We start from the raw sequence: 116,644 nt of genomic DNA, 5'->3' as shown, positions 1-116,644 counted from the left end.
TAAGAATAATCAGTTGCAAAGTAAAGTAGATGAACATTTAATAAAATGTATTTTTGAAAGTGGTGTGAGTATGAAAAAAAATGTAAAATAGTTTGGTAAACATTAATGTAAGTCATATAATTACATATAATAAAAAAATGGACATAGTAGTAGGGGTGGTGGCTACGAGAGCAATGGCGGGGACAATGGTGGTGAAGATAGTTGCAACAATCATGGGGGGTGGGGGGTATGGTGGTGGTGCCAACAATGGGGTGTGATGGTTGGGGTGCATATGAAACAATGGTTCTATGGGCGATATTAACGCCAATGGTGGTGATTGTGGTTGTTGTCGCAATGGTGGAGGTTGTTTGGTGGTGGTAACAGTGGTGTTAATGTGGTGGTGTTAGGTTAGTGTTTGTAGTAGTAGGTGGTGGCAATCACTTTACTCTCTAAGGGATGAAGAAGGATAAATAATATCACTTTTAGAGAACTAATGAGAGTATTACAGTAATTGAAAATATTCGTTAAAAATTCAACACTATTTTTATGAAAATCATCTTTTAAAAACAACTTACATGTTACTTTTAAAACCTATTGTCTAGAGGCTATTACTTTTAAAATAAGCTTTTATTTTTACCGAACACTTTTTTACTGCTTAACTTTACAATGAGCAGCTTTTAGTGGAAAAAAAGTCAATAACAAACAGGGCCTTACCACTGGTTGGGTTGCTTAATTTTTTTTAAAAGTAGCTTCTTAAAAAAGTTGAGTCCTTAATTATATTTGTTAAATGAAAAAAAAAATTTATTTTTTTCTTTCAAAATCATAGTTCTGAAACAACTGAAAGCAGAAGCAACTCTACGCTTTTCAAAAAAGTGCTCTTTTTGTTGGAGGCCGGTGAACAATACCAATTAATGAAAGGAAAATTTTATTTAAACCTATGTAATCTCTTTCTACACCCAATTTAAATTCTAAATGTAAATTGTCTTTTTTATCGTATTGCATAATTATCATCAAGTACAAAATGAATTAATAATAAAACCAAAATTTATCAATAAACCCACACACTATAATTAAATCTTACCATCACTCATTGTTTATCATGCGTTCATTCTGGTTAAAATCCCAATAACTTTTACAAAGAAAAGAAAAAAAAGTTTTCTTTATTTTTATTTTTATCAATAGATAATGATTTTTGAAGTTTTGAATTCTCCAACTAAAGTATGAGTCGATTTATGAAATTTTTTTGTTCGTCTGATTTCAATTTTTTTTAGAATGTAGAAGATGAGTATTTGTGTTTCAAACATTTTTTTTTTCGTCAATCCATGCTAGTTTGTCCTCCTATACAAAACCCTCTCACTTCAACTTTATTTTACATTTGTTGCCGTGCTGATCAACATTTTTCTCCTTCTAATTAATTGCTTGGGGTAGTGCATGTTAGTGAGTGCAGGCTAGATGAATTTCTTTCATCAAATAAAATTAAGTAATTGCAACAAAAAACACAAATAAACCAAAAACAACAGCCATGAAAAATGTTATAATGCTGTACGCAGCTCCGGTAGAAATTTTGAAACTTTACCAAAAAATCAAATAAGGTGAAGTGAAGCAAAAAAATGCATACAAAAATTTGAAAAACAAAAAGCTTTGTTTCTAAAGAGCTCAAGGTGGGAGGGGACACAAAGGACTCAGATGATTTTTGACTTTTAAGTATTTTTGGGATTTTATTATATAACGGGTGTAAAGATAAATATACATTTTCATTGGGTTTGAGAGGGTACTTTAAGTAATAAATTTGGATTTAAAGAGATACTAATTCTTTAATTAAAAATAATATGGGTTTAGAGTGTAGGTTTAGTGTAGAAAGAGGTTAGATGGGTTCAAATAAAATTTTCCTTGATGAAACTTTCATATTGACAATCCTACCTCCATCGCTGCTTTTTTTTTGTTTGTTGCTAAAATCACTTTTAGCACTATAGTTTACCAAACGCTTGCTTCTTTTTTTTTCATAACTATTTATTCTCATAGCATAACAGAAGTAATTTTGGAAAAAAAAAAAGAAAAAGGATGTGATATTTACACACTCCATTTTACTTTTTACACACCATTTTAATTGTCAGTCATCGGATCGAATGAATAGAAGAAAATAAACAGATAGAAATTAACAAGGGTTGTATAAAAAGTAAAATAAAATGTATGGATAACACATCTAAAAATAAAAACATGACTGATCCCAGACTAGCCCTTAATCACTCTAATTAAAATTAAATTGCCAGTGGCATTTAGGTAATTGTACTGGAAAACAAAAGGAAACCAAAGCCAAGGCCAAGGACTGGCAGCGGAGTTGACCACCTGAACCTGATCGCTCCCCAAAAATTTGTGGCGCGCGTAGTTGGAGTGGAACCCACCGTCTCTCCCGGCAGAACGCCCCTTCTAATCTCTCTCTCTCTCCGTGCAATCTCCCTTGGAAGGAACTGGTGTGGTGGCCAAGTCGACACCGACTAATAAATCGCCGGTATTTTTCATTTCCATTTTCACCTTAATTTCTGTCTTTTCGTGCTTGTCAGTCATTTTTGAACAATCAGATGACGATTTCAGGCAGCTAGGGAAAGATGTTTCATGTTATACATATATACATATTTTATATATATATATACATAGATACATATTTTATATATATATATATATATATATATATATATATATATATCTACTGATGTGGTGCTGGAGCGAAATCTTTTAAGAAAATAGATGCTTAGTTGATTGAGGAAGCACATCCTTTGTTCTTTTTGGTTTGTCCATCTTCTTCTGAATAAATATAGCGCTCGACTCGAGTTATTGAAAAGAATATTAATCTAGTACTACTATCAATGTAAGGGGAAATTGTTGACTGCTTCTATCATTTGATTGTAACTTTGGCAGCTTAATATTATTGCACGGATTGGGAAAGGTTAGATTAATTTCATCTTTTGATGGGTGAGAAATTGTTAGATGCATGCTCTCTGCTCATTTGATAACCATTTCGTTTTTAGATTTTAGTTTTCACTTTTGGTTGGAAGGAAATACAAGGAACAAAGGAGGCATGAATATAGAGGAAGGGTGGTGGGAGGAATGTGGAATAAATGCACATAGAAATGATACACAACACATAAACCAAAAACCGAAAAACTGAAAACAATTTTCAAATCGTTTTTTTTTTTCTTTCTAGTTTTTTGTTTTCATTTTGTATGTCATTCCATACAGCCGACTCCACTTGTTTTCATTTTGTATGTCAAGACTTTAAGAAAAGATAGAGTACTTGGAGCTAACGGAAGACTTAGTGCAAAACCGAGCACAGTGACGTTCTAGGATTCATACAGCTGATCCCACTTAGTAGGATAAGGCTTTGTTGTCTTTTGTTGTATGTCATTCCATGTGCATTTCTCCCTTCTCCCTCCTACCACACTCCCTCCACATTCTTGATCTACCATCTACTTTCTCTCTATATCTAGTAATAAGAAATGGAAAACAAAAACTAAAAACAAAATGGTTATCAAATGGGCCTGAATGGTACAGTTTATATTGTTGGTTCACTACGCTAAATTTCATGATTACAACAACAAAATACTCTTATGTCTCTGTTCCCTTTTTGGTTCCACGTTTATCATTAACCATGAGTCAGTTGTTTTATTTTTCTAACCCTATTGACTTTTTATTTCATTATTGTTCTAATTTTTTTACAGTGCCGGGATGCTAGGAAAATCATTAGCTTCCCCATTGCTAACCCATGATTGTGCAACACGCTTATGCTTTTCTACTGTGAGTACCATTTTCTGGAAACTTTTAAAATGCTAGATCGTATGACTCTATTTGTATAACTCCATTGATTATTGACACTTTATGTTGACCTCAGTATAAAAACTTGAATGCTTTTAAAGTGGTGAGTTTGATACACTTGTCATAGCTAGTTTTTGGGTCCCTTCTTCCTTACTTCCAAATGGGTTGGAATCGCAATTTCCCTAGAGACTTGAAAGGTTTTGAATTGTGAGTTTCAAACACTTGTCGTCACAGCTAGTTTTCGTTCCCTCTTTGGTTTGAATGTTAGATTGGCATAGCTAGTTTTTGGGTCCCTTCTTCCTTTCAAGTTGGTTGTAATCTCAATTTCCGTAGAAACTTGAATCTTTTGAAGTTGGTTAGTTATCTACTCTATGCTCTTCGGTTAAAAAAATTTCATGTTATATTCGTTGAGGTTAGAAGATAGGTACTGAAAATTTTAATCCTCTAGCAGTGTTTCTCATTCTCTTGTCAAACTCGGTGTATTGATTTAGACTCTTGCCCTTGGAAGAGTAACTACCCTTGACGCTATTCAAAGGAAAATTGTAATTTTAGCTTATCATCTCCTTGGTATTCCATGTCTGCAGAGGCAGCTGATCATCCTTTCCTTCACTGTCTTATTGCTTTCAGATTGTGGAATTTGTTTTCTGAAGCAAGGTTGAATTTGGTGATATCATCTTCCCATGAATTTTTATTTACTAAGAGACATTATGCTTTCTTTACAATGATAAAGGCCTTTTTTTCTTTTGTTGGAATTTCAGTGTGTTTTGTAGTTTTCCTAGGGCGGAAAAGACTGAATTTTTTAGGGAAAAGGTGTGTAGGAAGTAGATTTCTTGGGGGAGGAAGTTAGATTTTTGGCAGTTGTCGGCTTCAGTTTGTTGCGAATTTAAGCACTTCCTCTCTTATTGCCATCCTAGTGCTTTTGGTCCATTCAAAAGCATGTGTCTGTTTTTTCGGCTGAGTGGTACAATGTAAATTCCATGATGTTCTTTTTTCCAAAATTTTCACTAGAATGTAAGTTGACTTGATGTTAAACTGGCCAGTAAGAGCATTCTGTGTAGAAACAAAATAATAAAAAGAACTCTAAAGAATAAGCGTAAACAAAATCAATTATAGTGACGACACAACCTCAAAAAGCATGATATGTAATGAGTGACATGAGACAAAAATTATGGCTGAACAAGTATCGACTGTAGATTTGTTCTTACCTGTTTGGTGATGGATATATCTTCGTATTGTAACTTTTTCTATGCTTTGCCTTTTCCATTATTATTTATTCTGTTTGATGTTCAATTTTTATACTTATGGTCTGCAAAGGAGCGTTGCTTCCAATTTTAGGGGTGAACGGTTGAAATTTTTTCCATTTTCCCTTTCAAGTTTGCAATTTGGCATAATATTATGATAACTCTTGCTGCAGCTTGATGTTGTAAATACAGCACCAAATATCAGATTGCGCAATTTTTCACAAAATCCAAATGGAGGAGCTTGCTCACCAGGTTTGTCTACCAAGAAATGGGTTTTACACTCAACTGCAGAGATTGAAAATACGACTTTGAAAGATGAAGACAGGAAGGCATGGGAAACATGCCAGGAAGCTCTATCTGGATTTAGTATCAGCAATGAAGAGGGAGAGAAGATACTTGGAAAAGCATTTGGCCTGGTTCATTCACCTTACTGGGGTGAAAAACGGAAAACGGAAGTACCAAAATTTGAGATTGTAAGCGAAACACTGGACTATCTTCGGAGTTTAAACCTTTCTGACGATGACCTGTGTAAGTTGCTAAAAAAGTTTCCAGAGGTTCTTGGATGTGATCTTGAACAGGAGGTGAAAATCAATGTGCAGATCTTGGAAAAGGAGTGGGGAATAAAAGGGAAATCTCTCCGAAACCTCCTTCTTCGAAATCCAAGAGTATTGGGTTTCAATGTTGATTGCAAGGGAGATTGTATGGCACAGTGCACGCGATGCTGGGTTCGGTTTTAGAATTGCTTTTGAAGGAGTTTAATTTTCGCGTAGCCAATTGAATTTGTAAATCTATTGCAAAGAAACATCACAATCTGTATGAGGTAAACGTTTCTGTATAATTCAGTTGGGGGGGAAATGTTATCCGACTCCTGGGGTGATTCATTTTTCAAAGCATAAATCACAATTTGACACGTGTGTGTGGAGCAAAAAATAATCAAGAAAATTATAAAGGCGATGCGTGGACTTTTGGGTAAAATGATAAAATTACATTTAAGGCACACCGAGATTCCCACGTGCATGCAACAGACAATAATGGCTCAATCGATGTCAAAGGTGGTCAAAATGGTATTTATACAAAACCCTCTGATCATGCCTCATCAAATCCTCGCCCAAAGGTAACTTCTCATTATTCTTTTCAAATTGGGATTAATTACCAAATTAATTGCAAGATATTATTTGACATAATATCTTGCAATTAGAGCAAGAATTCCACCATAAGTGGTCAGTCCCTATTTCTCCAAATAGGGCTGGCCACACCCCTATATATGGCCTCACATTTCTCCAAAAACCTAAGTTCATTATTCTTCTAAAATTCTCTAAACACTTTCCCTCTCAAATTCTAATTTTGGCATTGAAGACTCTTCGGCCAAAACCCTCCCCATTCATCGTGGACGCGTGAGGCTCTTGGCATTGATTTTAAGTGTTAATTGTTTTGCAGGTGCATTTTCGTCTAAGAAGAAGAAAGCGGAAATTTGCATCCACAAATTGGTGCTTTCATTGAGAGTCTTGATTCACACACTTGAAGAACTCTCGCATTCAAAGTTTCTCATTTCTTGTTCATTTGTAGATTTTCGTACATTCTTATTCTTATATTTTTTTTTTATAAAAATTCTTTGATAAAACATAAAAGAAAAGTACAATGGCTAGAAATTCGGAAACCACAATGAACGGAACTTCCACGTTCAAGGATTTGGACCATGATGATCCACGAGGCTCAACACGATTATGAGTGGAGTGGCACCACCCCCACGAGGCACCACCGTGGCAGCGACCGTGGTAGCAACCACGACAGCGACCCTCGACAAGCCCATTATCCACTATGAGCAAGCCACCTAGCAACAGCTAGCCCAAGGCTAGCGTGAGCCCAATGCGCTCCAAAGTTGAGCCCAAGACCAGCAGGCCCAAGGCACGTCATTCCAGCCTACACGGGCCTAAGCCCAAGGTGAGCAGGCCCAAACTGTGACTCAACGCGAACCCAGTGCGATCCCGAGCCGAGCCCAGGCCTAGCACCCACATGCGCTGTATGCGAAGCAGCCCACTCCCGTGGCCTTCCAAGTAGCCCAAACTGGTCCAAGACTAGTTCAACCATCCCTCCTTCAAATTTTTGGGCCGACAATTGAACTGGGGGTATTTTCATCCTATTTCTCTGCAAATTTAACATATCCCAACTCAAATCTCACGCCCAGAGTCCATTACAGTTCCATTACTCAAAAAGATGCATACCTTCTAAGCTCTTCCAACCCAAATGGTGAATAAGCGCCCCCGCACAATAGACGACCTTGGTGAATTAGCTCTTGTAGCGCACCAAGATGCAACGTGCCCCAGACAAGGTGTCCTGAAGTAGGACAAGGGCAAACGAAGAACCTCTCCAGCAGCGTCCCAGCAAGCAGCCACTCAACTAGTCATGAACCGAGCGTTCTGGCAATGTACACTCCCGACTAGGCCCCCGAGATAGCGTATACTCTCGTCTTAGTGCGCGGATCAGCGTGCACTCTCAGTTAGGCCCACAAATGAGCATACATTCATTTTTGGGGCCGCACTTCGATAATCAACATAAGCAACCTTCTAGGCAAAATGTTTATTCACGGCTAGGCCCACAAAGAGCATCCTCCACCTCACATCGGAGTAAGTAGTATGGTGGATGGAGAGAAGTAGTCACTCAATCTGACTCAAGTTCAACTGCTAGCCTACGTGAAATTCGCTCGCCTACTATGAACGAACTGTTGGAAATGTGCCCTAAAACCAATCATATGATGATACTTTACGGACATTTCAAACTAATGTAGTTTAAATTTAAAGGGCAAAGATTATTGTTTGAGCCGTCTCATATAAATGTTATATGCTTAAACGATAAGTCCAAGGAATATGTGATTGGAAGAATGCGATCTAAAGAAGTTAGATTCATGAGACCATTCTTTCGTTGACACATCCTAAACGTTCCTGATCATAGGATTGTCAATTGGGCATTGACAGGCCGTTAAGATCAGTACGTGCTATGTCTTCTCTCAGGGAGAGTGACTAGTCTCGAGTCATTGGTGTGTGTGACATTAAGACAAGTACGTAGGTGCTCAATAGAGAATGAGTTCACTGAACACGATCAACGAAGAGTTCTCATATTCATGTCACATGAGAACTCATGGTTGGGATAGTGCAAATTAGTCTTTTGACCTGAGGCATCACAGTTGTCTTGTGGTTAGGTCCTTAATCTTTGATTATGTCAAAGTCACTCCATCAGGAGGGTGTCCACGGCATCGTTAGGGTTAAGTCACTTAGCCATGGAGGCAAGTGAATGCGCAACAAGGGATCTCTAACCTTCAAACTGTTTGAGGGAGAATACTCTATGATATGATTTAGAATCTCTGGCCAGAGTATGAATGAGATGTTGGAATGCGTTCCAAATCACATTCAAGGTAATCATATAAGCACAAGACTCACATTGGATAGTAGACATGAATAAACTATCAAACCAAACAATGTGGTCAAGAGTATTGTATTAGAGAAAGACCGTATTGCATTTGTAATCCTAAAACTGAATAGGTTCTCCACCTCTTCTGATTAGCTTGGGTAACCATGACATGCTGCTAGTCGTCAACCATGGTTTGTGGAAGCCCTAAAAGTGTATTATCACTAACGGGAGAATTGAAAGTAAGTTCCAATTCACAATCGATTTGAAAGAGTTTGAATCGCCCACTGCCTCGCTAAAAGGAACCTAATGGATCGTACACCGTGTAAGGTAAAGATTAAAGATTCAACGGAGATGAGTAAGAATAATTAAATGGTTTAATTATTTATGGCAAGGATTAATTAATATGTTAATTAATCAAACGAATAAGTTCGTTAAAGACCTCGGGATAGTTTTGGACCTTAAGGCCCAATGGGCTTCGAACGTCAAGTCCATTGACTTAAGTTGTATGACAACTTAATGAATAATGATTCACAAAGGCCCAAATAGCCCAATAAATCCCCTTAAATTCGGCCATTTAGAGGAGGGTAGTAAACTTGGTTTAATTGCAAGTTTGCCACTCCATTGTGAGGTGGTATAAAGACATCTTTATAGCCATTTCATCCTTAGGGTTTTCTAAGGAGTAAAGATGAGAACAAACTCTCCCTTCTCTCTAGAAATGGCCGGCCACCTTGAGGAAAAACATCTAGCAATCTTACTTCCTCAAGGTCACTCATTTCTTCTCCAATCTTACCTTGGTGTGGAGACTTAGAGGTTCTCAATTTTGGGAACTTGAAGAAACCTTTTCATCCATCCAAATCCATGGATCTAAGATGCAAGGAATGAAGGCCCTCTCTTTGGGTGATTAGTCTTTGCTTATGCAAAGAGGAATCTACAAAGGTATTGATTTCTCAACTCACTTTGTTTTGAGTTGAGTCTTGGTTCACCTATCTATTAGGCTTTGAAGTTCATGGGTTAAGTTTTGTTTTTGAGTGCATATAAACATGATTCCGCCATTTAATTGTTAATTGCATGTTGTTGATGTTGCTCAAATGAACTTTGGGTGATTAGTCTTTGCTTATGCAAAGAGGAATCTACAAAGGTATTGATTTCTCAACTCACTTTGTTTTGAGTTGAGTCTTGGTTCACCTATCTACTAGGCTTTGAAGTTCATGGGTTAAGTTTTGTTTTTGAGTGCATATAAACATGATTCCGCCTTTTAATTGTTAATTGCATGTTGTTGATGTTGCTCAAATGAACTTGTTTTTCACAAATCTTCCTTCAAGTGGTATCAGAGCCTAGGTCTAGTAGTTGGTGAATCCTTTTGGGTTTTGTAGTTCATAGTTTGTGATTTGAATGTTGTAATTGTTACAAGCTTTATTCTTGCTTTTTTGAATGTAAATTTTGTTAGAAAATTTGCCATCTCAAATGTTGTAGATGTAGTTCATATGAGTATGAATTTTGGAGCTAAAATTTGGTGCCATGTTTTTGGGGAAATTCGGCCAAATCCAAAGGGTGGATTTTTGGGTTCTTGTTTGACTTGTTAAAAGTGTTTTAAAGTGACTTTTGGAACCCCTATGTACCCTAGTATGGTTGTATGTTATTTCCCTTAAGTTTGAGTGGTTTTGGTATGTTTTTGGGTGAAGAATGTTCATGGAGCTCTTATGGGTTTTCATGGATGTTCTTCATTGTTCTTGATATGTTCTTGCCAAGAACAAAAGGTTTGGTGTTTTGATTCAAAGTTTTGATTTATTTCATAAAGTTTTTGTTTTGAAATATTTCTTATGTTTAAATATATTAGATATTTGTTTTGAAAAATTAAAGAAATTTTAGTGGGTAGGTGTGTAATGATTTATTCCATTTCACCCACCCCACTTACAAAAACTTTGAAATTTTTTTTATTACTTTGCTTCAATGGCCGGCCACCCTACTCAATTAGGGTCCTTGTGGGGCTTTTATGCAATTACATAAAGTTTTGATACTTTTGTGTATTTGTACTTTGACCCAAAAGTTTACGTTTTTACGTAAAGGTCCAAAATCACTAAAAGGACAAATTGTTTTGCTCCTTTAATGAAGTTTTAGCTTTTGTGGAAATTTTTGGGTTCTAGTTGTAATTACATGAAGTAGTGGACTTTTGTGTTTTTACAAAGTGACCCCAAAAGTTTAAGTTTTGCAAAATGGCCCAAAAGTTGAGGTCATAGCATTTTGGCCCAAATTAGGTAGAGAACAAAATTGTTTTGTCTCTTTAAATGAGAATTGGATTTTCATTTCATTTAGCTCCATTTAAATCAATTCTATGGATACAAAAACCAAATGAAAATGTTGCATTCAAGTTTAATTAGTTAAAGCGTTAATTAATTAAAGAAATGGTGATTATGAACCTTAGCCTACGATAATTGAGCTATGTGAATGGCCGTTTCAAATTTGTTTGAACCATGGGAATGTGTAGATTAAATTTTGGTTGTAATTTGATATGATCAATTGTTGTAAAAGAGCATAAGCTCTTCTTTACTTTAAAGTAATTTGATTTGATCAATTGTTGTAAAAGAGCATAAGCTCTTATTTACTTTGAAGTACTCCTTTCTTGTTTTATTCGATATGCATGAAATTGGAGTAGTTGGGTCCAACGCCCAATAAGACAACACGCCTTAATGTGATTAAACGCGTAACTAAAATCAATCACCATCCCTAGACCGAGATTCAACACTAGGCTCGTGTTGAATCGAATCAAAGGTTCATAGTCATCCTAAGGCCCTAAGGCAACTATATAGTCCATCAATGAATGCAAATCTTATGTTAGTAGTACCATATAGTCTTGCTTTAAAAACCGTTTTAAAAGCATAGTGGGAGTATTATATACTACTAAAACAATCATATGGACCAATAAGTTGTAATAGGACCAAAATGTTTTAATTGGATTAAAATGTATGTTTATATGTGATGAGACCTAAAACCCTCAACAAACCATTATTAAGTTGATAAGCGAGAGATGCTTTGAATATCTCTTCGTAAGCCTTCCACCGTGGTGGGCTCCAATCGTTTGTGACTCATGCACCGGCTTCACCCTATAATGGGGAAGTACAAAGTATGTACTTACATTCAGGAGGAGTCCATAAACATATGATGAGGTGAGTGTAGACAACGAGTATGACCAACATGATATAATTCTGAGGTTGTGCTTGAACCTCTACATAAACTAAGCATGGTGGGAATAACTTAACTAAGTGCAATGGTGCCAACATGATATAATTCTGAGGCATTCATTCTCTAGAGGCCAAACTAGATGGGTAATTACAAGAGTTGTAAATGACTAAAGTGTTATTCTCTCATCATTATTTTTGCTAACCAACATGATATAATTCTGAGGTGGGCTTGGTAATGGTGAGTCTCCCATACCCCGCTAAGAGTTCAACAAAACTCTCGAATTCCGATGAGGGATATGGAATTTGCCAAAAATAGTGGGTGGTGCTATTTTGATTTAAAGACCCGGATCAAATAGCTTAAAATCAATCAATTTATATTCGTTATGTATTTGTTTACCAATATATTTGCAAACGCTATCCAAAACTTGACAAAGAAAAACCGAACGCTTTAGTTTCCGAACTTGGTACCACAATCCCATAGATTGTCTTGAATGGATTGTAAAAGTGCCTAAGTAGTCTCATCCTCACAATCTTCCTATTGATAATGTATCAAAGGAAGAACATGTTAGATAAGTCTACCATGAAGAGGACAATGCAAACTCTAGTGCTTGTCTCTTTGTTACACGAACAAGGAACTTGAGAAGTAAGCACAAGGGCATGAATACTTTATGTGCCATGATTCTTCACTTACAAATTGTTGTATGAAGAAATGAGAGTTGCCTTGAACAACTCTTGAAAGTTTGTAATTATGTTGAGAACATAATGGTTGGTTGACAAAAATAGTCCATCAACATGGACTTATGATGATTTTGAATCATTGAATGTTGAAGTGTCAAAACACTTAACGAGACGGAAACTAGGCAAGGACTTCACCTTTGTGTCCCTATCCTAATGGTTCACTAAGTTTATTGTAAACTATATAGTGAACAATAACTGCACGCTCTCCAAATCGTTTGATGTGTATAACACATTTGAAATAAGTTTCAAGAGAGATAGTGGGAGTTTAGGGACCATGACTATTGTAGTCAAAAGGGAAGTCAAATGAAGAAGGCAAAATAACTCCAAGGGAACAAACTTTCTTTATGAAAGGATGGACATTGGAAGGGGTATTTGCAAGAAATGTCTTGCAAGTGTCAAGAACACACCTTTCGAAGGTGTTGTAAAATGTTCTTGAATAATTCAAAACAGTTGGTTCTTCTACTTGAATACATGATTCTGTATTAGCAACTATGTTTTACAATCGTTGTAAAAGTGTGGCTAATAAGAAGTAGAAGATAAATGAGAGAAGAGAAAGTACTTCACATTCGAAACGTGAATCAAATATAGATCTCTGCGAAAGCGGATTGTACTTACTTCCTCATATGAACTCCAAAAAAATTGGAAAAACCAAAGATTGTCTTTACGTCCTAATTTTAAGGAACTTAATTCCGTCACTATTGTAGAGATGGATGAATGTTTTGTTTGACAAAACATTGTTCTTTATTAATGAATGATTAGATTATGGTAATCTAATTAATTGTCTCTATAGTAGAGATGATGTGGTAGTGTTAACTGTTTAAGAATATAACGATGCTTAAAACCCAAAAGGTTGCAAGGTAGTGACTAATCCCAACTGAGTTGTGATACCTCTAAAACATAAATTACGAGTTGGTAATAGATGGATGCATTGGATCGTTAGACCCGGATCCAATACCTTCTTGTTATATTGTATAGAGGCGAAATGTTCGAATCTTTATTCTTTTGGAAAGAAGAAAGAATCACAAAGTTGTTAAGGATAATTCACTTAGATGTTAGTGGCACTTGTCCACAACATAATACTACTCATGTTGTATGACATTCACCGAAGATCGCTCTCGGTTGGACTATAGTTTACTTTGAATAAACACAAGTCCGAATACTTTGCAAAAGGTTTCAAAGAATTCAAGAAATGTAAGTTGATGAGGAAGACGTCTAAAGAATTTACCTCCTTAGATTTGATCCAAGGAAAAGTAACACTTTAGATGAGTTTCCTTGAAAGATATCAAGGAAAATAGCATCATAAGATAATGTATTTCTCCATTAGGAGAAGAACGAACTTGAATAAGATTTAGTTCGTTGGATGTTATCTATTACCCATATATAGGATATATATACTTCTAAAACAATATGATTGTCAATTAGAAGATCTTCCAAAATTTTCATAACTCCATAAAATGTAGTTGGAAAGAAAGACAAATCTTAAACATGTTAAGATTTGGGGTTGTGTGCTAATAAACAATATTTGTTTGATATGATCAACAAATATAACAACCTAGTTCCTACACCACAAGCTCCAAGGTAGTCGAGAAGGATTTATAAATCGTCTCAGTTGAATGGTTTGAACTTTATGACTATGTCATAGAGTTACACCTCTTAATTCGAAAGAAATAAGAATGAAAATCCTTATGACTACACTTAGTGGGAGCTATAAGCATCTTATGAGAAAAATGATCAAATCGTTTGATTTCTCATAAAGATGTAAATGAATCTTTTGTTTACTAGGTTTACAAAAAATTAGTGGGAGTTAATCATATTCCTAAATTTGAATATATATATACATGATATATATTAATTTTGAAAATGAAAGGAATTCTTCATCGTTAAAGTTATGACTTTAAACATTCTATAATGATAAAATGTATATGGGAGACATAGTCTACATACATGGGATGGAAATGATAGATTTCAAGATATAATTGGATTATATCAATCCCTAAAATAGACAAGAGATGCTAGGAAGTTTCTCGTATGATGATAAACTTCAATTAGAATGACAATTCTAGTAAGACTAGGAAGTTGTTCTTCTCAAAGGGAATGTACCCTTTGACTCCCAAAGAAATAAATAGAATCCTTTATGCATACGCAGAAAGGTGATTTATGTATTTCATATTGTATGAAAACATTGATATAAGTTGTACCTAGAACGGTACAAGATGATATCAGTGCAAGCCCAGGATCAGAATCATGGCAACTGTCAAGTGAATCCTTAGGTATTTAAGAAATACTAAGGATGGATTCCTCAAGAATGAGGAAGAATTAGAGTAACGTAATGGAAGTGTAAATGTATTAGATTATGAATCTAATCCATCATAGAATATCTCTTCATTATGAATGAAGTGATAATGAGATATCTCTTTATTATGACTAAAGAGATATTTGGATGGAAACGTTAAAAGTAATGACTTTAATGTGTTCCATCATGTATGCAAAATATATTGCCATATAGAAGCTTACAACATTGTTGTTTGGATGGGAAAGTTCATTTATGAACTCTCCATTCGGTTCCAACCAGAAAGTGTATGACACTAATGGGGCGATAGCTCAAGCCAGGGAATCAAGGTCTCATCAAGGTCCGAACTCAAATGAGAGACTGAACCACATGATTGAGAATCATGTATAATGGTGACGTCGTTATTCTCAAGGTTGCTTCTATGGATAACATATAGATATCCATTGTTTAGGCCTACTACTCAGCCATTTATGAAATGAATTACAGAAGAGGTATCATCACTGATGACTAAGCTGATTGGCTCTAGTGCAAGTGGGAGATTGTTGGAAATGTGCCCTAAAACCAATCATATGATGATACTTTACGGACATTTCAAACTAATGTAGTTTAAATTTAAAGGGCAAAGATTATTGTTTGAGCCGTCTCATATAAATGTTATATGCTTAAACGATAAGTCCAAGGAATATGTGATTGGAAGAATGCGATCTAAAGAAGTTAGATTCATGAGACCATTCTTTCGTTGACACATCCTAAACGTTCCTGATCATAGGATTGTCAATTGGGCATTGACAGTCCGTTAAGATCAGTACGTGCTATGTCTTCTCTCAGGGAGAGTGACTAGTCTCGAGTCATTGGTGTGTGTGACATCAAGACAAGTACGTAGGTGCTCAATAGAGAATGAGTTCACTGAACACGATCAACGAAGAGTTATCATATTCATGTCACATGAGAACTCATGGTTGGGATAATGCAAATTAGTCTTTTGACCTGAGGCATCACAGTTGTCTTGTGGTTAGGTCCTTAATCTTTGATTATGTCAAAGTCACTCCATCAGGAGGGTGTCCACGGCATCGTTGGGGTTAAGCCACTTAGCCATGGAGGCAAGTGAATGCGCAACAAGGGATCTCTAACCTTCAAACTGTTTGAGGGAGAATACTCTATGATATGATTTAGAATCTCTGGCCAGAGTATGAATGAGATGTTGGAATGCGTTCCAAATCACATTCAAGGTAATCATATAAGCACAAGACTCACATTGGATAGTAGACATGAATAAACTATCAAACCAAACAATGTGGTCAAGAGTATTGTATTAGAGAAAGACCGTATTGCATTTGTAATCCTAAAACTGAATAGGTTCTCCACCTCTTCTGATTAGCTTGGGTAACCATGACATGCTGCTAGGCGTCAACCATGGTTTGTGGAAGCCCTAAAAGTGTATTATCACTAACGGGAGAATTGAAAGTAAGTTCCAATTCACAATCGATTTGAAAGAGTTTGAATCGCCCACTGCCTCGCTAAAAGGAATCTAATGGATCGTACACCGTGTAAGGTAAAGATTGAAGATTCAACGGAGATGAGTAAGAATAATTAAATGGTTTAATTATTTATGGCAAGGATTAATTAATATGTTAATTAATCAAACGAATAAGTTCGTTAAAGACCTCGGGATAGTTTTGGACCTTAAGGCCCAATGGGCTTCGAACGTCAAGTCCATTGACTTAAGTTGTATGACAACTTAATGAATAATGATTCACAAAGGCCCAAATAGCCCAATAAATCCCCTTAAATTCGGCCATTTAGAGGAGGGTAGTAAACTTGGCTTAATTGCAAGTTTGCCACTCCATTGTGAGGTGGTATAAAGACATCTTTATAGCCATTTCATCCTTAGGGTTTTCTAAGGAGTAAAGATGAGAACAAACTCTCCTTTCTCTCTAGAAATGGCCGGCCACCTTGAGGAAAAACATCTAGCAATCTTACTTCCTCAAGGTCACTCATTTCTTCTCCAATCTTACCTTGGTGTGGAGACTTAGAGGTTCTCAATTTTGGGAACTTGAAGAAACCTTTTCATCCATCCAAATCCATGGATCTAAGATGCAAGGAATGAAGGCCCTCTCTTTGGGTGATTAGCCTTTGCTTATGCAAAGAGGAATCTACAAAGGTATTGATTTCTCAACTCACTTTGTTTTGAGTTGAGTCTTGGTTCACCTATCTACTAGGCTTTGAAGTTCATGGGTTAAGTTTTGTTTTTGAGTGCATATAAACATGATTCCGCCTTTTAATTGTTAATTGCATGTTGTTGATGTTGCTCAAATGAACTTGTTTTTCACAAATCTTCCTTCACGAACCACATGCATAGCAGTTGCAACATAGACCAGCCGGACACATAGAAGGGCAGCCTAGACCAATAGGTCACGACTAGGGGTAGCCGAGAGCTCCGCTACCCTAACAAAGATAAATTCAGGAAGAAGTAGAGAGGCTCTTGACTGAGCAATTGCACGATTTCCAATGCAACGAAGTCACTGATGAGGCACTACGATGAGACATGAGCAACGTAAGCAGGTTACCCTTCACGGACGAGATCGAGCAGGCAAAGTCTCCACGCAAATTTAGCATGCCGCATTTCACATCCTTCAAATGAGATGGAAACCCGAAGGGGCACCTAAAGCATTACTAAAGCACAATGATCCTCTATTGGAACAATGACGCTCTCATGTGAAAAATATTCGCCACCACTTTACAAGACGAGGTGCAAGATTGGTTCCATACCCTGCTCCTACAATCCATTCGGAGGTTCCATGAACTTTCTTTGGTTTTCACCAAAGAATATTCATCCTATAACTCGATCAAGAAGAAGTCCGGCCATTTGTTCAACTTCAAGAAGAACCCAAAGAAGTCGCTTCGCGACTATGTGAAAAGGTTCAAAGTAAAGAAGGCAAAGATTGTCGAATGCAACAACTCGATATCTAGAGCATCCTTCCAAAAAGGATTGTAGTATTCGAGTGAGTTTTGCGTAATTGTCATAATAAAACTAGCATAATATGAGATACAAAACTAGATTACATTTTGAGTTGGTTTACTATGAGTTTGCATACTTCGTTATTGCTATATGCTCTTTTTTGTGTGTATTAAGCTGCATCTCTTGTGGAACAGGTGTGGAGCTAAACAATCTGGGAATCTTGGTAGATCTCCCGCGGCAGTTGATGGGATAGTTGGTTTTGGACATGCAAATTCATCCGTGATCTAGCAGTTATCTTCTTCCGGAAAGGTGAAAAAGGAATTCGTGCACTGCTTGTATAACGTGAAAGGTGGTGGAATCTGGGCCATTGGGGAAGTGGTGGAACCAAAAGTGAAAAACACAACTCCACTGATACCAAATTTGTATGTCACACAATCTCACAATCCTTGGTAACACTTTTAACTTGATTGAAAAATATGCTGTAATTGCCATCTGCTATTAATATTTGAGCCTCATTGACGAGTCAATAGCGTTTGGGTTAGTTGATATCTCTCAAGGATTCACTTCAGCTTTTGATTAGAGTATGGGATTGGGATTGGGATGAGCAGAAAATTAAGCAAGACTCCAGGAAATCCTCAGCTTCAGCAGGCTCATATGCAGTCATTGCTAAACAACGGATGAGTCGGATGACTTGTGCGATACGGGCAGGTGGTAAGTCACTTCGTCTACGTCTTGCCTGGAATCAGGCAGTCAAGAAAACTGTGGCCATAATTAACACAGAAAATGGCGCGAGCATATGACATATTGTGCCCACACATATTATCCTCGCGAATACAGCTCCTACAAGCTAGTTCATAGCCCTCACCAACAGTAGTCCCGCCAGGCGGGATCCTAGACCAATAAGGGCACACACTTTCGTTACAGCCCTTCTAAAGGCAAACTGAACACTTGGAAGTACGGCGACGTTTCTTCTTTTTCTTTAAAGTAGGCGGGGCATTCTTAAGTTGTAGTTGAGTCATAGAATCATCCAAAGCCTCTTCTTCTTTCTTCTCACCTGCATCTTCTATTTTGTTTGCGGAAATGTTCACAAATTAATAACATATACATGATATCATTTTAATTACTTTGTATTCTCAATCTCATTCAAACTAATCACAAACTTAGCCAAACTAAGGGAGCAACATAGCTTTCTTAATTTCAAATTAAAAAAACTTGCACGCAAGACACTTAATTGTGAAACTAATTAAAACAAAAATAAAATAAGGTATGAAACTAATTAGGTATAGCAAGTTCGTTTCTTCATCAAAACAAACAAAATTAGGGATATGAAACTAATTAAAGGGTAATTCTCCCATACGCAGAAAGGAAAAACAACAATTTTTGTCAAGTATGTTTCCTCAAACTCAAAACATGTACATATGGTTATGGAGATTAGTTAAAAGGGTAATTCTAGCACATTTTGTTGAGAGTTGTACAGAGGCAACCATGGCCAGAAACTCAGATATTGCAAAAAACAAAAACACAGTATTAATATTTAAAAACAAATAATCACATATGAAAATTACAAATAATCTCCCTCATCACAAAGAAACCCTAAAAGCATCATACCGACATCCGGATCTCATCACAAAAAAATATATACAGTAAAAAATGGCAAATCATCTTACATCTCGAGTCAGCGCCCCCGACTAGCGCATCGTTCAAAACGATTAATGCATTTGTGGTTCCGAATCCTTTTTTAGTTTCGGTTTGATCTCTCCAAACAGGGAGGAACCGATTATTAGATGCAGCTACACATGCCTAACCCTCCAACAGTGTAGAAAATCAGCTAGAGTTGTATACCACTAACAATGCAAATTTTGGACACTGATAATGCAAAATTTGACAAATTGGAAACAAAACATCCATAAACACTAACAATGCAATATTATTGTATTTAAATCTTTTCAATTCAAAATTTCCAAGCTTGCAGTGCCGGCAAACAAATTATACAAGGTTTAGGTCACAAAGTTAGAAAAAAAAGAACATGCTAACATAAGCCTCATTAAAAAAAAGACAACAAAAAATGTTTAACTTACAATGTTTTGACAATGTGGTGGCCGTGATCTTTCCGCACGAGGATCTTCGGATATACTAGATAAACTGATCGCTCGTCATATTGGTCGAGGTAAAACTAAAAGTGGAGTCTAAGAAAACTACACCCTTCAATTGAATGTTTTTCATCCGTTTTAATAGTGCAAACTGATACAAGAAAATTTTCAAATATACTCAGAAATTATGTCTCAATTGATTCAAAGTTAAGTAAAAAAATAAAATAAAAAATAACTAGACTAACCTCTGAATGGAGTTGCAGTAAACTTATCAGATAAAGCAGAGCCTTCAAAGTCAAGCCAAACTCGTGTTTTTACCTCATTCACACTAGTCGTTAACTCCAAATCCTCAATTTTATAACCAATGATATCGAATGAGATAATCCTCTTACTATCTATTCCAATGCTCTAACAAAATACTCAATTACCTATTTCGATCCACTTCCTAGAGCGTGTATATATATATATATCCCGGGCTTCAGTTTTCTAAACCTATGTAAACGGGTTGGACAACAAGGACAATTATGCCAACTGAGTAATTTACATTCGGACTTTTGTTGTATTTGTATGTAGACACGATATGCTTCCGGTGTTTGTTAAACATATATCAATAAAGAAAATCATGATTCATTCTCTGAAAAGAATTAATGTGTATTCTAAAATTTTAAAATAATACAGTTTACTTACATCAGATTTAAGACTGCAAAAGTATTTTAAAAACCTTCCTCGCAGTATCCATTGGCTGCATATTCACTTGCGGCAGAACGTCTTCACAATATCCATTGGGTTTGATGAGGACTTTTGAGGATTTAATTTGATTTTGGCAGAGATGAAGAATGAAACGGCACTTAGGTTTTGAAGTGGGAGAAATGAGCATCTGAGCCGCTCAATGTTGGTTCATATGGGAATCTATTAGGGTTGCCATCAATGTTGGATTAGCTCAGCAATTGAGTATTATGTAACTTACTATGCTATGATAATTTCGACCTTATTAAGTTTAAAGAAAATAAAAAATTTCTAAATACACCCCAAATAACTTTTAACGTATTATTTATCTTCTTCCATTATCAAAACCCTTTTCACCCTCCACTCCATTGTTGAATAAAATTCTAACTATAAACACATTGATTGAGAAAAAAAATTAACGAATTGAACCCGATATCAATATTTCAGAAGCTTCACATGAGGTAAAATTTCATATTTGTTTTTGTTTTAAGGGAAATTTAACGAAAAGCTCCCGGTACTGTTCACTTTAACGAAAAACCATATTTTTACACTATAAAGTCAATCTTAGTACTATTCATTTTACATTTTATTTTGTCCTTATCGTTACTCAAAGTTTTTAAACCTTTTTCATTAGTTTTCTTTTGTTTTAATTATTCAACGACATTGGTAATTATTTAAGCCTGCTTTTGTTTTCCATACTACCCAATTTCATACGAGGCCAACCCAGAAACGCCTTTTCCGTTCTTATTCATCTTCTAGGATTTACTTTTGCTCTTAGTCATTCACTCTCTTCGACAGCACAGAGAGAAAACTCCATTTCCTCCTCCTCTATGTTCCTCCTCGACTCCAATTCGAACAAAAAAAAATTCCCCAGCAAGTCCGCCAGCCTGCACACCCCATCCAACCCCAGAAATCATTTCTATTTTTTTGCGCATCCGGAGGGCACCTCCTTATTTCTCCTTGCTCTTTGCTTCCCCCAACCCTGCAATCGCTATGGTGGTATTAATTTTCCTTTTTGGATGGCTTAATCCGGTTTATTCTTTCATTTTCATGTATAATTAGTCACCAATGATTTTACTTTCTGTGTTCTGTAAATTTTTTGTCATGGGTTATTATTATTTTTTATTTACAAGGAAATGCTTGAGTTTGCAATTCAACCCTCAGATTTAAATTTTAACGAGAAATGGTGCGCGCGATGCTATGAGTTTTAAAATCATATAAAATATGCAGGAGGGACTAAACTCCTACTATAAGCAACATTATTTACATACATGTGAAAATCTATTTACAACCACATTTACAATGATATTTATTCAAAACCCTCGCTCCTTATCAAATCCTCACCCACAAGGTAACTCCCAATTATTCTTTTCAAATTGAGATTAATTACCAAATTAATTGCAAGATATTATTTGACATAATATCTTGCAATTAGAGCAAGTTCAACCATAAGTGGCCAGTCCTTATTTCTCCAAATAGGGCCGGCCACACCCCTATATATAGCCCCACATTTCTCAAAAAACTTAAGTTCATTCTTCTCTTAAAATTCTCTAAACACTTTCTCTCTCAAATTCTAACTTTGGTATTAGAGACTTTTCGGGCAAAGCCCCCCATTCATCATGGGTGCATGTGGCTCTTTGCTTTGATTTTAAGTTTTAATTGTTTTGCAGGTGCATTTTCGTCCAAGAAGAAGAAGACGAAATTTGCATCCACAGTGTGCATATGCTTTTTGAATTTTATAATTTTAACAGAGAGTTGTTACAAGAACTCAAAAAAGTTATCTAGCACTCATGGTGCGAAAATAAGGAGAAATTGTTTTTGGAGGAGTGCGGATTACTATTTGGGATTGGCGGTAACTATTCCCTTTCAGTAAGTTAGTTTTATGGGTGTGTGGGTGAAGAACAAGTGCATTTGTGGTGACAAATGATTGTATTGTTGTATGTATTTCCAGAAATTATTTGACACGAATGTTTTACTCTTCCTTGAAAGTGGAAAGCAAATGAATCGAGTAGCGAACCTGTAGTAGAAAGGATGTACTAGAGGGAAATTCAAATCCATGTTCCTAAGGACAGATGAAGCGAATGGATAGCTCGTGGGATTGACCCGTGTATAAGGTAGCACCGAAATGCTGAGGTTGTCTTACATTACTCTGGGAGCACTCTCTTGGATGAAATAGTGAAGACAAAAAGTTTAGCGTACAATATATTTTAGCGATCGGAACTTGTCTACTTATAAAGTTATTCTCCAAAGAAAGAAAGTGTCTTATAAAATAATAATTGGCATAATCTAGTCTGAACCATCGGATGTCTATCTTGCAACGTTTAACGGTTATGATTGAAACTAGTGTATGTCTAGCAAAACTAACTAGGAGTACTCGGAGCAGGCCCTCCGTGGATCTGCATTCTGCATTGCGCATGTCTACTTTCGTGCTTGCTTCAGGCTCAATACGACGCCGTCACTGCTGGAATTCCCTTTCTTTTGAAACATTAACCGTTGACATTTTTGCTATGCTAGCTTCCTCCGCTCATCAAATCCTCAAGTGGCATCTTGGTAATTTCCAATGCTTATAAACCCTGTCCTTTTTTAACCAGGAGGCAAACTGGCAAACGGAAGAGGGAAACCAATTGTGCCTGCGCTGGGGTTCGGCGGCGGCGGAGGCGGCAGGAGCTACGCTATCGACAATATCGACGAGGTTTCGCAAATGTGGCTGAACCCTCACTCACTACCCTGAATCCTCCTCCTCCTACTCTTCCAATTAAATTAATAATACGGTCGTAATTATGCTTATTTCACTCAGAAATCTAGCCAAATCCAAGGCCAATACCAACTGCTCCCTCTGTTGCTCCTCCACCGCCATCCTCGATGCCACTTTTCTTCTCACCACTACCGCCGCCGCTGCTGCCACCAGAACCAGCAGCATTAGCGGTTGTTGTTCCTTCAGTTTCGGCCCCAACGCTCCCCCTACCCCCGCTCCTTTTTCAACCTCAGCTCGCTTGACTCCGGCAAGGGACGTGGTCCTCTCTTTCAAAGAATGGTTCAACACCCGCAACGACGCCTTATTCGACCACATCTTCCTCATCCTCAAATCCTCCACCGACGACGACGTCTTGGCCCTCTCCCATCTCAGCGTCCGCCTCTCGGAGTCCTTCGTCCTCGAGGTCCTACGCTACGGCAGCAACGACCATGACGTCCTCTCCTGCCTCAAGTTCTTCGACTGGGCCGGCCGCCAGCCCGGCTTCCACCACACCCGCGCCACCTTCAACGCCATCTTCAAGATCCTTTCCAAGGCCAAGCTCATGTCCCTTATGCTCGACGTCCTCTCCACCTACAGCAAGCAGAGGTACGCCCACACCGTCCGATTTCACGACACGCTGGTCATGGGCTACGCTGTCGCCGGCAAGCCCGACATTGCTCTCCAACTGTTTGGTAAAATGCGCTTCCATGGTCTGGACCTCGATTCCTTTGCCTACCATGTCCTTTTGAATGCTTTGGTGGAGGAGAGTTGCTTTGATGCCGTTCAGGTCATTGCCAAGCAGATTTCTTTGAGGGGTTTTGAGAACGAAATCACCCATTCCATCATGCTCAAGTGGTTGTGTAAGCAGAAGTTGCTCGATCAAGCTGAAGCCTATTTGCGCCAATTGGTGTCTGACGGCAAGCCCGTCACCGGGCATGCAGTCAGTGTCCTTGTGGACGCCCTTTGTAAGCATAAGAAGTTCCAGCAGGCTGGTGAATTAGTCGATGAGTTTCGGGACTTGGGGGTGGCTCTCATGGAGAGTGCTTATGGTGTGTGGATACGCGATCTTGTTCAGGCTGGGAGGTTGGATGGAGCATTGGAGTTTTTTCAGAAAAGAAAGTCGTTGGAAGGATATGTGCCCGATGCTTTTAGGTACAATACTTTGATATGTAGCCTTCTGAAAGAGGATCACCTCGAGGAGGTTTGTGATTTGCTGATGGAGATGAAGGAGAATAAGATATCCCCTGATAAGGTCACCATGAATGCTGCCTTGTGCTTCTTTTGCAAAGCGGGGATGGTGGATGTCGCACTTGAGTTATATAATTCGAGATCCGAGTTTCGGCTCACGCCTAATAGTATGGTTTACAACTATTTGATCAATGTTTTCTGTGGGGAAGGTAGCATTGACGAAGCGTATCGAGTTATGAAGCATTCTGTGGAACAAGGTTATTTTACAGGAAGGAAAACGTTTTCTATTCTGGCAGACTCATTGTGCCGAGAGGGAAAGCTCGAGAAGATGAAAGAGTTGGTTACCTTCGCCCTAGAGCGGAACTTTATGCCAAGTAACTCCACATATGATAAGTTCATTACAACTCTTTGCAGAACTAAGAGGGTAGAAGACGCGTATTTGATACATGGGGAACTCAATAGAATTAACAAGGGTTCTACAAAGAGTACATACTTTAGCTTGATAAATGGTTTTAACGGGTTGAGCAAGGGGGATATTGCTGCCAGACTTCTGATTGAAATGCAAGAAAAGGGTCACTTACCGACTCGCAAGCTGTTCAAAGATGTAATTTGTTGTCTATGTGATATGGAAAATCCAGATGAGCAATTTTTTAATTTGTTGGAGATGCAGTTGTCTTGTAGGGAACCCAGCTGTGATGTATACAACTTTTTCATCTACGGAGCTGGGTATGCCAAAAGGCCCGATCTGGCTAGACAAGTATATGAGATGATGCAGCGGAGTGGAATTCAGCCCAATTTGAGATCTGATGTTATTATGTTGCAGAGTTATTTGAAGGGTGAACGGATTTCGGATGCTTTGAACTTCTTCAATGATCTGCACGAGAGAAGAAAGGTGTTGGGGAGAAGGTTATACAGCGCCCTGATCGTTGGTCTATGCAAAGCCCAAAAGGCAGAAATTGCAGTTAACTTCTTGATGGAAATGAAAGAGAAGGGAGTGGTTCCAAGTGATGACTGTTACGAGTTTCTGATACAGTTGCTGTGCTGGAATAAAGAATTTGATATGGCAGTAAATCTCATTAATGACTTGGAGAAAGTTGGCCGCCATATTACATCCTTTACCGGTAACATACTTCTGTTGCATTCTCTGAAAACTCCAGAGCTCTACAATTCTTGGGTACGGCTGAGAGAGGAGCAGAATGAGATGTCTGGTTGTTCAATGCTTGGTCTGCTCATTGGTGCATTTTCTGGTCGTATTCAGGTGAGCCAAGATATTGGGAATTTGGAAGAAGTAATTGAAAAGTGCTTTCCGCTAGATGTGTTCACACACAATATGTTGATTAGAAGACTAAGCCAGAGCAACATGGAGCATGCTTGTGCTTTGTTCGATAAGATGTGCCAGAAAGGTTACGAGCCTAATCGTTGGACTTATGACGCCATAGTACAAGGTTTTCTTAAACATGGGAGGACATCTGAGGCAAAGAGATGGGTAGAAGTGATGTACCGGAAAGGGTTTTATCCAACAAGGCGCACAAATCTACTCCTTTAATTGGATTTCATTAAAGTCACTAGTGCTCCAATGTCTGGCATCTGATGGACATTACACAAGTTTTGCTGCATGATAATATATTTCATACCGTGGTAAGATTTTTTGTTCAGATGGAGTATTTAGATTTATGTGTAACTTCTAATTTACTGCTGAGGAAAGATATAATGATGTATGATTTATGTGTAATTTAATTTGAAATAAATTAATCTATATTCAATACTTACATCGGGTTTGGATGCAGAAATTTAATTTGGTTAAGAAAAGTCATGATTCCAAGCATGCAAGATTTTAATTTCTTGCTTTGTATCAACATGGAAATTCGAAAGTTATGGGTGGAAAGAATGTGGTATATATTGATATAAATAACTAGAGAGCAAGAAAAAGAAGGAAAATGAAGACGTCGACATTGGTGCTTTTCTGATGATTGCCGGTTAGTTTTTTTATTCCAGTGTACCTCTACTTTGAACACCTGAGATATATCTGTCCTCTTCCAATGGAAGAAACAACATGCAATGGGATTCTGTTGTGTCTGCTTCTCTGGTTTGTTTTCACTTGCTGCTTTGTGCTCTTTTATTTTTACATTACCTGCTCTGCTGATTAACCTTGTGGTTTGAGATATTCGACATGAGACGGAGATATTTTAGTGCAGAAGAAGAATCTGAAAATCCGTTTCTTAAAAAATCCATAAACCAGCTGGGTTCTCAAACCAGATGTAAAAAGATGAGCATTTTGATTTTAAAGTGAATGTGTCTGTATGCGTGTTTGTTTCTTGCATTTGAAGTCCTCATAACCTAATGTGCTAGCTGCATAAATGGCTGTAAAAATTTTCATGTCGTCCACAAACTAGCTAGTCCTCATCAGCAATGCAACTTCAAGTCTAGGCCGAGCGAAAATAAGAAAACAGGATATATCTGTGTTTGTTATTAGGTAATACTTATAGCTGGATGATAGAGTTTCTCAGATTATAAATGAGAGAGTAAATGATTGAATCCACAAAACGTTAGAGTCTGATGAGTTGAAGTAATCTTAGTCGTTGATTGAGTTGTGGTCTTGTGTCTTATTGTCTGAGATTAAATCTTCATTTTGTTTGCCTTGCCTGTATAATGTTTACCTTCAACATTTCTCTCCTTCACCCCCCTTTTCTAGGCTTCGTCCCAAGTGTCGGATACTGCCAAAGTTCGCAGTTTATGGACATCTCGAAGAATATCCTCACTCAATGCACTGATTGTTGACACGGGTTCATTCATTAATATATGCATTGTGTGGACAATGAGGCCGTCTTATGTTTAGATAGGTGTAAACGTTGAAGTTAGCTGCACAAGCGTTTTCTTGGTCTAGCGAGATTCTCATTAAAACTGCTGATATGGCAAAAGAAATGAACAATAGAGCAAAGCAACGTTACACATCAAGCTCCCTCATGTGACGTTTTGCAAGTGCAGCCTCTGCTTCAGTTTCCTCGACATATGATATGAGAACATTCGATTGGACGATGATTTCCATGCGTCATCTACATTTATTTTAACAAAAGAGGGTGTAGGAGGGGTACAAATCGCATTTCTTGTAGTGGCGGCAGGAGCCCTCGTCACTCAGTACCGATGTTCAAGCATCTCCGCAATAGAGAGGGAGATTCTCCTTAGCTTTGCTATTACATCAGAGTCCTTGAAAAAAGCATTACACCTTTCCTTCCATATCTCCCAACAAATAACACCCACCATGATAGGTAAATGATCTTTAGTATCTCTTTGTATGTAAATGTTTTTTTATTTATTTTTATTTGTTTGAACAAACAATATTATCTGCAACCAAGTGGAAGATGATTGGGTTTAGCCTCACAATAATGAGCTAGTAATAATTTGGTTCAAATTCGTCTTTGTCGAGAATCGAACCTAAAACCTCTCACTTACAACTGAAGTGGAATACTAAGTGGCTTAGAAACTCAACATTATATTCACTAGCATATTGGATCACATAAATGTATTTTTATTTTTAAATATAAAAAAATTGGAGCAATAATAATTTTTTTGCGCAATAGTCGAATAGCTCTCGCGTCCATCAGGAGTTGCAGTTGATCTGAGTGAAGTTTCCAGAAGAAAGAGAAGCAACCTTATTAACAGAGAGTCTACCAAATTTTGAGAAGGAAGGCAAATCCAAAATTTAGATTGAATTGAAACCCTAGCTTAGCAAACTGAACAGCAATGGAGAAATCAGGGGCCTCATCGGCACCGTCGAGTTCCGATGGCTCTCGAGAGCTTCAGTGCATCGGCAAGTTAGAAATCGAAAGGCCGAACCCCGTCGGCTTCCTCTGCGGCTCCATCCCTGTTCCCACCGACAAAGCCTTCCACTCTTTCGATTCCGCTCTCATTCCCTCCCACCAAACGTCCGTACGCCTCTCCCTCCCTCTATCTCTGTCTCTCTACAGTTGTTTCAGTTTGCATTGATTTTGTTTGTGAATTTTCAGAGTGAGTGCTCCGCGGTATCGAATGCTTCCGACAGAGACCGACCTCAAGAGCCCGCCGCTCTTTTCACCGGACAAAGTTCTTCCCATTGCTGCCGTGCACTCCAAGGCCGCCGGAGGTATGCTCACTTCTCTTTCAGTTTTAGTTTAATAATATTTCCCCTTTTTAGTTTTTGATATTAGAATTTTATATAGGGTATGTGGATGGTAGTAATTTTGAAATAATTCGAGGGTTTTTTAGCTTGATACATTTAGAATTATTTTTGGCTTCTGATTTCGAAACTGTAACAAACATGGTATGGATATGGTATCATTTGAGTTGACAGATATAGCTTGGGATGGTGGCACTGTTACATCAAATCTCACTTGAAAATGCGAGGCCTTTGCAGTGTCTGGATTGGTTGACTATGGGGATGAGATCGATGTCATTGCTCCAGCTGACATTCTGAAGCCGATCTTCAAAATTCCGTATTCCAAGGCTCGACTATCAATTGCAGTTCAGCGTGTCGGACAGACGCTTGTTCTCAATACTGGGTGTGTATAGCCTGCTAATTGATATTCTATTTAACCTGTATTTTATAAAATTTAGGAAGAAAAGAAAATCTTATCTGATCCTTTTCTCAAGTGTAGGCCTGACATTGAAGAGGGGGAAAAGTTAATAAGAAGACGTAAAAGTCAATCAAAAGGTGCAGATCAGTCTTTGTTTTTGAATTTTGCTATGCATTCTGTTCAGATGGAAGCTTGTGATTGCCCGCCAACTCATCATGTCCCATCACAAGAGCAATCAAACTCCTCTGTTCTTCCTGGGGCAAATACTCACTTTGTGGGACAGCATGATGATGTTGCTCTGGGTGGAAAATCAGATCGTTCAGACTACGCACAGGTTAAGAGCGATGATTTCTTTTTGGCAAATAAGAAGGATAATAAAAATAAGGAGCGCAATCCTGTAAAAAAGGCTTCACAAGTTGGCGAGAAGTCCAGAAGCTCAATACAAGAGTCTGAAAAACATAGAAGAGCTGGTAACGATGGGTTTCTAAGGGTTTTGTTTTGGCAATTTCACAATTTCCGCATGCTCATAGGAAGTGACTTGCTTCTGTTCAGTAATGAAAAATATGTTGCTGTTAGCTTGCATCTCTGGGATGTGTCACGACAGGTTGAAGTGGTGTACCAAAATTTTTGTCCTGTTCTTTTCCCTCCATTTTTTTTTGTTTGCATAATAACTGTTTTCCTCGTTTTGTTTGTTTGTGTGTTTTTTCCTTTTTATTAATCTTATTGGCAGGTTACACCATTAACTTGGCTTGAAGCCTGGCTTGACAATGTCATGGCAAGTGTGCCTGAGATGGCCATTTGTTATCATGAAAACGGTGTAGTGCAGGGATACGAGCTTTTGAAAACAGATGATATATTTCTACTAAAAGGGATCTCTGAGGAAGGCGCTCCTGCTTTTCATCCTGATGTGGTGCAGCAAAACGGCCTTTCTGTTTTGAGGTTCCTTCAAGAAAACTGCAAGCAAGATCCTGGAGCTTATTGGGTACTGATGTGATTTAATTTTATGTTAAACTAATTTTCCATTTGCCTTTTCTTTTTGCAGTTTTATTTTTGCAATTCCCATAATAATATTCATTATATCTTCAAAATTTCAGCTGTATAAAAATGCTGGGGAAGATGTCATTCAACTCTTCGATCTTTCTGTTATTCCCAAGAACTGTTCTTCTAATGATTGTGATGATAGCTCAAGCTCCCTTCCTTCTTTATTGCATCGAGGAAGAAGTGATTTTCTGTGTTCATTGGGGACTCTCTTGTATCGAAGTGCTCACAGGCTTTCACTATCAGTGGTATGGAAGAATTTTGACTACTTTATTCTGTACCTTCCTTTGTTCCCTTTTTAGTTATTACTAATCCATTTGGAATACCTGCAGGCTCCAAATAATATGGCAAAGTGTGCAAGGTTCAAAAATGTTTAGAATTCCTAGATGCGCCAGATCATCTGGTACTGTGTTATGAACTAATGTTTTTTGTTTTCTTTTCATTTGTTTGGTTACCAGTTCAGGATGTTTGTCAAAATCAATTAAGTCTCAGAAATGAAATGATAACCGTAATTGATATACTGCTGAATAGGTTGTGCGTGCATCTGCACATGAACAATTTGCGAGGCTTATTTTGAACCACAATGAAGAGCTGGAATTAGCATCTGATGATCTGCCTGTAGAATGCGAACTTACCGTTACTGATGCTGAAGAAGATTCTTTGGACTTTCTAACTAGCATTTCTGAATTGACAGTCCATGAACAATCCCGCCTGGTGGGAGAGGAGAAATTGTATGATGATGGTCAAAATGTTGAAGATTTAGTAACTGAAGCTTCAGTAAAGATGACTTTAGAAGCAAATGCATATTCTCCAAGAAAATTGATAACAGAAGTTAGCATGGACTCCGGAGATTTGACAGAAGCTGTACCAAATTCCTCTGGTATTGAAAGCTCTGCAGTTTGCAAATTGCCTGCAACAAACGGACATGTAGTTCAAACTGTTGCTGAACCAATCTCTTCTAAGCTCGCTGCAATACATCATGTTTCTCAAGCTATTAAATCTCTCAGATGGATGCGCCAACTGCAAACTATTGAATCCAAGTTGATGGACCAGGAGAGTGAAACCCATGATAGGCCACCTTCATCTGTTAATCTTTCTATTTGTGCATGTGGTGATGCTGACTGTATCGAAGTGTGTGACATTAGAGAATGGCTTCCGACATCAACATTGGACCACAAGGTGTGGAAACTTGTTTTTTTGCTTGGAGAGTCGTATATGGCACTTGGGCAAGCTTATAAGGAGGATGGTCAGTTGCATCAAGCATTGAAGGTTGTAGAATTGGCCTGTTCTGTATATGGATCAATGCCTCAGCATCTGGAAGACACAAAATTCATTTCGTCCATGAATAGTTTCTTTTCATCACCGATAAAATTCGATTATACAAATAAAAGGACTACATCATCTAATAGTGGTCAGGAAGATCTGAGCTCCAGCTCCACCCATGGTTGTCTTTCTTTCGAGCAGTTCTCATCCATCTACCTCTTCTGGGCCAAGGCATGGACACTGGTTGGAGATGTTTATGTTGAATTCCATTTGGCTAAGGATAGTACAATCTCTCCACCAGCGGAGAGAAAATATTCTATTAGAGAGTTGAAAGTATCATCTGAGGTTGTCAAAGAAGTTAAAAGGCTCAAGAAGAAGTTGGGGCAGTATACACAAAGCTGCAGTTCATGTTCTCTAGTAAATTGTAGCTGCCAGAGTGATAGGGCAAGCAGTGGTAGCAGTGCAAGTAGTAGTAGTGGTGATATGGGCTCAGTAAGTTCTGGCAGGAAATACAGTAAAAGACCATATGCTAAGAGCAATGCCTTCCCCCTTTTAAGAGACCCAGAAGATGATAATCTTTGTTTAAAAATGGAGAGTGGAAAAGTTTCTGATCGCGGATATCTACACCAAAAGAGAAATGGCGAAACCATAGTACAATCTTCGAATACAGATCAGCTTGTAGTGAAACACATGGAATCTGGCAATTTAGGAGTGGATGACATGGGGCCAATACTGGCCTCCCAATCTAATGGTTCTCTGAGAGAAACAATGAAAGTGAAAAATGGAGGCATATTCAAGTACCTTGGTGGTCCTGCAGTTGCAGATGCTGAAAACAAACTTTCAGATGCCCTATGCTGTTATGAAGAAGCTTCAAAGGCATTAGGTGGTCTTCCATCCAGTTCTGCAGAACTACAATCTATAATGAAAAAGAAAGAGTGGGTATGCAATGAACTGGATCGAAACAGGCTTGAAAGGAAAGAACTAAAAAAAGCTGAATTTGCTCTTGTAGATGCTATAAAAGCATTTAGAGAAGTCTCTGATCATACCAATATCATATTGATAAACTGTAACTTGGGGCATGGAAGACGGGCATTGGCAGAAGAGATGGTATCAAAGATTGATAGTCTCAAGGGGCATCCAATCTTTCATAACGCATACAACCATGCACTGGAGACTGCAAAGTTGGAATATAGTGAGTCCCTTAAGTATTATGGGGCAGCAAAAGTAGAACTCAATGCTGTTGTTGAAGAGGTTGGCTCTGAATTAAACAAATTGAGGACTGAGGTATATACACAGTTTGCTCATACGTATCTGAGGCTTGGAATGCTCTTGGCAAGAGAAGATACAACTGTTGATGTCTATGAAACTGGAGTGATGGTAGATGTGCATGTTGGTTTCACTAGTCCTAGTGGCAGAAAATCAAGAAAACAATTACGAAAGCATGAGATTTCAGCTAATGATGCCATTAGGGAGGCACTGTCTGTTTATGAATCATTAGGTGAATTGCGGAAACAGGAGGCTGCATATTCCTACTTTCAGTTGGCTTGCTACCAAAGGGATTGTTGTTTGAAATTCTTAGAGCCAGATCATAAGAAAAACAACTTATCCAAAGGTGAAAACACAATTATCCAACGGGTCAAGCAATATGCATCCTTGGTGGAGAGGAACATGCAAAAGGCCATGGATTTTTATCGCCCAAAAACGCATCCTACCATGTACCTAACTATTCTTATAGAGAGAGCAGCTCTTTCACTGAGCCTTTCAAGCCGTTTACACTCAAATGCAGTAAGTTCTTGAACTTGCTTTATACATAATGCTTTGAATTTCAAATAATGCTTATACACGTGCATGCATGAATTGCACCACATTTAGCTGTGTGCGAAATCAAAATATAATTAAGTATTTTAGATGAGAAAAATTAGATTTGGTAATTATTTGATGAAGGCATAATGCTCTTTTGCTCTTTTTCTTTGCAAATTGAGATTTTATGCTAATTTAGGAATTTTAAGGGGAATTGAATCCTAGTTCATCGATCTGCATTCCTTCATGTTGCCTTTTTATAGGCTTGGAAATCATGGTGTCTTGGCCATTTTGGTTGCTTTTTGTTTCCCATTGGTGTTGTTCTAGATTTCCGACTCCCTTTCCCTCTTCCTTTGCCTTTGTTTGTTCCATAAAAAGAAATTTTATTCTTGAATTTGTTCGTTTTTGGTGAACTCTTATGATCTTTGCAAAGAGGGGGAATGCTATACAACTAGCCATGAACAGATTATGTCTCTTATAACTTCAGCTTATTTGATCTTATCCCTTTATATTCCTGGCTGACACATTTTTTATTAATCTTAATGACTCTCTGACGTGTACCGTTTATCATCATGGATCATGACATTAAGTTGGTTAGGAGTGCGATTTGATTAGGATCTGATCAAGGGATTTGATCTTGATTCTCGGACTGGCTCCCATAAGAAAATTGGACATGATGTACTCAGACTAGCGGAAGTTGATCAAACTCCTCTTTTTTCTTGTCTATCTTTACTGCTGCATCTGTCTTCCTTAGTCTTCACATCAAGCAGTGACAATGTAGAGTCCATCTATACATTTTAATTAGTTATACTGCAATTAATTAACGTATATTGGTTTGCATCTTTTCTTGGGGTTGAATCATTAAATAAATACATGTCATAGTTACGTTGCATAGTTAGTCTGGCTAAGTACACTGACTATACTGACTACATATTGAACGTTATGCTATTTTTTATTTGGAGAGTTCATCATATTACGACTTTGTATGATTTTATTGAGATAGTTATACTCATAGTTTATATATTCTCGTCTTCCTGTTACTGTCTCTGTTATTAAAATACTCGAAGAGCTGAAATGTTTCTTGTGTTCCAGATGTTGGAATCAGCTGTGTCTTGCTTGCTTGAAGGACGGTATGTGTCGGAAACAGACTTGGACTCTTCGAAAACCAACCACCTCGAGGTACATGCCAAGTTTTGGAATCAGTTGCAGATGCTTTTGAAGAAGATGCTGGGTATGGCGCTTTCCTCACGCGCAAGCAAATCTTCGGTTTCTCAGCCAGCTTCAGCATTCAACAGGTGTGTGGATACTGGCAAACTGAGGGAGCTTTACAAATTATCCCTCAAATCCACAAAGTTGAATCAATTGGATGCTATGCACTTCTTGTGGACATCATAATCTTATGGCTTGTTTGGATGTGCTTTTAAAATGATTGAAAACGCTTTTAGAGAAAATGTTTTTGGGTTTCAAAAGCACTTTAAGTGCTTTCTACAAGAAACACCAAGTATGTGCTTGCACTTCAAGTGTTTTTCCAGAATTCACTAACATTTTAACTAAGGATTTTTTCCAAAAATATTTTCACCAAAAACTCTTTCAGTCATTTTAAAAGCACATCCAAACGAGTTCCTAATCTAGAACTTGTTTCTGCGCAACCACCCGATCGCACTTATATGTCGATAACAGACTAACAGAGTGGAGAGAGAGATAGAGTTTGGGTTTGTAATATTTTGTATTCTGCACTGGATATCATACCACCACAGCATTGCTTCAGGAATTGACATGCATTGTATGTATGTGTTGTATTGTATGCATGCACGCATGTATGTATGTATGTATTTATGTAAATAATATGTATTGAGATAACTTTACGCTCCTGTCTCAGAATCCCGGAAGAAAAAAGGAAAATTGCTAAAAGTTGGCTCAATTCGAGCCCGTTTGATACTCTATTTGAGTTTTTAACTCCAAAGCTGTTTTCCACCTTTTTAGTGTGGGTGAGAAGTGAACAAAACTGAACGTCTGATCGTGCAATTTCCAGTGAAATTTCTCCATTCAATGAATTAAGATTTCTCTCTTAAAAGTGAGATTTTTCATGGACTCTTCGCCATTTCATGTTTTTGGCAAAATGTTTTGTAATGTTGGCAAGAAAAAGAATGTTTTATAATGTTGGCAAGAAAATCGATTTTAAACTGTGAGCTCACAGAGTCCATAAGAAGTCTCATTTTTAAGAAAGTCGGCTTAGCATTTATCTTTATAGTATAGTATACTCTAGGGCATTTAAGAACATTTTCAATAAAGATGTCAAAAGATAAATGTCAAATGTTAATTTAAACGGTTGTGAGACACCGTTAAATTTCTTTCTACTCCAACCCATATGTTTTTCACATTTAAAATTATAAACATATGACTTGGTTTAAAAAAGAAAAGATAAATGTCAAACGTTAATTTGAATAGTTGTGAGTCAACGTTAAATTTCTTTCTACTCCAACCCATATGTTTTTCACATTTAAAATTATAAACATATGACCTAGTTTAAAAAAGAAAAGATAAATGTCAAATGTTAATTTGAACAGTTGTGAGTCAACGTTAAATTTCTTTCTACTCCAACCCATATGTTACATTTAAAATTATAAACGTAGGACCTGGTTTAAAAAAGTAAATTAAAAGCAATATTCATAATCTGTCAAATTAGGTTATTGTTCAAAGATAATTCAAAGACTAAAAATTCCAGAATATAGGGTACTTTGAAGAACCATGAGTTCACATGTAGAGAAGAATTTAATGATCCAAAGCATGTAAAACTCATTTTGCTATTGCCCTGTTACCATCGGATCATGTAAGGTACAACAATTCCAAGTGCAACAGAAGTAAGTCAATCATGCTTCATGTTTCAAAGGAGCATTCCCCAAGCAAAAATTCGACATACAAACACGATGAAAATAGCTCAGATCAAAAAACAAGATCCATTGAAATTGTACGTAACGCCATTTGCTCATTGCACGCTGCACCTATTATTGTGGAAATGGTGGGACTAGGGACATGTTTTTAAGCCAACGGGCATTTTTTCTCGAATTCCTCTTGCTCTTTGCGACATAAATCAAATTCATTTGTATTGTAATACATGCATCCAACATAAGCATCCATCTCTTTCGTGCACCTCTGATGAAGATCTTTCAGCCTGCAAGGACAAAATGTCATAGTTAGAAATGTGACAAGGCATGATGCCTCTCCTTGCTCCATGAAAAAAGAAGCACGTGCTAACATGTATATCAGTCCGTTTGATGTGAGAACTGAAACATTTTATGCAAATTTCTTCATGAATTCTTTGGGAACTTTGATAGATTTTTCCAATACCATTATCGCTCAAGTTTTCATAGACATCATCGAATCAACTGGACAATCAAATCACTGAAAAAAACAACTCCAAATCTTAAGTAGTGCAGACATAAGAATGTGATGCAGAATTCAAAAAACTTTGAAGAGAGAAAAAGGATGATCCTTGAAAATTAGTCCAATTCAAAGGCTGTTAGTGAGTATCAAGGAACCAGTGGGATTTTCCTTTTTCATTTGGGAAACACTCTCCTGAACTTGAAGTCAATGGAACCTAATTAAATGGGTAAGCTTTCTCTAGTGGTTCTAGGCCATTGCATAATTTGTGCACGTTGCTATTTGCTAATATGTAGGACAATGGCAACTTCAGGATGTCTACAAATATCACCAGACAATGAAATGTAAACTGGGGGAAAAAATGAGCATAAAAGGTCCAGAATATAACAGAAAAACAACAAAGTATTTGACCAAAATGATACTATATCGTCATAAAACCCGGATTCAATGTGCTACCTGGGTTAGGCTTACTTTGTACACATTCACCATTAGTGTTCAATGAATAAGGGGTTATGTATCTTAAGTTTTAACTTAAGAGAAACCTGGAGTAAGCATGCACTATTACATTCAACAAGGTGTGGACCAAGGATACTGAAAGCTGCAGCTCACAAACTTTATGAAGTAAAGTTGATATGTATGACAAGAAAAGAGTAATACTGATAGCTTCCATGTAAGTAGCACCAAGACTAATGGTTTAAAACATATATTGCATTTAACACAGGTTGTAACATGCATCTGTTAAAAATCATTGGTGCTAACTACTAACTGAGTGTAATGAGGAGGATGAAAACATAAGAGCTAGACCATATGGCATTGCTCTAAACATTTGTTTGGATATATGGTCATGCAATGTAATAAACATTGGTGCATCAGAATGTATTGGTCCCTAGCTCAACAAAAATTTGGGAATTCTCTAATACCCATGAGCCACATTGAGCTCACTTAAGCAATCGAGGTCTAGTTTTCTATAACCCATGAGCTACATTGAGCTCATTTGAGCAATCGATATAACCCATGAGCCACATTGAGCTCATTTTGAAATATCCAAGTCACAAATTCTAATTCTCTATAACCGATGAGCCACATTGAGCTCACTTGAGCAATCAAAGTCTAAGTTTTCTATAACCTATGAGCTACATTGAGCTAATTTGGGCAATCGATACAACCCATGAGACAGATTGAGCTCATTTGAAATATCTGAGTCGTAAATTCTAATTCTCTACAACCGATGAGCCACGTTGAGCTCATTTGAGCAATCCAAGTCTCAAATTCTATAACCCATGAGCCACACTGAGCTCATTTGAACAATCCATATAACCCATGAGCCACATTGAGCTCATTTGAAATACCCGAGTTGCAAATTCTAAATCTCTATAACCGATGAGCCACATTGAGCTCATTTGAGCAATCCAAGTCTCAAATTCTATAACCCATGAGCAACATCGAGCTCATTTGAGTAATCCAAGTATCAAATTCTATACAAACCATGAGTTACATTGAGCTCATTTGAGCAATCCCCAATCCACAAATTCTATACAACCCCATGAGTCACATTAGCTCATTTGAGTAATCCAACCCACAAATTGTATATAACCAATGAACCACATCGAGCTCATTTGAGCAATCTATGCTTCAAATTCTATACAAACCATGACCCCAGTTAATCAAAATTTTCCAATTCCAAAGGGAAAGGGTCCAAAGCATACGAATCTCAGGGCGAAAACTTGAATGGCTTACAGGGTAAGAACGCATCGAGTGACTTGGCGACCTTTGTCGAGACACTTCTCAGGGTTTGGGTCCTTCTTCTTGCACTTGAGAAAAGCCACGTTCTCCGCTTGGCAGTTGAACTGAATGTGCTTCGCCGCCGCCGTCAGGACAGCCGATGTTGGTATCGGATCTCCTGCTGGGTCCACTGCGCTCGCCATTTCCCACTTCCTCCGATCGTTTCTGATAAAAAAAAAAATTTAAAAATTGTAAATTTTGAGATATTAATTGGAAAAGAAAGCGCAGAATTGGTAAGGTTCGCACCTTTACGCCTCGTTTCTGTTGTGTTTCTGCGGTTGAATGAGTTCTCTCGGCCGAACATACACACCACCAGGACTGACTTGGCGTTGGAGGAGCAAACGAAAAGGATAAAATAGCAAATTTCAATTTTGGCCCATGTATTTTTCTCTATAGTTTCAATTGTGCCAATTAGTTTCTAATAATTGTTGCAATGTAAAGATAAATCACAATTTGTAATTGATGAGTGAATAAGGCTTTTTTTGACCGATTGCGATTTTTTTTTTTAATAAATGATATAATCTACAGTATGGGTGTGAGACTGGGTTAAGCCTCATAATAGGCTAACAATAATGTGATTTAAATTTATATTTGGCAAGAATCGAACCTAAGACCTCTCACTTATAAGTGAAGAGAAATACTATTAGACCGTAGTACTAAGTGGCTTAACCGATTGCATTTAGGTTCAAACTCTTCCTCTTTTTTTGGTGTAACTTAGTGATAGTGTTGTAAATTAGCCGGCAATAGTTCGAAATTTGATCAGGTTCAACTTGTGTTTGGCTAGGCAAGGCTTGGCTCGTGAAACAACCAAGCCAAGCCTAATTCGACTCAATTGAGAAACAAACCAAGTTATTAGTATGTATGGTTCTTAAAGCTCGTGAGCAACTTGAAGTTTTTTTATGAGATAGCTCTAGTTAGACTTGAGCTTCTCTCAGTCATTCAAGTTTGAACGTAAGAGCAAAATACATGTCAAACCGATTCTTATTTTTAATTTTTTTTTTTTTTCTGGAGGCTCAAATCAAATCAAGGTAATTAGGTTGTTTTATTAACATCCCACATTTTGTTGATCACACTCCACGTACTGAAAACACCCCACATTTACTTTTTAAATTAAAAATTATCTTAATCCACCCCATGTAAATTCCTACACTACCCTTACACCGCACAAGGAAATAATAAGGTTGTTGCTGCCTTGTTGGGACATTTATCCAGTGTTAGAAAGAATTGCTTCTGTTTGTCGAATTCCAGGAAGTAAAATGCGCCTAGCTTCTAGTGTACTGCTATCTGGATAATTTAGTCTCTGACTTGACCTCTTACATTTTTATCCTATTTTGCTCTGGGATTTCAAACTTCAGCTAGCTTTTCTCTTCTTGAAGTCTCTCATTTCAACCGAAAAAAGAGAAATGTACTGCCAAATGGAGTCAGTTTCTGATTCATAATGAATGATTACGCATGTATCAACATCAATATATTTCCCTTACAAAAAATCTCATGGGTTCCTTGCAACATTTGCGATTGCGATCGCGATTACACACCTAGCTTATGAAAATTTTAAAAAGGTGATATCGGAATTTGCAGAAAATGTTTTCAAATTTGAACTCTAAGACTGCAACTCGAAAAAAAAGAAAAATCGATCTCAACATGTTCTTGAATTGTTATTAGGTTTTGATGTTAAAAGAATGTACATGGTGTACTATTTAGGGCTTAAATAGTCATTTTATATCAAGATATATGAGTTATTTATTATTAAATTTTATGTGGTGTGTAGTCAACAAAATGTGGGTGTTAATAAAAAAATCCAATAAAAAACTTAAAACGGTATTTTAATAGTGTTTCTTCCTTTTTTGTGGAATTCGGTCGAAATAACCAAATAGGATTTCAAGTTGTCGCTCAAAAAAAACCTAAATGCTACAAATTTTGAAAAGCCAAAGTCCTTTAGCCGAACCGGTAAACATCTATTTGAAAACTTTCTAAGAGTACGATATTGCTGTAAGTTTATGCTCTTATTTGTACAATAGTGTATATAAAACCTTATATCTTCCGATTACTAATTCTACAAGAAATGGCATGATCAATGATCAAACACTATATTCTATCATTCATGTACACTGCCAAGTTGTGAAAAAAATTATTTACACAATTGAACCAACTTGCTACAAGACATGGCTCGAAAAGTTGGAGTTCGAGCTCGGCTCATTTTGGACATATAACAGTCATAATAACTAATTAAATGACTTCATAAATGAGGGATGTCCCTGTGAGTGAGGTTGTATTTGTCCCGAATTTTCTATTTAATATTTTACCATAAAATGTATGCATTTCAATTTGATTATAATCAATAAATTCTATTCTTGGGAAAAAAAAATTTATTTCCCAAACTATTTAATTTAATTATGACTTCTATCACCTTAATCTTAGAATCGGGTGTGCAACCTTTTAGGTTCTTGTTGAGTGTGATCTTTTAGGTTCTTGTTGACAAGGTTGTGAGATGAATTAGACTCTTTTAATTCTTTTGTCATATTTAAAACTCATCTTTTAACCCAACTCTTTGTGAAGACAACAATGATTGTCTTCGAGGATCTCATAGATCACAAGAGACGCCTAGTCGCATGTCATGGTCCCCTAGTCAACGTACTATTTATGAGAGAACCTACTTCGTTGCAATTACAATGAAATTTAAGGTCCTTCTAATGCAATAGGTCTTGGTAACATTAGTTAGGCTATTTCATGTCAAGTGCCTAAGTGATCAACTCATGATTCAATTCAATAGGTTTGGAACTTCATTTCAAATCACGATGCTTGCCCAAATATTTTGAATCATGTTGATGAGCATTCTCCTTCAATTGTGAAGGTTAGAGATTCATTGGTTTACATTCACTTGCTTCTATGATTAGGTAGCTTAAGCCCAACGAAGTCGTGGACACCCTATCATACCGGAGTGCCTTTAACATAATCTCAGATTAAGGAACTAACAAGAAGACAATTGGGGTGCCTCTAGTTTGCATTACTACAACAACCAAGTTCTTATTGACATGAGTATGTATCAAGTACACACACACACACGATCTTGAGGTGTTTGCGTTTAGTATACTACATCTTTATTAAGCACCTACACATTTGTCTTAGCGACTCTCGCTAATGGCTTGAGACTAACCATGCATTCTATCCTACAATTATGCATACATAGGATGTACCAGTCTTACTAGATTATAAGATATCCACTCAAATAATCCAACGACCAAAAGCAATGTTTAGGATAAACACATGTGAAGTTGGTTGCCTTAACATTATTTCATAAGTTACCTCTACATATAAATAATTGTTATCCATGGACTCAGTAACAAGATTACATTGGTAATCTACCTATAGTGATCTTGCCCAATGATTAGATTATGGACTAATTCTTGTATTACCTTAAGCAATCAACTAATCTTGATTACTTTGAGGGCATGCATCCAACAAAAACATCATTTCAACTTGCACTAGTTGTAACATTCTCAAAATCTGGCCCAAACCCTTGGGCTGTGTGATCCACCAACACAAACCCAACCCATCATTTTTATCTCACTCCTATGATTACCCCATCTCTTGAACACTCACACTCTAACCTCTCTCACAACTTACCCTCACCATTTCTGCAAACATACCTTTAGCACCGAGAGCCTTAACTCTCACCATTTCTCGTTTCCCAGCTAATCAAACCTCAAACCTTTACATTTGAGTTCTCTGGGACACAAGAAATTCGTTGGTGGTCTTGCATGCATCATCGAGACACTTTGTAGTGCTTTACCATTAGCACCCGAGAACCTTGAGTTCTAACTCGAAACTAGGTAAGGTTCCCTGGTTTACTCTTCAAATATTTATTTGTTTCTCGCATTTGTGTTCTACAAATTCCCAGATTCTTCAACGACTCCCGATGTCTTTCAAGCCAATTTCCGGCCAACTCCGACCATGGCCAACCCTCAAATTGGTAATTTCTTGTTGTCCTCTTCCTTAGATGCCATATGGTTTAAAAATCACTGGATTTGATCGAGTTTTGACCCTAGATCGGAGCCGGGGGAGTTTCTCGGCGAAAACCCTTGGAATTCCGATCTTCTCTTTTGTTGGGTCTAGTGACCCGCAACCTCAATAGGGTTGACCCGACCTAACCTGACCCGTAACCCTAATCCAGCCTAAAAACTCATTCTAAGGTTGGCCAAGTTCTTTGGGCCATGTGACCCATTAACCCTAAGCCCAAATTCATTAACCCAAGCCCAAAACCTTTAACCCATAACCAGGTCTAAATCCAATTTAATATTCGACCCAACCTAGTAAAACCGGTCCAACTTATCAAACCCAAGCCCAGACCTGACCGTTGACCCGACCCGTTGACCGCGGACTTTCTGTCAATGTTGGCTGGTCACCATTGACTTTTGGGTTGACTTTTTTGGGTTTCGACCAGGACCCCTCCTAGACTAATTTCGATGTCCTGATTCCAAATCTATACTCTGTTTTCACAAATTCAATCATTTTGGTAGCGTTTTATTAAATAGTCTCTATTTGTGTATAAGTGCATCAGTGGGAAGTGATCTAGTCCTCCTTAGTTCAAGCGGCTCCCCGAAAGCGAATTGTGGTTTATGAGAATGATTTGAGTTGGATAGCTTTCATGGTTTTATATGACTTATGAGGCGAGGTTTTGATGCTTTTAAGCTCTAGTGTTTTGACATGATTTATGAGCATGTTTTCAGCGAATATCTAGTGGGTTATCATACAACACATCCACACAACACGGGTATGTAGACGTCTATGGCCATAAGACATAGTTGATGATTAGTGAGATATTTATACCCTAACTTTACTGGAGAAACCAGTGTCAGATAGCTTCATTAGCCACGGCTAGTGTCAGTGTGTGATGTTATATGTTTATTCTCCAGCGTAACCCGAAGTCGTACAACTTCACCTTCGGGTGATGGGGCTTACCATGTTTATTCATTGGCATAACCCAGCGTTGTACAGCTTCGCCTTTGGGCGATAGACAGGTACTGTCTTCGGGCGACTATGATACCCCTAGAAAGTTCAATTTTGATGGGATTTATGGTTTTGCCTTCGGGCGTTTCGAGATCATGTTTTAGAGATGATTTTACGGTTATGAACATTTCCTGCATGCGAGTTTTAGAAAAACCTATATGTAGTATTTATATGTTTTCAAAACAGGGGGTTATTATGTTCACAAAGAATTAAGGTTTTGAATATTATTAGTATAATATAATTATGGTCCACTCACCTTTTATGTTTTGCACCCCCTTATGACATAGTGATGAGGAGTATGACCCGAGCGTCGAGGCTTTTGCTTACCAGTGACTTTGCGATCTTCCATTTGCGTATGATTCCTTTATGATGTTTTGTAATCTGAATTCTTATCTACTTTCGTACTTTTATGTAGAAGTGTGCTGATGAGTATATTTTATATTATATATCTTACCCTATTCTTAGTATATTTTGGTTAATAATTTGGAAGAATTTTGATACTTTGAATTATATTTCCAATATAAGATTTTTGACTTCCTCTGGAGCAAAACATGGTCAAATGGACGAATTTTGGAGTAATTCCAATTGGAAGACGTTCGTGAGTCACTTAGCTTGATCGTGTCAAAATATCAGATTTTTCTACCAGGCGAATATTTTCTGGTAATAAAATAAAGGAGCAATGTGCAGTGCTGGAATAATGACGTTTCGGGCTTGAATTGCATTTTTGGAGCCCAAGATGACATCGGATGGGTTTGTGGCCTTCTGGAGATGTGTTCAGAATGTTCTTATCTTTAAAACAAGCTATCTTGGGCCGGATTTGGAGGAGATTTGAGGCTAAAACGTGGCTGAACAGTTTATGTGCAGTTTTTCCTAGGTTAATTAGGAATTTATTTTCTATTTTATGTTATTATTTTTAGTTTCTTAGTGGGAATAACATACTTGAGGGTTAGGGTTTGTGTGTTAGCTTTAGGGAGATATTAAAAAGGCTTGGCCGTTCTCATTTTGGAGAGGCTTTTCTTTTATGCAACTTTGGGGATACAAAGAACTTGGTTAGGGTTCTTGGAGATTTTCTACTTTAAGGTGTTTTCATTCCTTTTATTCTTAATAATATGTTCTATGATTTCAATTATGAATATGCGTAACTAATTCCTTTTGCTAGGGTGAAGCCGTAAGCCTTAGTATATATATGTGACTTTTATTTAATTGCTTATGATTGATTGCATGCATATTTTGAATTATTGATCACCGTGATTAAAACTATCTAATTGCCTTAATGCCTGATCACCATTAGGATCTTTAGAAAAGTAATTTGATGCAATTTTGGTCGGAAGGTTCCCTGAAATTGATGCTGGCTTCTTATGATTAATAATTGTAATTTCACTTAAGATGAACACCACGTCTTAAGGGTTGCATGGTTTTTTAAAGGGTTTTCATAAAGCATAATGAGTCTCTCATGTTCAGATTTGATCCGAACGTCCGGACGGGTTGCATGTTAGATATACGTTCTATGTTGGAGGTTCCAAGTAGAATATAAATTAGGAAAACCTAACCTTCAAAGTGGCATGTATAGATCATAAGTACTTGATAAAAATACATAGGATTGCTAGGTGATGGTGAAACCCTAGTGTTTTCTTAATTTGATTTTTCCAAAACAGTTTTATTTTCCTGTCATCTTTAATATTGCAAATTAGTTGTTTTTTTTATTAATTAAATTCGTTTTAATTTAAGTAGGTTATAAAACCAATAATCTCAACTTTCTGCTTTTCAATAATTAATTGGAATTAGATTTAGTTTGAATTATTTAATAATCCCTGTGGAGAATAACCTTGCGAGAAACGTTTATACTACAACAACCTTGTCATTCTTGCAAGTAATATAAGAGTTTTTAACCCGTTTGTGTGTGTGGTAAAATCTCTATCATGTGCTCTGGACATATTTGCATATCTTTTGTTTGGATCTGTGACCATTGAACCTTCCGTTGCACTCATGTTTAATTCGAAATCTTATTTATTGTTTCTTAGCATTTGGTTATTCAGAATTGTTGGTATTCGTTTATGACTTTTGATGTACAAGTTCTTATATATTCTTGAGTATGTATGAATTTATAGCTTTCATCACTTTCAGTGTTGGCTAGCATGTGCCATCCAGGTATCATTAGGATATCTGGGTTGGGGTGTGTCATTAGTATTGCCACCCGACTACTGCCTAGTGAATTTTAGAGCATTGGTTACCATCAGTTATTAAAAAAACCAAGGGTAGAGCCAGGATTTTTTTTTTTTTTGGATGGGCTAGCTAAAAATAGTACCATAAAATCATATGCTTACTTTTTTGCTTATATAAAATTATATAATAATCACTATAAAAGAACAACAATATAATATAAACTATTCTCAAAATCATAACCCTAACCAATAAATTCAAGGACCATATAAATAATTAACCTATACTAATTAAATCAAGAATAAGTAAATAAAAAGATTAAGAACGTACCAAAGGTGACATTCATTGGAAAATCGCAACTGAAAGTAAGGAATTAATTGCAAAGATAGTGATTTAATTGTGGATTTAAAAAAAATTATTTTTCTTTTCTTGAGTAAGAAGCACATAGGCTAAATTACATAGGGTAAATGATATTTTTCTTTAAAGAATAGGATAAAGGGGGACTGGAGATAGAACTAATGTGAAATCCCATTCTCGGATTTCACTGTTATAATCTACGTATTTGTATTATTGAGATTTTATATTATTTTTCGAGAATGTATATTGATTTATTTGAAATTAGATTTCAATTAAATTAGTTACGAAGTTTGAAGTTTGGAGATTAATTATTTAAAATCCGTAGACCTTTCGAGTTCACAATTTATATTGTTGAATAGATCTCGAACCCATGAACGCATAGGTGAAAGCTGTTTATGAGTTCGAATTATAACGGTATAGTTACGGACATTTGAAGTTGTGAACTATAGATTGTGAAAATTATTTAATTCCCACATGTGGGTTAAAGGTTAAGTGAAGGGGGACCAATCAGATTATTAGAGAATGAGAAAGGACCAATAGGGGGAGGTTGACATTTTCTTTCCCCCATTTCTTGAACCCATGTACTCCACTAGCCATTTTTCAAACCGGCCAACTTCAGGCCAATTTCTACCATTTCTCAATTGATTTTCTTATCTCCTTCACTTGCAACCTGCTCAACTACCTTCCTCCTTCTATCTCCACCAAAAATCAAGGGTTTTTAAGGTCTAATTCGGGTAGAACTCCACCGGAGAACCCGGGGGTTCTCGACGGCGATTCGTCCTTCCGATGAGTGTCACCATTCACCATCACCCTTGATCAACTTCTTTTGAACCCAGGAGCAAGACCCAATCAGTTGTAGGGGCGTTGGAACACCAAGGAAGCTGAATTGAAAAACACCCACCTTGGGGTTTCGGCGGTTCGTGGTCAGTTAGGGGTGTTTTCCAGCCAAATTGGCCTTCGCCTCAGGTATAAAGTTTACTCTGCTTGTTGAGATCTTCATTCTTGTGAAATTTGAGAATTTTTGGAAAAAGTCAAATTTTCCGATATATAGCATTCGATTTATGAAATGTTGTTGGTTGAGTATATTTTCGATAAGGTCCGCCACTTGAATATTCTAACAATTGACGATCTTACCATTGAATTGACACCAAATTTTAGTATGCTATTGTAGATATGGATTACGGACCTTAGGGAATTACTAGTGAAACTCTAGTAGGCCTATATTGGTTTGTTAGCGACTTGAATATATGAAATATGATTATTATCCTAATTTCTTATATTAGTATCATTTGTGAATATGAATTGGTCTTATAATTATGATTTCCATTGAAATGTGAATTTTATATATTTAGTCATAGACCTATGCTAATTAACTATGAATTGGCTTGTGTATTGATGATGTTTGTGATATATATGTGTTAAATTAACTTTTTAATAATGTGAGAGATAATTATGATGAATGTTATGACAATTATGGGAGCAAATTATTGTTTGATAATTATTTGGATATGCTTGCCAACTGAATACCTATTTGAACTTGGCACTATTACCTAGCATGAGATGGAGATGGAAGTTAGGAGATGAGTTAGGTACTTTATTAGATTGATAGTAGGAATAGTAATTAAGGGAATTCCTTGTGTTGTGCTCCATCTGACTTGATGCTGGTTGATATGTGGAATCAATAGCATGTATGTGTATAAATATGTTTAATGTGTGATGATGAGATTGCACCACGTAGTTGTGGTACATGGATGGTCCTGCTTGGTATATCCGCGATGGGGGGACCATATGTATTTAGGGGTGATCATGCTTGGTATATCTGCGATGGGTGATCACTGCCTGCACGATGAGTTTATGCCTATGGTCCTGCTTGGTATATTTGCGATGGGGGACCATACGCATTCTAGAGGTGATGATGACTAGTTGTACATGGTACATTTTTAGGCAATCATATTTGGTTTGGTTCCGTTGAGTGGTCCGGAACCCAAGGTTGTTGAATTTCGTGGAGTGGCCTAAAATCCCATTGTTTGGAGAAGTAGGCTTGGTCTAATTGTGTCACTCTAGCCTTAGTTATATATATATGTATATATATTGTGTCAATGGTTTCGAGAGTCTTGTGAATTGAGTTAGAAAAGATGTTGGACGTCTGAGTTACTCATTCGGGAATTTCTATGATTCGATTATGATTTCATAAGGTGTGAATTTAGAAGATATGGGAATGATTGTTATTACTTTGATCAAATCAATTAGTTAATGCGGCTAGAGAATGGTTTTGTATTTCGTCGGTTCTTAAATATGATGTGTGTTGTGAATTGCGATATCATGATGAGATATAATGATTTGTATGTTGGATGGGAGAGGAATCATGTTTTCATGGGGATTGGTTATGTAGCATGAGTCCAGGAATTACATGTTGTCAGGTTATATTGAATGATTGAGAAATACTATGCTTTTCTACTTGAACTTAGTGGAATAAATGTCTGATTTTGTGAGAGTGAACTACGAATGACTTGATCCCTATTGAAGGTACGTAGGCAGTCTAACAAGGAGGTTAGATGCAGCCATAAAGTAAATGAAAATTTTCTTTGCAATTTGATTCTCGAATTGTGATTGCCGTATTCCTGAGATGGGATATGTGAGATATACGAGTATTTGGGAGACGTCACGTGTCGATCCTGGACTTATGTCGGGATCGGGGCGTGACAATTAATTTGTAATTTTTAGCATAAAATGTATTATTTACTAACTATCCTCTACTAAATATACATTACATAATAATCTGTCCTGAAATTGAGTAGGCTATAAGCATGAGTTTACAAAAGAATAGCTACTATTCACAAACCCATTTTTACCTTCAACACAACCTTATTAATTTTTTGTCAGTGATCATCTTCAATTCATTTGATTCAAACAACCGAAAATTGAGAGGGGTGTGTGAGAAGTAAAAATGAGTGCATGGATAACAATACCCTTACAGAAAACCTCGCTGGGCTATAGCCCACCTTGGCCTTGTGGAAGGCTATGCCATTGAAAAAAATGTACGTTTAAGTTACACATCAGAATAAGCGTCGTTAGATCGAATACTCAAATAGTATCTAATGGCTCTTGTTTAACTTATGCCATCTTCAACCGAAGGAGGGCTAGAGGGCTTCCCTTAGTCCTATAGTCCTCCAACAAATTATATTTTAATGAACAGTGCCATGCCATATTTTATACTATCTCCAACCGAGTGGGCTAAAGAGCCATAGACCAAACATAGCCATGTGACAAAAAAACCATTTCCAACCGAGGGGGCCAAAGGGCCATAAGCCAAACATAATTTATTATTTTAATTGAATCAATATGATTACTTAAATTAAAAATTGCCATACTTCATTTTAAAACCTACAACTTAAATTTAAAGACTACAACAACTTAAATTTAAAAACTACAACTTAAAGATTAAAGACTACAACAACTTCAATTTAAAGACTATAATCATCATCTTCATCTGCCATTGTAAGAGTATAGTCGGATGTAAACAACTCTTGTTGGGCCATAATTTCCCTCTTTTTCCTATCAAAATATGCCTTACTCATTTGAGTGTAATCTAAAGTGTTCCCTTGCATGTTCCTATCATCCATCTCTTCTAGTATTTGTTTTGCCGGTTCTTCATACCTACGGTTCCTTTCTTCCGCGGCAAGGGCATTTTGCTCCGCCATTATTCGCAATGAGGACATCATTTCCTGTTGAAAGGCTAAATCATCCTTTGCCTTGCCCTTTTCCTTCAACTTTCGGGCTTTGTTTCGTCCTGTAGCCCTCGGTATGGAAGATTCACCCAGAGACAGATTTTCTACCTTTGTTTTTTGAATGGTAGAAGATCCTTGTTCATTCCCAACTGCATTTGAGGAAACATTTCTGAACAACAGTGTAGGACCAAATCTTTCTTGAGGTGGATCTTGAAATAACACTCACCCTTTACAAATTTTCCAACAACCGTGATGACTAAATGGTTTCGAGTTGTCCTCCATATATAATTCCTCCACTTGGCGTACCTAGAAAATATAATTACAAAATTAAAGGAAATTAATTTATGAAATTAAATGTAATATAATTAAATATTTAAAATAACTTGTGAAAACACTTACTTCGTCATAGTAATTGGCTCCGCTTTTATGTTTGCTTCCGGGCTTTACCACTGCTTGATGCCATTTATTCAAACTTGGATGAAGATGGTTTTTCCATCTTGAAGAACAACTCTCGTGGTTTTGGGAATTCGGTGGAATGGTGCCTTCGTAAAACTCATAGTACTTTTTGGACATACAAGTCCAAACACCCTCACTTGTTCGAGGACTCCCCTTCACACTATCTTCCAAGCCCCATCTATAAGCCCTGAAAAGAGCTTCATCTTTTTTTTAGGTCCAAGCCCAACATTTCATTGTAGATGTGGCCATTTGAAAATTATTGAAAAAATTTGAAGGAAAGATTATTAGAAGAGATAAGAGAATAGAATGTGAAGAATTGAAATAAAATGAGGTAAGATAGTATGGAATGGTGAAAATTATGTGAGAAATGGTGTAGGAATAGCTTAGGTATTTATAGGAAAAAAATTAGAATTTTTTTTTAATTTGTTTAAAAAGAAAAAATTCAAATGCAGTGGTAACCAGGTGTTAGCATGACGCTAGCTAGCATTGCATTCAAACAATTAGGTCGGCCCGGGGCTGGTTGGTTGCTCTTGGCCAACCAGTTGGCCTGTTTTTCCATTTTTGGCCCGATGGGGCCCACGAGTCGTTTGGCTTAGTCCTCGGTTGAAGACGGTTGTTGTGTTATTTCGAGCTATTTTTAACCTTAAAACCTTTTGGCCGGATCGGTTGGAGATAACCTTAGATGTGTAATTTTGAAGCGCATTGGAGAAAACTCAAGCAAAGGAAATAAAATAGAAGGTAAACAAAAAAAAGGGAAAGAAAGGATAAGGAAGAAGGTTCCATTTCCAACTTCCAAGGTGCAGGCCAAAGAGGCAAAGACAACTAGGCAAGGCAGAAAAGCCAAAGAAAGAGACGGAGTTACCAAACACACGCGGATATCTTAGCAGCTAAGTCATATCCTAAATTGCCATAAGGAATTTTCCCAAATTGAAATTGTGATTTAATTGTATAAAAAGGAATGATAAGCTCCAAGGCTTTCCTGTCTTCAATTTTGCTTCTGAATCTCATCATCTTCTCTGTATTCGCTATGGCCGACGAATCTGCTCCCAAATCCGTCGCTGCTGCTTCTTCCGAAACAGCGGTCCACATCATTTACACCGAGCGCCCTCTCGAAAATGAGGAGCCTGAGTCCTACCACATCCGAACCCTAGCCACCGTCCTCGGCAGGTTTCTCTCTCAATCCTTTATCTACTGTTTGTTTCCTGGGAAAACCAAAGAAAAATGAATTTGTGTGAATTTGTGATATGCATACATTTATACATACAGTGAGGAGGCAGCGAGGGAGGCTCTTGTATACAGTTACAAGACGGCTGCCAGTGGATTCTCCGCTAAGCTCACTCCTCAGCAGGTCGACCAAATTTCAAGTTAGTTCTCTCTCTCTCTCTCTCTCTCTCTCTCTCTCTCTCTCCTCCCCTTTTTTTTTGTAGTGTTGATGATGAAGGTTTTCCTAGCAAATGTTGTTTATCTATCCCATCCCTTGTACTCCTCTTTCACATGGTTAATATGAATGTTTCAAGCTTAAGGAGTCGATTTTTAAAGTTGATCTCTCAGTTCCCGGTAGCCTATCGATTCTTTCTACTGGGGAATAGGGTGTGTAGTGATTGATAGGTTAGCCTCTGTGGGTTTCTTTCAGCTTTGTTTTGGACCCCCGACCGCATCTGTTTCTACAGTTGTGGGTATTCTTTGCTTGTTTATTGTTATCACTTTCTGGCATGTTCAGAATCTTAGGACTAATTTGGTCTAGGAGATTGTAATGGAAAACCCTCTAATCCTACCATTTTGGGGAGGATTGGGACCGATAAGTTTTCTTCTTGAGTAATCCCTCTGCTACGTTTAAGTTGGTCACTATTTTTTCATTTCTTCCTTCAATATACTTTGAAAAGAATTTCTTATCCATTCCAATTCAATGCTCTAGACCAAACAAGGCCTTAAAGTTTCAGTTTTGCTCACACTACTGGGTCCTTATTCCATGTGGACTTTAACCCTATGTTTAGACCAAAGTCCCAAGGAACATTGACTAAATTGTTAAAAATGCACTACGAGAACACTACTAGTGAACTAGTCAAACACCACAAAGCTACTACTAAAACACTACAAATGCGCTACAAAGACACTTAACAGGGGGCTTTCAAAATGACCTTTCATGGAGTCATTTGAGCAATCTCTCAAATGTATTGATTATATCTAGTCATCTTTTAGTCCCTCCTCTAATTTTTGTCGTGCATTCCTGACAAATTTAGCCTAGGTTCCATGAAACTTCAAAGTCCCTCACACACTCCAAAGTTTCACGCCCGTGAAATTCATAATATGCTAAATTTGACATACCCAAACTTGAGGAAATAAAATAAATAGAACCTCAAATCATGTTTTTACTGTTTGTCATTGGTTATATAATCTCTATAATCCTCTTATCCTGTTGTTGATTAAGAGTCTTTGTGGTTCTAACTTCTAAACAATTCAAAGTTAGCTTATGTAATTTTTTATATGTTATCTTTATAAAAGAAGTTTTATACTACTATTGTTGCCCCTACGAGTGTCCAATTGGTAAAACACCTACTGTTTCCTTGTTGATTCACATTATTAGAGTTTACTTTTGCTTAACTTAGGCTGTACAATGCTTCTTGGTCATGCTCAGTACTGATGGCTGGCACTGTATCCCTTTTCTTGTTGTTGTCGTTGTTTTTGTTGGGTATTATTACCATTAAACACATGACAAATGTTGCATAGGCTTTCATATTGTAAAGTGTCATGGCATTTTGTTTATGTCTCTAGGCTGGCATTGATATGAATTCGCTTTTCACATTTTAGGTCAAATTTGGTATTTCATCTATTTACTATGGCAGATGATGAATGTATATGAGTAATTTGTTGATTGATGCTAGGAAAACTTTAAGGCATGTGCATTGCAAAAGTGAGTTGAAGTCGTTTCTCCTTCAAAAAATAAACAGAAAACAAAAGGGAAAGAACCTTTTTTCTTTGAACAAACGATATTATCTACACTAAGGGGGTAATGAAGTGGGCTAAGCCTCACAATGGGCTAGCAATAATGTGGTTCAAATTTGTACTTGGCGAGAATCGACCCTAAGACCTCTCATTTACAAGTGAAGAGGAAAACCATTTTAGACAAAGCCATTTCTCAATTATGCACACTTTTAGGCGTTTTACTGACTATTGAATTACAGCAATAGATCTTTTATGCAAGTTATGAGTCCGGTAAACTAGCCAGTTTTGGATTCTTAGAAATAAATACTCAATTTTTTTGTTGTCTACTCGATATTGGCAGAGCTACCTGGGGTCCTTCAGGTTGTACCAAGCAGGACACTCCAGCTACACTCAGGACCGGGAAAGCTGCAGTAGAGGAACTGAACTCCATACATAAGAACATGTTTTAAACTCAAGTATCCACCTTGGTGTATAAGACAACAAACTTGTTTACTCTTGGCATGCCGTGAATCTTTGCGTAATAAGGTTCATAATAAAAGTTTAAGATTGCCGTACTTATGTAACTTTGATACGTTGTATATATAGATTTCGAAGATTATTAATTCCCAGTTAAGTTGCAGAGGTAGTAATTTGAGCGTATGTCTGGTTCCTTAGGAAAATATGAGATATGTTCCAAAGATGATTTGTAAGGTTGCAGTGCGGATTACAAACATCAGGCCCTGGCTCTAAGTTTTTAGTTTAATTTGAGAAGGCTTTGGGTCAATCATCGTTGGGGGCAGGGTAGGATTCAGATGAAGTGATGGAAAAATATCGAAGTAGACGAAAAGCAGCTGTGGTATTGTGTTATTGAACTGGATGCCAGGTGTAGCCGGTCCATCTAAGTTGCTCTCAATTTATTCGGAAGAGGTTTAGCCTAGGTGATGATGTCATTATTCAACACCAAGATGCCAATGTGTCATTATTCAATGGAAAGAAGCTCAACCAAACCTTAACCCAACATTTCTAATCGGGCTTGGGTTGAGTTCGGATTCATGTGAGTTTATTCAGGTTCAGGTTTAAATTGAGTTCAAGCTTACTCGGTTTTTAGATTTGCTCATATAAAGGTCAATCTTGTAAAACATTATTGTATAAGATAAATTTCAAATTCTGAACCAAATAATATCAAAATGACTTAAAATTCAATTTTACACATCATCATCCATACAAAAGATAAACCAAATAGCATGTGATGTCATTGTAAAGTTGAAATTAAGTTACAAGACAATACCAAATTTTCAACCAAAAGAAATGTAAAAGCAACACTATCATTTATTGTTCAAATGAAAATCAAACAACAAACTTCAAGTATAGCCCTCCCAAACTTGCACCTAACTTATATATTATGAAGTGGGATGAGTAATATATGCATGAGCAATTCGGACTAGAAACTAGGTTGGGTTTGGTTCATTAGTGGGCAGAGCATCACCCAACTCAACCTAATAGTAATCGGGTTGAGGTTGGGTTGGGTTTGAACGAGTTTTTACTTTATTTTAATCGGCCTGATTGATTATGAAATCAGGTTGGACATGGATGAATTCGGGTTGACCCAACTCAAATTGCACCCGTACTTGGCATGCCACACTGTTTAATAAAAAATTGAATGAAGGTAAAAATTGGCAAATTGGCTAAAGAATTAGTTGAGGAGTAAACTGATAATTTGGTGATAGTTTAGAGGGTAAACAACAATTACTCCTTTTCAATTTACTCAAAAGAAAGTGTAATGTTTATTGGTATCACTGTGTAGTGACAATTCCTCATCACTTGTAAATGAAATATTCGACTTAAAGCTTGTGTACTTAATATAAATAGGTTAAAGAAGAAATCAAAGAACTTACAAATAGGGAAGGAAGGAAAAAGAATCATGTCAATTGGCCCCCAAGTTGTCATGAAGACCGTTTCCTTATCCTCTACTGAGGTTGAGTATAAGGCAATGGCAGACACTTTGTTATGAGGTCACATAATTGAGATTTTTATTGGAAGATTTACAGTTGACTTATTCAGGAGTTTCACGTTTATATTGTGGTAATCAAGCTGGTTTACATATAGCGGCAAATCTAGTTTTTAAAAAGAGGACACAACATAGTGAGATGGATTGCCATTTTATTCGAGACAAGATAATTGATGGCACGATTGCTACTCGACATAAAGCATCTTCGCAATAGCTAGGAGATGTTTTTACAAAGCCTTTGGCAAGGAGAAGTTCTTGGTTATGATACGCAAATTGGGAGTTCTCTACCTTCATTCTCCAACTTGAGATGGAGTGTTAAAAGCCTCTCCGCTCTCCTACAAAAGTAGTTTGAATCAACTTTCACAGAAATATGTTAAAGCAATTTCTATCCAACTTGAACGAGAGTGTTAATCAGGTTCATTGAACAATTAGGCTCATTAATTGTTTTACATAGATTTATTAACTCTTCTACATTAAGTTCATTATATAAAGGACTAAACGATACGTATGTATATTATTATACATTTGAGGATGAATGAAAGTTAAGTCGCGCCAAATACGTTTTTCTACAGTCGGATGTCAAGTTAATAGAGGAATTTTCTTCCTTTGTCGTATTTATGAATTGCTAACGTGGAGGGAACGAATGTGGGTTGAGGAGAGGAGAGAGAGAAGGCGCGCGCAACAAAGCCGAAGCTGAATACGGTTCGTTACACCACAAAACAAACAAATTTAACAAACTCACATCCTCTCCCTCTCTCCAATCTTACTTCCCCACCAAGAAACAAAATATTAATATAAATAATAATGATAAATAACAATTGAGGGAGAGTGGTCGTATAGTGCTCAACCATAATCCACAAGCACACAAGGAGAGAGAAAGAAGAGAGAGATATAGAAACAAACAGAAATAACAGTTTCAGAGGCGAAGGAGAAGCATGGAAAACGATCGAATCACAAATCAAAAATAAAAATAAAAAACTAAAAAAATCAGAAGAAATTCATCGTCATCGGAGAATCGAGTCGAAAGAATGAAGAAAGGATCGCATTCAGTATTGCCGTACGAAACGCCGCGGCTGAGAGACCATTACCTGATGGGCAAGAAATTGGGCCAAGGACAATTCGGCACCACCTACCTCTGCACCCACAAGCCCACCGGCGCCCACTACGCCTGCAAGTCCATCCCCAAGCGCAAGCTCCTCTGCCAGGAGGACTACGATGACGTCTGGAGGGAGATTCAGATCATGCACCACCTCTCCGAGCACCCCAGCGTCGTCCAGATCAAGGGCACCTACGAGGACTCCGTCTTCGTGCACCTTGTCATGGAGCTCTGCGCCGGCGGCGAGCTGTTTGATAGGATCGTCAAGAAGGGGCATTACAGCGAGAGGGAGGCGGCCAAGCTCATCAAGACCATCGTTGGGGTGGTGGAGGGCTGCCACTCCCTCGGCGTCATGCACCGCGATCTCAAGCCGGAGAATTTCTTGTTCGACACGCCTTCCGATGATGCCACGCTCAAAGCCACCGATTTCGGCTTGTCCGTCTTCTATAAGCCAGGTTCAGCTTCCTTCCTTTCATCTCCAGATCAGATCCACTTTTACCTGTTCTTTCTTTTTATTAGAATTGGAATTGGAAATGTTGGTCTGCCATCAATTTTGAGAATGTTTCTGATTATTTCTTCAACTCGTTAATTTTGCTGAATTAGATTTCTCGTGCCTTGTTGCGTACTCAATCTTTAGGGTTGCTTGATTTATACATCCATACTGTTATTGGTTATAGATTGTTTCTCTACTTAGTCTTGGATATGTTGAACAAACATAAACCCCGCTGCTCCGCCTACAAGGGAGAAGACAGGAGCTATTTCCCCGATATTGTATTTTTCTCCATGCCATATTTGAGGTTGCTAGATTTGTTTAGAAATTTCTTTCCTTTCAAGCCTGATTCTATATCGCATCGCTAGATTCAACAGTTTTAATGTCTTTTTGGTTCGAGATGGATGGCTCAACTGTCATGGTATTGATACCATAAGAAGGTATCTACGTTTTATTCAGTATACCAATTAATTCAGTCATTCCCGTGAGCGAAATTACTCATCAATCTCTATGTCTAAGACAGTCCATCTACATAAACACAATTTCGAATGTATTACTTTGCCAGAATAAGGCTTTTTTTTTTTCTTTTTGGTTTTCAAACTGGTATACAATTGATGCCATCACTATCCTGTATCAAATGCGGCTCTGCTTTGTGTTTTTCTCTTTCTCCTCGTTGAAGCTTGAATGGTGTTTTTATCATGCATAAAGATGGTTGGTTAAATATTCTGCTCTACCTTTTCTTGTTTCAGGACAATATTTCTATGACATAGTTGGGAGTCCCTATTATGTTGCACCTGAGGTGTTGTCCAAGATTTATGGACCCGAAGTGGATGTATGGAGTGCTGGTGTGATACTTTACATCCTCCTAAGCGGGGTTCCTCCTTTTTGGGCAGGTAGTGATCCTCTACAGTTACAATCTCTCACACTCTGGACTATCACACCATTATCAGTGAGGCATACCTTTACTATTACGTTTGATTGTTTTGCTATATCGTGAGTTGATTAATTTTTCAATATGTATCTGCAGAAACTGAATCAGGCATCTTCAGACAGATTTTACATGGCAAAATAGATTTTGAATCTGAGCCGTGGCCTAATATTTCAGAAAGTGCAAAAGATCTCATGTATAAGATGCTTGAGAGGCATCCGAAGAAAAGAATCTCTGCCCATGAAGTCCTATGTGAGTGGTTTAATACCTACTTTACAATGCCAATTAAGTTTTATGTGATAGTTGCATAGATAAGGTTATATCCAAAATGCTAGCTGCGTTGAACTCTAAAATGGATCGTTTCAGGTCACCCCTGGATTGTAGACGACAGAGTTGCCCCAGATAAACCACTAGATTCTGCGGTTCTGTCCCGCCTCAAGCAGTTCTCAGCAATGAATAAACTTAAGAAGATGGCACTCCGTGTATGTCTTGCAAATGTTTAACCATTATCATCTTTTTATAGATCGATCATTCTATTTCATTTTACGCAGCACCCTGGCAGTAATTGGTAAATTCATTTATCATCCAATATGAGAGTTACACTCCAATCTCTTTCAAGGCTATTTCTGAGATAACAAATAATTACATAACTTTAGTAACCAGTAGTTTTTAAAATGGAAGTAATACGATACGGGATGGAACTTGGGAGTTCATTTCACCTTCAAAACGTTGTCTGTAACCAAGAAACACAGTTTTTATAGTTTCCAGATCGAAACTCCATTTATGCATTGCATTCATCTTTGAACGGAGTTGAAAAATCTATAGCATACCAAATTTTACTGCAGAATAATTCTTATGCAACCAATGGAATGTTTGTTTGCCAATGATCAAGAAATGTTTGTTTGCAGTGTACATTGTATTATATAACGGTTGGTCTAAGCAGAAATATCGTTTTTGATTCGTTCAAAACTTGTCACTTTCCTTGTAATACACATGTTTTTATCATATATTTTTCGTATCAACTTCACAAGATGAGTGTATGCTGTGACTTGTGAGAGTATTTGTTGTTGTAATAAAGGTTTTGAGACGTGAGAGTGAGGGAAGACCTCTCATTTACTGTTCAATTCTCTAACCACTAAATATGCAACTTCTGGCCATAGTGAAGTTGGCAGACACTAACGATTTATATATCTCAATCAGTTATGGTTAAGGTAAAGTTCTAACCAGAACGTCTGGAGTTTTCACTCAATTATCTCTGATATTTCTGATGACAGCGATTTGTTGCTTCTTCTACTGTGCCCACTTTTTTGTTTTGGTGATGGTGTAATGTGTATCACTGTGACATTCTTGTTTTCTTTGCGCAGGTGATAGCGGAAAGACTGTCAGAAGAAGAGATTGGTGGTTTAAAAGAGCTGTTCAAAATGATTGACACAGATAGCAGCGGGACAATAACATTTGAGGAACTTAAAGAAGGATTGAAAAAAGTGGGCTCGGAGCTAATGGAGTCTGAAATCAAGTCTCTTATGGAAGCAGTTAATAGATTGATCCCCATAAACTGTGGCTACTTACTACGAAGTTTTAATATCCTTCCATTTAAGTTTTTAATAGATCTTCAACGCTATAAACACGAATGACCCTCACAAAATCATTTTTGCTTCGGCAATGTTGGCAGGCTGATATAGACAACAGCGGAACAATAGACTATGGCGAATTTCTTGCTGCTACCTTGCACTTAAACAAGATGGAAAGAGAAGAGAATTTGATTGCAGCCTTTTCCTTTTTTGACAAAGATGGTAGTGGATATATTACAGTGGACGAGCTTCAACAGGCTTGCAAGGAGTTTGGTCTAGGTGACGTTCATCTGGATGAAATTGTCAAAGAGATTGATGAAGACAATGTAAGTGTTTCGTTTCATTTTTTTTATTTCGATGAGAATTAATATTGTTCAAGTTTCGGAAGCCTAAATGCATAAGTTTGGCAGGATGGGCGTATCGATTATGGGGAGTTTGCTGCAATGATGAGGAAGGGGGGTGATGGAGGAATTGGGAGGAGCAGAACCATGAGAAACAATTTGAACTTTAATTTGGGTGACGCTTTCGGAATAAAAGATCAGTCTACGTCTTCGTCTGCTGGAGAATGAGATAGTAACAGAGAAATGCAATTTCTTGTAAGCATTCAATTTGTAAAAGGAACTGATGAATAGCTTACGTTTCTTAATCTTGTGCTGCCTGATTAATTCCAAGGGTTTTGCTTTGTATGTATACAAAGTGGCCTTGTTAGAGCTTAATACGGGGTAATCTCATTGCTAATTGTCTTTTGGAGAGAAAAATTTGACTTGTTTTGGTTTTTTTCTCTTTAAAAAGGGGGACAACTGGTGGCAAGTCACGGTTATCCACCCTTTCCGGGGGTCGGGAAAACTCACAGGGCATTTCAGCCTCCCTTGGCCACAATGAACCTACTGTAGAAGAGTCAACAAACCTATGTATAGGATTTAATGAGCCTAATTGTTCAATGAACCTAATTAACTCCCCCCTCAAGTTGTTTTAACAGCTTTTTGTGAAAGATGGCTCAAGCCGCTTTTGTAGGAGAATCATTAACATAGAGTTCTGGGAAAGATTGCTCAAGCAACTTTTGTAGAAGAATCTTTTAACGCTATTTTCTGAAGATTGATGTTTTGTGAAGTTTTTAAACCCAAAATGTTCTTTCATCTTTAAACGCTGTTGTTTGAACCGCAGACGACCTTTCCAACATAGGTGACTTTGGCAGGAGGTCAACAATGTCCGATAGTAAATAATTAGCCAACGATCCAAAGCAATCCTGGCAAGTACGTATGAGGAAACTCGTCCCACTGCTGTATACAAAAATTTCTCCAATCCCATTTGAATCACAATTTCCTTAATATTTAACCATTTCAATTTCCACATATCATCCTCATTGCATTCAGTTACAACTTAAAAACGTATAAATCAACACTTTTTCAAACTTCCACTGGACCTGAAATGGTTAACCATATAGAAAAGTATAGCAGTTCCAACTAACAAAAAGGGCAACCGCATTGGAAAAAAAATATGAGATTTGCTATATATTTGTAAACCATGTTACAAGGACTATCAATGTTACATGAGCCTAAAGCAATGATAAATTCATAAATATTTTCGCACAGCAACTTTCGAAACATCATTTTTAACTCTGTAACAATACATTACCTAGTAAAGAATGCTTTGAAGAGCCTATATCGAAAAACAGACACTCCCTTCTGGGTCCTGGAAAAATTAAGCTTCACCGTATTGTAACATTTGCACTATTTAGCTGTCAGACTACATGAGCCGCCTTCTGGACAGAAGTATGGAATGGAGTCCTCAACACCTGAACTTTCATTCATAGATTCGCTTCCTCTTCAAAACGGTTGGAAGTATAATCACAGAACCAATGAGGAAAAGCACAAACAGAGTTTTAAAATCATAGAGATCCTTGACGGACTTGAGATCTCCCAGAGCAAGGCCAGCCTGGAAAAACAAAATGAGCAGCTATCGATTACTACAACGAAAACATTTCAAGAAAAGCTGTCATGCGTTAAATTGAAAAACAGATTTCTGACAGTCCAAGATGTTCGGTTGTAACCAAACGGTTAAAATATGACCTGCATTAATTAGGATGTCAACTACACTATAAACCAATGGGATCAGATGTTCCGTTTATGTGTATCTTGATTTGGTCACAATTGTGATGCCTTTTCTATGTGCAACAAAGCTCTATTTTATTATTATAATAAACGCAGCAAACAAAGTGACCATACAACAAGGTACACAAGTTAGCATGATGAAAATCAATTTAATTCATCATATTTTTATTTGGACAGGGACAACACATAAATACATGTAAGAAAGCAATTCTAAGTAGATATATACTTGATGTTTATCTAAAAGCTCTCTTCAAACATATTGACAATATTGTTAGTCAAGTTATTAAATTCTATAGCTGTCGGGTGAAAAAACACAAACCATCATGATAGGTCCAACAGAAACATCCGCTGCAATCTAACTGAATAAGGTTTAATTATCATGGCCTATCTCACATGGAGTACGAGTAGCGTATATCCAAGCTATAAAGGATATGTATGATGGAGCAAGGACTGCCATAAGAATTCATGAAGGACAAACCGAAAGCTTCCCCATAACAGTAGGGTTATGTCAAGGCTTATCTTTAAGTCCTTATCTTTTTGCATTGGTAATGGATGAGTTAACGGGACATATTCCAAATGATATTCCTTGGTGTATGCTTTTTGCAGACGATATAGTGTTGATAGATGAAACTCAGGAAAGAGTAAATGCGAAGCTTAACCTTTGGAGAGAAGTGTTGAAATTTAAAGGTCTTCGCCTAAGTTGGTCAAAGACAGAGTATATGGAGTGCAAGTTCAGTGCAAACGGAGGCTCAAATGAGTTAGGGGTGAGGATTGGAGATCAGGAAGTACCAAAGAGCGACCGCATTCGCTACCTAGGATCTATCTTGCAAAAGAACGAAGAGTTGGATGGGGACCTCAACCATAGAATACAAGTTGGATGGATGAAGTAGAAGAGTGCATCCAGCGTGTTGTGTGACTGTCATATGCCACTGAAGCTCAAGGAAAAAATTTTATAGGACGGCAATACGGCCGGCAATGCTTTATGGCACGAAATGTTGGGCGGTGAGCATCAACACGTACATAAAATAGATGCAGCAGAGATGAGAATGCTTCGTTGGATGTATGGGCACACGAGAAAGGATAAGATTAGGAATGAGGACATCCGAGGTAAAGTAGGAGTAGCCGAAATTGAAGGAAAGATGAGAGAAAATTGTTTACGGTGGTTTGGACATGTGAAACGAAGGCCTACTGACGCTCTAGTTAGAAGATGTGATTACAGACAAAGGTTCAAGGCCGCAGGGGTAGAGGAAGACCTAGAAGGACTTTGGAAGAGACTTTAAGAAGAGACTTAAGAGTACTTGGATCTAACGGATGACATGACACAGAACCGAGCACAGTGGTGTTCTAGGATTCATATAGCTGACCCCATTTAGTGGGAAAAGGCTTTGTTGTTGTTGTTGTTGCCTATCTCACATGGACAAATCAACCTCCAAACATAGCAAGTCCTGCATCTAATTATACAGCACGGGGAACATGACAATAACAACTTTACTGATACCCCTTAATTCATCCCAACGATATAAAAATTTCTATTCACTTTATGTTTACTATAAATTAGTCAATTTGTTTATCTTTATGATTTATTGTATTCAAAAATAAATAATTTTGACACCATGAGGTAGGTCTAGAACTTTTCCAACCAAAAGAAAAGGCCTATAAAATTTGCAAATTTCATGAAAGACTTAGATCCAGATTTAGGTATTGATTGACGACATCATGAGCATCTGCAAGAAGCTTGAAGGCCTCGATCAATATAATATCAAATTATTGCAAGAGCTTGCTTATAGGAGAGTTTACCACACTATAAGCTTAGACTGGCTAGATAGCCTAGTACTTTGACTAAAACTAGTTCACTTATATCTTGGACCCTAGGAGTAAGGGGGACTCCCAAGTAAATGGGAGTTGGACAAGACACGTTGTCAAAAGAGAAGAACCAAAACCAGAACTTTTCTGGAATGGAGGTCAACCAACATAGTTGGTCGATTTCTTCAGTGGCTCAATCACCTGACCTCCCAGCAGGCTACCTTAGCCAACAGTTGGCTGTAGACCTTACAATTTAATAATCCCACGCAACTGTGAATCAGACTTCAGATTAAAGATAAGACAACAAAACACATATCTACTAAGTTTCTTCTGCAATCCACTGGTGTTACCCTCTGTTTTCCAGACTCCAAAATCTGAGAAATATAATTTTATTAAAAAGCTAAAATTGCTGCAAAACTTAGTAAACCAGAGGTCCACCCATTATATGATACAACCCTAAAACCAAATCCATAAATACAACTCTAGCATTGCAATACAACTCTAAAAACTATCCTATAGCAGCTCCCCCTTCTAATAAAATTAAAGAATATGCAAGATCTCTAAAGGTTGGAGAAAGCAAGAAACCACAGTACAGATACTACAAGGAAGTTAAGCTCATACGATTACCCAGGAAAGCAATAATACATAGAACACCCAAAACCTAACCTTTTTTTCCCCAAGGATTCTATTGCAGATCCCCATTATACTCCCTAAAGAAGCCACAGCCAAACTCCACACATGTTCTTATATTTCTGTCCAACCACATTACCCAAGAGATAGTTAAAAGAGGGGAATTCCACAGAATTCTGTCCCTTTACCGCCAAAAACATCCTTTTGACAAAAAATGTTTGAACGTAACTCAAAAATAATAACCCAATCGACCCATGCTTCTCTGACCAATCCCCACCACAGCGTCAATGATTATGGATTATTGCCTCTAAATATGACATACTTCAAGGCCTTCAAGTCCAAAACCTCCTAAAGCATAACAAAACAATGAAGTAAAATGCTGCCCAGAACTAATCTAAGTAGCGTGGACTGTTTAACTATTTTATTGGACAAATTCATTACTAAAAAGTATAGCAAGCCCCATATACAGACACCAAAACAACCAGATAGTAAGATGAGAAAGTTCCATTTATTCTATAGAAAATAGAATTTCGTCATTTGATGAGTAGAAAGAACTTACCCTGACTGTGATATAAGATGCTGGAATAAGACCAACAAAAGTCGCCAGAAAGAAAATATGAAACGGTATATCAACAATTGGAGATGCCAAGTTGATGAAAAGGTTCGGCAAGGTTGGAGTTATCCTAAGAAAAAGCATGTAATTTAGCAGCTTTTCCCTACGCTTTGCAATCTGGGTGCACAAAATTTAAGGTTAAAGTAGTGGAAGAACGATAGCAGAATTGACCAAATTTAACAAAGCAATAAGAAGTACCTCTGCCTGAAAAAATCTCAACCTTTCTGGCCACAACCAACTAACTAAAGGCCTTCCAATTAACTTAGACAAAAAGAAGCAGGATGATGCTCCAGCTGTAGCATTGCAGACAACCAAGATAAGGCCTCTGATTACGCCAAAAAGAGCTCCAGCTAGCAATGACATAAAAATTGTCCCAGGAATCATAAAAGTCTGCATGAAGATGTAAGTAGAGCAGTAACCAAGAATAAATTGTGCTGGATAATCATTGGCATATGTTGCCAGATTGTCTCTGCAAAAGATTATAAAAAATATTAAAAAATCAAAACAAGCATTCAGGGGAAATGACTAATGTTAAATGGGGACCATAGAGGCCACAGTACTGGATAAAAGAGACAGACAAAAGTGAAAACATGACATCACTTCAAGGCATAGGCCAAAACTGTGTCAGTCTCTCTGATGGTGTGTCATGCGAAAAAATGATGTGGACTATACGTATCATTAGCAGATGCATCCCCCAGTTGCTTCTAGGATTTGGAAGCGGCTGTTTGAAATGAATGACTTCCCTTCAGTTCTCCTCCAAATGTTGGAAACTTAAGTCACGAGATAGGGTCTTAGTAAGTGAGCATGAACATTTTGGAAATGTGTTCTCTTGGTCACACATAGGGTTCTCTACGAATGGAAAGAAAGCCGAGGTTGTTCTAAAGGAGACAATGGAGAGATGAGATTTGAGATACTATTGACTTTCGGTTCAGGCTTCCATATCGCAATAGTTTGAAGAGAACATATTTTTCCCTTTTTCTTTTTGTAGTTGTGGTCATTGGGTTTTTATGTTCCTAAAGAACAGTCTTACACTGGTACCCTTATGGTTGATGCTCCATTTATGATTTCTTTCCTTTTGTTTAATTTGAGGACAGCTCATCATCTATGTACTTCACCTTTTCTATTAGGGAAAATTTGCATAAAAACTTGCAGAAATCAAAATTTTCAGCTTATGGATGAATTACTTATAACTTCAGGAGTTATAATAGGGAAGTTCAGGGCGGACATCTCACACCGAGCTTAAACTTTCTTTACAGAAACATTCACGTAAAACTTTCCACATTGAGTTATCGGGGGTAGGATAAATTCTTTCTGTCAAGTCTAAAATGCAAAATGGCAGTCTAAATGAAAGTTCTTTCTATATTCTCATTCTACCAAAGTCTTCAAGTATGAATGTGAACCAACATCCTAAACCGTGCGGAGGTGAATTAGATGACATAGTGACTAAAAATAAGCCCTATCGACGTTTGAATTCTACTTGTTTCATAATTTTTTTTCGAATTCCAAATCAACTGAACATATGTGACACTATCTTATGCAAATCAGAGAAAGCGAAAAGCAACTCAGATGTTAATCCAAAGGTACAATAACAAGCAGCCCACATAATCATATCTTACGCAATTATCAAATTAATCTTAACAAAATCTCAATAACCCATCACAACATAACTAGATTATCATATATTTCCAAAAATATAAACAAATCCAAATGATAATTTGATTGAATCGTGGAATGAGGGACGTACTTGAGCAAGCGAAGATCGGCGACGGAGCGCGGCAGCTTGAGTTTACCGTACTCGGCGGCAGGCATGGTCAAGTAGACGCAGCAGAGACCGGTAGAGAAGACCAAGAAAACGCCGAGTGCCGCTGCGAATTCCCACCGCGACAGCGGAAACCTATCGGACTTGGGCCTCTTGCCGGTGGACCAATCGTCCTCCTTGGGATTCTCCTCGTCCATAGGCAGCCTCCCGGCGTCCCCCGTCAGATTTCTCGGAGCCGCCATGTACGGATTGCACCAGCACCGACAGGAAGATGATAAGGGGCCACTTCAATAATAACACTCATTCATCGACAAATTTTGCGTCTTCGTTTCGTTGTCAAGAAAGTCGAACTGAGTTTTTAGAATGCGACCCACATCAATCAAATCCGAGACAGACACATGTTGCGGATCAAATTCTTCGATTCAAATTTGGGAATTGAAAGATGGAGATTCAATTCTTCTGTATTGGTGTTCAAAAATCAGATTCAGTTTAGGTTGACAAGCAACTAAAATAATGGCAAGCGAATGAAAAATGAAATTGGCTTTTTTTAGCCAAAACGATTGTTCAACTTGCAATCAAAATTTATAAAAATAGTTATTGGTCCAAAGCCTATTATGAACATTAACGATTTAATATTTTATTTATTTTCTTTGGGCCAATTATCCTACAACTAGACATTTGGTGATGGATTATTGCATCTTTAGAATTCTCTGATTTCATATAAAAAAAAAAAGTAAGAAAAAGAAACAATACAACAATAATATGTCTACGACAATTGTACAACAAAAAGCTCATAAAGCTCTCTAGAGTAACATGCCCATAGGCACCAAACATATAGTTCTCGAAATAATATAAGAAAAGATATAGGGATAACCTAATCACTTTAAGCTAACTCACTTCTGACTACAACCCCAAAAGCTCTTCGTATCTACACAGACTTGTCTCCTGCATAATTGCCCCTACATTGTAAAAGTGGTGCACCTGGCAAGGCAACAACCTGGATAAGATGCGAAGCTTGGGTGGCAATAATTCAAGGTATATGACAATCATAACACATGTCCACCGATCATAGTTTAAAAACATCATTATTCATGAAATCATATTTTATAACATCATAAATAATTTGCTCGAAATTCCGAAAGAATCACTCAAACATGCATCGACTTTTCTAAACCAAACCACAAAGGTTCTCAAATCTCTAGTTCATAAATACTTAGAAAACTCAAGCTAGAGTGACATAGTTCAGCTGAAGCCTACAACTTCACAAGTTCCATATTCTAAACCAACTCAAAGAAACCGAAATGAAGTGGGACCCTTGAACCAACTTAACGGAAACCAGCGAATGCAGGGTTTTGGACCAACTCAATGAAAGTAAACAAGAGATAGGATTCCAGACCACTCAAAAAACTCCAACATAGATAGGTTCCAAACCACTTAACAAAACAAAGCAGGAAATACGATTGCGGACCACTCAACGAAATCCAAGCGGATGAGGGTTCTAGACTACTTAATGAAACCAAATAGGAAGAGAGATTTCAGACCACTCAACGAAATCTGAACTGAACACAATTCCGGACCACTCAACAAAACCGCGTAAAAGAAGGATTCTGGACCACTCAACGAAATCCAGATGAAGGCACAGTTCTGGACAATTCAACGAAACCTGGTTCTAGAGAACTCAACAAAACTGAGTAGAATTCTAAAACTTAGTTTAGAATGGCTCAAGAAACGAACCATGACATACTTTCGATGCGATAACTCCCCATGACAATGGGTCAATGGTCATCTACTAGCCTTCATGTTTCACAAACATTTCAATTATGCATGTCAAATCACATTTCATAAAAATAAATTGACAACTAAATTTAAAAGCAATAATTTAGTATAGAACACATTCTGTAAAGCAATGCCATATCCATTAAGTATATAAGTATGGCAATTTTCAAGGAAATAACCATACTACATATATTAAAGTCACTCACTTGGAGTCTACAATAAAACACCCTAGAACAACGATCAAGGTGCTCACGTACTATTGCCACCTCGAACAAAGCACAAGTCATGTCTTATAATTCTAGTGATAAAACACAGAATTCTATCTTGTACACGTCCTCTACAACAATCTAGATGATTCGGGACAGGTTGACCAAAAGTCAACCTTCGGTCAAAGGTAAATGGTAGAGTCAACAACTCTACGTCATTCAATTCGGAAGATTTGCATATCATATTTCCTATCTATAACTTCCTAGGGGTCTACTTAAGCTTCCACAACAACATACTAACAATTCATGACAATCTGATGGTTAGAACCACCCTAATTGCAAGTTTTTGTGCCAACCAACTAAGAAACTAGATTAAAATTGTGGAATTAATGGATGCCAAAAATGGAATATTTTGCTAAAAATTAACGGAAAACTAACTCCAAACCTGTTGGCATTCTAGAATATTTTTTTACTGTTAACGGAATATTCTTCTTCTTCATCCTTCCTTAGGTCGCCGGCACCTTAGCTGGAATTTATGGAAAAAACTTTATATAGCGATAACTTGTTCAATTCTTAATCAAATTCAATGATCCTTTTGTCAAAATGAAGCTAGAGAAGAGGAGAACAAGTTTATACCTATTTAGAATCCGAAAGATGGCTAGAAATGGCCTAAAATTCATCTAGAAGTCTCAGCCTAAAACCAACGTCCTAGGTTTCCTTCGAAACTAAGTAGGGCCGAGTTCAGGTTGCTTGAACTTGAGTCTAAGGAGAATGGGTAGTCCTCTAATGGCCTTAGGACCATCCAAAAGGACGAGATGTGCTTGAAAAACTAGTCATAAAACCTTGTCTTATCAGAGTGCCTAGGACATCAGCCCGTAGTCCTTTTCTCACAATCTGAAGCTTATCTTTGAGCTCGTGAAGAGAAGGATATTTTTTTTGGTCATGGTTTGATGATCAATTCACTGAAAGATTAGAAGTGATGGTGGTGTGGCTCATGGTGCAAAGAAGATGAAGAAAAAGTGAGAGAAACTTAGGGGGGGGGAGAGAGAGAGAGAGAGAGAGAGAGAAAGAAAGGTCCTAAGTGTGGTCCCACTGGTCAGAAAATAAGGCTGGAAAACGACAAGGAAAATGTGCCCAATTCATGGTAAAAGCCTTGTAGAATCTTCGTTCTAACTCTAGATTTTGTTATGTTTGCGCTTATGTGTTTGTATCACATGTACTATCCAAACATGCAAAGAAATGAGGGAACACATGAAAGGAGCTTAAATGCCCACATAGAACTTTGCTTAGCCCAATAGGGGCTTTTTGTCTTTTTGCAAAATAAAAATAAATAAATAAATAAATGCCAAAACTAGGAAGGAGTCGTATCAACTACGAATACGAAATTTAAATAGTAAAATTTGGGAATGGAATTTCACATCCTTCTCCCCTTAAAAGGAGTTTAGTCCCCTAAACTCAACATACTTGTGCTTGCATCAAGCTTCGCCTCAACCTCCAAGGCGAAAAGTGCGCTAACTCTGGCCACTAACTAGAACCTCCATGTGATGTCCCAGCTTCACTACTCTGAGCACCTACTCCCTACTGACCTCTTTCAGGCTGTTTACTTCTTTGTCGGTCTAGTCCTATACTAAAGTTTGAAGGTGCTCTGAATGACCCACTATGACATAGAGGTTCATCTGAGGAACTGTTTGATCACCTCTTTAATGTGGGTAAAAAGCCTAACAAGTTATCAAGAAATTGTCTGATTAGTCTTCTTCACGAAGGAATACTCATCCTATCGAGTAATCAAGAAATTATCTTATCACCTCTTTAGTATGGTCAAGAAGCCCAACGAGTTTATCATGGGGTATATTGAATGCTTCAAGATTGAGAAAGCTAATATTGTCAACTGCGACAGAATGGTCGCGTGGATAACTTTCATACAAGAGCCAGCAAATCATCCATTCAGCAAAGACATCACCATGAACCTAAAATGGGCAGCGAAGGTGCCAGATTCTACCAAGAAGCAGGAGCCCTCCAAGAAAATGCTGGTAATAAATGATCTAACAAGGCAGGCGTAGTAAGTTTAGCAGATGACGTTAGGAAGACTCTCGATGACCCCAAATAGCAATTACTGCTTGAAGACCAAGCAAATAGCTTCAAATCTAACTTTTTGATAGACGAAGAATGGTGGAAGCAAGAAGATACCATACTTGTCATGCTTGGTCCTGATCGCTCCTTAAGGAAGGCTGCGACTTGTGGAATCAAATTAAAATAAACTTTGGGTTTTAATTAAAAAGGGTCCAAGTTATAAGCTCAAGTGGGCAAGTGGAAAAGTGTAGATCCATGGGACAAGGCCCATGATGTCAAAGCCCATAGAGGTGCGACAAGAGGATGCATAAATTCACAGGTGTTTTCTCATATATGCCTAATCAAATGCTAAGATTTGTCCCCTAGGAGACAAAACCCTAGCCGAAAGTTCTATAGTGTGTCGCCCAAAATATTGTTTCAAGTTAGTGATCTTGCTAGCACAATCGAATCTCTCACTTCATCACCCATCATTGGTGTATCAATATGGATACTCTTGGAGACTCAACATTGAAGAGCTTCTTGTGATGAATCATGAAGAGGAAGAACACAAGTACATGGATGATTACTACAAAGCAATGCACACATGCTAAGGATTCATCTAAGTTAATCTCTTCGCCATCATTTTTTGCTGCTTTATTGATTACAAGTAACCATATATGGAATTCGAATTACATATAACATGCTTATTTATTATTTCAACTCCGTATTTAATTATTCAACTTAAATAAATTCCAATTATATGGCCGAAAACCCAACACCATGTCTTCAGAGTAGAAATACCATAAGTCAAGCTATTAGTTACATGGAGTTTTAACTATAGAGACAAAACTTCGGCCATACCCTAATAGACTTGTTACTTAACCAAGCCAAAACTACAAACTGACATCATTTATAAAAAAAAACTTTAAACCGATTTTAGATCCTTAAAAATTAATTTCTGCAAGTTTATTTTGATAATTCATACACTCTGCAAGATTAGTTTTAAAATGTTATACACTTCTGCAAGATCAATTTTGAAAATCCAGCATTTTAGCAAGATCAATTTCAATACACAGTTGTTTAAAAAAAAAAAAAATCCAATTGTTGGATGGCATATCAATATATAAATTAGGCTTCACACTTTTTTTATTTGTTTTTATTTGGGTTCGTTTTTCCCAAAAACACTAGCACCAAATTATTAAAAATCCAATTGTTGCCTGGCATATCAAATGATTTTTTATTTATTTTTAATTGCTACCAGCTCTTAAGCACACCCATTCTCTGCCTTTTCTTACCATGGTGAAGTATAACATGCTTTTCTTTAGGACCACGAACACATTTGACTACCATTTGAATACCAAAATGAAATCTGATACCTAAAATAGAGAAAAAGCCATGTAAAGCCTACATTCACCTATTAAATAAACAATTACAAAAGGGATTAAATATACTTACAATACTTTGGACGATTCCCTTTATTTCGCACCTCCAGATGCATCTTCAACTCCCAAATCTTTTTATAATCTTACTGATTTTGTCGAATCTGCCATCAACTAACTATGAAATCGATAAAGGCAATATCATTTTCCCCCAAGTTTCAGTGAAGGCCCACCTTGCAAATCGCGTGAAAACCCTAGACTTCTAAACGACCACTCTGCAATTCTGCGACTGCACATGGTATATTGTGTGAAGGTCTTGCTTAATCACGTTTATGCTCTCAAAGGATTGTCACATGTTATACACATGCTTCCGTTTAACAAAAATTTGGATGGAATGTATGAAAGACTAACTGTAAGGGAAAATCAGCTAAAAAAATTAATTCAAATCCTTGATTTTTCAATAGAAAAGTTTAGGCGGAAAATTGAAAGCTAAGTGAAAATTTAGAAGGGAATTCGCAACTTACTCTTATTTTGAAATATGAGACTATTTAATTTTTTTAAAATAGTAATTATGTTGCAATCATATTTAGAATAGGAATATGATTGTGTAAATCATAGTGTATATAGGGATATCTTTGAATATTCCCTTTAGTAGTTAGTATCCTATTAGAGTTGTAATCCTAAAAGGGTAAGGATTTATCCTATCCTACTACTATAAATAAAGGCACAATAGGGTGATACAAACACATACCTCACAATTAAATCTCTCTCTTCTCTCTCTTATTGCCGCCTACCTCCCTCTCTCTATTCCCTTAGAATAGTTCAATCAAATAGGTCTTTAACACGTTATCAGCACGCTATTGCTAGAAGTTAAGGAACTGAAGGATTGTAGGATGAGGTTTCTTTCTACAAAATTCAAAGGCTTTTATTTATTTTCTGCCAATTAGGTACGCTTAAAATAAAGGAAGATATTTGAAACGTCCACGAAGCACGAAAACATTCCCTTTGATGCATGAACCCCCTATATTTATATTTTCCTCCCGATATATATATATATATATATATATATATATGTTTCAAGCCTTACGCAATTATATTGCTATGTGGAATTTGTGAGTCAAAGCATATAAATAAATTAGAAGCAATTTACGGTTTTTTAAACCCTAGAGATGTCGGAAAAATTGTCGGGGGGTGGGGGGGGGGGGTTGGAAATCTGGGATTATGCGGCACGGTAGCCACACCACCATGGTACCACCGCCGAACCACCGCGTTGGCTTGTAACTTAGTTACGTGGAACATATCATGGAACGTTGTCGTTTTGACACCTTGGACCACATGGCAGTGGCCCTTTAGGCCTGTTTTACTTCTCGCTAAAAAGCAGAACCAGCTTTTGATGAAAAATTATCAAGCTCGAACGCTATGCCTGAAGCGCATACGACTAATTCTAGCAGCCATAAACGACGAAAAAATCGTCATGGCTATTGCAATAGGTAGCAAGCCCAACCATGGCCCCAAGGTCATCAGAGCCAAGGCCCACCCAAGGGAAGAAATTTGACCCAGAAGCGCCAACTCCTTGCCCCCAAAGATCCAAACTTCAAGAACAAGGGAAAAGCTACTGTTCAATCAGCTTCCACTAAAATGGACATGTGCTACCGTTATGGATCAAAGAATCATTGTTCACGCGTATGCTGAGCTACCTCTAAGGCTATTGTCAAGTATCATTCCCATCGTGAGTCTAACTTTGTCCATGTGGAACATCTCGAAGAAGCTACTACATCCATGGAGATATCAGTTTTTCAATAAGCATCAGCTCTTATGGATGAATAAGTTTTATTTTTCTAGACATTTTTTGAGGGTGTTTTACCCCTAGTGGCCGAACCCCCCCTAAATTTTTAGGTTTATGGTTTAATTTTTGGACAATTTTTCTAAGTATTTGGAATAATTTGTTTGGTTTTGGTTTGTTTTGAATTATGGATAATTATTTTGTGGATATTATTTTTCGAATTGATTAATTGAATGAATGGAATTATATTTATGCATGTGACCAATTCAATCAATTTATTTCTAGGTATGTCTAGTGGAGAAGTTAGTGTCTGGCTGATAGTGCTACCACGCACACCATATTGCATGAGCGACACTATTTTGCTAACTTCGAACCTAAGAACGCACATTTGACAACTTTCTCAGGCTCATCCAACCTGATTGAAGGATATGAAAATACACGTATCATGTTGTCCAATGGTACTGTCTTAACCATTAAAGAGGCCCTATATTCTCCATGTTCTAGAAGAACATTGTTGAGTTTTAGAGATATTCAAGATAATCAATATCATATTGAAACCACTGAAGATAATGGTTCTAAATTTCTTTGTATCACTTCTTACGAGTATGGCAGAAGCATATTCACGAGAAGTTGGAACGTCTCTCGAGTGGGTTGTACATCATAACCATTCGCAACATAGAAGCCTACCATGTGGGCGGCCTTGTGCCTGAGTGCCAGAGCACTTTGCTGCTTTGGCATAACCATATGGGACATCCCAGACGTGACATGATGCGCCGTATCCTCAAATCATCACATGAGCATCATTTACTTCTCTACGTTGGATTCCCGCCATGCAAAGCGTGTTCTTTGGGGAAGTTGAATACTCAACCCTCAATTACAAAGATTATTCACAACCCTCCTAAGTTTCTTCAAAGGATTCAAAGGGATATTAGTGGACCTATCCAACCAACATGCGGACCATTTAGATACTTTATGGTGTTGGTTGACGCATCGAAATAATGGTCACATGCTTGCCTATTGTCCACACGCAATGCTGCATTTGCAAAATTGCTAGAACAAATTATTAAGATAAGGGCTCACCACCCTAATTATCTAATCAAGTTAATTCGACTGGATAATGCTGGAGAGTTTACGTCACAGACTTTTGACGAATATTGCATGTCAGTTGGGATTGAAGTAGAACATCATGTACCCCATGTTCACACCCAATACGGCTTGGCAGGCACTTTCATCAAGCACATTCAATTGATAGCTAGGACTTTGGTTATGCAAACCAAACTATCAATATCTACCTGGGGCTATGCAATAGTGCACGCAACTATGCTGGTTCGGCTGAAGCCCCTCGCTACCCAACTTCATTCACCGTTACAATTGGTTACTGGATACGAGCTTGACGTCTCGCATTTACGTGTGTTTGGGTGCGCAATTTATGTGTTAATAATGGTCACTACGTACCAAAATGGTTCCTAAGAGAAAAATGAGAATCTATGTCGGTTATGATTCGCCATCAATTATTCCTATTTAGAGCCCTTGATAGGAGATCTCTTTATTGCACATTTTTCGGATTGTCACTTTGATGAGGCAGTATTCCCGTTGTTAAGGGGACATAAGTATGTTAATGTTTCTGGAGAATGTTGAGAATTGTCGTGGTATGCTCCCACTATGTCTCATCTTGATCCTCACACTACCTAGTCTAAAAAGAATTATAAATCTTCAGAGCACTGCTCAAAGCATGCCAGATGCTTTTATTGATCTAGCTAAGGTGACGAGATCACATATACCTACTGCAAACGTACCTGCAAGGATAGACGTACCCCAAGTACGTCGTAACACCACCTATGTAGGCCTGATCGCCCCCGAAGGTAGGGAGGCCGCACCTTCCACACGGCTTGGTATATTAGTGGCTAACTAGTCATCTGCTCCGACCTTGAAGGGTGGTAGATACCTTGGTTCAAAGGATTCATAACCTTAGAAAACGAAAACAGCACCAACTGATGACCCGAGTTTGAATTCGACCATCGCTCACTCATATGTCCTAACGCATGAGGTTGTTTTAGATTATGGTGATGTCTTAGACGAGACAACCCAACCATCCAAGAATCGCTAGATTTCGGTCCACTACGCAATATTGGATAAAGTTTAGGATCGGAATGAGAAGATCGTCGACGATGCATTTACGTACATAGTAGTTATTAACATCGTGCTTAGCAATGGAATTGAACCACATTCCGTTGATGAATGCCGACGTAGAGCAGATTGGTCAAACTAGAAACAAGCAATCCAAGTTGAACTCGATTTGCTTGCGAAACGTAAAGTGTTTGGACCTATAGCTTTTACTCCACTACATGTGAAGCCCACGGGCTACAAGTGGGTTTACATAAGGAAGCGTAATGTGAAGAATTAAATAGTGAGATACAAAGCAAGCCTCGTAGCGCAAGGCTTCCCTCAGCACCCTGGGATTGATTACAAGGAAAAGTATTCCCCCGTAATAGATGTCATAACATGCAACTACCGAATTAGTTTGGTAGTTTCTGAAAAACTAAATATGCAGCTTATGGACGTGGTGACCACGTATCTGTATGGGGATCTAAATAGGAAAATCTACATGAAAGTTCCAAAAGGACTTCCATTGACTGATTCAAATAGTTCTAGATATTAGATTGAGGAGATCACTTTACGGATTGAAACAATCTAGGCAAACATGGTATAACCGTCTGAGTGAATATTTGACAAGTCAGGGTTATGTGAACAACGAATTATGCCCATGTGTGTTCATAAAGAAGTCACATTCCAGGTTTACGATCGTTGCAGTTTATGTTGACAAAATGAACCTCATCGGAACTCCCGCAAAGCTTGAGGAAATTGCCGTTCACTTAAAATCAGAATTTAAGATGAAAGATCTTGAGAAAACTCGATATTATGTTGGCTTGGAGATTTGTTCTGATGGAATCCTAGTACATCAATTAAACTACACCTAAAAGGTGTTGCGATGTTTTAATGAGGATAAAGTGAAGCCTTCAAGTACTCCTATGATCGTTTGGACTCTAGATGCTAAACGGGATCCCTTCTGTCCCAAAGAGGATAAAGAAGAGATTTTGGAGCCTAAAATTCTATACCTAAGTGCAATTGGGGCTTTATTATGCTTGGCTCAATGCACTAGACCTGACATCTCATTCGTTGTTAATCTTTTGGCTAGATACAGCAATGTGCCACACACAGATAGTGGAATGGTGTTAAAGACATTTTCCGCTAGAGAGGAGTCGTCGCCCCCTTCGGTTCTTAGGTTGATTCCCACCTTATTGGTTATGCGAATGCTGGATATTTGTGTGACCCACATATGGCACATTCTCAAACGGGCTATGTCTTTATCATTTGAGACACAACTATATCTTGGAGGTCTACTAAGAAAACGCTAGTTGTGACTTCTTCGAACCATGCTAAGATCCTCGTCTTGCATGAAGCATCACACAAGTGCTTTTGGTTAAGAGTAGTCATGGAACAACAACATCAAACATTGAAGTCAAGCATATCCGAACTCAGGACAACCTGGCTGATCTCTTCACCAAGTCATTGCCCAAGTCTACTTTTTAGAAGCTCGTCCAAGGAATTGGTATGTGTAAATTATCTGAGTTGAATTGCTTGTAATTCTCTTATTTGGAAGTTATGTCTAACTCAAGGGGAGTATCCTAAGCATACTCACTTGATCTTAATGTACTATTTTTCCTATGATTATGTGCCTTTTTCCCACTGGGTTTTTGCTACCTAACGAGGTTTTGATTAGGCACCCATCTTGGGATGATCATACTCCTTTGAGTTCACTACTTTCGTCCTGTTTGACGTTTGTTTTAGACATTATGCATACTTCTCACTTTTCTCCTTAGTATATGGGTTTTCACTTGCCTTAGGTTTTACCATAGCGAGGTTTTGTGAGTTTTACTATTTGCCCATTATGCTGCCGACTTCATCAAATGTTCTACCTTATCTGCTGAAGATCCAATGCGATGTTCTGCTGAAGATCTAATGAGAGTGTTGTAGTCATATTTAGAATAGGAATGTGATTGTGTAAATCCTAGTGTATCTTGGGATATCTTTGAATATTCCATTTAGTAGTTAATATCCTATTAGAGTTGTAATCCTAAAAGGGTAAGGATTTAACCTATTCTACTACTATAAATAAAGGCATAATGAGGTGATACAAACACACATCTGACAATTAAATCTTTCTCTTCTCTCTCTTATTGCCGCCAACCACCCTCTCTCTATTCCCTTTAGAATAGTTCAGTCAAATAAACCTATAACAATTTAAGATTTTTTTTATTTGATAATATTATATCGGTATCAAAAGTATTCATAAATTATCATTTAAAAGTTAAAATTTTTGTTTCTTGGCATCAAAACAAAGCCACCTAGCCCAACATTCTTGACTTTCCGTAATCAGGCTACTGAGCATGGTCCGTAACCAAATTATTGTGGCCTACGATAAAATTGGCCTTGTGAACCGAAATTCTTAGTAATTTTCTAGATATCTTCATTGTACTTTAGGTTAACTTTAGACTGTCTTTAAATGAAATGCAAATTCTTAGTGGAATGTCACTTAATAAAATTTGATTTTTTGAATGTTGTGTTGTGTGAGTCTTAGTAATGCACCAATAATAAATCATGAAAATTAGTTTTTATTTATTTTTTGAAGAGCGGGTGCTACAAATATTAAATGAATTAGAATAAACATATGAGTTTGAGCAAAAGAAAATTTGACATTTACCAAATAAGCCTAAAAATTTACATTGGATATTTTTTATTTATTTATTTATTTTTGACATCTTCATTGGAGATACTCTTAAGCATGCAATCTCAACAACTTAATATATAACCTTGTCCCGACTGCACAACTACATATGGACTGGACTACTATTTTATTTTTTATTTTTTTAAGAGCCAAACAAGAATAAGTTGTTGAGACCATTTATATTGATCTTCTATTGTCACAAGTCTTGGAAGCATCCAAGAAGATGGTTGCTTCGAGTTTCTTGCTCATAATATTGGGGTGCCGACGACAAACTTGGATGAGAAAATGATGCCCTATCAGTGAATTGCACTTCCAGTAAATTGTCCAAAATTTTCCAATCTATTTGTTGATTGCTGTTATTGTTGTTGCTCCTGTCGTCCTCATAGTCTTCAGTGCTGAGATTAGTGCTATTCAATATGTTTTCTTTGGTGACAAAGCTTGTTGAAATGGTTGGGCTTTCTAGTTGAGGAAGTTCCATGAGCTGGTTACCCAAGAAAATGTTGTTCGAAACGAAATGATCTTGCTGATCTGAACGAAAAGGTTGATGGAAACCTTGATTGGGGTTGATCAGCATAGACATAGGCATTTCACTTGAGAAGCTTGAAGATGAAGCATGATCTCTGACATAGTAAGCATGCTTCCATGCTTCAAAACCTTGCCTGTGACTAGGACTTGGCTTCTTGAATGCCCGACATACAACCCATCCTTCTTCCTGCACGACCATAACCAGGCCGGATTTGTTAATTTGCAAATTAGTATGCGTGTGTGTGTGTGTAAAATATATATTCATATAATATAAAAATTCAAACTACGTATGTAAACACACGTTATTTACTGGTTTAGGGTTTAATGATGACATCTCTCTCTAATAATAAAGTTATTCATATAATTAATATATTTATATTGTCAATTTCTCGATCAACTGAAGAAAATTAAATAACAAGTTAATCAATGGACGATATTGAAGAACTTGCCTGAGGGGGTGCATGTTCCGAAGTTTGGAGTCGATATTCATGCATGATCCAGTCGGTTTTGTTGCCGTTAGGTGCTCGTCCCTTGTAGAACACCAGGGTCTTCCTCATTCCTATAATGTTGTTCTTTGAAAGCACTGCCTTGTCTCTTCCTGTTGCCTTCCAGAATCCAGCAGATGTGGCTCTATTTGTTCGAGTTCCAGTCGGGTACTTCTTGTCTTTGTGACTGAAGAAGTACCACTCGTTCTTTTCACTGTAGCCCAGCTTGCATCTCGCTGTACCATAAAATACATACACAGTTATCAGAATGCATCCATATGCTCATAATCTTATGCGATGTCAATAACAACTCTTTTGTTTAGCCATTGATGACAAAGTGTAGCATTTGTGTTTATGTTGTTTCTATTATGTTACAATTTTGAGGAAAATGCATGCCACTTGCACCAAATTGTGGCATGCACAATAGCACTTTAATGCTAGCTACCATAATGTCAAGTACTGTATAAAAGATGAAATTGACTAATCAAAGAGGAGATAAGTGCAATATGTTTTTGGTTAGTGATTAATCATTGTTTAATTAGTTTCATGTATTCTTTTTTTGAATGCTAGCTATACTGTTTGGAGTGCAAATAGCTAAAGTGAAGTATTAAATCGCTATCTATTTTGTTTTGTTTTTCCTAACAAGCATCAACGGATTTTTCCAATGTTGTTTTCCTTCTACACGTTACCATATCCAATAGTATGAACACAGAAACCCCTCTTAGGTACATATCTTTTTGTGCCATTTCGAGGTCAACCTGCAAACGTTAAAAATAAGTTGGTTCTTAAAGTACCTTGTATGTCCCATGGTTCGATTTTGTATAGGTCAATGTCAACGATGACATCTAGATCAATTTGTAGTGAGTTGATCTTTCTTTTCAGGTAGTAACCCACAAGTTCCTCTTCTGTCGGATGAAATCTGAAGCCTGGTGGAACACAAGATTCCATCTCCATTACTAATGGTATTCTAGACGCACCTGCATATCATGCAAGGAAGTATGAGAGAGAGTCCTTATAATTATTCTCTTGACTTAGCTATATATGTGCATGAGTGTGTGTGTGTGTGTGTGCAGTCCACAATGTAATTACCAATCTTGTTAATAATAACAAAGTAATGTGGTGTTATTAACTTTAACTTTATCTTAATCATATTAAATGTGAGATATTATACTTGAATGTGATTGTATTGCACTACTAATGTTCAAAATGATACCACATGCTTTTTATTAAAGGATGCCATAGAATTGCCCCATATATATATATATATATATATATATATGTATATGTATTTGTGTGTGTATGTGTGTGTTTGTGTGTGTGTGTGTGTGTGTGTATTCATGATTACATGAAATAAAAAGAATCATATGATATATTTTTTTCTTACATGGACTACCCCTCGAAGGCTATGTTTAGGTAAGAAAGTTTTCAGTCTTAAAAGATTTACAAATGTTATATAAAAAAAATTAGAAATGTTTTCCATGATCATTAGAAAGACATGTGAAAGGGATTTACAAATCCTTATATGGAAAGTGTCACTTGTAAATTCCTCTTACATACCTATATGATGGTCATGATTGTCATTCTTAATTCTCTCTGTCTAATATTTTGTAATCCATTTCTTTATAACTTGACCTTAAAGGGATTTGAAAATTCCTTGCCCAAACATAGTCGAAGGGTTCTTGTAATTGGCGTAGGTCTAACATCAAAGACAAGACAACCAAACAAATAGTTTGTGAAGAAAACTATTGACTCTTAATTTGGAGGGATATTGAAGAAGGAATTCTGAAAGTCGTATGCATGATATCTAAACCCTGTGCTATATAGTAGCTAAGTATCTAGCTAGCAATTATGAAGATTTCACTTGTGGGAATTGATAGTGGTGCTGCATGTGTTTTTGGCTATTTGACATTGCGGAAAAGAAAGAAATCATGACAGAGGAGTAGTAGTGGATTGGAACCCACCACGCTAACATTGGAACATAGGATTATCCTATAATTAAGCTCATAAGTAAATTTGTTTTCATTAGTTGCATGGAGTAATCAGGGACAAATATATATTGAACACAAAAGTTGGCCGAAAAGCTTGACTTTGCTGGCACAAGCATGTTATATTTCTTTGAGTGCAGCGCACTCCCTGCCTGCTACCTCCTGCTCGGTCGATCTCTACTGGTAGTGACAGTGGTGGAATTAAATTCCTTAAAAACAATTCATTTCATACCCAAACCACGCTAACTACACAATCAAAACTAATCAATAAAAACCAATCTAATTTTTTCATTAATTACCGTAAGATTATTAAAAGATTGACCTACATTTAGTACAAACAAATCATTGATCGATCATCCATCACACAAAATGTGAATTTTAATTAACTGTAAATGTAGATGCATTACACAAACGCTAGTAATTTCATCTGTAAAAAGGAACTAAGAAATTAAAACAATTTTAGCAATATATATGTTGTAATATATATATATATATATATATATATATAGTTCTGCATGTAACAGTGTGATTAACATATGCATGAGCTGAATTATATCATGCACACAGGAAAATACTCACAGGATATCAATAAAACTGTTGCTGCAACTGCCTTCTTTGCGCTAAGAAAAGAACTTGTAAGAGATCAGAAAAGGAAATACTCAAGGATGATATATGAAGACGTAAAAAAAAGAATGGAAATATTGAAGATGTATGTATTAGTTGGATCCGGTGAACCCTAGCTTGAGAGAGAGAAAGAGAGAGGGAGGGCTTCTGCAGATCTGTGAAGTGAATATTAATTTGTTGCTGAAGAGAAAGAGAGGCTAATAAATGTATTTATATACATGGGCCAGCTGCTCGATGGTGATGAGATGAAGATTTAGATGAAGAAAAGAGCTAGTTAATTGTAATTAGTTTAAAAACAAGAGATATGGTATATATGGAATTAAGAGAAGAGAGGAGAGAGTACATAAGAGTGGTAATGGTATTGATTGCGCATTGGCATTGCGCGTGGGGTGGCAGCTGAGAAAATGAGATGCAAAGCTTGTGTTTGGACGGCGTGAGTGTGACACCATGTTTACACGCCACCCCCGCCCACCGCTATTTTGTGTTCTAAGATTTTCCGCATATAACTATATATTATATATATTATTCCCTTAACTAAACTAGGTTTGTAGCTTTAAGTTTTAACAACATTCACTCCCACAATATCTCTTGACTTTACCATCTCGTCTATTTGTTATTTATATAAACATTTTTCAAATCCCCATTGAGAAAAAAAGTTATCAGTTTTCCAAATACATCACTATGTATATAGATGATCAATGTATGGTATTGGAATACAACAGAAACATTGAGATGTTAATTTAGAAACAGAGAACTCCTCCCACCTAGGAGAGACGGACAGTGTGGTGATGCGACGGGTCGCCCTTAGGTGTTGTGAGTTGCAATTAGGGTTGCTCTAGTTTATCATTAAAGTAATTTAATTACTCAATACATACTCACTTGTATTCATTTGGAATTAAACTCGTATTCATTTAAAATTAAGACGTTTTTCACATCATTAATCTGAGATTGATCAAATTTGTTACACAACTTTTTTTTTTTTGTTTTTCTTAAAAGAAAAAAAAAAGAAAGAAAAGAAAACTGGTGGCAAGTCATGATTATTCATCATTTTCACAATTTAAGAGGCTATGGGGAATTACACAACTTGTTGTCTTTAACATTATTCTATCTTCATAAACATTTCCGTTTTTATTGAACTCGCCAAATATTTGCCAATTTTTAAGATTACAATTAGACAATTACTTTTATACTTCATTTATGATTCTTATAATTAGTTTCTATATGATGGTATCTTGTCTGGACTAAACTAGATGTTACGTTTTTTTCCTGATTTATGTCATATTGTCTTTTACATATATATCACACCGTCACATTCTTGCCTTTCACTATCCATCTCCTCCCTCCCTGTCCAGTCTGTTTGGTGTGCCGCCCTTGGCCATTTGGTACCATTCATCTGCTGCCACATACACAGCCATGGCAGACTTCCAACCTGTCCATATCAAATATATAACTAATCACATTAATTTTTAGATTTACATCTACCAGATGAGTCCCCCCAAAGTCATCCATCACTCTTCGATCACTAAGTTAAGGTTGGATAATATATCATCATGGGCTAACCACTCTAATTGATTAATTGACACACAAGGGAACAAGATCAGCCTTTCCTTATTTATTAATAATCCAGTGCTTCGTGATAAGTACCGGGTTGAATCTATATAGATACAACAAGAAAATTGTTTATAGCTGATTCAGGTAAAACCCTTTCGTGCCCCTTGCAGCTATTTCTTATCTTGTTAATATTTGTTTGTAAACTAACATTAAACATCGTTTAATTTCTGTTCGAAAAGGTTTCCTTGGATTTTACAAAATCTTGAATTTCCATATATTGTCCTCTATCCCTGTGTATATGCAATGTGCACCCGTTGTCTGGAGAAATTTTTCCTTGTGTCCATAATGTAAGCGGTACATCACATGTTATTATATAAGTACTGAAAATTTTTATTTTTTATGTTATTAATTTTTTAACACAAGAATCTCACCACTTGTATGGAGACAAATGGTATACCATCCTGTGTTCCGGACACCTTGAAAAATCTCTTAATTATCGGATAGTATGCGGAGAAAATTTTCATTGTGACCGGAACACAAGTGGTAGACCTCTTGTTTTTATATAAGTGGTGAGAAATTTTATTTTTTAAATTATTAACTTTTCAACACACATATCCCACCAATTATATAATAACACGCAGTGTACCACCCTGTGTTCCGGTTACATTGAAAAATCTCTCCAGTACGCAGTTAATAACTATACTTTCTTCTGCTCAAGGTGCAAACCATGGGACATAGAAGCTATACTCTTTTGTGCTCAGGGAGCATTGCAATGGAAGAGACGAAAGACTTTAAAATAGACATTTTATATTGTTTGTTGATCAAAAAAATTCTCTAATGGAAGGATGTATAATATCATTTTTGTCGGAAAATGTAAATATACATCTTTAGAAAATGAGCCCTATGAGAAAAATAAATGAGATTTTAAATTTACATAATTTTCATTAGAGTAAAATTCACTTTCACATTTCTTGAAGGTGCAAATTGAGATGTAAACGTGGTTTTTACATTCCAAATTTGCAATCTTTTTACTAAAGACATTCTTAAGGTGATTTTATTATTATTATTATTATTTTTTGTTTTAATTTTTGGTAAAACCTCTAAGTCAATCCTACTCCAATATTGTTATAATGGGAAATGACAAAAATGTAATTTTATTAAAAAAGAAGAAAATTATAAACAGTCAAGGGGGACATTAAGTCTAACCCAGACTATGATAGCAACCATAACAAACAAAACCTCCAACAACCAATACAAGATATTAACAAGGCCAACAAAAGATAACTTATTTAAAGTGGTAGTGTGGAAGTCCTACATAATCACGATGCTAATACGACAATATGAAATGAGGAGGAGAATCCCACCAACCACATTCAATAGAAGAGGAACCATGATTTGCAAGGGCGTCAACGACTTGATTACCTTCCCTATAAATGTGAGAAGACCAAAAATGTATTTTGAGAAATTCTATGCAGTTAATTCCTCCACTCCACTCTCAACTGCCAAGGAACCAATTGAGGAGAGCGCAAGAAGTCAAGAACCAAAATAAAATCAACTTCCAACCAAACAAAATTTAATTTCAATCCCGAACCGAAACTAATTCAATAGCTTTAATAACTGCTATTAACTCCGCCCCAACATAGCTAGGAATCTCTAAGTTAGAACAAAAGGCTCCAAAGAACTAGCTTTTGAATTCCCAAAATAAACCACCAGCATGAGCGGAACCACTCTTCCAAGCACCATCAATATTTATCTTAACTCAACCATGATTGGGAGGAAGCCAACACACCTCTAAAATAATGAGGGCTCAACGAGGTCTACATGTAGCACCAAACCTCTTCAATACACATAAATCGCAAACAACATTATTCATATAACGGGACCCCATTATATTTGTATAATGGATCTGACCAACAATAAACTCAAAGCATAAGAAACATGAATACTAAGTCCTTCATGCCAAGCTTGGTTTTTCAAATACCATATACACCTGTTTGGGCCCGAAATAATATTGTTGGGCCGAGCATAGGGTTGGGCTCGGCCCAAAGCTATGTCAACTACTATGGGCTGCTTGATAGATTCCGGGCCAGTTAGCAGGGTCGGTCGAGTCCTATCCTAAGAAGGAGTAATCCAGATAAGCAAAAAGGTCGAGGAAGTCCTGGTGCAACCAAGATTCCCGGTCAGTAAAGAATAAAGCCTCGGAAGAGGGGAAAGTTCAAAGTCCTAATGGGAGTAGGTTTGTTTGAAGTAAAGTTGGAACGGGACAAGGACTCCCAATCTAGATAAGGGCGCGATTCGGTCTCAAGGAATGGGTGCTATAAATACAAGAAATCATGCAACAAAGAAGGTCCTTCAATTCAACATACAATTGCCCTGTGCAAAGACTCTTAAATACCTTGAGATTTTTTTCCTTTTCTTTTTCTGCCGACACACCTTCAGTTTGGATAAATAGCACTATGGAGGCACCCGGTGAACACCTTCTGTTTGGATAAACAGCACTATTGTCGCAGAATCAGCCAACCGAGAAACACCTTCAGTTTGGATAAACAGCACTGCGTCGAGGCCGACTGGTTACCTATCTATGTCTCGGCCGAGAAGGGTTTTCGAACCCTTGTTGGTAGAGGTCACCTTGCTAGCCCTCTCGGCGTAGTAAGGTGTTACGAATTACGTTATTCGGCGTACTGGATACCGAGTGATTTTATGATTGGATACTCACAAGTGAGTTTCAGAGTTCGGCATTCTGACGGTCGAACTACATTCATCATCAAGACATGCATCACATTTGAGTACTTGTGTCCGTATAGTTTGGTGTCGATTCGACATGCCTATACTCTTACGAATATAATCACAGTGACCGAATCGGGCGCCGATGATTTGTGAACTTCGCAGAACTAGTAGCCTTGTCTTCAGGCTTTAGAATCCAAAGACCGAGAATGTTCCTTCCTCGGTCGCAGTCGCAAGATAAAGAAGTCAACAACGCGCTCAACGCGACATCAACGAATTTTACTCCTCGGCCGACGAGTTGGCACGCCCCGCACTCAACCGAAGGACGTAATTAGCTTATTAGTTACTCGGCCTACGCGCCACGTAGGTTTTGTAATTTTTAGAGTCAACATTTTGGCACGCCTAATGGGACCATTGTGCTAGACCTTCGGAGTTCATGACCATTGAGACACGGTCTGTAAAGAAGAAAACAATCATGGGAAAGTCAATAACTGACTTACCAGTGCAAGGCCTTGGGCAGGATTTGCACTCGGAAAAAAATCTGATCATTGTTGCGCCACCCGAGGCCACAAGTGCGACATGTCGAGAGAATGAAATCTATCTCGGCGGACAACCTCGCAACTCAGAAGTCCCTAACCAAACAGCAGGCATGTTCGTTGAAGGAATAGTGGAAGATTGCGACGACAATGGTAGGGAGGGTTCTGATCCACCAACTAGGTCGTTTCTTCGAAGACGACTCGATGAACAGTATCGACAGGTCGAGCAGTCGATTGGTCAAAAGATGAATGATTTACTAGACGTAACACGAAGTAATAACGACACACAGACCAAGATGCTTGAACTATTGGTTAGCAAAGCCTTTGAAGATGGCCAGGTCGGCCAACCTCGGCAGTTTTCTACGAATGTTCCTGTACAAGCCGAGAAAGGGTCCGCCCGGCCACAACCAATCAACTTAGATAAAAGAGGTGGACCGGGCAATAGATCCGACGGACCAAGCCAGGGAGAAGAAGCCGCTTCCGTAAACATGACCGAGGTCCAGAGAATGATTGACTCGGCCTTAAAGAAGGGACCGAAGTTTCCAAAATTCATCAATCCATACCCGGCTTATGTAGAAAGGTTTGAATACCCGCGAGGTTTCAAGATCCCTGATTTCAGTCTTTTCGTCGGAGAATCGTCTTTATCCTCATTAGAACATGTGGCTCGGTTCACGGCGCAGTGTGGAGACGTCAATAGCGACTTCTATAAATTACGGCTGTTTAATTTTTCATTGACAGGCTCAGCTTTTGCTTGGTGCATTAATCTCCCACCAAACTCCGTACAGAGTTGGGACGAATTAGTTGAGAAATTCCATGAACAATTTTATCGGCCGGGGATGGAAATGTTCGTATCATCGTTGGCCAGGATGGCTCAAGCGTCCGACGAAAGAAGTTTCTGGGGGTAAATATTCGAGATATGTACGAACTTGCTCAACACGTTGAGCAGTATGATTATTTGCTCCGAGAAGAGAAGATGTCAAAGTCACCATCTCGGGGAACGTTGTATAAGAATCCCACGGTTAGCTATGCATTAGCCGAAAGCGAAGATCCTTAGTATACCAGTGTGGACGCGGCCGAGATAGTAATAGATAAACCTTATGTCTGCAAGGCGTTAGCTCAAGTTAGTTCCAAAGACACCAAGACCCGTTCGGCCGCCGAGGAAATGAGTAAAACATCAAAAGTATACACTTTCGATATCACCAAGGCCGATGCAATTTTTTATCAATTATTGGTAGCTAAAATCATCAAACTTCGCTCGGGGCACACTATCCCTAAGGCCGACGAATTGAAGGGCAAGATATACTGCAAGTATCATAATTCTAATAAGCATGCAACCAATAATTGTGTTGTATTCCGAGACACGATTCAAAGTTGGATCGAGAAAGGAAAGTTAAAATTCCCGGAGAAGCAGATGGCGGTCGACGTCAATCATTTCCCCTCAACAACAATTGGTATGGTAGAGGCTCATCTCCTTAAAAACAAAGGAAAAGAGAAGGCTGAATACGGCCCGGTGCAGTATGTCCGTAAGCAGAATGGTCAACCACGACTGAAGATTGATTTGTTTTCAAATGCACCACCAACGGAATGCTCGGGGCCACCCATCGATGAGCCTATGATGGAGTCGAGTTCTGGGAAACTCATGAATCAATGGTTTTATGCGACCATTGTAAAACACCAATCGAACCTAGGAAGAAGACGCATTCGACACCAACTTTAGGCCCACCATCTACGACCTCTACAACATCGCCAAGGGGATTTGGTAATGGTCTATAACACCAAGTGTTTGAGAGACTCGGCCCACAGGTACGACTAAAAGACCAGGCCTCGGTCAGGCGACGTCTTAACTTTGACGTACCTTTCTATAACGAGGATTATTACTCGCGCAATGCTAGTAGGTCGGGCTCACCAGCCGATCAAAAAACGTTCAAACCACCCAGGACACCGGATCAACGCTGGTACAGTTACAATTCTTCGACTGGCCTATATACGGCGTTATCTAAATCTCAAAACGTCGTCGCCAATGAATAGATTGCATGGCTCGACGACGAGAAGCGCAGGCCAACCCTGCCAACCGGTGGCAACCAAAAGAGGCCGTGGAAAGCATTAGTGAACGGCTAACCTCGACTATCATGACCGAGTCACTCGAAGGAAAAAAGTAGCGGCTTCCGACTTTGAGACCACTATTGAAGAGTCTGAGAAACATATCAAGCTTCTTCTCCGGCCTGGGGAGACGAGAGCTCGTCTCGAGCATTTTAGGCAAGAGGCCGAAAGGAAACTTTCTCCTTTGCCACCGCTCGAACCATTCATCAAAATATGACGCAATCTGCACCCTCCATTCCTCGGTGACTCCTTGGAGTACATGCGAGAGTTTCATAAGAAATATTCCGCCAATGACTTGTATTGACTACCCAAGGCGTGTCAGGAAGCCCTCGACCTAACACTAACTTGCCCTGATGTCGAGCAAATTATCCAGAAAACTTCTGACCCAGTGATAAAAGCTAGATTCCAACATATACGGGAGGCTCGGGTCCTTGGTTTTGAGGTTGATCCGTACACGGATATTGATGCCGCCGAATTGCCCTTTTCGCTCGAAGACCTTCATCATTTGCGATATCATTTTGAAGTCTTCTTGGCTATATCTCTCTTCGGCCTTACAGCTGACGAGGAAAAAAGGGTAGCGCGGTTGGATGCATATCTAGACACGAGGAACGGCCGTATCGCCTATGAAGAATGAGCACGTAAAGTGCAGGACCAAAATAAATCTTCGGTAGTAAACATGGTCGAGGAAAACAGCCAGAATAAGCTAGACTCGGTCAACATGCCTCAGATGCCGGTTCACACCGAAGCACTCCAAAGTTCGATTGAGGGTGCTCAATCGAGTGATGCTATGGTTACTTTTGCGGAAAACGACGACCACGATCCGATGGGTCCCTCGGTCCTCGAACATATGGAGATCAGTATGGTCCACGTCCTACCAGCTGAGTTCCAACCAAGTACCTATCAGTCAAATTTCTTGGACGGGGACGTAGTTGCTGAAGAAGCAACACAAGTGGATTTCGTCGCAAACGACGACGATAGGGAAGTCCGAAACGAGGACAACCTTAAAGCAGCTTTGGCCAAATTATTCCCCCGTTCCCTCTCGGTTAATCTCCAACATCTAAAGCCGTTATACGTCACAGCTCATATCGAAGGATTTCCAATTTCTAAAGTGTTTGTTGACTGTGGAGCCACAGTCAACATTATGCCGATGTCCGTCATGAAGGCCTTACGCCGTTCTGATAACGAGCTTATCCCGTGAGGTATAACTATGAGCAACTTCATTGGCGACAAGTCTCAGACCAAAGGAATGCTCCCGTTGGAAGTCAGCATTGCCGGTCGTCACCACATGACGACATTCTTTATAATTGACTCCAAGACCGACTATAACGCATTACTCGGCCGCGATTGGATCCACCAAACCAGTTGTATTCCTTCATCACTATACCAAGTCCTCATCTTTTGGAATGGCAAATCGGTAGTAGTGCACCCAGCCGATAATCAGCCATTCGAAACCAACATGATTCAGGCTTGCTATTACGATGATCACGTCGGCTATATCACCCTCCAAGGTTTTAACGAGGAAGGGCGGCCGACGAAAATTTCGGTACAGAAAGTTATTGAGGTCGGCGCCGAGACTGTCCAACAGGATTCGACGAGACTTGGCTTGGCAGATCTACTCACCAATACTGATGATTGATACCACCAAACAAGAAAGGCGTCAGGCTGCGGTTTCATCGACAATGGAACGCCTGCTGGCCCATTGGTACACCATTGCCAAGCAACCAAATTCCTGCATCAGCTTAATCGAATTTTTGGCCAAAACAGATAACGGCCCCGTTCTATCTTTTGATAAAGTTCAGGCCGCGCCAGCCGAACTCGAAGACAATCGACCCCAGGTTAAGGACTCATTGGAGGAAGTCAATGTGGGCACAACCGATGATCCTCGAACATTGTTTATCAGCGCGTTACTCTCACCGTCTATGAAGGTCGAGCTCCGTAAATTACTCCAGGAATTTAGAGATTGCTTCACGTGGAACTATCATGAAATGCCAGGCCTCGATCGAAACCTTGTAGAATATGAGCTACGCATAAAGGACGGCTGTAAGCCTTTTCGGCAACCCCCACGCCGGTTTTCGACCGAAGTACAACTTGGCATCAAGGACGAATTAATTCGGCTTCTAAAAGTCAAGTTTATTAGGATCGCTCGGTACGTCAAATGGTTGGCCAATATCGTCCCGATGTAAAAGAAAAATGGAGCCCTTCGCATTTGTATCGATTTTCGTCATCTAAATCTGGCCACTCCCAAGGATGAATACACAATGCCAATCTTAGACTTGCTAATTGATGCTGCAACTAATCATGAATTGCTATCTTTCATGAACGGCCATGCCGGTTACAACCAGATCTTTATCGCTGAAGCCGACGTCATAAGACGGCTTTCTGCTGCCCTAGGGCACTCGGTACTTACGAATGGGTAGTCATGCCATTCGACCTCAAGAATGCCGGCGCCACATACCAACGAGCCATGAATACGATATTCCACGACTTAATCGGTACAATCATCAAAGTTTATATCGATGATGTAGTGGTAAAGTCCAAGCACCGCCAAACGCACCTGGATGATCTGCGGCAAACGTTCCTTCGCATGCGCAAGAATAATCTCAAAATAAACCCGGCCAAGTGTGTCTTTGGTGTTTCGGCCGGTAATTTCTTAGGGTTTTTGGTGCACTATCGAGGCATTGAAGTTGACGAAAATAAAGCCCGCGCAATCATTAGTGCCCCACCTCTGACAACAAAGAAGCAACTCTAGTTATTACTCGGGAAGATAAATTTCCTCCACCGCTTCATCGCCAATTCGGCCGGTAAGATGAAGGCATTTTCTACGCTCTTCAAACTTAAGGACTCCGACAAGTTTGAATGGCGCGAAGAGCATCAAACGACATTTACGCAAATCAAGGTGGCCTTTTCCACACCAGTGCTAATTCCACCTTGTCGCGACAAACCCCTCAAACTGTACATTTCAGCGGCCGCTGAATCCATTGGTTGTCTCCTCGCACAAGATAACAATGTAGTGCGTGAACAAGCTATCTTTTATCTCAGCCGTAACCTGAATTTTTCGGAGCTCAATTATTCACCTGTCGAAAAACTTTGCTTAGCTTTGTTTTTCACCGTATCAAATCTTCGGCACTACATGCTCCCATCTGTTATGTAGGTCATCGCCTAAACAGATGTGATTCGTTACATGCTCACTCGGCCCATCGTCAAAGGCCGAATTGGGAAATAGACGCTCGTCTTATCCGAGTTCATCCTACAGTACGTACCCCAAAAGGCCGTCAAAGGGCAAGCTCTCGTCGATTTCTTGGCCCAACACCTTTCCCCTTATGGTTTTGAGGGGGGGCGACGTCGACATCAGTTTAATCACAACACGTGATAACCATTGGACTATGCATTTTGATGGTTCCAGTACTTCAACCTCGGCTGGTGTTAGTATTGCCATTCAGTCACCCAACCACTACCGTTGGTATTTTTCTCTCAAGTTGGATTTCAGCTGTACAAATAATCAGGCCGAGTATGAAGCCCTCATCATCGGCTTCCATGTTTTACACGATTTACGAGCATCCCGCGTTCTCATCCTCGGTGATTCTGAACTCGTGATTAACCAACTCAACGACATGTTTCGTTGCATGAGTTGTACTTTAACGCCCTATCACATGGTCGCCACCTACCTGGCCGAGTCGTTTGAACGGATCACATTTGAACTTATTTCGCGTATTCACAACATGGACGCTGACGAACTCGCCCAGATCGCCTCTGGAGCACAACTCACAGGGGGCAAGCTAGGCCGGGTGACACCCACAAGTCTGCGATCGTACCCAGCCTTGGTCAATCGGCAAACTCTCCAGCGCACGCACCTAATACGTACAAGGGTGATGTCGTTCCCATCCCTACTAGAACGAGGAGACCCCGTAGAAGTATGTGTCGTGGAGGTGCAACCAGACGATTAGAGAAAGACGATGCTGCGATACCTCGATAACCTCGATGGGAAACACGACAGGAGGACGAAGGTCCTCGCCATCAATTATGTGTCATACCAAAACGAATTATACCGCAAGGGCGAGGACGGGTTACTATTATTGTGCCTCAGCCCACACGAGGCTGCCCTGAAGGAATATTTGTGAAAAACAAGTTCATTTGAGCAACATCAACAACATGCAATTAACAATTAAAAGGCAGAATCATGTTTATATGCACTCAAAAACAAAACTTAACCCATGAACTTCAAAGCCTAGTAGATAGGTGAACCAAGACTCAACTCAAAACAAAGTGAGTTGAGAAATCAATACCTTTGTAGATTCCTCTTTGCATAAGCAAAGGCTAATCACCCAAAGAGAGGGCCTTCATTCATTGCATCTTAGATCCATGGATTTGGATGGATGAAAAGGTTTCTCCAAGTTCCCAAAATTGGGAACCTCTAAGTCTCCATACCAAGGTAAGATTGGAGAAGAAATGAGTGACCTTGAGGAAGTAAGATTGCTAGATGTTTTCCTCAAGAGTGGCCGGCCATTTTAGAGAGAAAGGAGAGTTTGTTCTCATCTTTACTCCTTAGAAAAACCCTTTTGGATGAAATGGCTATAAAGATGTCTTTATACCACCTCACAATGGAGTGGCAAACTTGCAATTAAGCCAAGTTCACTACCCTCCTCTAAATGGCCGAATTTAAGGGGATTTATTAGGCTATTTGGGCCTTTGTGAATCATTATTCATTAAGTTGTCATACAACTTAAGTCAATGGACTTGACGTTCGAAGCCCATTGGGCCTTAAGGTCCAAAACTATCCCGAGGTCTTTAACGAACTTATTCGTTTGATTAATTAACATATTAATTAATCCTTGCCATAAATAATTAAACCATTTAATTATTCTTACTCATCTCCGTTGAATCTTCAATCTTTACCTTACACGGTGTACGATCCATTAGGTTCCTTTTAGCGAGGCAGTGGGCGATTCAAACTCTTTCAAATCGATTGTGAATTGAAACTTACTTTCAATTCTCCCGTTAGTGATAATACACTTTTAGGGCTTCCACAAACCATGGTTGACGCCTAGCAGCATGTCATGGTTACCCAAGCTAATCAGAAGAGGTGGAGAACCTATTCAGTTTTAGGATTACAAATGCAATACGGTCTTTCTCTAATACAATACTCTTGACCACATTGTTTGGTTTGATAGTTTATTCATGTCTACTATCCAATGTGAGTCTTGTGCTTATATGATTACCTTGAATGTGATTTGGAACACATTCCTAAATCTCATTCATACTCTGGCCAGAGATTCTAAATCATATCATAGAGTATTCTCCCTCAAACAGTTTGAAGGTTAGAGATCCCTTGTTGCGCATTCACTTGCCTCCATGGCTAAGTGGCTTAACCCCAACGATGTCGTGGACACCCTCCTGATGGAGTGACTTTGACATAATCAAAGATTAAGGACCTAACCACAAGACAACTGTGATGCCTCAGGTCAAAAGACTAATTTGCATTATCCCAACCATGAGTTCTCACGTGACATGAATATGAGAACTCTTCGTTGATCGTGTTCAGTGAACTCATTCTCTATTGAGCACCTACGTACTTGTCTTGATGTCACACACACCAATGACTCGAGACTAGTCACTCTCCCTGAGAGAAGACATAGCACGTACTGATCTTAACGGACTGTCAATGCCCAATTGAAAATCCTATGATCAGGAACGTTTAGGATGTGTCAACGAAAGAATGGTCTCATGAATCTAACTTCTTTAGATCGCATTCTTCCAATCACATATTCCTTGGACTTATCGTTTAAGCATATAACATTTATATGAGACGGCTCAAACAATAATGTTTGCCCTTAATATTAAACTAGATTAGTTTAACATGTGAAATGTCCATAAAGTATCATCATATGATTGGTTTTAGGGCACATTTCCAACATGCCCAAGCAATGGCCGAGGTACATGAAGGAATTTGTGGGGCTCACCAATCAGGACGAAAGATGCGTTGATTGCTTCGACGACACGGTTACTTTTGGCCCAGCATATTAAAGGATTGCATCGAATAAGCACGGAGGTGCGTACCGTGCCAAATTCATGGACCCATGCAGAGAGCCCCGACCGAATTACTCTACTCGGTTACTAAACCATGGCCGTTCAAGGGAAGGGCAATGGACATAATTGGCAAAATCACACCATCATCGGGGACGGCAAAACATGCGTGGATAATAGTAGCAACTGACTATTTCACTAAGTGGGTCGAGGCAAGGTCATACGCTAAACTAACGGCCAAAGAGGTATGCAATTTCGTAGAGGAAAATATTGTGACCAGATTTGGCGTGCCAGAAACGATCATAACTGACAATTGCACCATATTCACGGCCAACAGGTTTAAGGAATACGTGACAAGTCTGAATATCCGACTTGAGCAATCCACACCGTACTACCCACAGGCAAACGGGCAGACTGAGGCAAGCTATAAAGTGTTGATCGGTATTCTCGAAAAAATGGTAAGAGAAAAGCCTGGGCTGTGGCATTTGAAGTTAAACGAAGCATTATGGGCATACCGAACTTCACCCAGGTCAGCCACTGGAATGACTCCTTACGCGTTAACTTATGGACACGACGCCATGTTACCAGTCGAGTTAATAAACTCATTACGAGTAATCGAGCAGAGTAGTTTGTTTAGTGTCGAATATAATCAAGCTATGCGACAAGAATTAGAAGACTTGGAAGAAAATCGGATCGACGCGGGTAACTTATTAATAGCGCAGAAAAAAATTACCGATCGATCGTATAACCAACGCGTCAGACAAAAAACGTTCGGCGAAGGAGAATTAGTTTGGCAAACGGTGTTGCCTGTTGGGATTAAAGACCCCAGGTTTGGCAAATGGTCGCCGGATTGGGAAGGACTCATTGTTCACAAAGTTCTCAGCAAGGGGGCATATCATCTCAGAGATCGGACCGGTTTAATTCACAAATTACCGATTAATGGAAATTTTCTAAAAAAGTATTATCCAGTCACATGGGAGATGCAAGAGTAAATACCATTGTATTAATAACAAAAGTGAACAGATACAAAAATATTTTTCTAGGGGGTTGAAGGGAGGAAAGTCTCGAGGGCATCTTTTAACTCTAGCCACTTCACTTCGCTCAAAATTATCTCAGCCTACCTCGTCTTCTTATTGAGCTGCAGTTACTGGATGTGCCGCACGCCGGCAGCGAAGGCCGTCAGCCGAGCTCTGTTGGCCTCAAAATCCCTTTCAAGCTCTGAAGCAGCAGCGGACCTTTGCCGTTGAAGTTCAGCATTTTGACGCTGGAGGTCGGAGATCTGGCGATCAAACTTGGCCAGATACGCTTTCTTGGTTTTTATCACCTCTACCTCCGCTCGACCAGCCTCATGCGCGACCTTGGCCGCCTTCAAGTCGTCCTCAGCCCATAGAGCTTGTTCGAAAATGGTGAAGTGCTGCCGAGTCCGCTCCAGAAGGTCAGTGAGGTAGGAGATGTTCTCCGTGCTCAGGTAACCGCCGCTGGCAAGATCATTTAGGCATTTCCCAATGGAGTCAAGACCCTTGCATTGGAGGACTTGGGAGGCGGAGAGGGAAAGGAGCTCGTGCAGTTTAACGAAAGCTTGGGCCTCGGGCACGGTCCCCACTGGTTCGGCAGGAGCAGCATAGGAGCCGGCCTCACCAGTCGTACTCTGAAGAAAAGCGTCGAGCTCTACTTCCCACGAAGGCTGCACATAGAGGAAAATTTGTAAAGGAAAATAAGACGTGGTAATGGAATGCATAACAAAAGGATTGTTTTTAGACCTGCCGGGAGGAGACTTCGGCCATGCCCTCTGGGTCATTGCTCGAACCCAAGGAACTTAATGGTCGAGCCCAGTGCCTTAGACCGCTTCTCAATTTACGCGGCCGATGGAGGTTATCTACATTTGATGGCCACGACGGTGGCCAGGAAATAGTTCTTTAAGAACATGTGTCATGATAAAATCAACACAAAAGAAATAAGACTTACAAAGGCCGAGGAGACTTCTTGTGAAAGAATGGGAAGGTCTTCATCCTGCAGATGGAGCGGCGTTTCGGCCGTCACCTCAGGATCGGCCAAGGGCCTCTTTCCACGATCCGCCGTAAGGGGATGCGGTTGAACGGCTGCCTCGACCACCAGAGGAGGATGAACGGGAGGAGAGTTGGCTAGTCGAGGGTGACGTTCCAGCGGGATCTCGTCGCTCTCGACGTCCTGAGAAAACCTTTGTTATGACTAGAAGGCTAAAATAAACAAAGGATAGCGGTGGAATCATACCTCTTCCAGAACGACTGTCGGTCGCTGGATGGGGGTGCCTCGACAGGTGCTGTAGTTTTCCCCACGGCAGGCACCATGGCCGGCTCTGAAGCTGTAGCTGGTACGGCGGTCGAATCGGCCGTAACCCCAGTCGGAGAGACGGTTGGTGGATGGGGATCTGCTGAAGCCGGGGCAGCCTGGATGGAGGGAGAGCTGGCAGGTGCAGTTGTCCCGTTGGTGTCACTAGGAACAACATGAATCTCCCGGTCGCCTTTCTTCGCCAACTTCTTAACGCGTTTGGAAGGGCGAAGAGCGTCATCCTCCGGCTCAGCGTCTCGATAGGGGCGTTTGGCTAATACTGTCTACTCGGTGGCAATGGTCCTCTTCGTGGGAACCAATTTTTTTGACCTCATCACCGCAGCGACCGCTTTCGCTTTCCTCGACACACGACCCCTTGAAATAGCGAAGTAATTAATAACAGGGGGCAAGTAATTGAAATACAAAGAGCGAAATGACAATATACCTTGGGTCGACTCTTGGGGTTGGGCCGCAGGAGCTGGTTTGGGCCGGTCGCCGAAGACTCTACTTACCACGTCTTTGGCCGAGGCACCGAAGAAGTCGCATGTGTACTCATCCCACCAGTCCCCGAAGGTGTCGGTACCCAAGGATTCAGGAACGGTCGGCCGAAGCTGAAATTTTTTACACTTATCCTGAAACTCCTACTCCGTCATCTTACATTCCCTCTCAGAGAAACCAGAAAGACGTCCTCGACTTAAGAGGGAACGAGAGGCGAGCAGGGGTACATGGCAACCTTGGAGGTAGCCAAGCTGCCGGGCGACGAAGTGGGGATGATAGACCTCCCAGCTGGCTTGGCGGGCATCGCAACTAACGGGGAGGTCGCGGGCCAATACAAATGACCCCCAATGCTGACGAAGATCAGCATCTTCGGTCTCGGCCCACACTGCCGTTGGAAGCCTGATCGAGGCAAGGTACTCCTGGCGCCGGCACACCAGAAACTCGTCATCAAAGAGGACGTCGAGGGTAAAGAAGTGTTTGAGGACCTCGTCGGCCCGATGAGGAGGCTTCGGTCGAGAGGCCAGTTGAGGGCCGAGCGCTGCCAAATGTTGGAAAGCGGGAACCTCGGGCCGAAGGGTGGAAAAGTAAACCTGCAGCCAGAGTTGGAATACCTAGAGGGGTCCGTTCTGGTGCGGGTCGATTCTGTTGATGGTCGTGTTGGTCAAGCAGCGGAAGAGATTGTCAAGGATAACCGGGTTGAGCGCCAGGGAGCGACCACTAGCCAGGGCCTGGGCCACCGGCGTATTCTCGACAAGGCATTTATTCGACCTGGTACAACAAATGAATTTGTTGTACCAGTAGAATAGGAAGGCTTCGTGTTCTCCCTTCCTAAGGCTTTCCTCGCCTCGGCCGGCGAAGTGGAGGATGAGAGTGTTGTAGTTGAAGAAGTTCTTGTGGAGCTTCTGAACTTCTTCTTTCGAAGGCTCCCGATCGCCCTGGCTGAGTGTCTCGACGACCCGTTCGTCGAACAATGCTTTTAAGTCGAGGAGCGAGGGACATCCGAAAAAGGCAGCATCGGTTGGGAGACCAGATGGAGAAGTCCCAAGGATAGCCGAGATGTCAAGGACTGTGGGGCCGAAAGGGCCGAAAGGAAGGATCATGGTGTTGGTGGCCGAACACCATAAACTCAGAGCCGCCATAAGCAGTTCTCTATCCATGGTAATCTCCATGGTCGAGAGCATGATGGCATCATAGATACCAAGGGCTTTCCACTCTTTGCCGAAGAATGCGCTTATTCAGTCGACCAAGGCGGCCTAGGCGGCGGTAGTCGAGGGCCAAGCCCCTTGGGGCCCCGCTAAGCACCATTTCGACCAATCAAACCCCTGCAACAACAGTGTTAAGCATTGTTCCTTGAGAAGGTTAGTGATGCACGACGACACTACGTCTTTGAATAGTGGACCCAGAATTTGGTGAGTGGTGGCTAGGTCATTTTCGAAGCGTAGCGTTTTGATGGCGCTCCGGTCAATAAAGTCTTTGCACCTGTTGCACTCATCGGAAAGCTTGGAGATGAAAGAGACCATTGGTAAAGAAGAGAGTAGTGCGTGGTTTGAAGGAGGTTTCAAAGAGATGAACTCGAAGGCGTTTGTTTGAGCAAGCAGGAATGGCAAATGGAGGTTTTCAAAATGTCTGAAAGCGTGGGATGCGAATGGAAGAAATTTGGGTATTTATAGGCGTTTCAGAAAGAAGATCAAGCGTTTGATATTCGAAAGCACTAGTTTGAATTGGGGGGAAATTTAACCGGGAAATGGTCCCAATCATTTCAGATATTTTGGGAACCTGCAAGGATAGGATCGAGGTTTTTGAGGATCCAGGATGCACGATTATGTGCGGCGGCGGTTTTAATGCATTAATGAGGAAGAGACGCTTCGGTGGGTGCACGTTTTCGAGGGCCATGATTGAAAATTTCTAGGATTAGCAGAGAGTCGACACGTGGCTGTACGGCGGGAGTAACGAGGATGGTGCAATCATATCCCATAAATGTGCAGTGATGGTTATCAAGAAAAGCGAAGTCTAAAAAGCAAAAGATGGTTTCGTTTCTTCAAGGTCGAAGCCCGACCAAAGGTCGACAGTCGGTGACCTCAGAAGCGAGGGGGTAATGTTTGGGCCTGAAATAATATTGTTGGGCCGAGCATAGGGTTGGGCTCGGCCCAAAGCTATGTCAACTACCATGGGCTGCTTGATAGATTCCAGGCCAGTTAGCAGGGTCGGTCGAGTCCTATCCTAAGAAGAAGTAATCCAGATAAGCAAAAAGGTCAAGGAAGTCCTGGTGCAACCAGGATTCCCGGTCAGCAAAGAATAAAGCCTCGGAAGAGGGGAAAGTTCAAAGTCCTAATGGGAGTCGGTTTGTTCGAAGTAAAGTTGGAACGGGACAAGGACTCCCAATCCAGATAAGGGCGCGATTCGGTCTCAAGGAATGGGTGCTATAAATACAAGAAATCATGCAACAAAGAAGGTCCTTCAATTCAACATACAACTGCCCTGCGCAAAGCCTCTCAAATACCTTGAGAATTTTTCCTTTTCTTTTTCTGCCGACACACCTTCAGTTTGGATAAACAGCACTGTGGAAGCACCGGCGAACACCTTCAGTTTGGATAAACAGCACTGTTGCCGCAGAATCAGCCGACCGAAAAGCACCTTCAGTTTGGATAAACAGCACTGCGTCGAGGCCGACTGGTTACCTATCTAAGTCTCGGCCGAGAAGGGTTTTTGAACCCTTGTTGGTAGAGATCACCTTGCTAGCCATTTCGGCGTAGTAAGGTGTTACGAATTACGTTATTCGGCGTACTGGATGCCGAGTGATTTTATGATTGGATACTCACAAGTGAGTTTCAGAGTTCGGCATTCTGACGGGCGAACTACATTCACCATCAAGACATACATCACATTTGAGTACCTGTGTCCGTATAGTGTGGTGTTGATTCGACGTGCCTATACTCTTACGAATATAATCACAATGACCGAATCGGGCGCCGACGATTTGTGAACTTCGCAGAACTAGTAGCCTTGTCTTCAGGCTCTAGAACCCAAAGACCGAGACTGTTCCTTCCTCGTTCGCAGTCGCAAGATAAAGAAGTCAACAACGTGCTCAACGCGACATCAACAAATTTTACTCCTCGGCCGAGCTCGGCAGATGAGTTGGCACGCCCTGCACTCAACCGAAGGATGTAGTTAGCTTATTAGTTACTCGGCCTGCGCGCCACGTAGATTTTGTAATTTTTAGAGTCAACAACACCATATAGTAAAAACAAAAGCTGCAAATCACAAATCTCAAAATTGTGAACTCTTATCCAAGGCCAACCTATGGTGAAAACGTTTTAATAAGGAGCCATGAAGTGTACCCAAACCAAAAGCATCCCAAATATGCTGCCAAACTGACATGGTAAAAGTACATGTAACAAAAACGTGCTCAAAAGAATCCACGTGCAAACAACATAAAACACATCAAGATGCCATAAAATGCGTCTTTGCAGCATGTCCTCAGTCAAAATACGACCATATAAAACTTACCATGCCAATATAGAGATTCTAGAAGGAATAAAATTAGACCAAATCAATCTCCTGCACCTAATAATCGGCAAACAACTTAATATCATGGTTTAATTGTAAGTGAGAGGTTTTAAGTTTAAATTTTGTACACGGTGATGGTGGGAATTCGAAACCACTTTATTTCTCCATCTCCTTAATTTAATATATCGTTCTATGAAAAAAAGGTATAATTCCATATGGGTGAACTTTCCATCTCTCTCAACCATAAGGTAAAAACTACTTAATTACTCAATTACAACGCACTACTCATGATATGAGCTCTTTTAAAATTCTTTATGTACGAATTACTTCTACTTACAAGCACTTACGCAAAAAGTGCTATTATCACAGACATGTTAAAAAATTTATTAAAAGTTCAAGTGCTTTTTGAATAAGTATTTGAAAGTTCGTCTTGAGAGGCACCTAGCAGGTTATTCTCTAGAAAAACTTCTAACCTATTCTCCAAAAACAGTTCAACACGTTTTTAGCCTTTCAACAAGACTGTCAAACATCCCTAAAACACAAGAGGGTAATGAAAAAAGTACTTGGTTATTTTTATAGGAAAACTAATGAAAAGAGTTTGAAAACTTTGAGTTTTAACGATAAGGACAAAATAAAAGGTAAATTGAATAGTACCAAGATTGATTGTTTTAGTGTAAAAATGTGGTTTTTCGTTAAAATAAACAGTATCGAGAACTTTTCGTTATTTTTCTCTATTTTTATTGGGTGCAGTCCTATATTTGACTTTTCCAATTATATATATATATATATATATATGTATATATTCCTGAACTTAAATTTGAAAATATGTAATGATATGTAACATTATGTTTGCTGCGGTTTAGTAGTATTTCTCATCACTTGTAAGGTTTTAAAAGGCGCTAGGCGCTAGTCGGGTGGTGGGTGAAGACCTAGTGCCTAGGCAGTTTTTTTATTTATTTACTTTTAATTAAATTTATTATTAACATATAAATAAATATTTACTTATACTTAAAAAAATACATGATTGTATTGAGATACATAAATTGCAAAATAGAATGACATATAAATTATAAAGTATTAGAATATATTGGCAATATAAGAAACAAGCATATAATGAATAGTCATCCAAGTATTCAAGTTTCTTACAGTTTACTGAAGAAAAAAAAAATGGGAAAAAGTTATCTATTTTTAGTCTAAGTGAGAGTCATGACCTAAGCGGGTGCCTAGACCCGTCTAAGCACCCCGTGGGCATGTTTAAGCCCCATTTCTTAATTTTCAAACACCTAAGAATTAATCTAGGCAGTAACCAACAGCCTAGGCACTAGGTAGGGAGTTTTAGAACCATACTTGCGGATGGCGTGAGTTCAAAACCAATTTTCTCTCCCATCTCTTACTGTAAATATACCATTTTAGAAAAAATAAAAAGTAAAAAACAAAAAGGGCAAAAGATCAAACTTAGTGTTACACACCCAAACCACAAGAGTTTAGACTTCAACTAAGGAGTACTTGTCTTAGAAAACCTTGAACCATCATATTGTCAGCAAGTGAAGCTTGATAAAGTTCTAGCTTGTCAATGACCCCAACCCAACGCTACTAGCCTTTTATTACTAGCTGTTGTTTTCGATCCAAATTCTTGAAATGGGGTCCATTTCCATTCAAGGTTCAATCATCTACATGTATCAAGAACCTAATCTGATAAAATCATCACATTTTTTATGCGATCTACCGACTTTCCTTTATTAATCTATATTTTGTTACATAATATATGTGATTTTGGTATTGCATAACGTTATTCAACGACCATGGTATTAGATGATCATTCTTTTCATAATGCTTAGAAATCGCTTTCATCTTGATTAGTAGAAGTTAATTAACTGCTTAAATTAACCTTAATCATTTCGTTTCGAATTATACTATTGTGAATTTGATATAATGAAAAAGCAAAGGAACAATTATAGTCTTTTAACTTAAATTACGAGAAAGACAAGTCCTGGGACAAAATATATGCTATAGTATTAGATTTGGCAATTTCTTGCATGACCAGTTAACCCGACACAAAACGACACGAAAAATAATAGGTTCTGGGGTAACCCGTTGGGTTGTTATTTGGTCATTTGTTAAGAATCAGTTAATGAATTGAGTTGTTATCAAGTCTCACATTAAAAACCCGTTAAGATAACGGGTATGACATGTAGACGACACAAATATTACCGGTTTGCCAGGTCGAGACATTAGGCATGACAATTTCTAGCATGACCCATTAACCCAACACAAATGACGTGATTCGTTAAAGAGTCGGGGATATTGAGCAACCTGTTAAGAATCCATTAAGATAACGGGTTTGACACAATACGATCCGTTAAGATAATAAGTATAACACAAAAACGATAACAAACACAATCCGCTTGCCAGGTCAATTAGTATTCATTAGCAGATAGCCTTTTTTAATTAATTATTAAAAGCTAACAGATAAATGCTGCTAGCGTTTATGATGGATGGCGTGTAATGAAGAAAAGCTTTGTGCAAAGGATGTTATGGTCGATTATGGTGTTTAATAGAAAATCTAAAGGTGGCCCTTCCCCTGAACTTAAGATGTTTGTTAACTTTTACTGAGCAGGCAAACATGCGCCATAGCCTTCTTATTTTAGGGTACTATACTTGACCACTAGTTTTATTCTTCTCTCTTTTGCTATATAATTATTAAGTTCTCTTAGCAAGACATGAGTTCAATCCAAGTTAGCTTGAGTAGTATGCTCTGTGGATGTAAATTTCTACTATCTCTTCCTTTGACGAAAATACATCTGCAAAATAATACACCTAAAATTAAAACCAAAAACCTCATGTCCCCACGATGAATTGGGGGGGGGGGGGGGGGGGGGAGGGGGGCGGCTTTGGCCGAAGAATCTCTGATGCCAAAGTTAGAATTCTGACAAGAATGTGTTTAGGAGTTTGTGAGTAGCAAAATGGCCCAACATTTTAGTGGGATAAGTGGGGTAGTTATGGGAGAGTGGCTGACCCTATTGGTGGAGAATGGTTGGCCATATATGGTGCAATTGGGTGAATAATTGCAAGATATTATGTGAAATAATATCTTGCAATTAACATGACAATTATTTCTAAATTAAATAGGAAGTTTTGAGAGTTACCTTTTGAATAAAATCAATAAGGGATTGATGGGGCGTGATGAGAGGGATTTGAATAAATACCATATTGATCACCTTTGACTCTTCCTTGATTGAGCCGTTATTGTCCGTTGCATGCGTGTGGAAATTCCAGTGTGCCTTGAGAGTAATCTCATCTTTCTTGTCAAAATATTCGTGTGTCACCTCCAAGATTTTTAAGCTTATTTTTTGCTCCACATGCTCTACCTCTTTTGTACAGAAATTTGAATCTCATTCGCATAGTACAGATGAATTAGTGTAATTATTCTATATACTTTGTCAAAAAATCCTAAAAGAAATCCCATGTTAATTTTTAGCATTTAGATTAATCACTAAAAGACTTGAAAGACTTCAAGTTTATTAATTAATATTTTAAAAAAGAAGAAGTTTAACTGCACAGTACTTGTCATAATCTATGGAGACCAGGAACTTTGCAATACATTTTAGTATCACAGTCATACCATCATATAGTGTTACAGTTTATTTTCATTCATGTAATACAATCTATGTATTGTTATAACATGTGAATTAATATTGTTTTTTTTAAATATATAATAGTAACCATGCATGACAACACATGAATTAATAACATAGTCATTGTTACAGTTGCACACAGTATTTATATATACAAGGCTGCAAAATATAAACGCATGCATGAAAAATGTAATCAAGAGAGAAGCATGTGGATGGCTCACGTATCCCTCATGACCTCTGTCTTATGTGTGAACAAGGGTTGACGGCGAAACCTTTCATTATTCCTAAGGAATTCATAACAAGAATGACAATCATGGTGGCAGATTCATTTGATCGATTTAATCACAGAATTCAACTTCTGAATATATCAAAAGTTCTCTTAATTAATACCAAAAGCGAATTATATATATATATATATATGACACATCCCGATCGAGATCAGGGCATGCTGGCCATCACGTGGAAGTGATGTAACCATGTGCACAGTGCGGAAGCTAATAAAATAATAATGTAAATAGTACGAAAAAAAATAAAAACTAGTCTTACATAAAGTAATAACAAACAAGTGCAAGCGTAAGTGCGACGCTAAGTTTAGAGCATAAAAGCCTAATGCAGTCCAGGAGAAAACGACGCAACAAGAGCACACCCGAAGGTGGTCCTACACTGGTAATCGTCTGTCAAATATGCCGGGGAAATCCTCAGGGAAACCACCAAACGTGCTAGCCAACTAGAACCTGGAGGGGCGCAAAACAAAAGAGTGAGCGGGCAAAAACAAAGCTTTTTGAAAACCATTTAATAAATAAGTTCTAACCCCTCGCTGTAAAACCTGTATACCTCCCAGAAAAAAGAGTATATATATATATATATATATATATATATATATATATATATATATATATGCTCAAGAATATGCTATGCCAAAACCTCAAAGTAAAATGCAAGTGCTCAGGTAATCACACATCAGTATCATATAATTTGTCAGCCGGAGTCACCTAATGTGACCTGTACGGCTGAATCTAGAGCTCAAATCTCCATCTCACTAACTAGACCTGCACACGAGTCGGAACCACCTAAAGTGGTCTGTACGACAGGCCTCGGTGTAACATATATATACGCTCGAGTGCTACGATCACGTGAAGGCTGTGCGAATAATCGCGGGTCACCTACGAGTCGGAACCACCTAAAGTGGTTTGTACGACAGGACTGTGCACCTAACTTGGATCCAAGCTGAGCGTGTGGTGCGGGAGGTGAACATCACGTGAAGGACTGTGCCCAACTCTGGGCGGGAGCACTAACACTGGGGTTGCAGGTTATGAGCTCTCTATGCATCTCAAATCACTACTGAATGTAAACATAAATCACAACTCACCTGGCACTTACCTGTGCGTCTGCAACATCAAACATACATATATATATAAACAATTAACAATGCATAAATAACGGCAAAACTATAGGCATGGCATATAACGAATAACGTTCTAAATCAATTTATGGGAAAAGTATAACTATATAGGTATATACGGAAAACCAAAAGCCCACTCACTGGTAAGTGGAAGGGTTGTAACCCCCTGCCTCGAGTGACCACGCTCGTCCTCAGGATAGGATTCACCTATATGCGAAACAACTATAAAAACGTTAATTTTAAAGCACATAACCAATCTCAAGAAATAACTTCTCATACAATGCTCAAATGGGGTGTATGAATACACCAACGTGATCTACTCAACCTCAGGATCATCCCCATATTTTAAAAATAATATTTCACCGTCGTACGCGCCCCCACGCGCCGGCCAAGGCACGGCCACACACGCCGACCACGCGCAGGCACGTGCCTGGCACGCTGACGGCATCAGTTAACGCCATCAGGAATATTTCGTTAACTTTAATGGATTCCATCAACGGCGTTAGGAATATTCTGTCCAAACTGACGGAATATTCCGTTGTCTTCTCCGGCGAGGCTCCGGCGCCGGCGAAAATCGGGAAATCTTTAAATCGTCCTATCTTCTTCGTTTTTCAACCAAATTTCACAAAATTGGTACCAAAATGAAGCTTACAACGAGAGGAACAAGATCATACCACTTTCAAGTGCTAAAATCCACAAAATCTCGCCTGGAAAATACCCCCAACTCCGGCCAACCTCGAAACTCGTGATCCTGACGTCCAAAACCTTCAAACGAACCACCCCGAGCCTCCTAAGGACCTCACCAAGCCTCCTACAAGCTTGAAATTCCCAAAAACATAAGAATTTACGTGTGCATGAGCAGTACCAAAAATCGGGTATCCCGAGTTCGACGTGAAAACGAAGGTATCCTTATCTGAAATGGGTATGGTTAGACTCCAATGGGCCTCACGAGCATGGATATGTACTTTGTTCCTTCGATCTTTGAAGATTTCATGGGTTTTGGGGGTGTGTCCGTACGAAATGGATGGAAATGAGAGGGAAAGGGAGCTCGGGACAGGGTGCAGGGTAGGGGAAAAAAGGTGTGGGGTGTGGGAGAGTGTGTGTGTGGCCCAAAACATGCCAACAAAAACCCAAAAACAACCACACAACGTAAAAATCACACTAGGGGCAAAATCATCTTTTCACGCGTACGTTTTAAAATTTTCGGAATGGGCTGTCACATATATATATATATATATGTATATATATATATATGTATATATATATGTGTATATATATATATATATATATATATTCTATGTGTGCTTAAGCCACAATAATTTTGCGCACACAAATGTGAAAAAAATGTATTAGAATACCCAATACTTAGACCTGATAATTTCTTACATGACATGTAAATAACACGAAAACCACAGATTTTGGGTCAACACGATAACTAATATGATCGTTATCGGGTCACACGATAAGAACCTGTTAATAACAGGTTCTTAACAGGTTTACACGAAAGTAACACAAAGGTAACCTATTTCGACATATTAAGTAAAAAAGTTATTTTGATGATTTTAATGTTTTAAAGTAGTAAAATAACTTAATATAAATACAATAGTCATAGTGTATATGTATATAGTGCATAATAAATATGTATCATTGTATTATTATTTTATATAAATTTAAAAAATTTAATTTTAATTAATTTATTTATTTATTTTTATAGCACACTATAGGCAAAAGTTGAGATTAAAAAAATTATAAAACAATTAAAATAAAAGTATCAAGTAATTTAAAAATACCAAATACATTAAAAAATTATAATAATTAATTTACAAGTGCGAAAAATGTGAAAATTTTTTGCAAAGGCTCGTGATCACATCCTTTACGCTATGAGTATGGGTACATCGCCGTTTGAATTTTAAAACCATACAAACCCTCATGAATAATATTTTAAGGGAGTTCAAAATAAATAAAATTCATAATCATTAATGTACAAGTATAAAAAATGTGAAAGCATATATAAACGTCCAAGGTTCCTCAACCTTGAAGTGGGATTCCTTTCATTTGGCATATCCTTGAAAATTTGGTATTTTATAGTAATGTACTAATGTTTTTCCTATGAGGCTCTTGTTTTGGAGTATATAATACTTGAAAGAAAATGTGTTTTTTTTTTTTTTTTTAATGTTTTGGAGTAATATTTATGTGACAATATAGTATGCATATACTAATTTAGTATTATGTTTTCTTTTTTTTTTTTTGGTCAAATTATGTTTTTCATTTTCATTATTTATTGATTTAAAAAATATTTTCTTTAACGGGTAACGGGTCGGATCATATTACCTGATAACATTAACAGGTCGATTTCGAGTTGGGTCATATTACCTGTTTATTTTAACAAGTGTTATACGACACGATCCATTAAAATATAAGATGTGACACGAACACGAAAAATACTACACGAATACCAGGTCTACCAATAACAGAGCGTGCGTGGTAAAACAATCCTAATGAAACTCGAGAAATAATTGGTTATTTGAAAAGATTTTGTACAATAAGAAGGGATCGGTGAATGCAAGGCTTCTAATTTCCTATATCGAACAGGCTCTCTCAGTATATACGATCATGTACATGGCTTCTCACATTTCCGATATAGTTCAAAATTTGGAAAATGGAAAATGAAAATTCTGTGGCACAAACAAGTGGAACTAAGTAGCTAGTGGGGGATCATAATTAGCCAACACCTTAATGCCAATATGTATGAACATTAAGTCGAAGGGATACTTGATTTCATTACAGTAGTAGTATAGTACTGCGCGCATTAAGTCGAAAGTTGATCAATTGCAGAGGTCCGTTTCATGGCCGGTCTAACATGATAAGTCGGCACCTTTAAAATTGACAAATAACTTTGTTCTGTTCTGATTTTAAGGTAACTAAAAAAAGTACATGTATAGCAAGTGGTAAATTACTCTCGTTATTTATGTTTAAGCCACTGTGTTTTGGGTTTAAATTCTCCTCTTTCATTTAATGGATTGCCCTGGAAACTAAAAGTACTACATGTATAGCAAGTGGTGGAAAACAAGCTTTAAACGAACTAATAAAATGCTTCTCGAGCTTGCAATATATTGTGGAATTGTTGAAGAGAAGGGATATGGTACACTGATTAACCGTACAACAAGAATAACTGGCTGATGGCTGATCATCATCGTCATGTCTGTAATTTGTAAATGGCAAGAGTGGTTGGTGGGGTTGCTTTTGCAAGCAAGAAATAGTGCAAAGAAAGCAAGTTGGATGTTTGGGGCGGTTTGTGGGACTGGATGCCTGCGTCCCCCACACACACACACATATACATATACATTTATATATATATATATATATATATATATATATATATATATATATATATATATTAGAGAAGAAAGAAAATGCTAAACAAGCTTGAGGAAAATGACTTAAACATGTTCTAGAAGGAAGAGAGAGAGAGAGAGAGAGAGAGAGAGAGAGAGAGAGAGAATAACTAAGGTTGATAATGACATGTCTCCTCACACACCCAAGTTGTCCCTTTTATATTTGCCCTAAACGTATCTCAGATATAGAAGGCTTGATGATTACTTGTGGGGTTTAATCCCTTTGTCTGTCATTGTCCCTGCACGCGCTATCCCTTTTACACTTAACAAACGACAAGTGCAATATATTCATTCATCTTTTTGCATACTTGCAAGCCAACTCAGTTAAATTCCTAGTCCGGCACTAACAGTAAAAGCTTAAATTTTAGGATTGTGTTTCATGTTACCCTTAGGGGTGTGTTTCGTGTTGGAAATGATTTCCACCAAGTATTTTTCGTAACTTCACGCACATCTATGTACATTCCCTATATTTAGATCAAGTAGACACAAAATTTCAACAACTTCACATCTCGATTAGTTGGCTACTGAGTTTTTATAGTTAATGACTATCTCGAACGTGTGTCAGAAAAAAGTAAAGTTCGAAAGCAGACCCCGTTCTATTTCAAGACTTCGTTGTTCTACTTCGATTATATTTGGATTAGACAGGTTGGAGTTTTATCTCCAGGTCATATGTATCAGGTGTGTTGGATAAATAAAATTTAATCTCTCTTGGGATCTCGACCGACTAAGTTGAGTAAAGCTCCTTTTGTTAATTGTTCCGGTTATGTCGCATCCTCATCTGTATCTTTGGGTCAAAAAGTTAAAACGGATGGGCCAGCTTGGTAAGGGGAAACTCGGACTTGCAACTTCCGGTGGGGTTTCCGAGACTGCTGATTATTTTCTTGATGTTTTCTTCCATAGCCTGAGCCATTTGGAGCTTCATGTTGTCATCCTTCCCTGGAAACAACATTTGTAAAATTCCATCTAAGGTTCCAAAATAATTCTAAAATGTAGATAAACTAGTGCGTAGACAATAGCACAGAAATATATGTACATATAAACAAAAGAAAAATTAGATGAATGGTGATCTTTAGCACCTCAAACGTCTCTTTCAATATACTCTTTCTTTCAAGACTTACCTTGTTCTTTGCAACTTACCCTTTCTTTCAAGACTTGAGGAAGTGTGAAAACACATAATTGTTAATGACTCAGTAATATGAAATCCATAACAATATCAAACCATTATTATAGTATATAATTTTAATAATTGAATGAAAAATATTGTTAACCAATTTCTTAGAAAGGTTATGTTGTTTAGGTGTATTCCCTTGATAAGTGATGTATACTTATAGATGAAAAGTTACATCTCTTTGATAAGTAGAAATTGGATTTTATATAAACCCATGAAACCATTGGTATTAAATATAGAAAATTTGAGTTAGGTTTTACTCTTGAGAAATAGGGTTTCCCCACTTTGTTTCTCTCATGCTTCGTGAGTCAAATTCCGAGTCGTGTCTTGAGAGTATGAAATATATACAGTTCGCCAGAGTCCGAAAATTGAAGTACTTTGACTTCGGATTATAGATTGTTGAATCCTGGGAGATGGACGTCTATCAAACTACAAGCACAAGAGTAGGGACAAAATTCTATTTTTAGGACATTGCATTTATGCAAGCCTCAATCTCCAAGTTTGTCAGTTTTTCTAACTTTATCTCTAGTTGTTTATATTAATCTCATATATAATTGATGTTGTAAATTTCTTTATGATTATTATCATTGAAATTATATTGTTACTTTTCATATTTTCTATTATTGCTCCAACACAGAAATATATGTACATATAAACAAAAGAAAAATTAGATGAATGGTGATCTTTAGCACCTCAAACGTCTCTTTCAATATACTCTTTCTTTCAAGACTTACCTTGTTCTTTGCAACTTACCCTTTCTTTCAAGACTTGAGGAAGTGTGAAAACACATAATTGTTAATGACTCAGTAATATGAAATCCATAACAATATCAAGCCATTATTGTAGTTACAATCAAGGTTTTGAAAGGTGTTAGACACTAATCAGCAACTGGCAAGTAAGGGCCTAGGTGGTTTTCTTTTTTTTTTTATTTTTTTAAACGAAATTTATTATATTGTTGTAGGCCTATTAAACTGAAGAATTATAGAGGGGGAGAGAAGAAGGGCGGTGGAACTAGAGAGAAGAGAGAAATTGGTGGATTTTGAGGTATGTATTATCTCATCTTATTGTGAAGTAGTAAAGAAGGGAGAATCATTGTCTTTCAAGTAATACAACTAAAATACAAACCTATCTAAAAGATAATATAGAATCTCAATAGGGGTTACACAATCACATTCCTAACTAATTAGGATTGCAATACTCCCTTTTAAGTATGTAAATAGTCAAACAAAATGTCGCATCAGGTCTTTAGTGATTAATACTCAATCTTAAGACGTCGAGAGAAGTCTTTCCCCATGAGGTGTGACTTATATCGCACCCCCTTTACGAAAAAAATAAGCCACAATATCGCACCTCTGTTATAGGCCGGAAGACCTTACTGAACCTAAAACTTAGTAGAAATCATGACATGGAAATCACGTGTAATGGAAACAATATCACTTTTTGATCCTTTGAAAACAACCAAGTCATAGTCTCCCCAAAAAGAAACAAAAAAAACAACCAAGTCATTCTAGCATCATCAATAAATTAACAAACTATATTTTTCCATTAGAAGCAATTTTAGCAAGACCTCAAACATTTGAATGAATCAAATCAAATGGAAAAGCAACTTTAGAATCGCTTACCGAGAAAGTAGTACGGTGACTCAACTAGAAATGTCAAATATCTTTAACCTTTTCGGTTCTCACTGGGATTAGTTCTACCTTTAATATTATTTTGACAAGGGTGTGGAATGCCTTGGGCTTCGACAAAATATATATATATATATATATATATATTGTGAATTTATAATATATTATTTATTATTTTCCAATTATAGTATATATATTACAAGTAATGTTATATAGGTATTTCACCGATGTGGGACAATAACCTATTTACAATTTAACTGGTATTTACAAGTGCAACTCGCAACAAATAAACATACGCAAGTGTAGTCATAATTTTGATATACAAAATAACACCCAAAAATATGTAGTTATAATTGCACAATATAATAAGCTCAATGATGCGTACCATATGCATGCAAGAAAAATTGTTCTTCATGTTTTCATTTTTCCATATCTTGAATATTTAAGATCACTCCAAGTGTTTCATGCTTAATATACTAAATAATCCCAATAAAGTCTCCCTCTTGTCCGAATCATCTTGCCTAAACCATTGATCTTCAAATCTATCCGATATCCTATTATAATGTGCACACGAGTTTGCCTGGACCTAATCCCTACAATGGTTAGACTCAACCATGTAAAAGCCATTTTCAATTTTCCATAACCCCAGTATAACTTTTTCACTCCGTTTACAAATGAGAAACAAACCATGTTAATATGAAGCTTCACCATTTCTTTTTCTTTCTGGTGTGGTAATTCAGTTGCAAGAAGAAATGCATTCTACTTGTAACCACCAATAGGCAATAGCATTGCGAGAAGTTATGATTTCCACCTCATTCTAAATACAAGATGGCTCAATAATTACCATTTTCCATCCCTGCTATATTTCTCATCAGTATAGATTGCACACGAATCATTTCGAGCATCTGCAAAATCATCCATCTGTACCGTAATAGTGCTTATAGAACACATCTAGTGAAGATAATTTGGAGGAGATAAGAAGGAAAAGATGTTGGTAGAACCGTAGAAGAAATATGAAAACTGGAGATGAACATGATTCTTTGGATTAAAGAGCACCAGACTTGTCACATCTATTTGGGTTGGCCATACAAGGATTTGCTGGACTTATAAAACACAAATTGGACTCAAACTTTACTGGAATGACCCAAAACAAAAACAAATAGCCCCAATAATAATAACTAAGAGGTTGATTAATACATATAGCAAATCTACAACTCATTTGATGAAACCGGACGACAATCTTTATAAAGGGTTTTGAACATTAGTCCTTAAAAAGATAAAATTTTAAAAAATTGTAGTGTTAGATTATATATTAATTTTAATTCCTTGAAGTGAACTTTTATTAAAATTTATATTCTATTTTTGTTATTTATTTTTTTTTATCTAAAGTCTCCACATTAAATTTTGATTTTATTAAATGCACATTTTAGTTCTTCTAATTATAAATAAACATCAATGAGAAAACATTAAAAAATTAGTGACACATCAGAAAAATGTGTAAATACTTAAGTGTACAGGATTGTGCCAAAATATATTAAATTGACTTCTTTTTGTTGAAATGTTTGCATCGAAATATATTACAACAAATAGAATAGCTTCGTCCCAAAATTCGTTCCCTTACTAAAAATCAAGCTCATAGTCTGGCACGAGATGGGATGACAAATTCGTGTAGAACTGAGCATGGTGCCCGTCAGTGGAGACAGATAGAAGAACGGCGGAGAGCAACGGTTGGTTGAAGGTTGCGCTCATTCGAAATATGAAGCAAGACCTACTCCCTCCCATCCCAAGAATAATGGAAGAGAGTTATCTCCAGTCACCAACATTGGAATAAAAAAGTACATAAATCCTATTTGAATAAAAATAAATAAAAAGCAGTTGCATTATGGTGGTATACCAACCACCTGCTCTGGAACTTCCATTGATAGCCCTCGACGGGTAGAGGGGGGAGCGGGCGGCTAGGCGAGACCTTAATCAAATTCTATTGAATTGTCACTAGGTTTAGGACATTTTTACCAATTCTTATTCATTCTCAATGGTGGCTAGAAGCTGATTGATCAGCTCGAAATAAGAACGCAACAAGAATGATCAGGAAGGGTTGGGCCTCTCTTGGTTGACCAAAGGCCCTACTTCTTTTCCCGAGCTCATGGACTCTATTCATGGAGTGTAATTAGCGAATCGACTACATGAAAGAATCAAGCCCCAATTCCCCTGGATGGAAGGGAAGAATGTGGACAGATGGAACCCTAACCGTTCACTTGAACATGGAAGCTTTCAAGCAAAGACAAAGCAGGCAAGAAGGAATTGACTTGGCGATTAAACAAAATGAATTATATTGGCATTACTAATTAAATTCGCATTTTATTCGATCTTGAGTACCAGAATCATTAATCTATTAATGTATCTAAATGTTTGTACTATAATGAATTTGTGTACCAGCATTAATCTGATTAAAATGACATGTGTGGATGCAAATTTCTGCCTTGTTCTTCTTGGACAAAATTGCACCTACAAAGCAATTAACACCTTAGGTCAAGGCCAAGAGCCTTACGCGCCCACGATGAATGGGAAAGGCTTTGGCCGAAGAACCTCTGATGCCAAAGTTAGAATTTTGAGGGAAACGTGTTTGGAGAATTTAGAGAATTTTACAAGGGTGTTGAATTTAGGTTTTTGAAGAAAATAGGGTGATATTTATAGGGGTATGGTTAGCCCCATTAGGAGAAATGGGGACCGGCCACTTGGGTAGTTTTTTGGGTGTGATTCACAATTTATTAGCTAATTAATAAATTAATTGGTTAATAAGTCAATTAATTAGCTAATTAATATAATTTGAAAGAAATGATTTGGAGGTTACCTTGTGGAGATTTGATAAGGATGGATGAAATAGGTTTTGAATAATTACCTATTTTGAGCACTTTTGACCTTGATTGAGTTATGATTGTCCACTGCTCGTGCGTAGGAGTTCCGGTGTTCTTCGAGGGTAATTTTGTCCTTTTTACCCTAGAATCCACGTGTCGCCTCATATTTTTCTCGATTATTTTTGGCTCCACACATGCCTGCACACCTGTTGGGCTACTCACAGGAAAGGGCAGCAGGTGTAGAGATTTTCTTGCTTTAGGAAACATAGGATTGTTTCCTATTTTGATGTAGTTACCTCTTTAATTGGAAATTAGATACTTCAGGAAATTTTTTTTTTTTTCTCAAAGCATATTTGAGTGCACCTTAAGTGGATTATTAAATCAACTTTGAAGAGCGATTTATTTTTCCTACAAGAGAGAGATAGCTTAGAGGATATTTGTTCCCCCTCCACTAGCATTCTTCTACATCTTGCCCGTGCAAAGGATCATCTTTCGTTGCTTGCTTTGTCTTCACACTGCTTCAAGGTAATAAAAAATTAATTTTCCTTGTCTTCTCAATTTTTGGGAGCCTTGGGGCTTGAAATTTGGCTTGACGAGGGTTAAGGATGCATGAAAATTTGGTTGGGAAGCCACAGCAAGGTGGTTGTCGTGTGTGGCTTGGTGTGGCTTTGACTTGGGTTTAGGCGTTGGCGATGGGCTTGCCTTCTTTACTTTTTTTAAAAAAAATTTATTTGAAGGTTGGGCTTGGGGTCGTGCCTAGTAGAGAAGGGTAAGGAGGCTGAAAGGCTTTCTGGGCCAAGGAATTAAACCAGGCCATGGGGCCTGGCATGGTCGCTGGGTTCTTGCAGCTTAGGCTGCGACTTTGGGCCATGGAGGCCTAGTGAGTTGGTTGCTGCCCTTTTTGCCTTTTTTTTTTCTTTTCTGGGCTTGGGCCCGCACTAGTATAGGAGGAAGGGAGAGTGGCTTAGAGTTTGGCCTGCTTGAAGCTTGGGCCAAGAGCTGCCTTTCCTTCTTTTTTTTATTTTTTATTTTTTATTTTTTATTTTTTTATTTTTTTATTTTTTATCAAGCAGCCGTCTAACAAATTTCCTTCACGTCTTCGCAAGATTTCTTCAAGCATGTCTTCCTCGAACCATAAGAATGATGATGGTGTGGTGCCATTGTATTGTCAAGGTGGGTCGTTGTGCAAGGTTGGCTATTTCAAGGCTGCTCACTTCAAAATTAGCTCCGATGATTTGTTTAGAGACTTCCTTGTGGTTTATAGGCATCATATCCCTTCGGGAGTGCGTTTGAAGTGTGTTAAAGATGGTAGCAGCCGTGAGCCATGTGGTGGGCCTAGAGAGCCATCAAGTTCCACCCTTACTATTTTGTGTTAGGGTTTACTTTTTCTATGCTGCGTTTTCCTCCAAGAAGTGCTTTACTCCATGAGATGTGCCCCTGCTTAATGTTCTTCGAATGCGGTATGTGTGATGGTGGGATTCCACAATCTAAGCCAATTCTTTGACTTAGATCTAACCGTCAACGAATTTTGGTACTTCTTTGACATAGGCCACATCGAGGAAGTCGAGCAGCTGCGATTGTGTCATAGGCTCTTCGATCATTCAAGCAAGGGAAATCATGACCGGACCAAGAAAACTTTGGAGATAAGTAGAGAATGGGAGTCTGATTCTTCCCCTGAGCTGTGTGTTCCAACGGTCTTCATATCTGGTAAGTAAGTTGCTTAATCTCTCGGTTGCTTTGTATTTGTGCTAAGTTGCTCTTTAATTTTCTGATTATCTCCTGTTATTTTTGTAGATTTGGAGTTTGGCTCAACTCCTAAGGTTTCTCTGGACATGAAGAAAGTCCATGTCGCTTTGGGTATCCCTTCTGAATACTGTGAGTGGCGTTGGCTACTTAGTCTTCTTCGTAGGAAGAAAGGTAGGCTATC

General features: G+C 38.3%; 7 protein-coding genes and 1 pseudogene across 7 annotated transcripts; 5 read left to right on the top strand and 3 right to left on the bottom strand.

Moving 5' to 3' along the window:
* Positions 1-2,307: 2,307 nt before the first annotated feature.
* On the top strand, positions 2,308-5,895 carry LOC137726045 (uncharacterized). Its single transcript, XM_068464904.1, has 3 exons — positions 2,308-2,488; positions 3,696-3,771; positions 5,204-5,895. Exons 2-3 carry the CDS (start codon positions 3,703-3,705, stop codon positions 5,765-5,767), a joined length of 633 nt encoding a protein of 210 aa, XP_068321005.1. The 5' UTR covers positions 2,308-2,488; positions 3,696-3,702; the 3' UTR covers positions 5,768-5,895.
* Positions 5,896-22,841: 16,946 nt separating this feature from the next.
* LOC137725670 (pentatricopeptide repeat-containing protein At1g71210, mitochondrial-like) lies at positions 22,842-26,261 on the top strand. Its single transcript, XM_068464440.1, has 2 exons — positions 22,842-25,977; positions 26,127-26,261. Exon 1 carries the CDS (start codon positions 23,198-23,200, stop codon positions 25,883-25,885), a length of 2,688 nt encoding a protein of 895 aa, XP_068320541.1. The 5' UTR covers positions 22,842-23,197; the 3' UTR covers positions 25,886-25,977; positions 26,127-26,261.
* A 1,819-nt stretch (positions 26,262-28,080) lies between these two features.
* On the top strand, positions 28,081-34,882 carry LOC137725671 (uncharacterized; annotated as a pseudogene).
* Positions 34,883-35,778: 896 nt separating this feature from the next.
* On the bottom strand, positions 35,779-38,531 carry LOC137726088 (NADH dehydrogenase [ubiquinone] 1 alpha subcomplex subunit 8-B-like). Its single transcript, XM_068464956.1, has 3 exons — positions 38,400-38,531; positions 38,109-38,318; positions 35,779-36,162 (listed from the first exon to the last, which is right to left on the bottom strand). The coding sequence occupies exons 2-3, from the start codon at positions 38,294-38,296 to the stop codon at positions 36,030-36,032; spliced, it is 321 nt and encodes a 106-aa protein (XP_068321057.1). The 5' UTR covers positions 38,297-38,318; positions 38,400-38,531; the 3' UTR covers positions 35,779-36,029.
* A 12,096-nt stretch (positions 38,532-50,627) lies between these two features.
* Positions 50,628-53,402, top strand: LOC137722619 (subtilisin-like protease SBT3.11). Its single transcript, XM_068461666.1, has 3 exons — positions 50,628-51,028; positions 51,128-51,225; positions 53,145-53,402. Exons 1-3 carry the CDS (start codon positions 50,820-50,822, stop codon positions 53,216-53,218), a joined length of 381 nt encoding a protein of 126 aa, XP_068317767.1. The 5' UTR covers positions 50,628-50,819; the 3' UTR covers positions 53,219-53,402.
* Positions 53,403-55,666: 2,264 nt separating this feature from the next.
* Positions 55,667-59,613, top strand: LOC137722610 (calcium-dependent protein kinase 4-like). The gene is made up of 7 exons (XM_068461654.1): positions 55,667-56,342; positions 57,127-57,270; positions 57,405-57,557; positions 57,672-57,787; positions 58,670-58,837; positions 58,978-59,202; positions 59,287-59,613. Exons 1-7 carry the CDS (start codon positions 55,820-55,822, stop codon positions 59,443-59,445), a joined length of 1,488 nt encoding a protein of 495 aa, XP_068317755.1. The 5' UTR covers positions 55,667-55,819; the 3' UTR covers positions 59,446-59,613.
* A 751-nt stretch (positions 59,614-60,364) lies between these two features.
* LOC137725936 (uncharacterized membrane protein At4g09580) lies at positions 60,365-66,333 on the bottom strand. Its single transcript, XM_068464782.1, has 4 exons — positions 65,778-66,333; positions 64,232-64,502; positions 63,980-64,150; positions 60,365-60,811 (listed from the first exon to the last, which is right to left on the bottom strand). Exons 1-4 carry the CDS (start codon positions 66,032-66,034, stop codon positions 60,680-60,682), a joined length of 831 nt encoding a protein of 276 aa, XP_068320883.1. The 5' UTR covers positions 66,035-66,333; the 3' UTR covers positions 60,365-60,679.
* Positions 66,334-77,867: 11,534 nt separating this feature from the next.
* On the bottom strand, positions 77,868-79,735 carry LOC137723473 (NAC domain-containing protein 30-like). Its single transcript, XM_068462672.1, has 3 exons — positions 79,576-79,735; positions 78,746-79,017; positions 77,868-78,483 (listed from the first exon to the last, which is right to left on the bottom strand). Exons 1-3 carry the CDS (start codon positions 79,733-79,735, stop codon positions 77,968-77,970), a joined length of 948 nt encoding a protein of 315 aa, XP_068318773.1. The 3' UTR covers positions 77,868-77,967.
* Positions 79,736-116,644: the final 36,909 nt, after the last annotated feature.

This window comes from Pyrus communis, chromosome 2, assembly GCF_963583255.1.
Source record: "Pyrus communis chromosome 2, drPyrComm1.1, whole genome shotgun sequence".
NCBI lineage: Eukaryota > Viridiplantae > Streptophyta > Magnoliopsida > Rosales > Rosaceae > Pyrus > Pyrus communis.
This window is presented reverse-complemented; position numbering and strand designations above follow the sequence as displayed.

Coding starts and splice junctions, on each gene's coding strand:
- LOC137723473 (XM_068462672.1), bottom strand. CDS start 79,735: ATGGAGATGGAATCTTGTGTTCCACCAGGCTTCAGATTTCATCCGACA. Junction 79,018..79,575: donor CGAACCATGGGACATACAAG/GTACTTTAAGAA, acceptor TTTATGGTACAG/CGAGATGCAAGCTGGGCTAC. Junction 78,484..78,745: donor CGGAACATGCACCCCCTCAG/GCAAGTTCTTCA, acceptor ATGGTCGTGCAG/GAAGAAGGATGGGTTGTATG.
- LOC137726045 (XM_068464904.1), top strand. CDS start 3,703: ATGCTAGGAAAATCATTAGCTTCCCCATTGCTAACCCATGATTGTGCA. Junction 3,772..5,203: donor CACGCTTATGCTTTTCTACT/GTGAGTACCATT, acceptor CTCTTGCTGCAG/CTTGATGTTGTAAATACAGC.
- LOC137725670 (XM_068464440.1), top strand. CDS start 23,198: ATGCTTATTTCACTCAGAAATCTAGCCAAATCCAAGGCCAATACCAAC.
- LOC137722610 (XM_068461654.1), top strand. CDS start 55,820: ATGAAGAAAGGATCGCATTCAGTATTGCCGTACGAAACGCCGCGGCTG. Junction 57,558..57,671: donor CTCTGCCCATGAAGTCCTAT/GTGAGTGGTTTA, acceptor GGATCGTTTCAG/GTCACCCCTGGATTGTAGAC. Junction 59,203..59,286: donor AAGAGATTGATGAAGACAAT/GTAAGTGTTTCG, acceptor TAAGTTTGGCAG/GATGGGCGTATCGATTATGG.
- LOC137725936 (XM_068464782.1), bottom strand. CDS start 66,034: ATGGCGGCTCCGAGAAATCTGACGGGGGACGCCGGGAGGCTGCCTATG. Junction 64,503..65,777: donor GCCGATCTTCGCTTGCTCAA/GTACGTCCCTCA, acceptor AATCTTTTGCAG/AGACAATCTGGCAACATATG. Junction 60,812..63,979: donor CATCTTATATCACAGTCAGG/GTAAGTTCTTTC, acceptor TTGTTTTTCCAG/GCTGGCCTTGCTCTGGGAGA.
- LOC137722619 (XM_068461666.1), top strand. CDS start 50,820: ATGATAAGCTCCAAGGCTTTCCTGTCTTCAATTTTGCTTCTGAATCTC. Junction 51,029..51,127: donor CTAGCCACCGTCCTCGGCAG/GTTTCTCTCTCA, acceptor TTATACATACAG/TGAGGAGGCAGCGAGGGAGG. Junction 51,226..53,144: donor GCAGGTCGACCAAATTTCAA/GTTAGTTCTCTC, acceptor CGATATTGGCAG/AGCTACCTGGGGTCCTTCAG.
- LOC137726088 (XM_068464956.1), bottom strand. CDS start 38,296: ATGGCGAGCGCAGTGGACCCAGCAGGAGATCCGATACCAACATCGGCT. Junction 36,163..38,108: donor ACTCGATGCGTTCTTACCCT/GTAAGCCATTCA, acceptor TTGTCCTTGCAG/GCTGAAAGATCTTCATCAGA.